The sequence below is a fragment of the Henckelia pumila genome, chromosome 3 (genome assembly GCF_033568475.1).
Source record: "Henckelia pumila isolate YLH828 chromosome 3, ASM3356847v2, whole genome shotgun sequence".
NCBI lineage: Eukaryota > Viridiplantae > Streptophyta > Magnoliopsida > Lamiales > Gesneriaceae > Henckelia > Henckelia pumila.
Window position 1 is genome coordinate 198700336 of NC_133122.1, and position 128308 is coordinate 198828643.

The window sequence follows — 128308 nt, forward strand, 5'->3', positions numbered from 1 at the left end:
TATTTTAAGGTATTTTGTCAAGAAAAATTTAGTATTTAGTTATATATTTATTTAAAGATTTATTTTTAGCCAAAATAAGTCATTTTAATGACTTTTATTAAATTTTAAAAATTGCCTATTATTTTATTTTGGGATTTAGGAATTTATATCAGATTATTATGTATATATTATCTACTTAGCTTATATTTAAAGATTTTATTCCTAATATCCTACCCAATCCCTCCCATATCTCACGTCTAACTCCCTCAGCCGCCTCCACCAGTTTCTTCCCACCTCCATCACGCCAATTAGCAGAAATCTTCAAGCCTCCATAGCCAACTTTTGAAGGTTTTGTCAAGTTTTTCGTCCGATCGTCGTCCCGGTGTCCGTAGACGCAATAGCCTTCGTTTTTATTCATTAAGGCATGTCTAAAACTTTTATTTGGCCACCATATAAGCTATTATTCGTGCATAATGTTTTTTTTTCAGATTCCATAAGAATATTTCGAAATTATGCAATGTTATTGAAGTTTGATGCATGTTTGAGTGTTTTCATGTCATAGCTCATGTTTTATTCAGCATGGCTCGATCCAGGGGCTTGGGGCTCGGGTCAGAGGTGATTTAGGGTCCTAGGGAATCGAACCATGGTCGGGCTAAGGGCTGGAGTTGGCTGGGTTCAAGGCTGGTTCAATTTTTGGTCCATAGTGGCGCAGCAGATCGCGCAGGTTGAGCGAGGTAGGGAGATTGGCTCGTTCTCAAGCCACAGGGCGTGTTTTAGGCTGATTCCAGTTGGGTTAGAACCGTAAGACAAAGAGGAAGGTATTACAGGTGGGCTTCCGGCCGGTGGTTTCCGGATATGGGCGGCCGAACGGCCTGAAGTCGCTGGTTGCGCGCAGCGCGCGAGCAGAATAGGGGCTAGATTGTTTTGGGTCGTTCTCCTTCGTTAGGGCTCGGTTTGGGCTGGTTTTTAGCTTTTTGGAAACGTCTTGAAGTGGGCTAGGTGTAGGCGGTGGTTTCATGGCCAAAGGTATCCATAGTTGGCCGGCCGAAGGCGAGCAGCAGAACTGCTCGCCCAGCCGATAGAACAAGGGAAGAGGGCTACGGGTTTGGGGTTTTCTGGGGGTTTCCGGGTCGGGTTTGGTCCTGGGTCGGGTCTGGGCATCCTGGTCGGGCCTAGGGTGTAAGTGGGTTGGGTCGGGTCAGGTAGGTCCGGGTCCGGGCTAGGTGGGCCAGGCTCGAGTATTTTAATTTTTAAGTGACTTATGTTTTAATTGAGTTTTTGGGCTAATTAATTAGAAATAAAATTATTTGGATCACTAAATAATTTTATTTGGGCTTCAAATAATTTATTTAAGTCAACCCAATTAATTTTATGGGCTTGGGAGCCCATGGAAATTATTGGGCCAGTCTTTGGGCTTTTGAGCCCATTGGGCCAGTCAGTGTATTTTTGGGCCAATCTAGAATTTTATTGGGTTTAATTAAGTTAATGGCTTAAATATTTTTATTTAGGCCCAATTAAGTTTAATTAAGTTATTTGGGCTAATATATGATTATTGGGCTTTTATTTAAGTTTAATGGGCTTAGAATGAGTGACCAGCAGTCTAGACCAACCCATGAAAAATAAATAAGTCCGGAATATATATTTAATTATTTTTATGCATAAATTCTATTTTAAGTATAAGTATATTATACTATGAAAAATTAATTAAATATATATTACGGACATATTTTCAGTGCATGCATTCATGAAATAATTTTATGGCATGATTTAATGTTTAAGGTTGAGCTAGAAAATAATTTTTATGTTGGAAGTTGAAGTAGTGTGACAATTTAAGGGGGACCAGTCCCCATATGTTAAGGGCAGTTTACTGTCAATTTAAGGGTAGTTTACTACCATTAAGAGGTGATTCGTCACCGCCGCGTACGTTGGTTTTAAGAGACTGATCAGTCGAACTTTTAAGTTTAAGGTTACACTACGGATATGACCATGCGATGTTAGAAAATGTTATGCTCAACAATGTTATGTATGTATTATATGATTATATCTAAGATCAAGTTTAAGCAAGATTTTCAGTCATGATTCATGATTTTTAAGCATTCTCATTCATGTATATGATATGTATTAATGTAATTATGTGATGCATTATTTTTAATCTTGTTATAAAGGATTAGACATGTTGAGCATCTAGGCTCACTACACTTATATGGTGCAGGTGAGTACGTAGAGGAAGATGTAGTTCCTACCGGTGGTGAGAACGTATGAGCGGACGCGCAGTGATCCCCCGTGACCGCCGGCTGAGTTTTCATGGATATTTTAAGAATTTTAAAACTCTGTTTCTTTTATGTTTTGTCAGTGGTGAATTTTAGTATTATTTTTATTAAGTAATTTTGTTGCATGCAAGCTTTTAGGTAGATTGTCTGACAGTATTTTAATTAAGTTTGACTCAGTTATTTTAGTAAAAATGTTGCGTTTTATTTATGTTATTTTTAAATCTGTTTATTTTGTGCATATATGTATGAACATGTATGTACATCTATTTTACTTAGTATTATTTTTAAAAAAAAATTCCGCATTTATTAGTAGTAGATGTTTCAGGTGTACCTTGTGGCGGGGCAGGTTTGAGCTGGATGGTCCGGGCGGCTATCAGTAAGGTTGAGGATCCGAGAGAGTGAGGTTTATAGGGTAGGGACTTGTTTACCCTGAACCTTCGATATGGTTGTATAATGGTATTTATACATATTTTCTATCGTCGGTTGTATTCTGCCGATTGAATTTGTTGTATTTTAAATTATCCGCTCCTTATACTTTAAGTATTTGTTGCATGCACTTTATTAAACTTTGATTAGGTAGTGGATTCGGGTAGGGTCGCTACAGTTCTTTCATAATATCTTTAAAAAATAGTGGAGAGCATCGACTAGAATATGCTTTCAGATTTTACTTATTCTCTACATCATCAAATATTTTATCTTCCATAGCAGTTCCTAAATTCAAATTAAAAAAAGACATAAACCACAAAAATAAAAACAAAATGTATTATCATCACATTTTGATTACCAACTGTAAACCTTTTTAATTAGGGGATAACAATCTCTATTCTCATCATTGCGATTTTTTTTAAAAAAAAAATCCAGCTTATAATATAATTATACAAGCATTTCGAATACTCGGTTCAATATAAAAAAAGAATAAATATACAATTTTTCAATTCAATATACCAATGTCGAAAGTTAACATTCAAAATGAGGTAAAATTATTTAATTAGGGGATAACAATCTTTATTCTCATCATTGCAACTTTTTTTAAAAAAAAATTCAGCTTATAATATAATTATACAAGCATTTCGAATACTCAGTTCAATATAAAAAAAGAATAAATATACAATTTTGCAATTCAATATACCAATATCGAAAGTTAACATTTAAAATGAGGCAACTAAAATAGAGCATTTAAGAAACTATATGTCAAGCATTTATCTCCAAACAGGAGAACATGGGGTGTGGTGGTTTTTACGTTGAAAAGAAATATTACTCATAATAGTAAACAGTCGATCCTTAAACAAACATTTAATCTTTATAATTTATTTTCATAAATCATTTTTTTATTTTGACACATCGTATATGCCAGAAGATATTTCCTTCGTGATTTCAATCTAATCAAGAAAATGTTATAAAAGATTACTCCAATAAGTCAAAATAGAAGGATTACCACACTCAGATATTCAACCAGTTCATAATACAAGGCAAATAAAAAACCGTGTATATACTGAAATATACAAATATTATTGCGGCTAATATTGATACAAAAATTGGTGTAATGTAGATTTCTCATTTCCTGTAGAAATTGAAATGTGTAAAACACAATAAATTTTGAATATCTCCTTCAAAATCAGACTAAATCATCCCAATGCAATTAAACAATCGACTAAATAGCAATATCAAGAACAAATTATATAAATAAAAATTGGTAGAAATGAGTTATCAATAACCTAAAACAAACAATAATAGTTTCAAAACCCCAAAAAAATTTCAACAAAGAACAAACCCTAAAAATTGGAGAAAATGTGATTCTTCTTCATACCTTTCTTGGATTTCTTTTTGTGGGGACCTCGGGTTGCTAATATCATCTTAGGGCAATTAATGAACAAGTAACATTCATTAAACATCAATTAAGAAACCAAGAGCCAAGTAAAAAATTTTTTTTTTTTTTTTATGAAATCCAGTGTCTCGCTCGATCGGTGAAAAACACCCGATCGAGCGAGCACAATTGCTCAACTCTCGGATGGAACAAAATTTGGCCTCGCTCGATCCGTCAACTTCTGCGGATCAAGCGAGCCAAAAACTCAAATCTCTGTTTTGCAAAATACAGGGCTCGCTCGATCCGTCAACTTCTGCGGATCGAGCGGGCTTCAAATTCCAGAAAATCTGCAGATCACATTTTGCTGTCAAACTCGAGCACTATCACTTTCAATCACCAAATTCGATCCAAAACATGATATATCAACTCCAAAACATGCATCTACATATAAACAAGGTCATAAGCATTTATACATGCATTTCATTACATCAACAAGTCGCTAAAGATCGTAAACGACATAAACTATATCAAGTTTCATACATGTATTCCAAAACCAACATAACTAAGGTTTAATGCTTCTAAAGTTCAAGACATCATCTACAACCCGAGTCCTTACGTGCTAGACTCTCTCCCAGCTGTCAATGATGTCGATGACTAGCTCCTGCTCCTTCTGTTGTCATGCACACATACAAAACAAGACAACAGCCGGATAAACTCCGGTGAGAAACAATTCTCAGTATACCAACATATAGAAAGCGTTAAATACATCATCTTGACTCTATTTAAACTCTACTCAACAAATAGAGTACGTAAACGCTTTACAAATGAATTGATTCATATAACTTCAAAGCCATCAAGATTCATAACTGATCTTGACATGGATATCCATCTAACGAGTTCGTAACCGACTCGCAAATAAGGTTAACAGCAATCTTGGCATAGAATCAATTCAATATAGCATCATATCAACTCGAATATAAAGATCCACTACCTGATATGGATCGACAACATCACAATCAAATCAAAAACATAAACAAGTATGTGATTTTTGCGGGCCAACTCAAAGATAATCGTTCTTGAGTTTCAAAGTCCCTACTTCGCAATGTCGTCATTATACCTTCGTTTATCTCGGTTCTAAACTCTTCAAATCTGAAAGATACAACCAAAATACATATATCAAACTTTATTCAAGATTATCATTTCAGAAACGAATCAAAACCATTAATCGATCGTCAATCAAACTCATTTCAAATCTCAACTCAACTTCTTAGGTTCAAAGTCGTTGTCTCGAGTCGTTGGCCTTCCAAACTCGACTGAAACGGAAGAATAAAATTCCATAACATTCACATCATCAAGATAAGTGTTTCATCTTAGCTATCGAATAACAAAACAGTCCAAAAACTTGATTAAACGGCGTAGCGGTTCAAAATCGGTAACCGATGTAATCCCGACTTCGAAACTTGTAACTCAAATTCATATATCAGCATATATCTTATAACAATCAGTCACATAACATCATATCAGCAGCTATACTCATCGATATACATGCTATAAGTCATATCCACAACATTCAATCATTCAACTTTGATCCGGATTCAAAAATAGAAGCGATACAAATGCAAGAACACAATCAATAACCAAACATCTGATATCTGCCCTTTATTGATTTAGAAATCCATATAACACAACATAAAACTTACACGAGATCGAAGCCCTTGTCGTAAGGATTCCAAAACAATTTACGAAATTGAAATCGGATAATCGGAGTAAAAGTTATAAGGATTTGAAGATCGGAAAATCAAAAGAAACGAAAGATCTCGGCTTGCTCTGTTCTTCAACTTCTGAATTGTCTAAGGCATGTACACGTATCATGCTGATAATAGAATTAACATCAGATAACTTTCAATCAAAAATTGCACTTTAGTCCCTCAACTCTTCAATAATTGCAATTTGGTCCTCGACCCTTATTTTAATTCAATTTCAATCCTAAATAATTTAAGAATATTAGAATTTAAATCAAAACTCTAAATATTCCCAAATTAAATATACGCGAATTAAAATCAAATTAAATTCGGATTAATTTCTAATTAATCCCGGGCCTTACATTTCTCCCCCACTAAAACATGAGTTCGTCCTCGAATTCATAAACAGTATAGATATGCAGTCCGCATGCTCATAAGAATAAAGAATAACTGAAAACTGAATAAGAACTCACATCAGTGAAATAGATAAGGAAATCGTTGCTTCATATCTTCTTCGACTTCCCACGTCGCCTCTTCAACTCCGTGTCGATTCCATTGAATCTTCACCAATGAAATGGTCTTCGTTCGAAGTTGCTTCGTCTTCCTATCAAGAATCTGAATAGGTCGTTCGAAATAGCAAAGAGTATCATCCAATTCAGCTTCATCAGATCGAATCACATGAGATGCATCAGATATATACTTCCTCAACATCGATACATGAAAGACATCATGTATCCCAGATAAAGACATAGGAAAAGCGAGTCGATAAGCAAGATTGCCTATCTTCTCGAGAATCTCATACGGCCCAATATACCTCGGAGATAATTTTCCTCGTTTGCCAAATTGAACTGTGCTCCTGAACGGTAAAATCTTCAGAAACACTTTATCTCCCTGATCAAAAGATAACGGCCGTCGTCGCACATTTGCATATCTCATCTGTCTATGCTGCGCTGTTCTCATTCTCTGCTGTATCAATTTCATTTTCTCGGTCATCTGTCTGATCATGTCTGGCTCTAACTCAGGTACCTCAGAAATATCATCCCAATATAAAGGCGATCGACACTTCTTCCCATATAATGCTTCAAATGGTGTCATCTCTATACTCGTCTGATAACTGTTGTTATAAGAAAATTCCACGAGTGATATAGAATTTTGCCATGTAACACCAAAATCAAGTACTACAGCTCTAAGCATATCCTCAAACGTCTGAATAGTTCGTTCAGATTGACCGTCAGTTTGAGGATGATAAGCAGTACTCAAATGTAAGCACGTACCTATATCTTCTTGTAGACTATGCCAAAAGTGCGAAGTAAACCTCGGATCTCGGTCAGATACTATCGACTTTGGCATACCATGTAGTCTTACCACTTCTCGAATATAGAGATCCGCCATTTGATCATGACGATAAGTCATTCGGTAAGGAATAAAGCACGCAGATTTCATCAATCTGTCGATGATCACCCAAACCGCATCGCATCCTCGAGATGATCGTGGCAACTTCGTTACAAAGTCCTTGGAAATGTGGTCTCATTTCCATTCAGGAATCGATAAACTCTGTAATAAACCACCTAGTTTCTTTCGTTCAGCTTTCACCTGTTGGCAATTCAAATATTTAGATACAAATTCAGTTATATCAGACTTCATTTGTTTCCACCAGTACTGACTTTTCAAGTCGTTGTACATCTTTCTGCCTCCAGGGTGAACACTGAAGCGACTACAATGGGCTTCTTTCAAAATATTATGTCTCAAGTCTGCAATATCGGGAACAACTATTCGGTCATTCACATACAAGATATCATCATTACTAACCTTGTACTCAGACTGATGTCCTGATCGAATCATTTCAATCGATTTCTGCACATTCTGGTCGGCTTTTTGTGCTTCTTTGATACGAATCAATAACTATGGCTCAGCACTGATTGCATAAACTCTCATCGGCCTTCTATCTGTCTCAAATACATACCCCAAAATACAACAATATTCAATCAAATTAGATACACCTATCGTAGACAAGGATAAAGCACATACCTTTCTACTTAGGGCATCCGCTGCTGCATTAGATTTTCCCGGATAGTATTTGATTTCACAATCGAAATCCTTCAACAAATCAAGCCATCGTCGTTGTCTCATATTCAATTCAGATTGTGAGAATAGATACTTCAGAATTTTGTGATTATAAAAAATTTCAAACTTCTCGCCATATAAGTAATGTCTCCAAATTTTCAATGCAAAGACAATTGCAGCCAATTCAAGATCATGAATCGGATACCTGACTTCATGTGGTTTCAGTTGTCGAGAAGCATAAGCGACAACATGTCCTTTCTGCATTAAAATACATCCTAAACCCTGGTGAGAAGTATCACAATAAACAACAAAATCACCAGTACCTGTAGGGATTATTAGAACAGGCGCTGTAGTCAATCTCTTCTTTAGCTCGATAAAACTCCTTTCACAAGCCTCAGACCAAACAAATGGTGCATTCTTCTGTGTAAGCTGTGTAATAGGCTTCGCTACAGATGAAAAATCTCGAATGAATCGACGGTAATAACCTGTCAAGCCCATAAAACTTCGAATTTGTGGCACGGATGTCGGTCTCTGCCAACTGATCACAGCTTCAACCTTACTCGGATCCACGGAAGTGCCATCTCCTGAAATTACATGACCAAGAAAAACAACTCTCTGCAACCAAAACTCACATTTGGATAACTTGGCATACAATTTCTCTTCTCTTAATATTCTCAATACAGTTCGGAGATGATCAGCATGTTCACACAGATTCTTAGAGTATATCAAAATATCATCGATAAAGATAATCACAAAGTCATCTAAATATCTTTGAAATACTTTATTCATCAATCCCATAAAAACTGCCGGTGCATTCGTTAGACCAAAAGGCATGACTATGAATTCATAATGTCCATACCTAGTTCTAAACGCAGTCTTAGGAATGTCTTCGTCTCTAACCCTCAGTTGATGATATCCGGATCGTAGATCAATCTTCGAATATACTGACGATCCCTGCAATTGATCAAATAAATCATCGATATGAGGTAAAGGATAGCGATTCTTTACCGTTGCTTTGTTCAATTGTTGGTAGTCAATACATAATCTTATCGATCCGTCCTTCTTTCGAACGAATAATACCGGAGCACCCCATGGGGATACACTCGGTCTAATATATCCTTTGGCCAACAAATCTTCAAGTTGGTCCTTTAATTCTTTCAGTTCAATCGGGGCCATACGGTAAGGTGCTTTCGATATCGGCTGTGTACCTGGCATCAATTCAATACCGAAATCTACCTCTCTGTACGGTGGCAATCCTGGAATTTCATCAGGGAATACATCTGCAAACTCACTCACCACCGGTATATCCATCAATGTCGGACTAGTATTCAATATATCGACTGCATAAATAAGGAATCCTTCCGCCCCTTTCTGTAACAAGTCAGTCATAGAAAGAACAGATATCAAAGGAATTCTGGCTCGTGATCCCTTACCATAGAATTTCCACTCATCACTCATATCAGGCCTGAACTTCACAATCTTCTGAAAACAGTCCACTGTGGATTTGTACTTGGTTAGCATATCGATACCGATTATGCAATCAAAATCAGATAAACCAAGAATAATACAGTCAAGCTCAACTTCATTACCTTCATACTGTAGTACACAGTTTCTAACAGACTTCACTGATACTATACCTTTTCCCAACGGTGAAGATATAGACACTACAGTAGCTAATGACTCAACAGACAATGAATACAACGTAACAAATTGTTCAAATATGAAGGTATGCGACACACCAGTATCGAATAAGACATAAGCAGGATAACCATAAATGGAACAGTTACTTGCAATCACATCGTGTGGTGCCGCTTGTGCTTGCTCTTCGGTCAATGCAAACACTCTTGCTTGTTGCCTGGGAGGTTGATTCACTGTCTAACCTCCTCATTTACTCGGTGTTGTAGGCTGTGGTTGAAAAAAGTGAACAGAAGATGTAGATTGACCTACCGGTCTCGATGATCCTGCATCTTGTGCACCTTCAAAACCTCGTTGTGGACACACTCGTGCAAAGTGTCCCATCTTGTTGCAAATATGGCAGCTTCCAAATACACCTCGGTATTGTTCATTGGTATGGCGACCACCACACTTGATGCAATACACATCAGACCTCTGTCCAGCTCTAGACTGTCGGGAACTACCTGAACTCGAAAAGCTACTACCATCAGATCTCTTGAATTGTTTACTCTTGCCCTTGAAGAAATTCTTCTTTCCACTACTGCTACCTCCAGCTTCAAATCGAGGTGGCGGTGGAATCTGTGACTGTTCTTGAGACTGTCTCACTGGCTGTGGCACAAACTGTGCTCCTCGTTGTTTTAATATCCCTGCTTCTGCACCCTTTGCTCGATTCAGAGCATCAGCAAAGGTATTCGGTCTTCCCGAATTCACAAGTGTAAATACTTCAGGATTCAAGCCATTGATAAATTGATTGGCTTGAGCTTCATCACTAACAGCGATATGTGGAGCAAACTTCAACAAGCTAGTGAACTTGGAAACATATTCCTCGATATTTAACTGTCCCTGTTGCAAACTCGCAAACTCTGTTCCTTTGTCCTTGCGATAAGACACAGGAAAGAAACGGTGATAGAAAGCAGTTCGAAATACAGACCAGGTAATAACAGTACCTTGGTTCTCCAATGCTTTCTTCGTCGCTATCCACCAACTCTTGGCAAGTCCATGCAGTTGATGAATAATCAGTCTCACACGATGATCATCTGAATAGTCAATAGACTCAAATAACTGCTCAATATATTCCAGCCAGTTCTCACACTCCACAGCATTCTCAGTTCCTTGCAACTTCGGTGGTTTGAATGACTGGAATCGTTTCAGAAGTTTCTCCATTGGATTAGCATCACTGAAATCATCAGTAGACGTACTACCCTGTCCATGTTCAGACACTGTCACTGGGACCTGTGCAGCATTTGTTTGTTCAGGCTGATTCGTAGCCAACGTCTGTCTAACTCTCGGTGCTGGTCGGCGAGGCATATCTGATTATCAAACAGATTAGTGTACAGTTCAATCTCAATTACAACAAATCTGTTACAGTCCACATTGCCTTCATAAAAGATTGAGTTTCGATTCATCCTCATTCAATACATGCTATTACTTCAATCATAAAACCAGATAGCATGTAACTCAAAACATTGTATAGCATATTCTTTGCAAATTATCACAGCATCATGTGACAATTTAATATCTGTAATCAATCAATCATATACCATACAATTATAAAAGCCATAAATAAATCAGAATAGAAGACTCGATCTACCCCGCTCATCTAATCTCAGTCCAAGAAACTTATTGCTCTGATACCACCTGTTGTGGGACCTCGGGTTGCTAATCTCATCTTAGGGCAATTAATGAACAAGTAACATTCATTAAACATCAATTAAGAAACCAAGATCCAAGTAAAAAAAAAAAAATTATAAAATCCAGTGTCTCGCTCGATCGGTGAAAAACACCTGATCGAGCGAGCACAATTGCTCAACTCTGGAACAAAATTTGGCCTCGCTCGATCCGTCAACTTCTGCGGATTGAGCGAGGCAAAAACTCAAATCTCTATTTTGCAAAATACAGGGCTCACTCGATCCTTCAAATTCTGCGGATCGAGCGGGCTTCAAATTCCAAAAAATCTGCAGATCACATTTTGCTGTCAAACTCGAGCACTATCACTTCCAATCACCAAATTCGATCCAAAACATGATATATCAACTCCAAAACATGCATCTACATATAAACAAGGTCATAAGCATTTATACATGCATTTCATTACATCAACAAGTCGCTAAAGATCGTAAACGACATAAATTATATCAAGTTTCATCATGTATTCCAAAACCAACATAACTAAGGTTTAATGCTTCTAAAGTTCAAGACATTATCTACAACCCGAGTCCTCACGTGCTAGACTCTCTCCCAGCTGTCAATGACGTCGATGACTAGCTCCTGCCCCTTCTGTTGTCATGCACACATACAAAACAAGACAACAGCCGGATAAACTCCGGTGAGAAACAATTCTCAGTATAACCAACGTATAGAAAGCGTTAAATACATCATCTTGACTCTATTTAAACTCGACTCAACAAATAGAGTACGTAAACGCTTTACAAACAAATTGATTCATATAACTTCAAAGCCATCAAGATTCATAACTGATATTGACATGGATATCCATCTAACGAGTTCGTAACCGACTCGTAAATAAGGTTAACAGCAACCTTGGCATAGAATCAATTCAATATAGCATCATATCAACTCGAATATAAAGATCCACTACCTGAGATGGATCGACAACATCACAATCAAATCAAAAACATAAACAAATATGTGATTTTTGCGGGCCAACTCAAAGATAATCGTTCTTGAGTTTCAAAGTCCCTACTTCGCGATGTCGTCATTATACCTTCGTTTATCTCGGTTCTGAACTCTTCAAATCTAAAAGATACAACCAAAATACATATATCAAACTTTATTCAAGATTATCATTTCAGAAACGAATCAAAACCATTAATCGATCGTCAATCAAACTCATTTCAAACCTCAACTCAACTTCTTTGGTTCAAAGTCGTTGTCTCGAGTCATTGGCCTTCCAAACTCGACTGAAATGGAAGAATAAAATTCCATAACATTCATATCATCAAGATAAGTGTTTCAGCTTAGCTATCGAATAACAAAACAGTCCAAAAACTCGATTAAACGGCGTAGCGATTCAAAATCGGTAACCGACGTAATCCCGACTTCGAAACTTGTAACTCAAATTCATATATCAGCATATATCTTATAACACTCAGTCACATAACATCATATCAGCAGCTATACTCATCGATATACATGCTAGAAGTCATATCCACAACATTCAATCATTCAACTTTGATCCGGTTTCAAAAATAGAAGCGATACAAATGCAAGAACACAATCAATAACCAAACATCTGATATCTGCCCTTTATTGATTTCGAAATCCATATAACACAACATAAAATTTACACGAGATCGAATCCCTCGTCGTAAGGATTCCAGAACAATTTACGAAATCGAAATCGGATAACCGGAGCAAAAGTTATAAGGATTTGAAGATCGGAAAATCAAAAGAAACGAAAGATCTCGGCTTGCTCTGTTCTTCAACTTCTGAATTGTCTAAGGCATGTACACGTATCATGCTGGTAATAGAATTAACATCAGATAACTTTCAATCAAAAATTGCACTTTAGTCCCTCAACTCTTCAATAATTGCAATTTGGTCCTCGACCCTTATTTTAATTCAATTTCAATCCTAAATAATTTAAGAATATTAGAATTTAAATCAAAACTCTAAATATTCCCAAATTAAATATACCGGATTAAAATCAAATTAAATTCGGATTAATTTCTAATTAATCTCGGGCCTTACACTTTTTATTTGCAGTTATATCACATTTCTTCTTCGTTGGTTGTAGCTTTTGCCGATTTGTCTCAGCTTCTTTTTTCTCAATTTTGTGCGTTTCAGTTGAGCCATTCGATTATCCCTTCGTCGAGCTCACTGCACTGGGAAAGGGGAATGGAGTGAAGAGAGGAAAATAATAACAAAGTCGTGTAGTTTTTTTTTTTTTTTTTGAAGGTAAACAACATTAAATTAAACAGGGACAAACTCCCCAGAAGCAAAGTTTACAAGCCATAAAGGTACATTCTCACAAGTAAATTCAAAACTAGACAAAGAGTGAAGAGCCCTCCGTGCTAAGTAGTGAGCTACTTCATTAGCACTTCGACGGATGTGCTTGATAAACAAGAAGGTAGAAGATCCCAGACAAGATTGAATCTCCTTCGCTAAGTCGGCATCCACCCCTAAATTCTCAATCGGTGAGTTAATTGCAGTAGTTGCCTCCCATGAATCAATGCAGATGAATACATGAGTGAACCCAAGTCTCATACTGAACTCCATTACAACCCGAATAGCTATCAACTCCGCACACTTTACCGACTCTGGATTACGAATGCAACACGCCTTAGCTCCCAACACCATACCTCTACATTAATCACGCACAATAACCCCAACACTATACCTGCTACGCATATCATCAAACCCCGCATCGACATCCAACCGCACCTGATGAGGAAGTGGTGCTATCCAAGCACTATCAGAATTAAGTAGTGTTTGGGAGAGCTTTTTAAAAGCACTTCTCAGATTTTTCGTTAACAAAAATTTGAAATTTTGTAAAAAAAATTTAACGAAAAGCCGAAAAATGCTTCCTAGAAGCTCTCCCAAACACTACCTTAATAGGCAGAGTAGCACCTTCCCTCATATCCAATGTTTTAACCTCCCTGTACAAATCCAGCAGCATTAACACCCAACCAACTTTAAACTCACGCTTCAACCCGTACGGAACATGCATAATTCTACAAAAATCCAGCCAAATACCCCACGCAAGCATCACAAAACTCTCAAAATCCTCCCGCGACATCATTTGAGCAACTACTAGGCCGCAATCAAGAAAGGAAGCTAACTGAAGTGGTTTTAATAAGCACCAAAATTTAGTCTTCTTCCATACCACACGGGCAGCCAGACAAAATAAAATGCAGTGACTAGTAGTTGCATAATTAAAGTCGTGTAGTTATAATAATATATACATGGGTATTACTTATTAGTCGGTTTGAATTAAATATGATGTCAATTGGTAATTTGGTGTTTAGTGGGGAGTTAAAACATATACATTGATTTTATGAGGGAGTGGTTAAAAATATATTTTCCACAAGGATTAGGGGTTTTCAAAGTTCGGATAAAACCGAAAATCCAAATTGAAAAAATCAAACACCGAATTGAACCGAAAATCGAAAATTAAAATTCGGATATAAATATTAAAACCAAAATTTATTTGGTTCGATTTCGGATTATATTTCTCAAAATCAAACCGACCGAAAAAGCCAAAATTTTATTAAATTAATAATTTTATTTATATATTTATTTATATTACATATTTTACGGAATGATATCTAGTGAATAAAGAATTGTTTTAATAATTTTTAGTTGATTGTTGTTTATTTAAGGCCCCGTTTGATATCAAAAGTTAGACCAAAAAAAGCATTTTTTTAGTTTATAAGGTGTTTGGATGATCATTTTGGCTAAACTTATTAAAAAGAGCTTATAATCTCATAGAACTTAAAAACTGTTTTACGAGCTTATAAGCTGTTAGAACTTATTTTAAAAATAAGCTGTTAAAGTGTTTGAGTAAACTTATTTTAAACAACTTCAAGATGTTGATATGTTTGGTATTATAAGATCTTTTTATTGTCAAAATTACCAAAAATGGTATAATTCTATGAAAATAATGTTCCAGTTACACATATACGAAAATAGTTTTAGAATAAACTAGGGGTGTGCAATCGGATCGGGTAGTTAGGGTCCCGACCCGACCCGAACCCGATCGGATGCAAAATTCGGGTAGATCGTGTTTTTAATCGGATTCGGTTATTAAAATTCAGTCGGATCGGGTTCGGGTAGTAAACTACTACCCGAAGTACCCGATCGGGTACCGACTACCCAAATATTATTAATTTATTTAAAAAATATATAATTTATTTGGGCTATTGATCCATTTGGACTTTATCGATAAACCCATTGTTTTTTATAGAAAATATGCATGATTTGGTTGCAACAAGGCAGAGCCGTAGTCTCCCTTAATCCTTCAGAATTTGAGACATTAAAACAAATAACTAAAATTGGAGCAGTTCTATGAAAAAGAAGCCAAGAAGATGTATTTTGACAAGCCTCCTTGTTTCGTTGCCAGCACTAGGGGCATACCGCATGCCGTACTGAAAATTTCGATACCATATCGAAAATTTCGGTATGATAAAAATTCATATCGATACCGTACCGAATATTGTATTCGGTATGGTATCGGTATGATACCGTGTATACAGATTTTTTTATACTATATTTTTTTAAAAAAATATCGTGATACTACCGATACCGTGTATACCGATTTTTTTCGGTATACCGAAATACCAAAAATGCAAAAATCTTATATCGATACCGAAAATTTCGGTACGATATAAAATTTTTGGTATATTCGATTTTTTTTCGGTACGATAAAGGCAGTATGATGGTATTTCAATATTTTTTGTCAGCCCTAAAGATTTTGCATTAGAGATAAATTTGTAAAGACGGTGAAAATGACGCACAGAGAAACGAACTCTCCAGATGTTGAGATTGATTTGCTCGTATATAGACTCCTACAACCCCAAATGCTATATTTTCACCTTCTCTGTCACAATCAAGCCACACAAGTTAAGCCACCGACACTTTCTAGCTTCTTCCTCCAGTGTCTTTTGAATGTCTCACTTATCCTAAATAAGCCAAAAGGAATTAGTGAGCAAAACTCTCGTTGTGATAATGAATGTTTTTTAAAAAAATGGAGATTTGGTTCGAGATGGTAGAACATTAAGGTAGAGCTTAAAAGCTCTTTCAAACAACATTAAGAGGTGTTTGGTAGAGCTTAGCTCTTTCAAACAGCTTATAAGCTGTTTGAAAGAGCTTTTAAGCTTGAAAATTTGTTTGGTAAATTTTTTTAAAAATAGCTTATAAGTTGTTAAAATAAGTTGTTTGACAGCTTATAAGCTGTTTTTAAAAAAGTAAGGGGAGGTACTTTTTTTAAAAATATCTTATTTTAATATTTCATCTCTCTAAAATATCCTTGAATATTTTAATAAATCTCCATTTTATCCTACACTCATTAAATATTAAAAATTATTTTTTAAAAAAATTACAAATCACATAAATTTTTCTAAAAGTAAAATATTAAAAAAATTATTTTTTAATATAGGTTTATTCTAAAACTATTTTCGTATATGTATAACTCAAAACATTATTTTCATAGAATTTATACCCTTCTTGGTAATTTTGACAATAAAAGATCTTATAATACCAAACATATCAACATCTTTAAGTTGTTTAAAATAAGTTTACCTAAACACTTTAACAACTTATTTTTAAAATAAGTTCTAATAGCTTATAAGCTCGTAAAACAACTTATAAGTTCTTTTTAATAAGCTTAGTCAGCCACCCTCTAATTTGTAGCTTATATCCATTTTTTCTTATAAAAAAACAGGACCCGACTCGACTTAATCGGGTACTCGAGATTATCGGTTCGGTTTCGGGTAGTATACAACACTATCCGACTAATTGGGTACCCGATCCGAACTACCCGAAATACCCGACCCGTGTCCACCCCTAGAATAAACCTATATTAAAAAATAAAATTGTTTTAATATTTTACTTTAAAAAAATTTATGTGATTTGTAATTTTTTTAAAATAATATTTAATATTTAATGGGTGGAGGGTATGATGGAGATTTATGAAAATATTTAAGGATATTTTAGAGAGATAGAATATTAAAATAAGATATTTTTGAAAAAAATACATCCCTCTTACTTTTTTTAAAAACAGTTTATAAGCTGTCAAACAGTTTATTTTGACAGCTTATAAGTTGTTTTTTTAAAAAAATTACCAAACACAATTTCAGAGCTTAAAAGCTCTAAAACAGCTAATAAGTTGTTTGAAATAGCCTTTAAGCTCTGCCAAACACCCTCTAAGTGCTTAAAAAGCACTTTTTAAGTTAATTAATTTAGAGATTTTTCAAAAACCCAAAATTAGAGCTTAAAAAAGCATTTATTTAAAAAAATCTATGAAATCCAAACGGGCTCTAAGTCCATCACGCTTAAAAATTCATTAAAAGTCCAAATTGAATACACCCCCTAGACTTTGAATTTAAAAGTTTTACAAAGAAATCATTTAAAAGATAACATATTAAATTTTAAAATATATTTATAATAATAATTAAAATAATTACATCAGGACAATTTGAAAAATAACCTTCTCACGCTCATTTCTTAGATTTTTTACCTTCGGTATTTTTTATTTTGTAAACTAACCTTCATCTAAAATTATAATATAATTTATGTCAAAATTGCCCTTACGGATTACTCAATCTCAATTATTAACCCAAAATCTTATTTTCCCCGCATAGTATTTTTTTGGCTGACTTCCTATTATTTATTGTCCACTGGACCACTTCAGTCTATTGATTCTTCCATATTTTTTTATTACACTTCTTTTTTAAAAAATTCTTTCATATTATTACGTCAAAAAAAAATTATTTCATATTTATATAGATTTCCCTAGCCAAAAAAAAAAAAAAAACTCAAACTCTTGTTATTGTTCACTAATCGCAACATGCAGCCATTTTAATTTACTTACGTTTATGCTATTCTCATTTAATTATCCTCCATCTATTAATTTTGTGAAGATTCGAATATCAATAATAACGTATTGATACAAAAGAATATTATTTTTTATTTTTTTTTTGACAGTAAAACTTATAAATTTATTTATTTCGAAAGATTTAAGTCGTTTATTACAAGATTTACTAGTCAAAAGGCAACATCCCAGACTCCCAAACAAACGAAGAGGGGGAAGAAAAAACAAAAGAATATTATTATTGTGGAAGAAAGTGAAATATTACTACATGCATCTCTTATGCTACAATACGATTTTTTTATTTATTAAACTTTAATAAAAAAACGTCAATTAAGTAGGACTAACTTCTACTAATACTTTATATTTTATGGAATGAACTTTCGGGATTTCTTTTTTGGTTAAAAGAAGTTGTATTGTATGATATTATGGAATGAAGTTTGGTTTTCCCTTAAAAAAACTTCTACTAATATTAATTTGTGTAGGATTGATGTCATTTTACTTAGTATATTATTTGTGTTTTTTTAAATTCTTGAGTTTCAGAAGCATTTGAACGAATAACTAATAGATGTCGAAGGGGCATTTATGTATTTGAGAATTTGGATACAAGAGGAAAATAAATAATTTTAACTAAAATAATTTAATTTTAAAAAAAATGACAATTTTCTTCACACATAAAAATGTTTAGGGATTTGAACTCCCTTTAAATGAATAATCTTAATAGATGGACAGAGGGATAGTGTAAAAAAATGACTAGTTTCAGCTATGTTGATGATTAAGTTAAATTGTGTTTATGACTGTAATGCCCAAAAATATTAAATAATTAATTACGCAATTTGAGATTTAAATTTTGAATATGGAAAAATATTAATTTGAGAATTTACGAAATTAGAGATTTAATTTCGGGTCGAAAATATTTAATTTGAGGATTTTCGGATTTTAAGATTTTAATATCTTGAATTTTTAAATTAAAAGATAAAAATATTTGAATTGAATATTTATGAAATTTAAGATTTAAATTCCAAGATTAGAAAGAAAGAGGGCTCCATTAGAAAAGAAAGATTGTTTGAGGACCGATTTGCAATTTTGGAGGATTTTATGGACTAAAGTGCAATTACCTAAAGCAAGTGGGAACACATGGCATGTATTAATATATGCAAACGTGTATTATATGTATGTATTCAGCAAGAAAAGTGAGAAGGGAAGCAGCAAGGAAGAAGAGGCCGATTTCTTCATTTCAAATTATGGGAAAAATCAATCCGCTCGGTAGAATTCAAGATTGATCGTATATTTGCGATCACGACTTCGAGTGCTACGTTTTGACACTTGAGTTGAATATTATCGAGCTCGAGTTGAAGTATGCAAGTTGATAAGAAGTTGAATCAAGAAAACCTTCAACGAGCAACCATGGATCAAGTAGAATTTGATGACAGATTTGACTAGTTTTGTGTTGATCAGCATTTGCAAGAGTTTGCAAAGATTCAAGACGTTTGAATCAAGATTAAAGGTATGAATAGACATTAAATAAGATGGAAAGAACAACTCGAGATCGTTTATGATTATGGAGTTTCTTAAAATCACATACTTATATGTTTATATGCTCTTGTGTGATTTAACTGTTATTATTGCATTGAATGATTATGTTAATGATTTTTTCAAGATGTTTTACAGTATTGTATGATTTAATGCATCAAGATTATGTTGCATTCATTTTAAATCCTACCTTGAAAAGCATAGAGGGTTGATTGGCCTATATTGCGAAATGACGTTTGGAGAGCTATAGTTGAGTGACACGCAATGTAGATTTACTTTCAAAGCTAGAAGACTCACTATAGTTGCACCAAAGTCAGGGGATTGAGATATTTGACGCCACCTCGATTGGGAGAGTCGGTGGTCTGTTAAAGATTTTATTTCCCGGGATGCCAAGAAATAAAGATTTATTGTCATCAGATTTGATAGTCTATTCCTTGAAACATGCATTGCATTTATACATTAACCTAGAGATTTCTATAGTTTAGAATATGCTTTTATAAATGCTAGCATGTTATTATATGTCATTCAAGATATGAATGTGTTTATATGTTTGGTATGAGATTGCTGTAGATGAACAGTTATACTTTAAGAATTAAGAATCGAATATGTTTTTATGATTTACATGTTCTTACGTGTTTGTGAATTAAGATTATTATGGCATATAGATTCATTATGCTTAAATGATGTATATGTATGTCGTTCATACTGAGATTTATTCTCACCGAAGTTATCCGAATGTTACTTTGTTTGTATGTGTGCATTGCATCAGGTTGGGGCATGAGTGAGTCAGATATGACTTGGATAGCTCGAGATTGAAAGATTAGAAGTGGTGACTCGGATTTTAAACAGATGACTGTATTATATGCATTTGTTAAACATGTTAGAAAAACAAAGACCTGTATATGTTTTTGTTGTCGAGTATTGATTCATACTTGAGATTTTATGTATTACAAATGTTTAGATTGATGTTCAAATACGTGTCAGTTATATATAATCATGTTGAAAAGCTTATATGATAGATTGCATCATTTTTCAGATTTGAAAAGCTTAAGTGTTGAATTTTGAATACAGGGCACAGATCCCGTGCCAACCTCCATGCAAGGGTCCGTGTGCTCTCTGTTTTGAAATTCCTTTGTTTTTTATTACAGCCTTGGGCATGGACCCGTGTCCAGAAGATGCACGGGACCCGTGCCATGGTCCGTGCATGGTCCGGACCAAGGTCCGTGTGTGGGCTGTTCTATATATATATATAAATTTTCAGTCTTTGATTATATTGTTTCAAGTTTGATTCAATTATGATTAATTGTTAATTTTTCTTAAGAAAATATTAGTAACCCGAGGTTCCCACAATGACATTTTAACACGGTTCATTAATTCATTCTGATATGTGATCAAGTTTTGATTATGCTAAAATTTGATTTAATGTTTATTGCATTGAATATATTTAAATTATTGTCTTTTTTCATTCAATATTTGATGGGCGTTGTGTCATTAACAAAAACCGTTTGGGAATTATTTTTGGAATTAGAAATAATGTGGTGTATGAAAGTCAAACGAAGAGTAGTAGCCAAATAATTAGTTTTGCAATTGTTTATGGATAGGATTATTTTAGAAGGATAAAATAGTAAAAATAATTAAATAAAAAAGAATATGTTATCTTTCTAATTGGTGTGGAAATGAAGGTTAAATTCTTAAATAATTTCTAATTTTAATTATATCAAAATCGAATTAACCAATCGAAATAACCGAACCCATTTATCAAAAAATGAACTGAAAGAAAACGATTCCTATATCGAATTATATATTTCTAAAACCGAAAATAAAAAAAATCGAATTAAAAAACCGAAAACCGAACTGAACCGACTTTGAACGCCCCTCGATCTGGACCGACCGTAGAGTTCAGAGCCGTGTTAGGAATTTTTGGACAATTTACTGTTGAATTTTATAGCGTAGAAAACAAATGTTTGATCACTAAAATACTCAAAGCGAGCTAGCTTTAAAAGTTGGTCAAAGCAGTGTTGTTCCCGCATATAAATTCACCGGCGGTTACATTTCCGATCGACAGATATCGGAATTTCTGCGAGTTCCTTGTTTCCGTATCATCATTTTGCCAGATTGATTTTGTAGGTATACATGCTTCGCTCCTTGATTTCTGCAGATTTTATGGTACGCGACATTTGGATCTTCTCAAGAAATCAGTTTCGTTCAATTGTCGGAAGAGTTTCAGTTTTCTTCGGTTTCAGGGATCGAGAAAGTGTTGTACACTTGTACTGGTTCATCTGATTTTGGATTGAATGGAAATGGAAGAATTGAGCTCCTTCGCACCTATTGGAAACGAAACTGATCCAGGATCATCCAGACAAGGCCGCTCTAAAGGTGATTGCGATTTATTCCATTTTTAAATCATTTTCTCAATGTTTATTTAACAAATTTGTAGCAATTCCGAGATTCGTTAACGTATGTTTCACGGAGCTCTATGCTGTGTGAAAGTCGTCGGTTTTTGCCAATAGGGTTTCGGATTATTTTTCAAGCTATCATTCTGTTTGGACATCAAAATTTTGCATACAAGTGATACTCATACTGTAAATTAGGTATGGATGAAATTTATAGGGCCATCTTTATCACACGATATTTGTTCTTTTGCAGTCATGTACCTGTTTACTCAGCAAAATCTTCCGGCTTGTAAACCTGTCTTAACGCCTCAATGGGTGGGCAAATATTTGACTGTAACCATTCATTTATATGTATAAACCATGATCATTCTAATAATTTACCTTTGTACTTTTCGATTGTTTTGTGTTTTGTTCCAACAGGTTGTTTCGATATTGTTTGTGGTTGGAGTAATCTTCATTCCAGTTGGGCTCGTTTTTCTCCATGCTTCACAAAGTGTAATAGTCTTTAATGAAATTAATCAACGTGTCTTCAAAGGAGTTGATTTGATGGCATAAAATTTTTGGATATCAAGGATCTGAAGATTAGCATACATTCCATTTGTAGGTTGTTGAATTAGTGTACAGATATGATACGGAATGTGTGCCAGAGCCATTCAGAAGCAATAAATTTGCATACATCACGGATAGTTCGATTACCAAAAATTGCTCCAAGTACCTGAAGGTTGTGTTTCTGATGCTATATGTGAATCTAGTGAGATTTTATATCACTTGGCAATGATTTCTATTTTATTATGGTCAATGAACATGGATAGAGATTTTCCAAGGCACAAGCATTGGTGATTGTTTTTAGTTTGACAAAATTTTACATCCCGGATAAGAGTCTCTTATTCACGCGATAATCAATTTGTCTAAGAAATGTTTGCATTGCTGGTGATGGTTTTTAATCTGTTTGATAAATCTCTAAATTCAAGGAGTCAAACTGATCTTTGTGACAGATCAATTCTTGTGACATTCTCCTTCTTCTAAGACAACTTACCTTTACTTAGCAGATAAACTTTGACTCGAAAGCTTTTTTTAATTTAAAATTATTATTCACTTTTTTTTTTGGGAAATTACAGCTACTTTGTTTTTAATGCCTTGGAAATGAAACAGGAAGACTTTGTTTCCATCGGAAAACTGTCTTTTTGGTATGGCGATCTATAAATTTTTTATATCACTGAGTGATAATCATGGGTTATTGGCCAGAGCTTTCTTTAAGCAGTTTGAAAGCATTTTCAAACTTGCATTGCTTCAAATCTCATAATGATGATTTTGGTTTCCTTGAACGGTCTTTGTTATTCACGACTTGACTTGACTTGTGCCGTCTTCCTTGTTCATAGATTCGCAAGCATATGAAAGCTCCAATATACATCTATTACCAGCTTGATAACTACTACCAGAACCATAGACGGTAAGAAAAATACCATGTATATTTCAATCCGTTTAAGAAACACTTGACTTATTAATATTTCCATTCTTTCTAATTTATAATATAAATGCTGCAGTTATGTTTGTCGCTGCATAGTTGTGCGGACTTTGCATCAAATCCTTTTATTACATGTATTTATCTGACTTTGTTACACCAAGGTATGTTAAGAGTCGAAGTGATCAACAGCTCTTGCATGGACTTGAGTACAAAGATTTGAGATCATGTGCACCTGAAGATATTCACCATGGTCTCCCAGTCGTCCCTTGTGGTCTGATAGCTTGGAGTGTGTTCAACGACTCATACACTTTTTTCCGTGGGACAAATGAGTTGAAAGTTAACAGGAAGAACATTGCTTGGAGAAGTGACCGTGAACATAAATTTGGGAAGGAAGTTTATCCCTTCAATTTTCAAAATGGGTCTCTAATTGGCGGTTCAAACCTTGACGCGAACATTCCAGTGAGTGATTTGTTTTTCAGAGCTTTAACATACTGAGATGGCAACATAAAGTTTCAAAGATATAATGGGGTGCTTGCTGAAAAAGATAGTATAATTTGTTGGTGCCACAATCTGTATATTTAAACAGAGTGCTGAAACACAATCTCACTCACACACAAACATGCACAATTAAAAAGTGACATTTTCTGATCTAGGTGAATTGCAGTGGAGTCGGCATCAATGCAAATTGATTTTTTCCCTCAGTTTTTTAAGTTTCTTGTGTTCTTCAAATTACTTTTGCGACTCAACCGCATACTGTTCTGATAACAAGAATGATCATTTGCACGGGTATCAGGGTATGCAGTTGCCTTTTGCATGAGGGAAGGGATAAAATACTACGTGGTGGGCTACATTTCTCTTTTTGTGAATTAACTTCCATTTTAAGATTCGTAATACACTCAAGGTCACGTGTTTTTCTTGGTAAAGTTTCTTTGATTGGTTTGATTAGCCTTTTTATGTTAATTCCCAGTTGACCACTAACTAGTTTAATTTGTATCTGATCCTTGTTGGATTGCATATGTTGAAAAACCAGCTAAATGATCAAGAGGATCTCATTGTATGGATGCGTACCGCTGCTTTCCCCAATTTTCGGAAGTTGTATGGAAAAATTGAGGAGGATTTAGATGCTGATGATATCATTTTAGTTCAACTTCTGAACAATTACAACACCTACAGTTTCAGCGGGAGCAAAAAGCTTGTTCTCTCGACATCAAGTTGGCTGGGCGGCCGTAATAATTTTCTGGGGATGGCCTACATATCAATTGGCATTTGTTTTATATTTGTCGCTGTTGTCTTTTTGTTGGTTCACGTCAAATTTCCAAGGTGAATCCTCAAATATGTGAACAGACATACATGAGAACATTACAAATTAATGAAATCTAAATCTGATTCTTATTCTTTTTTGGCCAATGTACACTTGTGTACTGCAACTACTGTAAAGCCGACGGAAAGATTGTTCCTTGCATATCCTAAACTTTGTTTCATTCATAATGTTTCTTCTATGTGTTGCATATTTGAAGGGTAGTTGCTTGGATTTGAGATTCACATTTACATATCCCTGATTGTAGGCCATATGGCGATACAACTAATTTATCCTGGAATTGGAGCCCGATATCTAGTTGAAGGTCAGTGACGTACTTTGAATTATGTTTCAGTGTCTTCTTTAATATGCTAAAAGTGTATACGCATGTAAGTCGAGTCATTTGCCAAAGAAATCTCCCTGCAAAACTTGTAAAATCGAGTTGGCAACTTATTTATATTGCTTGTTAGGGAGTGATATTTGATGCCAAATAGAATAAAGGAGAAAACGGCCAACGAATCAAAATAACTCGAGCTTTCAATTGTAAACAAGGAACTCAGATTATTTTAGGGGGAAAAAATCATACAGATATGACATATTTCTTGATATGATTATACAAAACAGGAAAATATATTTAATGATCACAAAAAATTAAAATATCTCTACTTACATACAAATACCTATCGAACTAGTTCTTTTAGTTAAACTTCTCACAAATCATCACATAGTGTTTCCATGAATTTCATTCAATCAGCTCTTTTCTACACGAACCTACATGCTCTTCCAGCCCACTTCTCAAAAAATTGAATCAGGGATTGATTCTTACTCATCTTCCTGCATCACCATTCAACTATCCCACTTTCTTCGGTCAACCGATTCATCATTCCAATCAGGGACGCTTTTCGTAGTGCCAAAGAAAAGGAAAATGGTTATAGTATTGGTGTTTCTTGAAACGTATATATCTAATTCAAATGTTTGCAAATCTGTTCATCAACAGGTAGGAGGCAAAGGAAAGGATGACGGGTAAGAGGTAGAGCACTTTCTTGCCGGACACGACCATCTTTTCCGATCCTTCTTCGAAAATCGTCTCGAGTTTCGGGGCATTTGAAGCCTTGTGGGGACAAATGAGAGGAGATGGTGCGACCTCGATCCAGTTCTGCATGTAGCTCACTTGCTTTCCCATGGTAGTCTGTATTTTCTTGAAAAAGAAAGAGCCCTTTCTTCTGTGTTATTCTTTAAACTGAGATTTCTCGAAGAAAGTGGAGTTTGAAGAATTATGAATGGGTATATATAAGGTATATTTTGAAATGGAAATGGGGAAAATGTTTGGAGGAAATTGAGCGGAAGGAACCAATGGCAAAAAAAAATATATGTAACAAGGCACCGCTGATGTGTCCCTTTGCTTGGTTTTGAATGTTTCCAAAAACAGTTTAAAGAATCAAACTATTGATTAGCCCTTAAAAAGCGGGATTGAATCAGCACGATTTACTCTTAAACGCGGCTTTGACTAAATGCGTGAAGCAAACAGATCGCATGAAGTCAGACAATGTAAAAAACTTTTCATTCCGCCCGTTTCGGCAAAACTAAAGGGTGAAAGAGGTATTAAAACTTTGGTTAAAATCGAAAATATCGTAAATTCATAATGAAGAAATCAAATGTCGGATTGAAATTTGATTTTTTTTAAAAAAATTTCGGATGTAAATGTTAAAACTAAAGTCTATGTAATTTGGTTTCGAATTACATGTCTAAATCTTAAACAGACCGAGAAACCGAAATTTTATTATATTAATAATTTTATTTGTATATTATTTAGATGAAAAAAACCGAAATTTCATTATACTAATAATTTTATTTGGATGATATATTTTAAGATATATATTTATTGAATTAAGTATCATTTCAAATAATTTTTAGTTGGTTGTTTATTTGATTCATTTAAATTTTATATTTAAATGTTTTACTAAAAAAATTACCCAAAAAGTAATATATTTATTTTAAAATATGTTTTTATTGTTAATTTAATTCATTGTCAAAGCGAATAACCTAACCAAAATAATCTAACCGTTTTGATAAAGAACCGAAACAAAAGAAAATGATTCAAATATAAGAATATATATATTTCAAAAATCGAAAACTGAAAAATCAAAATAAATTACACAAAACCGAATGAACCAATCGGTGAGCATCCCTAATTGGGTTTCGTATGATTCGAATATTTGGTATCTTCTATATTATAAACTTTACTTTGCGTCAATTGATTATTATTTAACTATATATGTCAAAATAATCAATCAAGTGACATAAAAAATTTGACTAAAATTTTAAAAATAAATTGATGTACTTTAGTTGTATAAATTAAATAGAAGTGAGTTCATAATTACAATATTACTTCGGATTGGTGTAATATTCTAATTAATTAATAATTAAATGATTGAAAATATAATTAAGGAGATTTGATGATAGAATAATTAGGTGGCCCAATCTAAAGTATTCGGCCCTAAAAGGGCCCATTTATCTTTCAATCCCGCTAAAATATTTTTTATATTCATTTAAACGAGTGAATTTTGGTATTCAAAAAGTTATTTATTTTGATTATTTTGGAATTGATGGCTTACTTGGAAGTCGGATAGTTTTCGTCGGGTAATCTCACATAATTAAAGCATTGGGTTTCGGGTATGGGTATGTGTGCCATTTATCTTTCAATCCCGCTAAAATATTTTTTATATTCATTTAAACGAGTGAATTTTGGTATTCAAAAAGTTATTTATTTTGATTATTTTGGAATTGATGGCTTACTTGGAAGTCGGATAGTTTTCGTCGGGTAATCTCACATAATTAAAGCATTGGGTTTCGGGTATGGGTATGTTTCTTCGACATTTGAATCATTAGAATTTAGACCATTCAAATATTTGATCATAAACGACTACTTTTAAAATTTTAAGCAAAATAAAGTGCATACATGGGCACACTTTCAAAACAAATTTATTCTAGTATTAATTTTAAATGTACAAAAACTCTTGCGAAACTATTCTATTTTTAATATAGATTTTTTATTCCACTCGACCTATTTTTTTAATACCAAAATACTTATTTTCAATCAATATATAGAATATAGATTGAGTCGGTCCACATCACAAATAATATCCGTGAAATCGTGTCACGTGAGAACTTAGATGACATTTTTTTAATTAAATTATCTATAAAATATTATATAAATAATCGAAATAATACTTAATGTAGTTCCTCATTTTATTCTATATTCTCGATTTAGTATCTCATTTTCCTTTTATCCATAATCATTCCTCCGTTTTTCGTTTGTTTTTCGAATTTGATCATTCCGTTAATTTTGAGGATTAAAATAAATGAAATTAACTTTTCAACTTGTCAAAACCTTTATGTCCACTTTTTAAACCGGTTATCTTCTTCTAATCATTCATTTGAAAATCGACTAGCTACTTCAGCCCTCAAGTTTCACCAACACCATCTCCTTCTTTCGTTCAAAAATTATCTCTTTACAGACATCTACTCTATCAAGTTTACTTCTTTAAAAATATAAACTTTTGAACGAGAAAGAATAGAATATCAAATAATTTAAGTTAGTGAAATTCATCTAATGCACTGCTTCAAGGAAAAAAAAACATCTAACATAACAAAAAGAAACAAACATTGGAATCCATAAAAAAATAATGAAAAGGCAATTAGGTCATCCAAATGAAAATGGAATTCGGGGGAAGAGAAGAACAGACTTCATGTAAACATTTAAACACATGATCTTCACATGGGAAATTCCGTCTATTTTAATCCTCAAAATCAACGGAATGATCAAATCCGGAAGATCAATTCGGGATAATTGAAAAACGAGGGACCAAATAAAAAATGTTGCTTAAAATAAAAACTAAATTGAGTATTATCCCACAAATAATCCTTTAAAGAGTAAAATAAAATAAAAAAAAAATCATTTATCTGACTGAACATAAAATATGAAATAAGTTTATTTTATAATTAATTGAAAATTTAAAAAGAGAAAATTACATAAATAGAGAGAATTAAAACGAAAAATAATTGGTGGTTCATCGCCTCCTGTAAAACCCCCCTAAAATCCTCACTTCCGACCGGGGCTTAGCAACAAAGCATTCTTGAATCAAATCAGCAATCCGCCGATATTGTCGTTTTCCTATCGCCACAGTCCTGGCCCAAATCAGTGCAGTGTGTACGCATAGAGACGAGCTTCTTCTTCTACGAGCTCTGCAGATAGTGACCGATTTCTCCCATGGAGGACGAATCCGAGACAAAGAAAAAGAAAAAGGAAGGTTTGTCGGTGTTGCCATGGATGAGAGACCCAGTTTATGTTGGTCTATCTGGTTCATACCCACTCGACTCCATCCCTTTTCTCGACCGCAGGTTCGCTATATCTTCAGTTAGAACGTGCTTCTTTTTCTTCCAGATGTTCAGTTTTTTTTTTTTTTATATATATATAAATTTTCAGGTTAATCTTTTTGTTTGTGGGGTGGTTTTGTTGGTTTGATGTGGCATTGCAATTTAAATATATTGGGTGTGTGAGTCGGTACAAGATTGGATTTTTATGTGTCATAATGATATTATGACATTAACTCTGTTTCCCGTTTTATTGATGTTCATGATTTTGTGCCTCTCGATTCATGAGGAGTTGGTTTTGCCTTCATTGGTTACTGCTTCGATGTACTCGAATATCTGTATGTTTTATACGTCGGGTAAAGATTATATGATTGTAACTGATAATTGTAAAAATGCCTTTCAAAAGGTTAGTGGAGGCCTTGAATAATATGGGAATCTCTTCCCTCTTTCCCGTGCAAGTAGCAGTTTGGCATGAGACCATTGGACCTGGTTTTTTTGAGAGAGATCTTTGTATAAATTCGCCCACGGGAAGCGGGAAGACTCTTGCTTATGCTTTGCCCATTGTGCAACAATTGTCCACTCGTACAATTAAATGCCTTCGAGCTTTGGTAGTTTTACCCAGTCGTGATTTGGCAATACAGGTAATTTGTTACAATCTCTTATCCATATCCATTTTGTATTTTGTCGCATTTTTTGGATTGTTCTGTCCAATATATTTTATTTGCTCATCAAATGGTTTGTATGGTTATTTTTTTGTCACCGAGCTATTTTATTGCTCTATTTACTGTTGCATAACTCTGTGACTCCAAGTAATTCATCAGGAGACGTCTTTACCTTTTTTATTGCCCTTTTTCAGGTCAAAGGCATATTTGATACTTTGGCTCCTGCAGTGGGTTTGTCTGTGGGTTTGGCTGTTGGTCAATCCTCTATTGCTGATGAGATCTCAGTGCTGATCCAGAAACCCAATCTGGATTTTGGTTTATCCTTTGATTCCGAAGATTTAACTCCAGAGATGAGAAGTGGAGTGGACATACTGGTCGCAACTCCTGGAAGACTGATGGACCATATTAACAATACTAAGGGCTTTACAGTCGAACATCTCTGTTATCTTGTAAGTGGTGGTTTTTGCTTTGGTGTCCGCTTTTACTTTTTTTTGTTTTTTTGTTTTCTTCTCATGCTTTATATCAGTGTTATAGAGTTCCTTGATAAAGGTTCCTCATTTTATGGGTGATACATTTGTTATATGCTTCAACCTCTGGTCATGTTTCACTTTAAAACAGTTAATTTTTGTCATCAATTGCTTTCATTACTTTAGCTTGTTTTAACTTTACCATTATGTTTCTGAGTTTTTTATAGTTTATAGCTTTTATTTTGTTTCTTTGAATTGTGGCTCTGTTGTTGGTGTTAAAGGAGCTAATGAATCCTCATTTCGCTTCCACTGTCGAATTATGCCCTTTATATGCTGTAATGTGATAAATAAAATTTCTAAATCAGGTGGTTGACGAAACAGATCGGTTACTAAGGGAGGCCTATCAATCCTGGCTGCCTACTGTTCTCAAATTGGCCTACTCTTCAAATCGATGTGCCTATCCCTTCTCAGACACCGTTCGACTTCCTACTTTTGGTTCATTGAGGACCATCAGACAATTGTAAGTTTCACTTGTTACTCTCATGTGCTGTTTAAATATCAGGATTACTCATCATTTTGTTTCATATATCTGCAAAGCTCTCATGTTTGACTATGTTTGCTACTTTTTTTTGGGGATCAGAATCTGTTGGGTTGTAGCAGCATATAAAATCTTCTATTTGTAGCGTATACATTTCTGGATTTAACTAACTGAGCGTATTGTGTTATAACTTTGATTATATCTTGATAACTTTTTCACTTGGTGATATGATGTGATTGATGCAGGGGTGTTGAGAGGGGTTTTAAGGGCAAGCCTCATCCAAGGCTTGTGAAGATGGTTCTGTCAGCCACATTAACCCAGGATCCAAGTAAGCTTGCACAGCTTGATCTTCACCATCCTTTGTTCTTAACAAGTGGACCAAAACGATACCATCTTCCTGAGCAGCTAGAATCATTTAAAGTGGTATGAATACTTTGTTTTATCATCATATAATCTAGCCTTTCATTTTTTCAATTAGTATATTATTTCTCACTTGAGCTAATTAGCACATTTCCTTTTTAGACTGCGTAAATTTTTTTTTACAGGAAGTGGATATGATAGAATTTTCTGTAAGGTTTTTAAAATCTGCCCTTGCAAGTTTGTTTTATCATTAAAAACGAAAAACATGTTGGGGATGCCACATAACTTGTGGCAATGAAATCTGGAAAAGCAGTGGCAACTGCTAAATAGATTTAAGAATATTATTTAGTCCAAAAAATAATATGTTTTCATGACAATTTTGAACTAAACATACTGCTATCAGAATACTTAACTTTAACTAGGGTTCTACATCTTTGAAGTCTTGCATTTTTTTCTTCGGTTTTTTTCGATATAGCTGTTGATAATTTTTTTATAATCTGCAGATTTGTAAGCCGAAGCTCAAACCATGTTACCTACTCGCACTGTTGGAAAGTTTTCAAGGGGAAAAATGTATTGTTTTCACCTCATCTGTTGAGTCAACTCACAGGCTCTGCATCTTACTGAACTTATTTGGTGACCTCCAAATAAAGATCAAAGAGTATTCTCGTCTTCAACGACAATCCATAAGGAGGTAGTCAAGTTGACTCACCTACAGGTTTATCGATATTTGTTTGGATTATGTGGATGATGATCCCATCTTTCAATCTGTGAAAAGAGTCAACAGCTTGATCCTTGAGAAATTGAGTAAACAAGTTCAATACATTTTTTTCAATTGACTTTAAGAATCTTTGTGGTGACAAATCAATTTGAACATTTATATTCCGAGCAAGTGGAAACTGTTAGACTGAAACGATACCTTTCGACGATCATATAAACATTTTCTCAGATGTTTTTAATTTGTCTGAAAATATAAATCGCATATAAACAAGAGTAATTTTTAAATGTAATTTTGCAGCAAGACGTTAAAGGCATTCAGAGAAGGAGAAATTCAGGTACTTATTGCTTCGGACGCAATGACTCGTGGAATGGATGTTGAAGGTGTGAATAACGTAATCAATTATGATATGCCTGCCTATATTAAGACCTACGTTCACCGGGCTGGTCGAACTGCTAGAGCCGGGCAGACAGGGCGTTGCTTCACACTTCTGCAGAAAGACGAGGTTCTTGCTTAATGATGCTGCTGCTTTATGTTTTTGAATACCGTTTTGTATTTGCATGCTATTTGTCATCATTGAATATTGAATATATTTACTTAGTTATTTATACAAAATCTAGTTGATAAACTCCCTTTAGTTCAAACTTCAAACCTCCAAATCTCTTGTTTTGGTGTAATTTTTTTTTATCAATGTTTATAGACCATAATCAATGCCATTCTATTTATGTTTGTTTTTGCCTCAGTTCGTTTGTGCTCGTATGTTATCATTTGCCCTTTCTCTACCTCTTGTCCTTTTATTTTTTTTGGCTTTTTCCAATTTATATTCATTATATATTTTTGCCACTGAGCTGTTGCAAAGCTGTATAACCTTGTAGGTTTTAGTTCAGCAGCATCTGTGGATGTGTGGAAGTTGTGAAATCACATTGTCTTTGGGATATAGAAAAAACAGTTTAAAACGCATTTTGAATTTACTGGATCTTTAAATTTCAGGTTAAGCGATTCAGAAATGTTCTACAGAAGGCTGACAATGAATCTTGTCCAGTTTATTTGGTTCCATCCGAATCTGTAGAGTCATATCAGTCGCATTACAGTTTAGGTAGCTTCGGTTTCCAGTCTATGAACTATTGGAGGTTGTTCAAAATTATAACCAGTATACTCATATTCTTCCTCTTGATACATGTAATTTTTTCTCAGCTTTGGAGAAATTGAGAGAGACCGTTGAAGCCGAAAAACACCACAAACGCAAGGCTGACAAGGAACCTCGTGATATAAAAAAGAAGCAGAAGCTTAAGTGAAGGAATCAACGTTTGGTTTCACTTTGTTTTGTGATTTATCTTTAGGCGTCGATGCCGGTTCAGTGCGAATTGTTTTTCGATGATTTATAGGCTTATGTTGTGCAATTTTGTTACAGAAGAATAGGCTTTAGAGGTCAGAGAGCATGGGACTAGCAACTAAGGTTATCAAGTTAACCAAATGAGGAAATGTGAAGGCGTGTTTACGTTTTATGAATAAAGGATTTATATATACATATATATATATATATACAATTTTGTTATCATGTCCACTCGCTGTGCCCACCATGAGGTGGCACTCAACTATTGGATGTGATGAATTGTGCGTCCAATAGTTGAGTGCCACCTCGTGGTGGGCACATTAGGTTGGCACGGTGGGTGGGCAGGATAGCAAAACTCTATATATATATATATATATATATATATATATATATATATATATATATATGATACCTAAGGATAGCGGCTGCGGGTTCCCACGTTATATTTTTATATATATATATATATATATTTTTTTTGTGACGTGGGAACCCGCAGCCGCTATCCTTAGGTACGCTCTGGGTAAATCCCAAGACTAACGCAATAGCATGTAAACTACGCTAGTCAGGTAAACTACACTGTGCATACCCTATGTGACAGACTAGTCCAAGAGAGTGTTGGCAGAGAGATCGAACTCCTGAACTTTGGTCAAGAGTTCATCTGCTCCATCAACTTAGACATCCCCTTGGGGGCATTTAAACGTGGAGTTAATACTTTCCTCTTGGGTTGATGAAAATAAGCTACCCTTCTGATATTCCTTGGTGTGTCATGTACAAACTCGATTATTTGATTATTGAATTATAATTAATATTTTATAAAATCATATTTAAAAACTACACATTTTTCATTATTAAAACTCCCAAAATCTGCTCCTTTTGACGTAGCTAATAGAATAAAAAACAATTACCGGTGATTTATGGCTTTTTAATGTCTCAAGTACGAAACGAGATTTTCAATGTTGCCTCTCCAGGACACCTGGAAAGGACGATAAGATGGTTCCATTTGATATTACGTATCGTTGAGTTCTTTGCACTGAAATATATTACTACAATCAATAGTTGACTACACAAATTGCTAAAATACATTTTTTTTTATTAAAAAAAAAAGTCAAGAGGAGATTATAATATAATTATATTACTAAAAGACTGGTGAAATAATTGAATTTATAGGCCAAAGAAGACTAATCAAACTGCAAAGACTGACTGCAAAAGTATTCTTCTTTGAATAAGTTACCTCTGTACAACCATTTTCATGGTATAAATACAGATAAACTTGGAGAAAAAAAAAAGCGATAAATTAAAAGAAAATACATATATAGAAATAGAAGAAGTTAATTAATTTCAATATGGCTTTTTATATGCCGTTCAACGATAGGAATTTGGAGATAAGTTTCTACGTGCTGAAGCCAACAGTCGAATGTGCCGATGATATTATCGATTTTCTAAAGAAAGTTTCTTTGTACAGTACTGCAAGCCTTGGCTGCATTCAAACTTCTATCTTGAAAAGTATTCATGGAAACTTGGTATGCCATTAATCTTTCTTTGCTCTTCCTATATATTTTTGTATATACATCCGAGATGTTCACATGATCGTCTCAATTCAAAACAAAAAATATATAAATCGCCGATCAATCGGCATCGTTTCGCCTATGGATGAAGTTTGTTTTGTTAGATCAATGGAATCCGAATATCTCCACAATGCTATGATATTGTTCACTTTGGGCACAAGCCCTTATGGTTTTGATTTTGGAAACCCACTCAAAAGGCCTCATACCAATGGAGATATCATTCCATATATTAATCCATGATCTTTCACTTAAATTTTAAATTTCAGTGGGACTTTTGGTTGATCATTCCTAACATGTTTTAGCATGGCCGATTTCTTATCGATGTCACTTGGTTAATTAATTATTTCCGCAGATAATATGGAATGGGACATGGATCAAAAGGTCTAAAGAGAACAAAATATTGCCAAGTGCTGCCCTTGTAAGTGATTATAATATAATTTTTATTTGAAATTAAAGAAATACATTTTGATCCTATTAACGATGAATTTGTATTTTCAGTCATGTAATTTACATGTTTTTCTGTACTATCATATGTTACTCGACTAATTACTAATATCCATTGATTGTTCCATGCAGATTTCCATGCTATCAAGTTTAGCAGACATGGCCACCTTAATAGACCACAGCTTCTTCAACTCATTCACGGGCGAATCGCGAGACGGCTCGCCGGCCGTGAAATTCCACGCCGGCGACATAGTCTCCGTCAGCGCCGCCACCCTCGTGGACGCTAACGAGTCCAACGAGGACTCGGTAGCGTATGCATGCTTAGCCATGTTCAAAGATCGGTTCCGCAATAAGATGGTGGGTGCCAACGGCGGGGTTTGCTTGAGATCTCAGATCTCCCCGACGATCGCGTGCCTCTTCGCGTGGGATTCTCTGCAGAGTTGCTACTCATACATACTGACCACTGATTATAGAAAGGCCATTCTTCCTTATCTTGATGGTTTCTCTCTTGACATTAAGTTCGATGTCTTCCGAGTTGTGTACGTCAGTGGACACTAGGACACACGGGTCGGTACGAATGATGAGACATTGATTGATTAGTTGTCTTTCTTTGTGTTATGCATCCTGCATCATCTCGTTCACGAGTCAAGTGATGGTTTTGTGTCATGTATCTTGCATCATATCGTTCACGAGTCAAGTGATGGTTAGGTGACTTCAAATTAATGTAGAATATTTGATTCTCATGAATGGAGACGATTCTATAAATCTTGTTCTAGCGATTATGTGATCAGACAAGATCGGCAACCATCCAAGATTGTTAGATACTTAGATATATATCTAAAATTTGTATAGATGTATGTATATTTTTATGACTCGAGACAATCAAATATGAATATATATGTATCGAAAACTTTTGTTCTCAGCAGCTTATAATCAGTTTCCATTTATGGGGAAGTCCCAAACTGAATTGGAATTTTTGTCAGCCCGATTTCTGCATTGGATATGTAAATTTTTAAGTTGACTTAATTTTATTTGTGATTATTGAGATTTTCGTATTTAAAGGTGATGTTACATGTACATTAATATTCGTATCTCAATTCTTACGTAATGAAAATTTCAATACAAAAATTTTACCATATATCGAATACAAAATCTCGCGATATAATCGATATATACAGTATTGGATTTAGCTCTAGCTTTATTCCGTATTTAATTACTCATATTAGATGAGGTTTCCAATTGGAGGGTGTGTTTCCTATTTGATGATTTTTCATATTGTGAAGAACATACTTTTAAAGAAAATGTAATTTTACTCGTTTGATATCAAGAAATGATCAAAAGGCGCCTTCAATTTTTATAAATTCTTGTTAATATCGATGAGTGATAAGTAGTTATATTTTATCTAATATGAAACGAAGTCAATTGAGCTCGAGATTTACACGTAATAGCAATTAACGTTATAAGTTTCTATTAATAATAGCAATTAACGTATATATAGATTAGATAAAAATAATAGCAATTAACGTAAGTTTATTATTTTAATATATGTTTTCATGATTTTATTTTTATGTTTTTATATAATTTTAATATATAATAAGATATATATCTGTTTTTTATATTTGGAGAAAAATAATGATTTATAGGTTTTTTATAATTAGAAATCTCTACAAATCTTTGGCATGAGTGGTGGAGAATTTTTTACATTTCATAGTTGTACCTAAGATTTCAAAATTTTTACTAAAGAATTTAATAGAAGTCAATGGAGATTTAATGACATTTTGGATACCTACAGACTTTTGTAGAATTTTAAAAAGTCACGTTTGAATACCACATGACTTTTAAAAACTCTATGAAATTTCATGTTGAATACCCTTAAACTTTTGTAGAGTATATAAAAGTCTAGATTGAATACATCTAGATTTTTAAACTCTACAAAAGTAATTAAAAGTTATTATTTCTCCTTGATTGAATGCACCCCCGTTAATTATATATCTATCTCCCATTTTTTTTTGTTGAAAAAATTGATGTTCATCCATGGTTGCATTTTAATTATATATAAAATGTATATCTTTCTTTTAAAAAAAAGTATTTACATTGCATTTGGATCGAAAATTTTGGATTTGTTGAAATGATTTCATATTATGATGAATTTGAAATCCATGATAATGATTCAAAAAAAAATAACCATTTGGGACTTTAAATTCATTAACAAGTGGATTTGCAATTATTTTTTTATATAAAAAAAAAACCAATGGATTTATGATTAAGGATTTGAAATTGTGGTTGAACCGATGAATTTGATTTGAAATGAAATATTCGATGAATGTATTTTAAATCACACGTATAATGTTATAAACATTTCATTTTATTTATATTTTTATTTTATTCCTACCTTGTTTCGTTACAGCCATCAGGCCACCAATAATGACCTTAGAATTAATTGCAAACATGTCTCCTTAGCGAGTTTGGGGGAGTTCCAACTCGGAAGATATCAGTTGTACTTTGGATTATTGAGTCTTGTGTCCGATTTTTTCTTGATAAGATTAATCCTCGATTTAGCCAAATCCGTCTCAAACCCTCTCCATAGACATCCCAATATGAAAATTATATATATTTTTTCCTTTCGTTAATCGTTACCCATTTGGCTCGTAGAATGTAACTACAACCTATATGATGGTTATAAGAATTTTGAATAGTAATCCCGGCAATCTCTTTTTTCCTCCTCTTTTATGATGATATACAATGGACAAAAAATTCTTAACTTTTGCCAAAACTTTCAAAAGATCCATTAAAAAAAAGATAGAATTTGAAGGACCCATCAACATGGATAAAATAAGAGAGATACCATGCCATATCGGTCAAAGCATGTGAATTACACATCCAATAAAGTAAAAAAAACTTTTTGTCAAATTACTTCTTTTTGAATTAAAAAGAATGGCTTTTTTTGCTTGGCGTATATATATTTCAAGATTCAAATTTTAGACCCAATATTTCAAGGCTCGGAACGTAAAAGAGGCTTCAAGAATTTGATATTTAATTAATTTATTTCAAAGGTTGAATTTGTTATGATAATTCCACCCAAATTAGTTCTTTTTTAGTATAATCGTCAATACTATAAATAAATAAAATAATTAGAAGTTCAAACACGTGGTCCATCTTTGGACAAAGGAAACCTATGTGCCAACATCGTTCACATTTCAATTTCTATTTCAATTTCTTGAACATGTACAAGCTCATCGAGCAATATTAATTGCATTCAAATAATCAAATTTACGATTTTTTTTTTTTGAATAAATCAAATTTACGAATTTTAGTAGTGGTATTTTAATTCAATTTTCCAAAATCCTTTATACGACAGCCTTCCGAAAAATAGAAACTTATATATTTCGTTATCTTTTGAGTCATGTCAAACCAAATAAACTCGTGGTCTTAAATTGAATCGTTCTTATTTTATTCATCACAAAAACTCTTGTGAGACAGATATCTACTAAATTCAACTCAACACAATACAACAAAAAATATTATTTTTTACGTCAAAAATATTACTTTTCACTCTAAATATGAATGAAGTCGACTCGTCGTGTCAGGATAGACTAACCTAATTCATCTAATAACAACACGTAAATTCAAAATCTTACTTAGAATCAGTCAAATATTTTAGGGAGTTGTTGCAGTCACTAAAAAAAAGTGATTGTTAGATTTTTTAGCTTAAAAAAATTATTTTTGTGTGTTTCTTAAACTCAAATTATGTATTAGTTTATGCTTAACTTAATTGAAATCCAAAAGCTAGTCATATGGTGATTATGATTCTCCAAAAGTGATTCTAATAATTAAAAAGGTCAATGTTAAAATCACTCTAATCACTTATTTATCAAACACTACCCAACTTTGATTTTCAGATTTTCACATTAATTACCAAATAGTACAAATTTTTGATTTTTCTTTAACTTTTTTTATAATCTATAATAATCAATTCTAAAAAAAACATAATGTTTTGCAAATTTTCCCTTACTATTCAAATAATTAATAAAATGTTGGTAATCGGTTCTTTATATTAGAGTCCTTTGATTTCCATGACAATGGGAAGTGGACAACGGAAAACAATCCATGTGAATGCAGTCCAAAATCTTCTTATATTGGAAAAAATGTTTTGGACTCATATTTCCACCCATTATTATTAATTAATCTGTACCAATCAACTCAATATATCCCAATTTATATATTCTGTTATCTGTAGGCCCTTTTGGAAAAAAATAATTATAAAAGCAAATAGGAGCCATCCATTAATTACGCAACTAAAAGTCTGGAAAATACAAACCATGATCCAATCGTTTAATGCGAAAGATGAGATTCAGTATATTTTCATCCTGAGTTTAGTTCAAGTTTTACGCTAAAATTATTATTATTTTTAAATTTTAATCGCATTTTTTATCATCTCATTACACGAGTATGACGTTTTTCTTTCGGGTCCGAGCTGGGATTTGCGTGTATTGTACAATCAAAGTGATTTATATTTTATCGAATTAATTTCTTTAGAATGATATAATTGGAGTTTGTAATTGTTGCAAAGCAAGACAAGTTCCCTGGGCAATTCTTGTATGGGGTTACGTGATCACATGGAGCATAAGTATACATGTAAATATTAATCATCATCATCATTGCATTAAAAGACTCAAACGAGGCTTAAATGATTCCCAAATTCCCAATTATAAAAAAATCTTTATATACATGTGTGTGTGTGTGAGAGAGAATATGTTTTTGGTGATATAGTATTACGGATCTGTACGTGTAAGACGAGCCAATTTACCTATACATGTAATGAAAAATAATTTTTTTTATATAAAAAATAATATTTTTTCATAATAAAATCGATTGATTTATCAAATAAAACGAGTGTTGGAGATTATGTAAATACATTGAATAAAAGCTATATATGCAGAGTATTGAAGACCGGACAGTGGCGTTATGGAATTCTGTAGCCTTTTTACTGGCCAAAATATGGAGGGCATTGGTACAAGTGTACATATATATATATATGTGTGTGTACTTTTGACTAGTTTTTTGGAGTACATACAACTTCAAATTTCCCCGAGAGTATTAATTATGTTTTGTATTCTACTTCTACTCTACAAATATTTTCATATAATTTACAATATATCCCTCATATTAAATGTTATATGATATATATATATATATATATATATATCTTCAAAGAGGGCGTCATAAAAAGTAAATCATAGTCAACTAAAGGCCAAATTGGATAATAGCTTCATTAAAACAAATTATTTTTGTGTTTAATTACAAAAATAGATACTCCCTTAATCCGTGTCAAATATATAGATGTGTGTGTGTGTTTTTTTTAATAAAGATTAAAAAATCAACAAATTAATGAAAGTTCTTGTAAATTCATCCCACGAGTTACTTTAGTGAGACATAGCTCTTATTTGATCCAACTATTGATCATATTATTTTTTACTCTATGTTTAAGTCGTGTTCATCCATCTCTAGGGATGAGTTTTCGGTATACCGTATACAAAATATTAGTATGAAAAAAATTCATACCGGTACCGATATCGAAATTTTAAAATGTTGGTATGAAAAAAATCTATATTGGTACTATATAGATACCAAAAAAAAATTCAATATACCAAAAAAATGTCTATATTTCAAAAAAAGTTCGATACGGTATGCCGAAAAGTCGGTATTTTAGCTTGGTATCACAGCCCTACCATCTCACTATAATTGTCTCGCTAAAGACCTAATTACAAAATTTATAAACAAACTTCCAATTTTTTTATTTAATTCATTCAAAAATTGTTGAATTAAAGTATTCCGGTTAACAACTAATTAAAGATAAATCACTAGAAAAACCAAGAAATGTGTAGAAAATTAATTATATATTTGAAAAATAAAATTATAGGAAGTTGATATGATTGTGATTGGGAATGGGATATGTACATTTAAAAAAACAAGTTCAAAATATTTTTCCTCGTTATAATTTTTCTTAACATCATTATGCTTATATTCCAAGATTGATTGTACCATGACTGTTGTACCTTATGATGGATTGTGTGACAGGAATGAGAATCATATATTCCAGCCACTGCAGCGTTAAAAAAAGAAAGAAAAAAGAAAAAAAAAAAAAACAAAGAGTCATAATGTCATATGATCTGTTTGATTTATGTGATTTAAAAAAAAAATCATTTCACGTTGCTCCACGTTAGAGATTAGCTTAATTTCAAAATCAAAATAATTAAATTACCCAATATCAAGCATGTCATGAACTGATAAAATTTCTCTATAATTTTTGTGAATTGGTCGAACAAAAACTTAAAAATTTTATGTATATCACAAATTAGTAACCATTAATTCGATGAAGAAAAATTTATATACTTCATAAACCCAATGAATCTTGCTCTTATTTGTCTACAAATTTAACCATTACACACACGTATAACATCAGCTCTCTCTCTCAATGGGTATATGTGGTAATGAAGTCAACGTCCTCTCGGATTTTTCTATCACATAAGTTTTCACGGTGAAGTGTACCTCACTAATATGATTTACAAACTATTATAATATTTCGAAGATTTATCCGATACACAATTTTCATCGTCACAAAAAATAGCAATATTCGATGTTGTACACTACATTCTCCTATAACACCTTTTTTTTTTCTCGAAACAATCATTAATAAAACAAATTAAAATATTTGAAACAAAAAGAGTATAATATATTATAAATTTCTTAAAGTAGTAATATGGAGATGGATTGATACGGATAATAGAACTAAGTAATTGAGAAGGACCACGTAATTCAAACAGACCCACCAATGAATTAAATACTGGATTTGAACTCATTAATTGTGTGTCACAATAATATTATTATGAAAATCTTATTTCTATTTCATTGAATGCGACCTTGTTCAACTGAATAGATATTTGTAAGAAAACAGACAAAAATCAAATTAAATATTTTTTTTTATTTTTCAACATCCAACTTCCAAGAGTGATCAATGGCGGATAATTAATTCAGTTTATGTGTATAAATTAATTTCAATATTTTACTTGTCATACAAAGGTGTATGCTAAAATACATCAAAGTTGCATTTAAATTTGTTTTATTTTAATTTTAATCATCTATATTATTAAATTTAACTTTTAATTTTTGATAATTTTAATGTTTTGTTTACATGACGCTTATGTGGCATGGATGTAACATTGATGTGTGCATTAAGTATGTATCACATCTATACTCTACGTTAAAAAATATTGAATTCTCAAAAATGGAAATATAATAAAAATAAAATTTATCACCGTGGATACCAAGATCATAAAGAATTAAAAAAAATTTACTAAAAAATAACGAATTTATTTTTCTCAAAAGGTGGTTATCTGAATAAAATTTAAATTATTTGTATATATTGTGTGTGGCCATGAATCCGATCATGTTATATATATTTAAAATCCAACCATGATTCATTATTAATATCTTTTTTTCCCGGGAAAAATGTTATATCACCTTATATTATATACAGTTGTAAATATATATATATTTAAAATATACAAAATGCTCTAATTGCTCCGCTATCTGCTCCGGTTTGATTCATTATCTAAAAAAAAAAAAAACTACACACCAATTTATTTATTTAAAAACAAAATCACAAAAACTCAATCTAGTTGACTCATGGGTTAATTTTATAAAATCCATTTTTTATCCAATTAAATATTATTTTTTATTATAAATATAAATCGAGTAAAATCATAAGATCGATGTGAGAAACTCAACCATAATATAACACCAATACCATAATTCAAAGCTCAAAAGTATGACTTTTGAAGTGAATGTGTGGTTTTTCTGTATCGTGTATTTTGTTTATAGAAAAAAATAAAATAAAGAAAAAATAAAAAGAAAAACTTTAGGAAAAATGGCTGTAAGATCGCCACCGTTGATTTAGCGACTTTTCATCGATGTGTTATTTCTCTCTCTCTCACACAGAGAGAAGCTCTGTCATCATAGAGCTTTGGCTTCTTCTTCCTCTCTCTCTCTCTGGATTCGCTGTGCTGTATTGTGTGTTTGTGTGTGTGAGAGAAGATATTGCGAAATACAGACAAGGATCCTATGGAGTACGAAAGGATACACAAAGCTCAGGCATACTTTTCTTCTTTCTTTTGTGCAACATCTGAATTGACCATACGTCGTAGCTTGTTATTTTGCTTGCATTTGTCTTTTCCCTTGCGCAGAATTTTTGTTTTTATTCATCATGGTGTTCGCGTAAAGTGAATTTTTATTTCTTAAGCATTGGGAATTCTGATTTTATCTGGTTCGCGGAGCATTGGGTTTTTCATGTTTGATTTTTCTGGAGAAATGAGATTTGAGAGATTGCTGAGATGGGATTCATGTAAAATGCCGTTTTTTTTAAGGGATTTTTCTTTGGTGGAATGTGCAAGAATCTCTGGGTATTGCGTAAAAAATGAGCTGAATGTTTTTGATATTTTTGCTTAATGCAGACTGGTATGATTTCTCCAAGTAAGCTGAGGATGAAGCTTATAGGATCTCACAATCAGAAGAATTCGAACGGATCAAACTGTAATTCTTCGAGAACATCTCCTTCTAAGCTCGAGGATACGGAATTATTCAAGGACAGTCTTTTGGCGCCGGATGATGATGATTTTGGGGAAGGAGGTTTGAATTTTCTTTTCTTTGTGTTTTTGGCTTGAATTCAAATTCTTAGGGGACCATGCCTAGCATAGACCGGAGCCTTCTTTCTTTCAGATGTTGGTATTGGATTCGAAGTAGTCTGCTTTTGGGTTCTGTAATTATTGCACCTTTATGTGGTGAATCTGTAATAATTAGTGGTAGGCTTTAATTCCTAACAATAATGAGAGCACTTATTGTTCGCAATTGCAAATCTTTGAATCCATTTTCAAACTCTAATTTTAAATTCTTGGTGTGCTGATTTTGTCCGCTGTAGGAGTTCAACCAATTAAATTCGATAATTCGAAGCAAGAAGATGGAAATTTGTTGCCTTTGAGGGACCCTGGGGTAAGGGATGCTGGCCATACTAGAATCCAGCTAGTTTCTAAGGTTGATGCTGGTGATTTGAATTCAGTGTATCCGGTTCGGAATCACGAAGAAGATAGTCTTGATTACGATAGTACGTCCAGCTTCGAGTTCCATAAAGGGGAGAGATCTCTGCACCAATCTGTTACAAGATCCTTGTCAAGACCTATGTCGTCCAAGTGGAATGATGCGGAGAAGTGGATTATGAACAGGCAAAATGTTCAACCCAATGTATCGAAAAAGACTAATCAACAAATTCTAGCGAACCGGCCCGTAGGTCCTAATATGGTCAGAGTTGCGCCGGAGTCTACTGCTGGTTTTGATCATAAGCCGTCTGTGAAACGGGTTGATTTCCGTGAGAGCAAGGATTTGATCGAAGTGGATGATATGGAGTTGCCCTGTACGAAGAGCGTGACAGAAGAAAAGACAGGTGATGTTTGCTTTCACGATTCTTATCATGAGTTCTTTAGTTGGCATAGTAAGGGAAAATGTTCGAACATCAAATTGTTGTCGTTGTGTTACTCTTTGGATCGGACAGAATACAGATCGATTGAAGCTCTGGTGTGTAATGCTGTATTTTTGTTTACTGTTCTTGGATGAATATGAAATCTTTTACTGTGTATCATCTGTATCTTGTTAGGGGAATGATATAGAGGAAATGTGTTGGTACAATAAAAAAGGTATTCTGGACTTTCTGTAATGGCTGTCTCATTAACTTCTTGGCAAATTTTCAGGTGTTTCAGGCATAAGATCGGTGTCAATGAGAGATACAGGAACAGAAATGACGCCTATTCCAAGTCAAGATCCATCAAGAAGCGCCACTCCTGTCAGTTCGACAACCCCAATTCGTAGCCCAACTTCTTCATTGCCATCTAGTCCTCGAAGACGAGAGCCTGCACCAACACAAACAGAAAATCCCACCAATAGTGCAACAAAACATTCAGATGAACATGGGGAAAACAATTTATCCGAACAAGAAATGAAACTCAAAGCAAGAAGGGAAATTGTAGCCCTTGGTGTCCAGCTTGGTAAGATGAATATTGCTGCTTGGGCAAGAGATGGTGAGAATGAAAAGAATATATCCGGAAACGAAGCTAGTGGTAGTAGTGAGGTTGAACAGATTGAGTATGCGAAGCGAGCTGCTGCATGGGAAGAAGCTGAGAAATCTAAACATGCTGCAAGGTTTTGATCTAAATTTTTTGTTCTGATTGTTTTGGATTTAGACTATCATAAAATCCCGATTTTGATAGGATGAACCAAACTGCCAGGTTTAAACGAGAAGAAATAAGAATCCAAGCATGGGAGAGCCAGCAGAAAGCAAAGCTTGATGCAGAAATGAGGAAGATTGAGGTAGATTAATCAGCACTTTTAGAAACCAACTTCAAAAGAAGCATGGGTTATAACTTATAAATATGACTGAAATTTAACTTTCAGGCCCAAATTGAGCAAATGAAAGCAGAAGCTCAAGCAAAGATGGTAAAGAAAATAGCATTGGCGAGACAGAAGTCGGAGGAAAAACGAGCTGTTGCCGAATGTAGAAAGAATCAGCTAGCAGAAAAAACTACTGCACAGGCCGAGTACATTCGCCAGACTGGTCGAATCCCCTCAAATCTTTCTATATGCTGTGGTTGGTTGTGATTAAACCAGGAACAGATCCAGACGATACACCACGAATTGTTGGAGCAAAATTTTCAGCATGATGTGCATGAGTGAGCTCCATTGGCACAGTTTTTCTCTGGTAAGCCATGCCAATGGAGGATTGCTATCCTGTATTGGGAACTGTATTTTGTATCTATTGACAATCTAAAAGTTCACATGTTTGGATGTAATTTTAGTAAGTAGTAATGCATTTTTCTTGCCTCCATTTAAATCATGCATACAAGAATCACCTCTTAAATAGCGTGCATTATGGATAGAGGTCCTCTACTGTGCTCTTCCCACATCATTTGGTGTTGTGGGAGTTATTTATAGACATTTATTGATTTTAGCCACTTAGGAAATTAATTGATTTTAGCCATTTAGGAAATTAATTATGTTAACTTTAGTAATTTTAAATTTTTGTTAAATTCAAATGTTAAATAATACTTTAATGGATGAGATGAATCATATACAAATGGTTCATCCAATGGATGAGTGTCACCTCATAGGTGGGCATGGAGGTGGGCACCGAAAGTGGGCAGCATAACAAAACTCTATATATAGAGTTTTGTTATGCTGCCCACCTCCGGTGTCCACCTCCATGCCCACCTATGAGGTGTCAATCATCCAATGGATGAGATGAATCATATACAATGATTCATCCAATGGTTGAGTGTCACCTCATAGGTGGGCATGGAGGTGGGCACCGAAAGTGGGCAGCATAGCAAAACTCTATATATAGAGTTTTGCTATGCTGCCCACCTCCGGTGTCCACCTCCATGCCCGCCTATGAGGTGTCAATCATTCAATGGATGAGATGAATCATATACAAATGGTTCATCCAATGGATGAGTGCCACTTCATAGGTGGGCACCGAAAGTGGGCAGCATAGCAAAACTCTCTATATATATATATATTTCTTCGAAATTTGTGTTAATTAATGAGTACAGTTTTTTTAAATAATTATATATATATCAAATTCTTTTTAAATTTATTTAATATGACATAATATATACAATTTAATTCTATTAAGTTAAATAATGATTTTACAATTAATATTATTATATTAAATTTTTACTTGTTAAAAAAGTACTTTGTATCATTTTTCTGAATTTGAGTATTTTTAATTTTTTTTTGCCAATGAATCAATATTTTTAACAATAAAAGACTAAAACCGTTTGGTACGGTTATTATTAATCGCGATATAATTTATCTTATTCAATCTCGCGTCCTTCTTGTCATATTATTTATTCATCTATTAATTATTTATTTTACATCAATTAAATCAATAATTATTTATCTTATATCAATCAAATCATTGAATTTAAATTACTATATTACCCCTCATAAATAATTAAATATTATTATTCATATTTTATTTATTGCTAAAAGAACAAAAATGATAATTTTTCATTTTTATATGAAATTTAATCAATCAAATCAAATAAGCTATAATCTATCGATCAAATCAAATACTATATTTACTATCATTTATTATTTATTTTTTATTTAATTATATTACTTATCTATGTATCATTCATCTCATCACTCAAATCAAATGATAATAATATTAATTGTAAAATCATTAATTTAACTTAATAGAATTAAATTGTATATATTATTTGATCATATTAAATAAATTTAAAAATAATTCGATATATATACATGATTATTTAAAACTCAACCCATTAATTAACACAAGTTTCGAAGAAGAATATATATAACTATTTAACATTTGAGTTTAACAAGAATTTAAAATCAATTAAGTTAACATAATTAATTTTTTAAATGGATAAAATCAAGAAATGTTCATAAATAACTCCCAAAGCACCAAATGCTTTGGGAGGAGCACAGTAGATGATCTTTATCCGTGCGGTATTAATGGAAAGACATATAAGTTAGGACTATTAAAACTTGTATATATTAAAAAAAACAAAACAAAAACTAAACTAAACTAAACGAAAGACAGTTAATCCATTGACATTAATATCCGTTTTTAAATAAATAATTAATTAATTACGTTGTTTGTCTAAAATTTGTCAAACAATTACATTCCAAAAGCGAAAAGACAATAAAACAACTCCATCAATTTGAGTTTCTTAACAATAATTTAAGGAATTATGAAACAATGATTACTATATTTTGCAACTTTAATTAATAATGTAATATACTAATGAAAAATGCGGGTAAAAAATATTGATCCATCCAAAAGTAGGCTTAGTTCAATCTATCTCAATGATATTATCCTAATAAAAAATTGAACAACACATGATTTGTCATGTTAGCACTATAATATTAATTATGCATATGTATTGAGATGTAAACCCTCCAATTAATGATCCAAGAATACTGTCAAAGCCGAAGGCTAATTGGTCAGAATCAAATCCATCTAGTTTTACACGACTGTTCAATCAATTTTTACGCAAGACACCAAGAAAAGGATTAGCTCAACTCCAAATTATACTGTATCTGTGACGCCCGGGGCTGAAGAGGCAGGGAGTGATCGCCGGTGCCAAGAGGTTGCACGGACAATGAGCGGCTCCTGGTAGGCTTCTAGGTGGAGGGAGACATGAATGAACCGATCTTGTGCCGGAATGAGAGGGGATTCTGAGACTGTGTAGGTATGGGACTACATAGTTGAGGAGGGCTTAAAAGATTTCATATGTATTGCTCATATCAAGAAGGTGCATCTTCTTTTCGGAAGCTCATCACATAAGAACTCCAAAGTTAAGCGTGCTTGACTTGGGGCAATTATAGGATGGGTGACCCCCTGGGAAGTTTTCCAGGGTGCGTGTGAGTGAGGACATAAGCACGCTGAAAAGACCCGTCTTGATACAGTGGGTCGTTACAAATGGTATCAGAGCCGACCTCTCTTAGTACGGTATGGTTCGGGGACGAACCAAGCGGAAGCTGGTGGGCATGTGACGCCCGGGGCTGAGGAGGCAAGGAGTGATCGCCGGTGCCAAGAGGTTGCACGGACAATGAGCGGCTCTTGGTAGGCTTCTAGGCGGAGGGAGACATGAATGAACCGATCTTGTGCCGGAATGAGAGGGGATTCTGAGACTGTGTAGGTATGGGACTACATAATTGAGGAGGGCTTAAAAGATTTCATATGTACTGCTCATATCAAGAAGGTGCATCTTCTTTTCGGAAGCTCATCACATAAGAACTCCAAAGTTAAGCGTGCTTGACTTGGGGCAATTATAGGATGGGTGACCCCCTGGGAAGTTTTCCAGGGTGCGTGTGAGTGAGGACATAAGCACGCTGAAAAGACCCGTCTTGATACAGTGGGTCGTTACAGTATCCATTCGGAAAAATCAATATTTTTAAAGAAGATATTAGCATAAAGATAATATTCTCGTGTTAGATCTAAATGTTCAATTTTCATTATGATCATTCGTGGTCCACTACTTTTGCAAATCCGCACGACTAAATCAACTTGGGACTCTCAAATCTAGTATTAGGTCATGCCCTTGTGCAAACAAGAACTCAACCTATTCGGTCACGCTTTTCACATTTTTCGATCGAATAACTAAAGAAAAATCGATTTAAATAAACAATGGAATGATGTTAACTGATTCAAATAATTAGTTTAACTTAACAAAAGAAGGCTCTTCATGCATTTTTGAAACAAACCCTTCCGACTTGAACGACACATTCTGTTGATCAAACCTGGCTGAGAAACGCGTCCTATGAGAAAACGAAAATCGACCACTTTTGCCGGCACCTTAGGTCCATATTTGCTCCATTTGTACACCAGAAAGGGCAACATAGGCCATAGCCATTGCCAACCAAACCTTCGGAGCCACGGGTCGATGGAAGAATTCCAGATGGACATAAACTGATGCATAGAGATGCAAATGATTGAAAGACAGGACTATTCTTCTTCAAAGTCTAAAAGAAAGTCTGTTAAGTTTTCTGAATCGTCTATGGCTTCATCCAGAGACATGCTGTCCTTCTTAGGTTTACCCTGCAAAGAAGAAGGAAGTACACCAACTAAAACTTGGAAATACCAAGATAACCAAAGACTAATTGGTCATCACAAAGTTCAAAACTCGCATTTGAAGAAAGTTACATGTCAACTGTAAATTTTTTATTGGGGATGGTAGATCATATTCGCCTTTCTCAGGGTCTGTCTTTGTCATAGACCATTTTGTTTTTTTGTTTTTTTTGGCCTATAGTTTGAATAGAAGTTGAATTACCTTTGACTTCAGCAGCTCCGGATTACTTTTTAAAATGCTCCAATTGCGTGTAATTTTCTCATCCCCAGCATCCACTTCTTCAGCCTCACCTTCTTCTCCTTCATCCTGTCGATGTAACTCGTGAAAAGGTATTACAAACTTTCCATGGTCTCAAGGAACAAATCAAAACAATAACCAAAAACAACTAAAATATTTCATAGCTCACATCATTTTCGCCTATATCAACAGCTCGTGCCATTGCTTCATCAATATCTGTAATCTGCTATAGAACATAGAACAACTAACAGAGTAGGTAACAAAATTAAAATGATTCAAACCTGCTCCTATACAGGTCTTGTAGTTCAAAGGAAACTACACTGTTAAATACACCATGGGTAGATAATATGACAACAATATGTTACCTCAACTTGTTCCGTTTTCTCTCCTGCCAGGATTTTTTCCAACTCCTCTCTAGTTATTATTTTGCCATGCTGAAAGAAGTTTTGTACGGGTGATTAAAAACCTTCTGAACTGTATCTGCCGAACAATAATTTCTTGCAGGGAATAACCATGAAAATTTTGTTATTTAAGTAGCATAAAAAAAGCATTCATCATATCCAGTGTACTTCAGCAAACACCAACATTATACTTTAAAAATACCTTGCCACACTATTTAACCTCGGTCACCAAAAGCAGGATACATTGAGTTCCAGGATTCAATATTTATTAGTATTTTTCAAGTCAAGCAGTCAGAATACCAAGAAATCAACCTCTTAGTAAATTGTTTTTTATACTAATACCAAGGATGGCTTAAGAACTTAAAAACCCTGATATTTGACATGGGTCAGCCTTTGTTTAAGTGAGTCCGAGTAAATAGGAAACACAACTGCTCAGCTGCTATAAATAATGGGGAATGTGCAGCGCAATCAAGAACTGATACTAGAAATGTTATAAGGCGAAATGGAACAAATTTACTGGAGATAAAAACGTGCAAAATAGTTCATTTGAATCTAAATCCAAACAAGAGGAAAAAATGTGAAAGCTGGACACCGAAATCATGTGCTGCTAAAAATTAATGGCTAGAGATATACAAGAAATCAATTCTCAAAACCTCTTTCAGATAATCGAGCATGTCTGGAGTTGGCTCGTGAAAATCTGGACCTCTAAAATCAATCACCGCATTTGGATCCTGAATATAATTTATGGTTGGGTAAACAGGATCTCCACCCCATACTGCCAAAATAATGAAAAAGTCAGACAGAAGGAATACAACGCTAAAATTAAGAAAACATATAATGGCATCACGTTTGATAACATTAAGTTCAGGATATATGTTTGATGCAATTTGATTGATAGAAAAGATTTAATAGCATATTAATATCAATACAGTTCACATATATAACGATGAGATGATTGCAATTTAAACCAAAATCAATAGAGTTTTAGCACTGTGGGTATTGTTTGGTGGATATAGCCACCCACTGTATCCCATATTTCTAATTCATTAAAATTCAACAAATCACAATGGGCATGCATGCGAGGATATGTGTGCGACATTCTAAATTAATGAATTAAAGCAGGGAAAGGATAAATGGTTGATGAGGAGCTTATACTTTGCTTTATTTGGTCCTCTCTCATTCTCATTGCCAACGGATCCCGACGAATACGGTTATCAGTGCCCATCATGATGCGGAATTCCCTGTCAGTTTGGTGCGAGAACATCTCAACAAGCTGCTCATTTTCATCTTCGCCGGTTTCTTCAAAATGCTTTTGAACTGCTTCCCGTGAAGTGTCTCTTTTCCAGCCTTCAACCCACTCTGAGTAGTATGCGATGGGACCAACTCTTTCCAATTTTTCTTGTTCCTCCTGAAGCCTACAAAATCACTTCATGGTTCACAAATCCAAACATGCAGCCATATAGCTATTTAGTTGGATTAAAGCACAGAAGAGCCGAGCCAAGAACAAATTTCTCCATATGTGTAGAAGTTCCTTTTGATGTAACCTAAAATCAGAAATATAATTTTTCAACCTGAATCATTTCATGTCCCATTCAATACAATATGTTCCTATTTTAGAATACATCCATTTTTTCTTGCCAGAGTTGGAAGGTTGACATGGAGTCCACGTGAGGTCCAAGAAAAACAATAAGGTAGATTGTTACCTATGTAGCATGGGTACTGCAGAAAAAAAAAATTTTGGAGTATCGGGTACGGGTACGACACGCAAATACGCGTGTCGGATACGGTCAAACCCGTGTCGTTGACCATTTTCAAGTTTGACCGGTTGGATACGGTCTGTTTACGGCTTGGGCACAAATAATTTAAAGTTTTGAGGGTTGGGGGTTCAATTGAAAAATAATAAATTTATAAGGATTTCTTAATAAAAATTTATGCTGTCCACCAATCATGCCCATCTCCATGCCCACCATGTACAAGTCATGAGTTGACCCATGCAATAGGTGAGTTGACTTGTACATGGTGGGCACAGAATTGGGCATAGTTGGTGGGCAGCATAGCAAAACTCTATATATATATATATATATATGATATAAGTGGTGTTGGTGATGATCGATGATAAAGCAGAAAGAATAAAAAAATGGGGAGCGAGAGCATTAAGGACTAGAGAATGTATATATATATATATTTTTTATTTTTTAATCCTAGCCGTATCGTGTCCGATATTTTCGAAATTTTTCGTATCGCCGTACCTGTATCGTATCCGATCCGATACCAGTACCCGTATTTATGAAACATAGATTGTTACACAGCATGTCAAAACAATATTTTGTCCAAGAACAAACACAAAATATATCTCTAGTAAGCACTGTCAACAATCAAAATTTGATCAATGTTTCGGTTATAATATGGAAAGACCAAAAACCAAGAATTGATTGGTAAAACATTTCACATAGTCCATAGAGGCAAGTGAGCAATTTTCTTCGTATAGAAATCCATTATAGTGAGAAAAGAAGAAAAGGAAGACGAAATAAGAGGTTACATTGAGGACAGATAAAACAATATTGGTTTCAAAAAGTTCAAAGGGGGGATGATTGAAATTTATGTTCGAATGATATGAACTGCAATCTTAATATTTACACAACAATCCTTATCAGACCTACTCTCATCCTTAATGGACATGAATAGTTCCATATGATCCTCTAAAATAAGAAAAAACAAGTGAGCTTGTCGAGACATACACGTCAATGAACTGATTCCAAACAGCTTCACCTTTTCATGACTAAGAGTTACAAAAGCATGAGATAAAATAAATGGATAAAACAGGAGTGTTATGTTGAATATCAAATATTAGGTAAAAACTACTCAGATCGTCATGAATTTGCGATTTAAATTGAGATAGATTTTGACAAATTCAAGAATACACTGTATTAGACGTGATACATATATGAATAGATAGCTGTTAAGAAGTTAGAGATATTATGAGATTACAAGAATTATTGAAATCTATTGTCAAGACAAAGACTTTAGATTTATTTGATAGATTGTGGCACTGATTGTCAGATGTTCTGAGTGTTTGGTTGTATGTGATTTCATTATATCATCCTTCGATCTATGGACTGTCTGATGTGACTATCCAGATTTTCGAGGATATACTCAGAACTATAATACTAGATTCGGTACTAGTTGACCGACTTTTGTTACTTGATTATCGTGATTCCTTTGACAGCTATCTGATAGATATAGAGATAGTGTTTTGATTTTTAGATGATAAGAGAATCAGAAATCCTTCGTGTGGAGACATTTCAGAGGTATCAACTATCATATCAGATATGATTTGAGAAAAGACAGTACATAATAAGAACAAAGCAGAATAAACAGAGTTAGTAAATGAATGACAGATACAGATTTTGAAGCTTGAACAGAGTGTTCAGCGAGAAAGTTCTTTCCAGAGCATCATCTGATTCAGAAGAGATTCCAGAAATGATCCAGTAATTGATCCTCGTGAATATTCTAAATGGAGTTAGCAATCTAGATTATCGATTAATACTTTATTTATATTTATCTGATAGATGAGACGTGATCCTTGTGTATAAGATGAAGAACATCAGTTAGATTCTTTCTTGTGGACTTCTAAGATAAAACAGAAATTGATAAAACTTTAAGCTAATCAGAATAAACGATACAAATTTTGATCCAGAGAAAGAGCAGCTCAAATGTAAGTTAACTCAGTGATTACATAATAATGGAATAGACATGATTGAATAAGAGATCAGAAAGAGGAATAAGATACGATATAAGAAACGAAGATATCTAGAGCTCACAGAATTGAATTAAGTATTACTTCAGTCAGCTTTACATTTTACGAGATTCAGTAGTAAGACTGAATGCAATTTCGAAGACGAAATCATTCCTTAGAGGGGAGAAATTGTAAAGTCCTGAAAATATTAAGTTATTAATTACGGAATTTGATATTTAAATTCCAAATTTGGAAAAATATTTATTACAGAATTTATGGAATTAGAGATTCAATTTCGAGTCGAAAATATTTAATTTGAGGATTTACGCATATTAAGATTTAATTTCCGAAATTCTTAAATTAAAATATTAGAATATTTTTATTGAATATTTATGGGATTTAAGATTTAAATTTTTAGTTTGGATATAAAAAGGATTAAATTAGAAGTAAAGAATTGAAGAAGGACCGAATTTCAAATAAGGAAAAATCGAGGACCAAAGTGCAATTTTCCAAGCAAGTGGCTTACACATGTCCTTGATATATAAGTTAGGCATGTATGGATCATCTTTATTCAGCTGAAAAAGTGAGAAGAGGTAGAAAATTCAGAATTTTCTTCCAAAGCCAATTTTTCTCACTTTAAATCCCGATTAAAGTCAATCCGCCCGGTAGAATTTTAAATCGATCGTATATTTGCGATCACGGCTTCGAGTGCTACACTTTGACGTAATTTTTACCAAGATTTACCAAGTTTTAATTTTAAGATGTTGTTAGAATTAAGATTTGATTGTATAAACGTGTTCTAGAATATACGACGATAGCATATTTAAGACAGACCGAGAAAAAATCATCGTTTGAACTAGTTTATGATTTTTGCAAGATTTTAGAGAATTATGAAATTTTTGGGATGCTATTTTCGAATTTTGGCTGATATATTGATGTTGATATTGGATTTAGATCAATGTTAAGATGATGATTATGCCTTTAGAATTTCCGGTTTTGAATCGTTACGTCGCTGGTTTGAATTCTGGTCATTTGATCAAGTTGTGAGATTGTTTAAGACTTGATGAGATTGAATTGAGATTGTGAGTTGATGATATTGAATTGTATAACTTCATTTCAGATTTGAATTGAAGATATCGATTCCGAGTCGACGGGTTCAAGTGGGAAAGAAGTTGAACCAAGAGTTGGAGCAACTAAGAGCTTGAACTAGCAAGGTTTGAATGAGCAGAATTTTGACGGATTATGGTTGATTGAGAATTGCAAGATTTCAGAGATTGAATCAAGAAATAGAGGTATAATTCGATATTAGTTTCGACAGGTAGAATAACTCGTGAACGTGGTGGTTTCTGAGTTTCTTCAATCACATATGAAACACCTACTACTAATAAAATGCGAAAAAACTTTTTTTTTTTTCTTTTAATACTATACATATACGCCAATACATATATGTATATAAAAATAACATATATTTTTTAAATAACCTGAAAAATATTAAATAAATAAATAAATCCTTAAAAATGTTTCATGCATCAATTTAAAATGATAAACAATGCTGCTGAAAAATCTCATATGCGGAATAATACCTCTCTTCTTTATAAATGTGTCGTCTAGCTCTATAAAGAGAACACTCAGTAAGTGTCGGTTCGTCTCCATAAAGTTTTATTTGTCCAGTTTCTGCCATAGCTTTGAGAAATACCTGACATAAAAATGATAGAAAAGGAAGTCGGTGACTCAAGATCAGGTGTACAATTTGCCAGTCGGTGACATGTCCCAGAAAATAACATTAATCCTAGAGTAAACTTTACTTAATTAGCTATTGGCACTCATTGTGCTCCCACCATATAAAAAGTTATGTTAACGAACCTCAGCCTCCAGTATCAGAAAACAGTGACCCGAGTAATTGCTAGTAAAATCATGTTGATGTGATATTCTTAGAGTCCTAGCAAGCTAAATGTTTTATTTTTTGCTGCTAGCTACATGTTTTTTGGTTTGTCGTTTGTTTGTTTGTCTTATGATCATATTTCTTCAATTATTCATATCTTTCCTTGATCCAAACTGAATGTTGGAACTCACCGTCTCAACGTCTGGGCGTCTCCTCTGCCACCTAGACCACTGTTCTTTTTCGGGTTTTCTCCAGTTCCACCACAGTTCTTCATTTGAAAGTGGCTCCTCCATAGGTTTCTCAGCTTTTGGATCGATAAAGGGATGTGGATTCCCAATTTTCTTGTCCAGTTCATATCCGGTCAACTCTTCTTCCTCAGGTTCTGTCTTATAAACAACAAACTCAGACAAGAGATCTTTAGCTTCATCAGGTGAATCCTCCGAGGACTCCGTTTCGACTGCATCATTTGGAACCATACTCAATTCTGAAGACTTGGAAGCAGCTGCTGAAGACTTGTACCTTTTCCGCCTACTACCAGGTTTTTTTCCTAAGGAGGGTTTCCCAGTAGAGACACCTTTTGGTTCAGGAGCCCTGTCTGCCCTTACTTGGCTGGATGTGCCTTCTGGCCAAAAATCTTCCCTGGGAATACTTGCACGAGCACCCGAAGCTGGCTCAAGTTGTCCAGATGTGGAGTCCATATAGCTGTGATAAGGGAAACGTTCGACTGATACTTGCTTGAAAGAGTCTTCCTTATCGGTATTCTCACACTTTATACAAGGAAGTGACAATGGTTTACTAAGCGGACTTCTGGTGCCGACTCTAAACTTCCAAGCTGATGCAGGAGAAGGAAATAATAGTATCTGGACAATCCAACTGATGATCATTAAGGATAAAAGCTCTCGAAGGAGCTAAAAAAATGTGGAAATAATGAATCACCTCAACACAATCATGCATATTAATAGGTAACACTCCATACTCATAAGAGTCCAGTTCTTTTACAGTCCCTCGGCAAAGATCGATATCAAAAAACATTGCAAGTATGAATAGAAAAGTCAAACATGGTCATTGATAAATCAATTCATAAAAGCATCAGGTAATATAATCAGTAAAATATGTTTTACAAAGTATCCTTCTTTAGAAAGGGGGTCACTCAGGGAATCCAGAATATAGATTCCCAAAGCAATTACCACTGTTCGAGAGAGAATATTGAATCCGACAGAAAATACTACTTCCTAATCAATCACTCAGGAAAATCGTCCAAAAAATAAAATTCAAAATCAAATATTTATCAATCACCAAGAGAAAAAAAAAACTCACTTACGAAGAAAGAGGAGGAAGGTATTCCTGAATTCCAGAAAAAAGTTTCTATAAAAACATATCAAGAAGAGAGAACATGATTCTTGAGTTCCAGAAACCTTTTTTCACCAGCTTGTATCAAGCAAGCAGAAGAACACAATAAACTAACGAGAAATATTCAAGAACAGTAAGAAAATTAGAAAGCATACCTTCAAATTGTTGTTGAAGTACTTCTTGGTGACAACCCCCTCCACTGAAATCACACTTCTCAATCCTCCATCTGAAACGGAATGAACAAAAACACAAAAAATTGAAAACAAAGAAAATAAAATAAAGTGAACTCATTTAGAATGAACACAAAGTGGGATAAAAAAAGTGAACGGATACCTTGATAAAACCAGGAAACAGAAGCCATTTCCTCGTACTAAAATGCCCGTGGAAAGTGTCCTGCGAATAGAGCTGGCCTTGGTGCCAAAGAAGAAAAAAGAGAGGATAAAGTATAAACATATAACGGGTCGGGTTATAACTAACTTGGTTATTATTCATCTCAAAAGGGTCGGGTCAAAAATATTTGCTTTTTTTTTTTTTTTTTTCTTTTCGAATCAATTATATTTGTTTCCTTGTGAGTTGTGACATACAATTCTCGGTTTTAGCATATTGAGTTATCAAATTTTTAATATTGTTTTTTCAAAAACAAAAAAACAATTTTAGTATTCGTAAATATAATTTTATTCATCGAAATCAAAGTTTGAAGTTTGAAGTTTGAACACTTGATAGACCAAAACAAAAATGAAACAAATTAGTCGAGCTTAGCTTCCCAATGTAATTTTCCCCGTCCTAATCAATCTATTAAATTCATTTTTATTATTTGTATTATTATTATTATTATTTAAAATTATATTTCTATTATTTTCACAAGTACTCCGTGTACTCCTTGGTTACCACCTTAAATAAAAATAGATACATACCAATGTGTAAAAAAACATATTTTAACGCATGGTTAATCTTTTTTTTTTTTTTTTTTTACTAAAAGCAACATGGTTATTCTTTTTTAGTGAACTATACATATACAAATAAATATCTATATTTAAACATATATTATAGTAACTTGAAATTTACCAAAAACAAAAAAGAAAATCGAGGAAATCATGTAAAACTTTCATGTTACCTTATTATTAGGAAAACAATCAAATTGACCCTCTGATTTTACCAATGTTTTAAAAGGAGGTGGGTGGTAGACGGACGATCACCTACTGCCTAGCGCCTAGACGCTTCGCGGGCGTTTTTTTAGGCTAAATATTTTATTGTTTTAGTCCGATCCATTTAAATTTTTCTTCAGTAATTTTTTTTTATCGAATTAATGTGCTTAAGTAGTGTTTTTTAGTCTAAATATCTAATTATTATTTTTCATCTTAATATATTTTCAATAATCCATATTTTAACGAATTTAATCTTGAATTAATGACATATTTTTCGTCTTCATCCGCTACAAATTGATATGAAAATATGTCAAATAATATTTTTTAAAAAATAAAAATAAAAAATTTATATATATATTAATCTAGACGGCCGCCTAGGCGGATTTTGAGACGTTTTAGGAGGCTATGAGGTGGCCAAGACGATCAATTAATATAATAAGTTTTAGAAGTTTCAATCGTCTAAAAATCGGGGAGGTGGTCAACCACCTAGCACCTAAGCGGTCCTAGACGCTGCCTTTTAGAACAATGAATTTTCCATTTTTTTTTCTTTTAGTCCTGTAATTAATCAAATTTGAATATTGGTCGTCTAATTTTGATATGTTAGCTATTTTAGTATTTCTTTTAATTTTATCATAGTGTCTAATTTTAACTAAAATTTGACTCTTAAAGCGTTAAATACTAAAATTCAATGAGATGACATCAAATTTAAGGATTTTCAATTTGGTGAGAAATAATATGGGGAAATGTTATCTAAAATTTAGTGAAATCAAACCAAAATTATAAAAGTTTCCTTTAAAAAATTACAAAATCATAAAACAGGAATCTGGAATGGTGGACGCAAAAGATATGACAAATTCCCCAAATTTGTTGTTATATGATAAAATTTTATAGATTAGTTAGCGCTTTCTGATTGAAATTGGATACTTAAATTAAAATAGAAACAAAATAATTAAAATTTAAAATTTAGTAGACCAATACACAAATTTAACTAATTACATTACATAACTAAAAAAAAGGGTAACTCAAGATTCATGGAAAGGTGGAATTTTTATTTTATTTATTGAAATTTAAAGATGGATATTATTAATTAACAATTAATAAGAGAGCGAAATCGAGGAAACGAGTCGAGAACCTTGAAATCCTCTCGTCGTGGAATTGGAAGTTGAAACCCTAAAAAATCACCATGGGGAAAAAGAAATTCAAGATGAAGAAGCCGCAGCGCAAGAAGAAGATTCCGGCGGCTCTTCCCTCGTCACCAGCGCCTCCGTGGACGGAACTCCCTACAGATGTGGCTGCGAATATCCTACAAAGGCTTAGCTGCGTAGAGTTACTGGAGAGTGTGCAGAAGGTGTGTACCACATGGCGGAGTTTGTGTCGTGATCCAGCCATGTGGCGAGTGATTAAATTTTCTGACGTCGACGTCGACGTCGACTCGTGCGACGAACTGGAAATCATTTGCCGCCACGCGGTGGATCGTAGCCAAGGACAGTTGCTGGACATCAATCTTGAATATTTCGGTACCGATGAATTGCTTCACTACATATCCGAAAGGTGTGGTTTTATTTTTAATTTTTGAAACGTCGTGGTTATTTTGTAGTAAATTGCGGAAGTAATGCTCCTTGATCTTCGCTGCTAAATGTCATGCGGGTGCGATGTTCGTCTTATTTTGTGCGGTGCTAATGATAGTTACATGTCCTAAAATTAACGTAGTTGTTGAGAGTCGTTGATTGGCGATCTGGGAAGGGATACTATCGGTGAACTCGGGTGTGGTTAAGGTGCATGCATCATTTATTGGTGGGCTTCACGGGGTGAACGGTGTGCATTGTGCATTGTCTCTGTAGTGAAATATGGAGTGGCTAGCTAATAAGCTTTGGGGGATCTTTAGAAAGTTCTATGGTTTGGGCTCTACGGGTCGGTGCTGCACTGATATACAAGTCATGGTTGTTTGTTATCTGTAGAAGATGTTTGCTTTCACTTCCATCTCTATGGCCAGTATGTTGATCATCCTTTTCAATTCGAGTTATTATAATGTGTTATATGGTGTTGGACTGTGCCTTGTATATGCAGTTCTGTGCGGATTAAGCAAATTTAAAAGAATAGATTTCAGTAACATATTATGGAAGAGTTAGCTCTATAAAAATGATTCCAACTCGGTTCCCAATGCTTATGTGGACAGTGGATTGCAGTGCAGCCAATTGATTTTTTGTTTTGCTGTGTGAGTGTCCAATTGAATGCCATGAAGTGATGAACTTAAAAGTCTTGGATTTGGATTATTTGGTTGGCGTTTGTACACAATTGACGTGATCTGTAATTGTGGTTCAGAAGGGCAGTGTACTGGTTAAAGTTTTCGTTCACCTGATAGTCTTGCACATTTATGTTGGATCTATACATGATGGACTAATTTAATTTGCAAGACTCAATTTTTCATCATTTGATAAATAGTTTTAATTCTTTCCCGTTCTTGCTTCTACTTCCTCTGTGATTACTTGAAATTGTCTGTTTTATCTGGTTATTCGTAGTTGTTATTTTGTAAACTGTCTCAATTATGCAAATCATTATGGAACTGGCCTCTGTCATTTCTTAGTGATGGTGGCCATATGTTCACTTTGTTCAAGGTGGATGTGCTTTTTCCTATGTTGCATGGATACGGGTACGAGTATCGGATCGGAGACGATACGGGTACGGCAATACGAGAAATTTTGAAAATATAAGACACGATACGGCTAGGATACGGCTATGATTAAAAAAATATAATATATATATATATATAAATTCAGTATTAAAAAGAATCTGCTGGGCTGCATCTGCAGGGCTGCTTGCGGCGTCGAGCGACAAGCGGCGGCGAGCAGAAAACTTCAAGTCCAAGGAGTGGTGTTGGTGATGATAGACGATGAGAGGCAGAGAGAGGAGAACTGACGAACCGAAGCAAGAATCAATGACTTAGGGCTTTTAAGCCCAATTCATATTAATACATTTATTAAGTAGTCCTCATACATTTCTAATTTTTCAATTGAACCCTTAAAACTTTTAATTTTTTGCAATTTAGCCCTTGCCGTACCCGGAAGCTGTACCCGGAAGCCGTACCCTTGCCGTACCCAACTGGTCAAACTTGAAAAAGGTCAACGACACGGGATTTGCCGTATCCGACACACGTATCCGCGTGTCGTACCCGTGCCGTACCCGTACCCGATACTCCAAAAAATTTTTTTGGAGTACCCATGCTGCATAGGCTTTTCCTTGGTTCATAGTTGCTTGTGCTCTATAAATTTCCTTCGAAAGTTGTGTGCTTCAGATGATATTAGTCTGTGGTGTACTGCCTGTGCATTCTCTGGCTAGAATATGCAGTTGTTTCTTACTTTTAAAAAATTCTCTTAGTTATTACATGTTCTAATTTCCAAGAATTATTTTTCTCATCTAGATCAAATCAGCTCAGATGTCTTAGTCTTGCATGCTGCGATGACATATCAGGCATAGGTTTGCGTGAAGCTGCCAAAAAATTGCCACAACTGGAAGAATTGCACCTCTTCTGTACGAGGTTTATCAGTGCGGAAGGCATAGAGGCCATAGGCCTTTCTTGCCCCATGTTGAAGTCATTTACGTTTACTTATCATCGGTACATATTTCCACTTTTGAAAGGTAATGAGTTTCCAATGGCTATTGCAAAATCCATGCCTGCTTTGCGTCACCTTTGCCTTATCGGAAATAAGATGACGAACGAGGGAGTGGAAGCTATTCTTGATGGTTGTCCGCAACTTGAATCACTTGACCTCCGGAAATGCTTCAGTGTTGATCTGAAAGGGGATCTAGGCAGCAGGTGTTTTCAGCGGCTAAAAGGACTGAAAGGCCCTGGTGACTCTACTTCTGATTATAAATGGGAGGCCGAGATCTATGACTGCGAATATGACGAGGACTATTCTCCATCCGAGTTTGGCGATTACTCTGTTGGGGATTATGATGACTTCACTGACCCCTTCAATGACTTATACCTTAATGACGAATACAATGACTATGAGCATGAATATGGGTTTTTTTTCTGGGACGACTAATCTGAGGTTGGAATAGGTTGACAGTGAGAAATCATTTGCCTTTCAGCAACTCTCTCTCTTCTTTGTTGGTTAACTTTATGCATAGCAGCCAATGATCTTGGTTGATCTTAGATAGGTCCTTATTATTGAAGTATCTGACTCAAACATTTTCTATATGCTGACAGTTCCACTCGTTCAACTTCTTCTTTTAGGTTTTGACCAGCAGGTGTTGGTTCTAGTCGTTTTGGAATGAAGCTTCGGTCGATTTCAGGTTGGTTTTGTCTTCTCCATCACTAAGTATCGCTGTGACTCTCTTCAGAATCCTTCAACTATTTTATCTAGCCGCTTTATATAACTGTTTATCGTTGGTAGTATGTGTGTACAGTACTAGGTTGGTGTAAAGTTATGGCCAAGTTCTTCGAAGTTCAAGGTTTTTTGTTGGAATGCATGTATGTCTCTCTACTTCTACATTCGAGTAGGGAGCCTCTTTAAAATTTTATATCTAAATCTCATTAATATCTTTCACCCCAAAATCATTCTCCTTACACTTTATATGCATCCGACACTCATCTCTCTTATCAAGGCTTAAAATTATAACATGCAAGAGAGGTGGACGCGAAAAACATAAAAATTACATCATGAAAGGAAGGTGCATGCAAAAAACATAAATTATATGGTAAAATCTTGTCTCATTTATCTCTTCCTAATATTTGTCTCAAACCAATGGTAAAATAGAAGGAAATTTTTTTTATTATATTTATGTATCTCAAAATAGTTGTATTTTTAGAGAACACAGCGAAGTCTCTTAATGAAGCGAGCTAGTGTCGTTTCTAGAATCTTCAAGAGAAGGATTGCCGATCATTGCATATTTGCTTTTGAAATTATTGGAAACCGACGCAAAGAGCCACAGCAGTCACCATCGTGTTACATTGGTGAAATGTACATTGTGACTACTCGGGTGTTTCTGAGGATTTCAAGAATCTTCGCAAGTACGACTTCGTTTTAAATCACAATTAAGACACCATATGGGGTCGGGAAGAATACTCTACGCATATTTGTCTCATTCATCGTTTGGCTCGAATTCTAAAATAATTTGAGCTTAATTTAATTATATGATTCGAATCTATCAATTTATCATTTCCATTTCACAAGTGGCAACCCAATAGATGAAAACATGGTTGAAAATTTGTGTACTATAATATAATGGTATACATTTGAGATGGGATTCTTCGTATGGTCTCTCCACTGGGAATGGAAAGCTGCAAATTTTAGTGCTGTTTAATTTTTTAAAAAATGCAAGATTTTATTACCAAAGTTCTTATATTGGTTTTATTTTACCTTAATATGAAAATATATTATTTTATTTGATATACTTTTATGAACTGATCTAGTCGAAGAGCAGAAGACGCCAAAAGCTGCATAAACAGAGAAACAGATCCCACGAAATCTTCTTGCTAAGATTATCATATCAAATTAGAATCTTTCTTAATGCGGTGACGCTCATCAATTTGTTTATTTTTAGGTTTTCTAGATTCTTTGACATTCTCTAAGCCTAGTTGATTATATTAGAAATTATGTTAAATCATCAAATAGTTGTGCAGAAGCTGTTATTGTTTTTACTAACAAATTCCAATACTAGAAATGGAGAATCCCTTTTCCATCTCATGAGCCAAGCGAGAGATGGTCAATTCATCGAATTTTTCTTCATTCGAGTGAAATGGCATTTGGTTAAGTCTTAACCAATGTGGAAGAATTTGTTAAAACGTTGTGTATCGGACAACGTGAAAAATCAGATATGATTATAATATGTGAATGTCATTAGGTCAAATGGGCATATAAAAGTAATTGCAAGCAACTTATTTGTGAAAATAATTGTAGTAGCACTGACAAAATCTTTTGGTGGTCCTTTCCAATTTCTACTATGTTATCCTTGAAGTAATTTAAACTTTGAAGCTCTGTTTTTTAGGCTTTGGAGTGCCACCTCTTTTGGCATTTTTTGTCTTAAAAAAATGTCCCACAGCTATAAATCGGAATTGATAAGCCTTTGTACCATCCCGCATTGTTCAAGATTCCATATATAATTCACTTATGATATAGTATTATTATTGTAATAATATGTATGGATATATTCTTGTCTTTATAGGGATAAAATGCATGTGATGATTGTAAATAAGCGCTATTCTTACTTCGGAAGAAAAAAGTTGGCTTTGACATTGCAAACAAGCAAACAAGAATCTTAAATATGGGCTGTACGCAGCGTGGACCCATTCATTGAGACTTGTTACTGGAGTATTTATGTATCACTCGTTTATATAAATGAAAATAAATAAATAAAAATTCAGTCATTTCTTTCTTCTTCTTTTTGGTCATCGATCAAGGATCCGAAGCCACTACTCTTCGTGTGCGTATGAGTAAAATGTACCTAGGGTCGAACAGTTGAACTCGTGACCATTTGACTTCGTGCTCATCTATTTCACCAATTTTGACATTAGGTAAAGCAAGTTCGACCATTTCATACATATACACTAGATTATTTCGCCTCACCGACTTAAAAAAAAAAAAATCATTTCTATTTTCCAAGAAACTCTAGCTGACGCCTCGTAATTTTCATATCACATAGAATTTAATATTCCATCGATATATCAGGATCCGTATCTTTGACAGGAATTTTGAGTTAGAAATTAATGTGCTTTATTGGAAGGCCTTTTCTCCAGGTCATTTATTTGCTAATATTAACATCAGAGGGTCCAATAAATTGGCATCATGATCACTCTCAAGCCTATATGTGTGTGTGTGATAAATTGAATGCCACAAATTTCTGCTAAAAATGACACCAAAAAGAGAATGGAACACTTTGGACGTATGATTAATTGCATATGGACCCCCCCAACTCTTCTTCTAACGTGAGAATGGACCTTTTTTTCCAAGTCCAACTGTTGAATTCCCTTTTTGCTCCCATTCTTAATGGCAAGCCACGCTTTCTTTTGTTCTCTACTAGCCCAAGTGGCTTCTATTTTGTTACTCTTCTTCTTCTTCTTTAACAGATATGCCGTTTTACGACATCGTTAAGGCTTAGAGATGGTGAAGGGCTGCGGTTTCTCAGCGGCTCGAGGTCGAGGGTACTTAGAATTATAATATACTCTGTTGAAATATGTCACACACTGGTTTAATAGAATTTTTTATGTAGACATGGATAATCATCCCCCATTAAGCTAGTTTTTGGGGTGATTTAGGTCTGATTCTTAATATTTAACATGGTATCAGAGTTCATCCTCACCGAAGAATGTGTTGAAATATATCTCACAACGATTGGATAGAGTTCCTAGGAGTTTTTTATATAGACAATGACAACTCTCTTTAAGCTAGCTTTTGTGCTTGATTTAAGTTCAATCTTTAACATACTCGGGGATGTTCAAGTGCTAAGGATCTTCCAATTTATTATAACGTGTAGCAAGTCGTGACATCGATGGTAAGAGGCTGTGGTTTTCCAGCTACTCGAGGATACTTAGGTAGTGTTTGGGAGAGCTTCTTAGAAGTATTTTTCAGCTTTTTCGTTAACAAAAATCTGAAATTTTGTAACATTTTGTTAACGAAAAGCTGAGAAGTGCTTTCCAAAAGCTCTCCCAAACACTACCTTAGAATTATAATCCTTGGGGATGTCAAGTGCTAAGAATCTTCCCGTTTATCATAACTAGAGGTGGTTTTTCGGTATAACATACTAAAAATATTGGTATGAAAAAAATTCATATCGATACCGATAGCGAAATTCTGAAATGTTGGTATGGAAAAAATCCATATTGATATCGTATAGATACCGAAAAAAAAATTTGTTATACCGAAAAAATATCTATATATCGAAAAAATTTCGGTACAATATATCAAAAATTCGATATTTTGGTGTGGTATATCAGCCCTAATCATAACGACGTATACCTAGTTTTGTCATCGATAAAGAAAATTAACTTAGTGTGATATTGGGGACGGGGTCGGACATGCCTTTATTAGTTTGATTGATTGTTTAGTTTTATTAATAAATAAATTTAATTTACGCGCCACAAAGCTATTATCCAGCCCATGCATGATATCTACTCGGATTCCATGATTGAATGTCTTAATTCAAAATCTTATTGACGCTAATAACATACGTACGAGATTTGTATGCCCCGATAAATAAAGAAGTGGGACGCAACAAAAAGCCATGAGGAACAAATATCATTTTAGTGTTTGATAAAATGTGATTTCAAAATGAGATTGGTATTTGATGAGATCTCATTTAATTAGATGAAATTTTTATGAAATTAATCGAATTTCGTGAGATTTTATAGGATTTGAGTTTTAAAAACAATAAATTTTTAAAATAATTATATTTATAGAAGCTACATATAGATTTCAAGTATTCTTTATAAATTTTACAAAATATCATTTATCTAAAAATTTATATTATTAATTCACACTATTATATTTTAAATTCTTACCAAACACAAAAATGAAATTTCAATGACATGATTTTAACTACAAATCCTATTTCAATTCCAAATCTCTTTTCTTATAAATCTAATTGCACTGTAAGATTCCGTTTGAATATTTACTAATAAAATATTTTAAAAAAAGTTTTTTTCAAAATATTTATAAAATATTTTAAAATTTGTTTTAAGTAATTAAACATAAACACACATGGTGAATTTGTGAAATAATATATATATAAACATTAATTAATAAGGCTATATATATTGAAGAGGGTAAATATTCTACAAATTTTAGTAATTTACTACTCTATCATCATGATTCATGTGTTTGAGTCAATGGTCCAACCATGTGCCATGAGTACACGAGACTTCAACCTATATTATTTTCTCCTACACATTATGAAATGACCAAATAGTACACCCCGTTGAGAGTCCCTGACTCCCAAAGGCAAGGGCATAACAGACATTAGCCACCTCGAGGTTACAATCAAGCATTAAAGTCGGAGTCCGAGTCCAAACCACGCGTACTGTAACTGTACACTTTGTCTGAACAAGCAATGAGTACTAAAAAGCAACACACAGTTTTCGCTTTGCCACGTGCCAAGACATTGGTGCCCGTCTATCCCCACACGTGCCGAGCATACGTCAGCAATTGCAGGTAGATCATCCCCGAAGACGTGGCTAGAAACGTAATCGAGTCAAGCTATTAGTAAACAAATTAAGAATGATTCGGTCAAGTTTTGATTCGAGCTTGATTTAATAGAACTCGAATCGAGTTTGAGTAGCTCGAGCTCGAGTGCGAATATTATATGTACGTGTTCGAGTAGTTGGATAGCTACTCGATTATATATATATATATATATATATATATATAATATCGATATATATTTATTTATTTATCTATATTTATTTATATATAATTTTATTTTTTGAGTTCGAGCTCGAGTAGCTCAAAATATTCATGAGTCAAGTTCAAGTTTGATATTAATTACTCGATCGAGCTCGAGTAGACAAAATACGAGTCGATTCAAGCTCGAATAGTATTCTACTCGACTCGACTCATTTGCAGCTCTATTCGTGGCACACTAAAAATATTTATTTTATTTTATTTTTTTTAAAAATAATTTTTTTTAAAATTAGAGGGGTTTGTTATCAACGAGATTCGAACTGAGATCTTATCTATGTCTTGAGATTTTGATATGAGATAAGATATATTATAAGTGATAGACTAAAAATTCGTTTCTTATATAAAATTTTGGGTTGATGTTGGAGCTGATCGACTTTGGTTGTGCTACTGTAGGTTTTGTCGATGCTACCCTAACGAGTTAGTATCCCAAGTTTGTATTCAATGACTCGAATTCTATAAAAGTGTCTCACAGATCTATGTTTGTCACAAGGGTTGACATAATCTATTGACTATACATGCAATGAAAAAGAATGATTTTTATGTAAAAAATAATGTTTTTAATAAATCGAATTAGGTTGGAGATTTGTACACACAACTGCCGTGAAACGATTTCACGATATATAGTTTTGATGTAGAAAAAAAGAAGATTTTTTACATTCACCCCGTTGTATTTTGATAATATCTTTATATATATATATATAATAATAAACGTAAAAATCGTAAGCCTCAAATACACATGAGGTGAATAAAAAGCAAAACAGATTAATAGATTCTGCGTACGATTATATTCCGCACAAAAACTCATATTACATTTTCTTATAGAATAATTTTAGGAGACAAATTTCTAATTCGACCATACAAATGGAAAAAAAATTAATTTTTAAGCATTTATAATTATATCCAAAAAAAAAATTTCCCAAAAAAAAATTTATTTTAATCGTAGTTATAAACCAAATCACTGTATATGTCTAGTAGAACCCTACTCTCGATCCTATCATCAATAAAAAATCATTTCTTGTCTTTTTTTTTTTCGGGGAAAAGCAATATTATTATTTTAAGTTGACATAAATTGGAAACTCATACGTAAATAAATTCCCTTGTAGTCGAATTTAATCATTAAATTTATTAAATCATTCCGTACAGCAATCAGCATGGCTTAAATAGCCCCCAACAACCTATTTTTCCAAACACTCTTTTCTCCGAAGCCATTAACACACACACACACAAAGCTTTGAGCTTAGCAGAATATATATATATATATATACATACACAGAAACCCTAATTTCATGTCAATTTCAATTCATTAAGAAGTTTTCTACGTACCTCTCTTTATATTCAACCAATCTACTTTTGAAATTTTCCATTTTTTCTGTTTTCTTCAAATCTTTTATAGGGTTCTTGCCTTTGCCGATTCCAGCTGTTGTCTTTTCTACACTGCTCGTTCGTCAACAAAAAAATTCCTATTTTGCCATTCTTCTTCTTCGTATCCGATTCTTGGACAAGAAAAAAGATTGCCCAAAAAAAGGCGTAAACTTGATTGTGTCTGAAAATTAAATTCGGCGCCATTGTAATACACTGAAGGCTGAAGCAGTCCGCAAGATGATAGTCGAAGAGTACCCACGAAGGAATTTCGAGGAGTTGAATAATTGCGATCAAGGTGTGATTTGCTCCTGCAAGAGCTCGACGAGCAGTGACACCACTGTAAGCCACTGCACCAGCTTCAGCCGCCTGTCGTTCGAGCTTCCGACGAGCTCGCCGGAGGATCAGGCGGCGTTGAAGCCGCACCGCTCGTCGGACTCTTCGTTCCAAGCCATTCGACTGAAGACGAACCTCAGCTTCCGTGACTTCAGCTTGGTGAGGCAGATCGGGAGCGGGGATATCGGTAGAGTTTATCTCTGCAGCCTCCGTGGAACGGCGGAGGAGGGGCGGCTCTTCGCCATGAAAGTGGTGGATAATGACATGCTGGCTTTGAAGAAGAAGACGCAAAGAGCGGAGACGGAGAGGAAAATCTTGAGGTTACTGGATCACCCGTTTCTGCCAACTCTTTACGCGGAATTCGAAGCTTCCCATTTTTCTTGCGTTGTGATGGAGTACTGCTGCGGCGGCGATTTACATTCTCTCAGACATAAGCAGCCGCAGAAACGATTCTCCATCGGCTCAGCCAGGTAATTGATTTAATTTTTATTCTTCATTTTCTCATATTTCGTGTGGTTCTTCTTGATCTTAATTAAGGGATAAGAAAGACTCTGTTGTATATGTTTTTGTTTGATTACGTAAAAAGGACCTGTGTTCGTTTCCTAAACATGTGATGACGCTAAAGATAGGAAAAAAGGGATTTAAAAATTCAATATTTTGAGTAAAAGATAACAAATAATTGAATCTGTATGTGGCCGCAAATTGACATTAATGAATCTTTTCCTGTTCTGTGTTTTTCTTGTTGAGTCACCGTTTGAAACCTGAAATCTGAATTTACCACATTAGGGATCAAAAAAAATTTGATCTTTTTTCTTCTGCAGGTTTTATGCAGCTGAGGTTTTGGTAGCTCTAGAGTACCTCCACATGTTGGGGATAATCTACAGAGATTTGAAGCCGGAAAACGTGTTAGTGAGATCCGACGGCCATATTATGCTCACCGACTTCGATCTCTCCCTTTGCTCCGCCGCTGTTCCCGCCGTCGAGTCACCGGAGTTTCCACCTGACCCGGTATCTTCTCCCAAAACCTCGCGCAGCCCTCGTTTACTGACCCCATTCTCCTGCATTTCTAACCGTTTTTTCCGATCCAAGAAAATCCAAACTCTGGCGGCCAACCGGCTCTTCGTGGCGGAGCCCGTCGCGGCTCGGTCTTGTTCGTTCGTCGGAACCCACGAGTACGTGTCGCCGGAGGTGGCTTCCGGCGGGTCCCACGGAAACGCCGTAGACTGGTGGGCCCTCGGTGTCTTCATCTACGAGATGATCTACGGAAGAACCCCGTTCGCAGGCGCAACCAACGAAGCTACGCTGCGTAACATCACGAGAAAGCCTCTGGCTTTCAGCCCCGACGCCCCATGCAGCGCAGGTGAGCTCCACGCGCAGGAACTGATATCCGGGTTGCTGAACAAGGATCCGGATAAGCGACTCGGGTCGAAGAGAGGGGCGGCCGATGTGAAAACACACCCCTTCTTCAAAGGCTTGAACTTCGCGCTGATCCGAACAGTGACGCCACCTGGAGCCGCGGGAATCCAGAGGACGGGCAAAACGACGACGTTGCGTCGGCAAACGGCGCCGTTTAACGTGTTCTGATTCTCTTGATTTGATGGAGAGAGAGGACAACATAGTATAGTGAAGTGATTTTAATATGATTTTTTTTTAAAAAAATATATATAGTATTGTGTACTTACTATGTTTAGGTTGGAAAAGACATTTGTATAGAAAAAGTAAACGTAATTATGCGGTGATCATATTTTAATTGCTTTCGCATTATTGTGGAATGACTCTCTCAATCTTTCATACTACATCAATAATAAACAAATAATTTGGAAATTATTATATTTTTTGTTGGAGATTGGAGTTCCTTGACTTTGATGTGTTGTTGGAATTCGAGAAATGTTGTGATAATATAATGATTAAGTCCAACAAATGATTAAAAGAATAAGTAGATTATCCTTGGCAAATGTACCTTTTCATGGTTTCTTTGATGTGTAGTTTCATTGGGTACCAATATACTTAATTTACAAAAAAAGACACTAACTAACATATATGATACACTATCTCAATGACATCTAAAATTAGAGGATTTTTTTAAGAAAGAAATGACACAATTTGGGAAACAAGTATTACGTGGTGTGGCGAGTTTCCAAAGTAACTTTTATTGTTGTTTTAGGAAATATGAGCAGTAGTGGGAGTGGCTAGTGGATTAGGAGTAAGATATAGGCTGAAAAAGGTATATGAAATCTTGCTAAAATCAAGTAGCCTTTATCGCCTAAATTAATGGTTGCCAATGTCATGCTTCTGGTTCCTACCCAATGGATGATGCACATATAGGTTGAAGCATAGGTTACCCAAAAATCTTACTCTTTTATCATATTATAATCGTTATCATAAGGTAATCATATATAAATTGATATATGTCATAAATATCACCTAATCACACCGAAATTCAGGTGACTAAAGATAACAATAGAGCGTATATAGACTTGGTCCCGTATTAAACTCAACCAAACGGGGAGTTTGTAGCGACCCTACCCGGATCCACTACCTAATCAGAGTGATTAGCGCAAGCAACAATAATTAAAGCGTTAAATAGCGGATAATTCCAAAGTACAACAAATCCAATCGGCACAATACAACCGACGATAGAAACAGTGTATAATTCTTTATACAACCAAATCGAAATTAGGGTATCAGAATCCCTAACAAACTACCTCTGCACGGTAGCAACCTCAACCCTGCTGGGAACCACCGGGACCGTCCAGCCTCAGACCTGACCCGCCACAAGGTGTCCCAAAACACGAAACCTAAAGAGCGTGAGCGACTACGCTCAATACGAAAGCAATGATATAAATACAAATATGAGCATGCACATGACTTTAAAAATCAGGGTTAAATCACTTTACTCATGGCGCCTGGAATACACAGTACCGGGCAAGAGAGCGACTCCGCGTGGTACTCGTATATTCCCAAGACACGAATCCTCAGGAAGAATCGCCTCGACTGATGGAAACTGTCATGACTCACATCATACCCGATGCAGTCTCTGTAAAAACATATGCATGTGCTAAAAACAGTAAAACATAGCCAATACAGCACATACATCACACACATATGTATAAATATCATGTCGGCTATCTCGGTCAGTACTTACGTACCTCTAACACTGCAGGTCAACTCCTAGCACACCCGTGTAGGTCCAAAGCCTACAAGTCTGCTCTACTGCGTCTACACATGCAAAAGTCCATGCATCACTATAAACGCTTTAAAAGCCTTAACTAAGCTATTTCATACTCCTAAATATTTTTAAGAAGCCAAATTATACCTTCGTCCGTCGTCAGCCCACTGGTGTAGAATCGCCTCAAAACTTAGGCACACCTCCGCTACGACGCCGGGATCGCTAGGCAACTTCCGGATTCCCAATAGGATGCCTAGAACTCCGTATATCTAAGTAAGAAGGTATGAAAACCAGAGGAAAGGAGGGGAAATCGGTGCATAGAATGAGGGCTCGGACCCCTTATTTATAGACGGCGATCGGACCGTCCGAACTCGATCGGAACCTCCGATCGCACCTTCGGAGCGTCCGATCGCTCAATATTACGTCAGCCATGACGTCACCTTGCTGACGTAAACGATGACGTGTGCCCTGGTCCAGATCGGAGCTTCCGATCCACTTCGGACCATCCGAACTCCTCTTCGGACCGTCCGATTTATCTTGGACTATTTAGGCATAATTTAGTAATTAATTACCTTAATTACCTTGATTAATTGCGGGTCACTACAGAGTTAATTAGGATAAACGGGCTTATAAGCTGGTCCGGGCGAGTCTTGATTTTGGTCAAACCTACACTGAACCCGCCCAGTCAAAAGATATATATATATATATAATATTATATATGATTAGATTTTTTATATTAAATAATTAATAGTTTATCCATAATTTTAGTCTATAATATTTTTGGATTGAAGTGATTTTATTTTATTTGTATATGTTTAATTTCACATTATATAATTATAATTTTTATTTTGTTATTAATTATTAATTAAATACACGTTTTTTATTTGAATGCAATTAAATACAAGTTGATAAATCTTAAATTGTGAAAATAATTTTTTTGTTCTAATATTTTTAATATAAATTTGAAAAATATATTTAACAATTTTTACTAATTTTTAAGCTTCTAAAATATTTTTTAAAAAAAATCTAAAATTATATAAATTCCAATGAGTCTAATCCTAATTGAAACCGCCAGGTTCGGAGGTGGAGCAAGATCTCCAATTTGGTCAAACTCGTCCTGTTGTCATCTCTACAAGTGATAGCGAAAACTTTTTACAAAAAAATAATACAAAGTTTTTTTTCGGACATACCGAAGATAACTACTCTTATGATATTGTTTCACGGGTCAATTTTTGTGACACAAATATTTGATTCATATCGGACGACTCGTTAAAAAATATTATTTTTTTATGTTAAAATTATTATTTTCCACTATAAATATAAATTGAATCAACGTGATTATGAATATATATCCGTGAGATAGTCTCACAAGATACTTGCTTTATTATTGAATAATCAAAATTTAGTAACTGTGTATAAAAAAAAACATTTATTGTATTTTGTAATTCTTCTAATCAATATATCCAAATATTATGCAATGTGCTTGGGTCTAACTGCTAATTATTTTTATATTATTTGAAAAGAAACAATCAATATAAATTAGCTCGTGGCCTCATGCTTGTAGCAACACAAAAGGGGAGACCTCTAAGATGCGCCGCGGGGACAGTAGGAATCGGCATCATGTGGAACGTTTGAATAAAACCACAACAACCTTTAACGTCAAATACCCTCTTTGTTTTTCACTTAATATTTTATAATTGCAATCATTTCTTCCTAAGGTATTCGTGATTTTACTTACATTTAATTAATAATTATATATATATATATATACATATATAAATATATATATATATATATAAAGAGTCAACATCGACTGTTTAATTTTAAAACAATCCAATTTAAAATTTAATTTTTTAATTATGTATTTTTAAATAATTAATAGATCGACTATAGAATCTTATAAAAATTAAAAAAATTTATGTAAATAATGTTATCATGACAAAAAAAAAAGAGTAGAGTGAGGATAATCCTAAGCTACATATTAGACCAATTAATTCAGGGATAATTGTATTATGTATGCACTAACCCTCTAAAATTATGAGAATGCTAAAAACTCTTATAACTATTAACACCTGCGTTTTTAAATTTTGAGCACACATACCCCTGAAAACACGTACGAACAAGGAGTTGTGTGCTCACATTTTGAAAACACGAGGATGTACGTGCTCAAAATTAAAAAAACACAGAGAATCAATACTATGGCGGAGCCAGAAATGTCAATCTACCCGGACTAAAATTTTAAGCACTCCAATACTTTAATTTTTTGAGTCGAGCTACCCGGGCTAATATCAAATTAAACCAAAATTATTGAAAATTAATATATTAAAAATTACAAAAAAATTTATGCTTTAGCCCTGGTGGCAATATATGTGGTTCCGCCACTAAATCAATAGATCATTTTTTAAATTTTTTTTTCACATGAAGTTTTTAGGAGACTCGAGATTTCACAAGCTCATTCACTTATAGGGGACGATCAAAACAAATAGTAGCTTTATGTTTTTTCACCATGCACCAAACCATGGATCATCAGACTATATATTTTTGCAAATGGTTCTTTTATATTACACAATATATATGTATAAAATCATTAATTATAACTTTGGTGCATCGATGTTCCATATAAATTTGAGTGATCCCGCCAGATAAACACCGTCTTCTTTTGCTGACCATATACACTTGTTCTCAAAACATGGACCGGACACCCAATCTCTGCTGTATATGCGTCGAAAACCCTGTTATACTTCCCCCACGGCCACCACATATGACACACGAACAACGTCGAATAAGGAACCGCGCAAAAGGTAAACGACATTTCTTGTTTTGGCTGCAAATATTGGTGATACCCGAGATCATCGTACGTCTTTCGAGTGACAATGCACCGTTATCGGACCGGAATTCGGATGAAGTTCGTTCACGACACGAACTGTGATCTTCGTAAATATCCAGCAGAACTTTTTGTCTGAGATTGTTAATGTTGCCTTGGAAAGACTTGCATGAAGGAACAGAAACATCAAAATCATGTATTTCATCATGATATATATATAAATATTTTTGTTTATTTAATTATTGTCATTGCTTTGAGTCTTGTTATAGAGTTGAGTTCTTTAATTTGTTTATATACACAACATCGAATCGAGCAAGTATATACAATCTTTTTTACTTTATTTGTAACTCATTACAGATTAAGATTATGCAAACATGCAATTTTTGGGAATTGATTTTGAGTCTTTGACTAATCATAATCAAATTTTGAAGACATTATTATTATTATTATTTATTACATCAAATTGTCGATAATAAGATTAGGAATTCTTAATTAATTATTATTTAGTACGGAGAACAATCGAGATATTGGTTTAGGCTGCGATATATACGTTTTAAAAGTTTACATTTGTATTTTTATAACACAAACTTAAAATATTTTTTTTTCTGTAAAAAATCAAGTGATCGATATTGTCACGATAATAAATAATTTTATATCTTCATAATGAATTAAGAATAATTATATAACTTATAATTCTTTTCTATCGACTTTCACTCGTCCTTGGTCCACCGATCGACTAGAAATCAGGTCAAAGATTTATAAAATATAAATTCTTCTTGGATTGACAAGATATATATATCCGTATTATTGTACGTTATTCAAATTTCAATTAAACAGGGTATAATAATTCAGATGATCCAATAAAAAGTCATACATAAATGATTTGTTAATTTTGTGTTACGGATCTCCGATCCAAACCGATCTGACTCATTAAAATATATTATTTTAATATAAAAAAATATGATTTTTCACTGCAGATATTGAATGAGTCGACCGTATCTTACAAACCTATTTAATAAAATTAGATATCGTTTAGTATGTATGATGAGATAAATAATACATAAATAATTAATAAAATATAATAAAAAAATAAATAAGAAATGATAGTTAATATAGTATTTGATTTGATTGATTCATTGATTATAGTTTATTTTATTTGATTGATTAAATTTTATATAAACATGATAAATTACTATTTTGTCTTTTTAACAATAAACAAAATATAAATAATATTATTTGTAAGAGGTAATATAGTAATTTAAATTCAATGATTTGGTTGATGTAAGATAAATAAATAATGATTTAATTAATATAAAATAAATAATTAATAGATGAATAAATAATATGACAAGAATAATGCGAGATTGGATAATATAAGTTATAAATAGATTAAGGGAGTGTTTGCAATAGATTGTGCTTTTGTAGAAGTGATTAATTTATAAATTATAAAAAAATTAAGAAAAATCAAAAGTTGGTAGTGTTTGGAAACATATGTGAAAATCTAAAAAACAAAGTTGGGTAGTGTTTGATAAATAAGTGATTAAAGTGATTTTAACAATGACCTTCTTATTAGAATCACTTTTGGAGAATCATAATCACCATATGACTAGCTTTTGAATTTCAACTAAGTTAAGCATAAGCTAACACATAATCTAGGTTTAAGAAACACACAAAAATAATTTTTTAAAGCCAAAACCTAACAATCACTTTTTTTTAGTGATTGCAAACACTCCATAACAATATAGGTCAACAAACAGTACCTTAATGTTAAATTAATTTTAAAAAAAATTAATGGTGAAGAAAGGAAGTATAGATAACACATGGGGTGTCCATGTGACCACCTGCCAACCCGGCAGGCCCACAGACCCACTTTTATCCGGTGTCGGGCCCTGACCCACACTAACTCAGCATGACCCGGTCCACTTAGACCAATCATTCTTATCCACGTGGCTTCTTAAAAAGGCATGTCTCATCCTTGTTGTTTCACTTCTGCTTCCAATTGGGCCCTATATGGGGATGTGATTATTCTCTTCCTGCCACTAATACACACACAAATAAATAAATAAATATATATATATATATATATATATATATATATATATTATAATTTAGGGATGATCGAGCCGAGTCCACACTACTCGAGCTCGAGCACATATTTTACTACTCGAGAGCTCGATCGAGTAGTAAAATATGAGCTCGAGCTCGTTTGTAATTCGAGTACTCGAGCTCGAGCCTGAATTAAAAAAAATATATAAATTAAAAATATATGAATAAATAAATATATAAATATTATAAATAAATAAATATATAAATATAATATTATATATATATATTATATTTATATATATTTATTTATATTATTTTTTTATATATGTGTCTTATCGACATAGATTTAAAGCTCAACTCGAGCTCGATTATATGCTCGAGCTACTCGAGCTCGGTCAAATTGAGCTCGAGTCGAGCTTTGACCGAGCTACTCACGAGCTGCTCGCGAGTAGCTCGGATCGTTTATACCCCTATGTATGACGATAATATTTTTATTGTATCGTTCTTTTGATGAACTTTTTTTGCACCCAACTCACGAGTAGATCGGATCGTTTACACTCCTATGTATGACGATAATATTTTTATTGGATCGTTCTTTTGATGAACTTTTTTTGCACCCAAAATAATCTTTGGAAAAAAATAATCATCATCTATATCTATACTACATATAAATTTAATAAATATTATATTAAATGTTTTGGCATATCAATGTGACACCAACGTAAACATTAAATTAAAAATCTATATTATAAAAATATTCATCTATTTCTATTGATAAATGACAAATAGATCAATCAAACTCACAAGCCTCTCTCCAATTTAAAAAGTATAAAAATCGTTTATCAACTTCTTTCCACGGTATATATTGTTTATTTCTTATCTTCCCCATTTTTTTATGTGGTTATTATTTATTATGTTGCAAATGCATATATAGTGTGTGCCTCAATCATTAGTTTTTTTTAAAAGGTGACATATATAATTATTTTTTAAAATTATATCTTAATAATTCATTGTCTTTTAAATTCATTTTAATTACTTTTTATACATAAAAACAATTTTTATCTTGCACACACATTATATTCTCAGGTGTTAGCATATATGTATACGAGTATCTTCGTACACTTAAAGTTTAAAATACATTTAATTGGAAAAAATCCCGGTTCAGTCCTAAATGTTTGAACACATTTTCGGTTCAGTCCTAAATGTTTGAACGTTCCCGGTTTGGTCCCAAATGTTTTCCAAATATTTTCGATTCAGTCCTAAATGTTTTTATGTTTCCGGTTTGGTCCCAAATGTTTTAAAAAGTTTTCAGTTCAGTTCTAAATATTTTATGTTCCAGATTTCGTCCTAAATATTTTTCAAAATTTTTTGGTTTGGTCCTTCCATCTACAAACAAAGCGTGATAAAAAAACTTGCAAACAAAAGAAAAATTTAAATAAAATAGAAGGTAATAATAATAATAATAATAATAATAATAATAATAATAATAATAAATTATGCAAAATAAAATTATGGAATAAAAAAATAATTGAACGGTGCAATCTTATAGTTAAAAACATTATCAATCACAAACAAATAAACAAATGTGTTAGCAAATAACTAGTATTACTTATTTCAGAAAATATTTGAAATTTTCAATAAATTTTTCAAGAGAAGAATACTTATGGTTAACAATTGAGAAAATATAATGAATTATTTGACCACCGTTAAAGTAGTGATATGAAATTAAGTTTTATTTAATAGTAAATTTTTTTCAAATACTAATTATTTAAATTATAAAAAGAGTTTTAAAAAGATATATATTTTTTCCAACCTTCAAATTTTTTCTTAAATGTGCAAGCATCATGAATGAAAATATAACAAAATTAATAGAAATGTGAAATAACATCATTAAATTTTAATTCCTCAAGTTTTGTTTATTTTATTTAAGTTTTTATTTTGTAGCATCATGAATTTAATATTTTCATTTTGAACATCGTGTAAAATTTATTTAAATTTGGATAAAAACTCTAATAAATTTGTGTTTTATTTACAACTTGTTTAATGTTAAATATATAATAAATAATATAAAACTCAATCATAAATGATATAACACTATGCGGTGTTAGTTTTAACATACGAGTAGATGAAAGGATCAAACCGGGAAGTTTTGAGAAATATTTGGCACAAAATCGGCAATGTAAAATATTTAGGACTGAATCGGAAACTTTTAGGAAACATTTATGACCAAACCGGGAACGTCCAAACATTTAGAACTGAACCGGTAATGTGTCCAAATATTTAGGACTGAACCGGGATTTTGCCCCATTTAATTAAATATGTTGATTTTTTTAAAAGAAAAAACATATTCATTCATTGATAATCAACGGAATCAAATTTTACAGAAGGACTTAAATACAAAGGGCTACAATTTTTGTACTCGATTTCCATCCGTTCAGGTGCAAGTTCATTAGAATGACGAATGGATTAAACCACATTGTGTGCATCCGTCTCTACAATAACATTGGCCATTGGAAATGATTTGCTAGAATAATTCCTTCTCTAACCGCTACTAACTCAGCAAGTAAGGTGCTAAGCCAATGGCGGAGCCAGAATTCTCAATCTATCCAGGCTAAAATTTTAAAGTATATAATTGTTTAATTTTTTGAATCGAACCACCCGAGATAATATCAAATTAATCCAAAATTTTTCGAAATTAATATATAAAAAAATTTCAAAGTTTTTTGGGCTACTTGTCCTAAAGCCCGAGTGACCCTATATGTGGCTCCGCCATTGGTCAGAGCACCCTCAAGGTTGCTTGCACAAGCCATTATATGTTTGCTTATTCATTTTGTTCTTTATATTGTCATATTTCAATTTTAGTTTGCTAATTTTGTTAATTTTGTTTTGTTTTTTTTTTTTTTTGCAATTGTAGTCTCTCTATCTCTCTTTCTGACGTAAGGGCTGACACGTGTAGTATCATATCACCATTTTCAATATTAAAAAAAATATTAAAATTATCAAAAATCAAAATATAACAAGATCACTAAGATTGAAACTCGATAGCATATATATATATATATACATATATATATATATATATATATATATATATATATAATCGCAACGAATCAAATATATATTTACCATCAAAAATATAATTTTCTCATGTGACTCGAATTTTTAGTAAATGTTATGTTTATGATTTTACTATATTCCAATTAATTAGTGGATCAAACAATCACTTTTGATAATCATTATCGGAGAATAACAAAAAAGAAAATGTATGTTGATAAGGTCACACGGCTATATATTTTACACACGTATTTTTTTAGTTTTATTTTTACGTAGGAGTGACATGATTATTCAAAACTTAAAAGATAAAGAATAATTTAAATAATTTTAAAGATTTTGAGAATTTGATGGGCCAGTGGAAATTATAAGCTAGTTACAATACTTGGGCTCTTCATCCAAAGGAATTTCGATCCAATATCTCAATAACGCTTTGTTCGATCCAGAATTTAATTATGAAAAGTGATGAAAGAAAACCCCATAAAGAAAGGATTTCCATCAACACAATTTTATAAAATATTTGTCTAAATATATATTTATTTTTAAAAAAACATTTTATAAAAATATTTAAGAATTATTTTATAAATACTTCTTCAAACAGGCAGAACTTTAATTTTTAAAAATTATTTCACCAAATAGAGAATTGAATCGATGAGCTAGTTTAGATTTTTTATGAATAACATTTTTTATGAATAACATTTTCTTTTCTTTCAACAATTTTATATTTTCTCGGACTCGTCAACCCCATTTAATTTGCTCAACCAAAAAATTTGATGGACTTGTTTATTAATTGGACCAAAATATACCCATACAAAACTTTTAAGGTATGTTGGTACGCCCTGATTAGTTGGTAGTTGAAAACGTGAAAATGTGGAGAAGTGGGGTGAGTGTATAGTAGGATGAGGGTAATTCAGTAGTTTAAAAATTAGACCAAGACACCACCAGTTATTCTATTATGCTCAAGCTTAATAAATAGTAAAAGATATATATATATATATATATATATATAAAATAATTATGATTTCCAAAAAAAATATAATAAAAATAAAAAACCAAGTATATATTTACCGACTTTTCTCACTTCTTTGGATTTGCATTCTCGTGTCCTTCAAAGATCAGATAAATTGGAATGATACGGAGGTTCTCAATCTCATTCTTGTGCCCTTTCGATTTTGGACAATCCACTAAAATAGTTCTTACTCAAGTGTATGACGAATTAAAGATTTTAGAAGTCCTAATAATTTACTTGTTATTCATTGTATTTTTCCTTGATGATAGTGAGAATTAAGTTGGGCTCGTCAAGTCGATCATTATGTTTCATAAAAAATCGGGTTGAGTTGATATATAATTACCCTACTCACCCACCCCGCTAGATGATGACTTGTGTCGAGTTGCAAGTCAGTTTGTCTAATATACTAAAGACTGTTAGGTCAGTCGAATAAATGGCTTGAGTTGAGATATTTTCAACTCAAACGAGGCTCGCCGTGCCAAATGATAGGTAGCAACGGGTTACGGGTCGGCCTCTCTACGATCCTGTTTCGAGGCTCAGAGTTTATAAAGCAATAAAATTATTTTTAATAGTAAATTCATATACTTTACTTATAAATTTTAAGTTTTTTTTTATAAAATATCATTTATCCAAAATTTATACTATTAAATTCCAAAATATATTTTAACTTTTTGCCAAACACAAAATGAAATTTCAATTTCAGGGATTTAAAAATCAAAATCCAAATTCAATTCCAAATTTTATTTTTTAGACATCCAAACATGAAAAAAATTAAGGTTGAAGAAACGCCTTGATTCTCCATGGAACTTTGTGCATTAAATATGGCGCATCATTTCAATTCACAACCAGTAGTCTCATTCATACACACTGCACACATGACACACCTTACCCATTGGCACAGATAACTGCGTGCTTCACTAGCCATTTTTTTTTTCCATCACGCGAAGAAGATTTGTGAAACACTGCACATCTCCCACTTCCACTTTGTTCATCATACCATATGGCCAAAAAGATTTGGCTTCTTCTCAAATTTCTCCACTGTTTTCTGAGTAATCCTCCGAAACTTTTTTGTTTCACAAGTTTTACTTGCATTGTTTCTTGATCATCGTATATTATCTTCCAGATAGATCACGTTATGGTTGTTTCATGTAATCATCTGTTGTTTTTTTTTTTTTTTTATCAGTGTTCGGGGTGAATGCACCGGCGGCGGCGGCGGCGGCGGCGGCGCGGGTACAAGAAAAGGCTGAAGCCTCTGTTCCGGTGACGACTCTGTCTCCGCCGGAAGGGAACACGACATTTCTCGGCGGCACGACGTGGTGCGTGGCCCGGCCCGGCGTGTCCCCCGTGGATCTGCAGAGCGCTCTGGATTGGGCCTGCGGCGGCGGCAGGGCGGACTGCGGTCCCATCCAAGGCGGCGGGCCGTGTTTCAGCCCGAACTCGCTGCTTTCGCATGCATCTTATGCCTTCAACAGCTACTACCAGCAGAATGGCAACTCTGATATTGCTTGCTATTTTGGTGGCACTGCTACTTTGACTCCAAGCAATCCTAGTTAGCTTCTCCTTGACTTTTTTTTCTAATATATATATATATTTTGTTTTACCAAAATACAAAATATATTTTTGTCTTCATATTTAGTGACATCCTATGGGACTAATTGTTGAAAATTCCTTGTAGGTTATGACAAATGCGTTTTCGAGACTTCGCGGTGAGTTGAGTGTGTATATACATACATATATACGTGTAATTTTGATACATATAAGAGTCTGTTTGGATTTTGATTAGATTTTTTAAAATAAGTGCTTTTAAAAGCTACAATTTTTGGCTTTTAAAAAAGCTCTAATTTTGACTTAAAAAAATGCTTATTTAAGCACTTTTTTGGTCAACCAAACACCTTGTTAACTGAAAAGCACTTAAAAAAGTGTTTTTTTGCCTGATTTTTGAAACCAAACGGGGCCTAAGTGAGCAGTAGTGAATGCTATATCTCAACGGTGGTCACGAAGATGTCATCGTATCAACATTAAGTGTATATATGTATGTACATATACGTGTGCCCGCACGTGATTGTATACAAGTAAATAGATATAAGATTTGATCAAGTTTCATTTTTTGCAGATCTGTACAGTCAAAGGCGACTTCCATCAAGAAGGAAGCAGAAAGGTATTGGTGGAAGCTTGAAGTAATTCTTCTGTACGTTTTTATGTTCAAGAAATGGTCTTAATGGGCAGTGAATGAAAGTGTATTATTAGTATTAGTTTGTGGGGAAATTTATTTAGGTGACAAAAAGTTGATTTCCAAGGGGAGTGTTCTGATTCGGACAATTTCCATTGTTTGCAAGTCTTTTTTTCTTGAGACATGCCTTTGCTTTCTTGCTAGTTTAGGAATCCGTGGCGTTAGGTAAAGTATGTTTTATGCTCTTGGTTTCCCCCCCTAATCAACACAATTATGCTGAGGGATTTTAATTTAATTAAAAAAATTCAGGGGTCTGTAATTAAATCTTCGAGTTCGACACCTCAATTGTGGGCACAAAAGTATATATATATATATAGACTCCAAATGGTTGTCCAAGTTAGTGACGTAGATAGACGTTTGAAAAACCTTACAAAAAATCTGTAAAACAGCAATACAAGAATCTGCAAGTTTTTCAACAAAATGTACTGATATACATGAATATATGTTGTATCATACAAAATGCCACTAAATAGCAAATGCTCTTTGGCTAAAATTCTTGTGACTTCAAGATTTTTCTCGAAATCACAAGATTTATGCCCACCATGGATCTTCGCCAGTTCTAAAATCTGTTTCGACCCATGGAACAAACAATACCTTCCCGTCATCAACATCAGCATGAACCAAGGCCAACGACTGCACGCAGAGTTAAGGCGAACTAGTCAGCAGCGAGAAATGTAAACCAAAACAGAAAGACGACCCATGTAGCGGAGTACACGTGTATATAAGAATTAGTCCGGTGCAAGATCTGGTAGTTTTAGTGTCAATCTCAGTCATTAGGTACTGTACTGCTGATCATGGAAGATCAATCTTATAGCTAAACAAAATCTAGATCTTGAGAATGAACCAAAGAACTAACAAGCTCCTTCAGATTGTTAGGATCATTCACACCTTAACTAGTAATCCGAAACAAATTAAAGCACAAACAAGAGGGTTTCTTTTTGTTTACCTGCCCTGATCGTTAAAAACAGATTTGTGTCGTTCATAATCTAACAAACTATAATTCGTAAAATCTTTGTGTGTACTTCAACTTGGACATTGTTTCAACACATAAAGCCAGAATTTTGGAAGGAAACGATGATTGAATGATACCGAGAACTTTAGGTTTAGGGATGATGATTCTGTCGAACTTACCAAAGGAGCTGGTCCCCTAACAACTCTTCCTTGATTGTTGTATTGGGATCCATGGCAAGGGCAGATGAACTTGTTCTCAGCCTGGTTCCATGGCACGACACAACCAAGGTGGGTACACACAGCATTTATGCCATAAGTCGCAAGTGTTTTGTCCTTCTCCACAACGAGGTATGTAGGGTCGCCCTTAAAGTTCACAAAAGCAAAAAGATTTTCAAGACAATTATATTCTTATTCCATATCTTCTCACAAAATCAGATTAAAAAGACTCTGTGACTCTAGAGGAAGCAATCAATATCAATAATAAACATCTCGGCCATGACCACATCATGATTGATAAACTTGTGCTTCATTGCATATAAGATTCTTATATTTTTGCTAATCGAAAACCACAGTAACGAGTTTCAAACTTGCACCACATAGAATGGGCTCACCATTCATTAGTGAGAAGGAAAACCAAGAATTCCATTGCCAGGGGAAGAAGTACTATTTTGGGGCTTAAATTGTTACTTATTCCATTAATAGAATGGATAAATAATAATATTTCGAAAGCTCTCTTTGTCCATCATTCAAGAAATAATTCATTATTGAAATCCTCCAAACCTTAAAATTTAAGAAACATAACTTACCCTCAATCCCTGCGTGAGAGTACGATCACCAGGACCATGGGTCTTGATCCATTCAGATGCGATAACGTCGTTGCCTAACGCATCCTTGGCAACAACACCACCACCAGCACCTCCAGACCTGTTCTTGGTACACGAATTGACACACTTCCATAGTTATTTACCCATGAAATTAAATGGTAAACTAATTAATCCACCAAGATTTTGGCTTTGCACGAGAGGAATTAAGGCTAACATTCGATAGCACTAGCATACAAACACAACGATTGAATTTCTTTCAATGGCAGTGTTTAACAATCAAATTCTCTAACTAGCAATGTTTCAAACATAAAATAAACAGAAATTAAAGCATAGCGTATGTATATTCATCCAAAAAAAAATAAAAATGAAGTATGAAAACGCACCCTGGTGGAACAAAGAAGTAAGTATATGGCACCAGCATCCCGACAGAGGGCAACGAAATAGCGCCCAGAAGCAGCAGATTCATTAGCTGCCTCTTTCCCATGTCGGGCACTCGATCTGCAGGAATGCTGGTGGCCATGCACGAGACCTTCATCCGCTGAGTACCCTTCCTCCCAACAGCGCCATTTCCATTTCTGATGAGCGCCACCTGCGAAAGCGAACTTAACCCATTCTTGCTCGAGCACAACTGATCACAGAGAGGAAATATATTTCAACAAAAAGTAAGCTTGGGAATGAATTGAAGCGAACTAGCTAATTTTACCTGAGATGTGGTGACTGGGGACAGAGCAGTGCTTGTGGAAGCCATGGGAGTGGAACGAAAGAAGGTGGAATTGGTATTTGTGTGGAGGTATGAAGATATCACCACCACAAGCTTCTGGAGATAAGGTGTTTTCTTGGACATCCACACATATTTTGTCAATGAATCCGATAAAATACTTTTTTTTTTAAAAAAAATTCTTCAATACAAATTTATGCGAAATTATAGTCTATAGACTCACGCTGTATTTTTTTTTTTTTTGTTAGCAACGCTGTATTTTGTAATTTGTTCTTAAGAAAATAGAGTTTGCATGTTTTCAAATACAAATCATTTTTGTTGTAAAGGCTAAACTATCCGGCTGTTGTGTTGAGCGGTTTGATGGACACACTTGAGGGGCGAATTGTACACAGAGGTTAGCAAAATATCGATTTAATTGAAATAATTGATCGAATTGAATTAAATCGAAAATTTGGTTTGGTTTAATCGGTCAATTGGTTTTTTTTCAAAAATATCGGTCAATTCAGTTTAATTCGGTCAATTCAGTTTAATCAGTTTGATTTCTGTTTGAATTTTAAAACATCGGTTAAACGGATTAAATCGATTTAATATATATATAAATATATATATATATATATAGAGTAATTTTCAGCTGCCCAACCATTCCTGCCCAACTAGTCCTCGATCACTAAAACCCACTACCGGGTTTTAGTTGTTTTTTTAAAAAAAACATTTGTATCGCTAAAACCCACTACCGAGTTTTAGTTGTCGGGGATGAGTTGGGCATCATTGGTTGGGCAGTTGAAAAAATATATATATATATATATATATATATATATATATTCTAAAATTTTATTCTTGGACCTAATTTCAACTTTGATTTCAGATTGAGCTTTAAACAACTGTGTTCAAAACCAAAAAAGAAAACTTATTTATCGCCCTAGCTCAACTCCAACTTCCTGGCATCTCTTCTTCGTTCAATCTTTCTCGGCGTTCCAGACCCTGGTCCAATTCCAACTTCATCTTGGCATCGGCTTCTTCACTCAATTTGTCTGCGTTCCAGAGTGTTCAGCCATAAGTCATATAACTTCTTCCTCTTTGAATCAATGGACTAAAAAAGTTAGAGGTAAATCGAGTTTTGTTTTTGAAAAAGAGGTAAATCTTCTTAATCTTTGAACCAACTGTATTTTCTCGATTTTAGTCATTTTTCTCGATTTAGTTCATGATGTTGCTTAATCCCAGTGACAATATTGATTTGTGGTGCTCTCTTAACGGTAAATTGCTCATAAATCCCTAAACACAAACTCAACTTATTAATAAAAGAGAGAATATTTTACCAAAAATCCCCAAAATACCCTAATTTTTTTTAAAAAAATGTAAGAAAATGGAAATAAAAAACAAAACTAATCAAAATAGTATTTATATAAAAGTTCAAATTAAAATTAAAGAACATAAACCATATCATATACATGTTTATGTTGACATGAGAGCAAGTATGTGTCTAGCAAGCAAATACATACTCCCAAATCATTATTGGAAGAAATACGTGAAAGGATTAAAAGTTCGAATAGAGGACGAATCAATTATTATGCTTGATACGGTAGCAGAAAAATTAAAAATAAAAATAGAATAAACAAAATTTATAATACCAATCATATACCAAATAGAATCATAAATGTATATTATAATAGGAAATAACTTCTTAAGACAATATCTTTCTTTCACGCAATTTGAAAATCATATAACCTTAAACAAGGGATCATCAATGATTCACATTCCCAAAATACAAACGGCTTTTCGTGTAGGAAATGAAGGATTTATAAAGAACTTTCATAAACAAAAAAAAACCAATATAATTAAAAATAGAAAATATATTAATAATCAATCCTGAAAAAGAAAATTATGAGAAAATGTCATGATATTTGTTTTGAAAATCATCAGGACAAAATTAAGAAAAGAAAATAATTTATTGCTTCAATAAAACTCAAATAGATCCTAATATCATAATCTGTGAAGCACCAAGAAAATGCAACTTGGATGGTGTAAAAATATTCGAAAAAGAGGTTCAAAAATTACTCAAACTCAAGATAATCATTCCAAGCAAGAGCCCACACTCTTCACCGGCCTTTTATGTCAGTAAGAAAGATACTGAGAAGGCCCCTGAGGGGGTTTCCAAGTTGGTGGAGTAGGTGAACTCTTGGTCAGAGGTCAGGAGTTTGATTCCCCCTACCAACATCTTTTTGGACTAGCCTAGTGTGGTTTACCTGACTAACGTAGTTTGCAGACTATTGCGTTAGTCCGGGGGTTTACCCAGTGCACACCGAAGGTAGCGGCTGCGGGTTTCCACGTCACAAAAAAAAAGATACTGACAAGAAAAACGTGATAATTGATTACCAAAAAATGAATAATGCAACAATTATGGATGGATATAGCATCCCGAATAAGAATGATTTACTATCTTACATAGGAGGAACGAAATATTTATTTAGCCTAGATTGTAAATCAAGATTCTGGCAGATTCAGCTAGATCCACAAACACGATCACTTACAACATTCAGTTGTCCAAACTGACAATATCAATGGACAATATTACTTTTCGGACTCAAACATGCCCCAAGTATCTTTCAGAGATACATGGATGAATCATTCAAATCATATGTAGATTTTTTTTGTGTCTATATAGATGATATATTAATTTACTCAAAAACATTAGATCAACACTATAAAGACCTCATGACAGTACTAGATATTTGTCATAACTATGGAATTATACTTTATGAAAAGAAAACACAATTGTTTAAAAATAAAATAAATTATCTTGGATTACAAATTTAAGAGGAAAAAACATTGTTTGCAACATCATATACTTAAGAAATTTTTGATTTCCCTAGTGAAATCAAAGATAAAGATCAATTAAGAAGATTTCTAGGATTATTAACATATTCTGAAAATTACATTGAGAAACTAGCAGAGATAAGAAAACCTCTACAAGAAAAACTTAAACTGTATTATAAATGAAAATGTTCAAAAGAATATACTAATTACATAGATACAATTAAGAGAAAAATAATTAGTAATCTCCTTGAATTATATTTTCTTTCAAATAAAAATATAATAATAATTGAAACAGATGCGTCAGATGAATATTGGATAATATGTTTAAAATCATACATAGGAGAAAGAAATTTAGAAGAACTTACTAAAACAACTACTAGGAATAATGAACAATCATGTAACTATACATCAGAAACTTTTCAAGGCGCATGACTAAATTATCACTTAAATGAAAAGGAAACACTAGCTTGAATTTTTACTCTTAGGACTTATGAAATTTATATTATCTCTAAACTATTTTTAGTACGAACAGATAATATGAATTTAACATATTCCAAATCAAGAAAAATATCAAGAAATCAAACACGGTTAATCAGATGACAGTTGGAATTGAACCATTATCAATTTGAGATTCAGCATGCCAAAAGAACAGATAATTCATTACCCGATGCATTAACCAGAGAACTCCGCCAAAATTATACTATCCGTTGTAACAGAATAATAAAATAGATCCTAAGAGATCCATAAAATGACTTCGAGTCATCCGAACATGCCTTAGAAAATATGGGAAATATAAATTGATGAAAAATTATTTATATTCATAAACATAAATTATTCTATGACTTTAATTCATCCGAACATGACTCAGAAAGCATGGAGAATATGAATTGATGAAAAAAGATTTATATTCAGAAACATGAATTACTCTACGAGTAGAATTATCAATCTCATTTATGAAGATTGGTTTGATTCTTGTAAAAGGATCCATAAATGCAATGATATACATAATAAAACTATCTGAATTACTAACGAGAAGAGTTAAATTACTAACCATTTTATATATGGATTAATACATTTTCTTGTACAGGATATTGTAACGCCCCGTTTTTATCTTAAATGAGTTTATTTGAGTTAATCAGAGATTACAGAGTTCTCGAGCCGGTTTGATTTTGATCAGGGTCCTTTTTGCAAATTTTGGAAATTTCAGGGACTAAAATGCAAATATGGAATTTTATATATTATCTACACTTATTTTGACTCTCAAAAGGAGCTCCTCCTCTTCCTCTCAACCGTGAACTCCATTGAAGCTTGGGGAAAACGTTTCCAAGCTCTTCCAATCTCGGTTTCCGGTCGATCCGTCCGTTAGAAATTAATTCTGAAGGCAGATTATCGATCACTGCAGTGAGAGCTCTGTTATATTGTAAGTTCTTCTACGATCGGATACATTCTAGTTTTTGGATGTTGTTAGAATCGTTCTAGATTCGAGTATGTTGTTCTCTACAGAGTTTTGATCGTTTATTATCTGTCGGTTTTGAATTAGAGCGACGTTCGGAATTGTTATGATTTTTGGAAGTATTATTCGAAAATGTGGGTTTTGAGATTTGTTGGATTTGTCTTGTTGTTGTGGTTTTAGCATTGAATTGAGTTGATATCAGTATTGAACTGCTGTCTGCGTTGCCGGTTTGTTCAGTTTATAGCCGTTATGCCGTCGGTTTGAGTTTTGAGGGTTTCGAACCGTTTTTGAGTTGTTGAACTTGGCTTGTAAGTTGGTCTTTGTTGTTGATCAATCTCTTGTATCTGAACAGATTCGTTTGGAGTTGTCAAGCCCTGAGTTAGCAGCTGATTGATCGTTTCAGAGTTGGACGAAGATCGGTAATGAGATTTACCTTGATCCGTAGTTGTTGTTTAGATTGTATAGTTGTTGATACAATCTTTTGTTGTAGCTTTCCTGGAGTTGGAACTACTGCATTGAAAGGTAAAAGCAGTCATCGTAGCGGGATAGCATACTCGGGACTGTTGGTTCTCGAGTTTCCCTTTTTAAATCACATATTGCATTGATACTTGTTCTAGCACGTGGAACTTGTAATTGTTGATTGATTGAGTTTTTGTTATGTGGCTTATGTTTATGTTTCTGTTATGCATTCATCTTGAGCCTACTTTGATTTCAGCGGGCAGAACCGCCCTTTTTGTTAGACGTTTGGGAACTATGATTGAGTGGCCTAGGTTGTAGTATTTCGCCTAGTGCTAGCATACTCATTATGGTTGCTCAAAGTCTAGAGGAGTGGGATACGTGGCACCACCTCGATTGGGAGAGTCGGTGAGTCGTTACGTGATCTCATCCTCGGGATCCCAAAAGCAGAGCAATACTCCCGTGTTTATCAGAATCGATATCCTGGTTTTAAAGACATGCATATCATTAACTTCGACTTGAATATGTGGTTTGATAGCATGTTATATATTCATTACTTGATATGTTGCTTTTACTGGGATTATCATTCTCACCGGTTATCCGGTTGTTGCTTTATTTTGTATGTGTACTTGGCAACAGGTGGGGCAGGAACAAGTCAGAAGAGGCATGGTTAGCTTCGAGGGCAAGTAGTAGAAGTGAGACTCGGTTTAGAAGTCGAATTCGCATGTTTATCTAGTTTAAGATTGAAGCATGTTAGAACTCGAACTTGATATGTTTTGTTATTCGAATTAGTTTGTATTCGGATTGTAATCTAAAATCGAAGTATGTTGTTGTTGTATCGATTTAAACTTCTGGTTGTTTTTATGCCTTCTGAAAGCATGACTAGTTATGGCATGTTTCCCTACACTCTGTTATTGCATATGTATTTGAAGGCATGTCGGACCAAGCGCGGAATCCCTTTTTTTTTAATCTGCAGCCTGAGCATTTCTGCCCAGGCCTTCCGCGCGCGAGGCCTCCGTTGGGCCTCTTAATGGTTTGCCCGCGCGCGCGCGAGCTTGGTACCTCGTGCGGGCGCGAGCCTTTGGTTGGTCTCGGGATCGTTTGCCCGCGCGCGCGCGAGCTTGGTACCTCACGCGGGCGCGGGCCTTTAAAAAAAAAAAAAAAAAAACTTTTGAATTGTTTTACTCTTGGATTCTTGTTCGCTTACTTGTTGTTTAATCCGAGATTAGTGGTTTAGAATCGAGGTCTCACAGATATATTCAAGATGGAACAATTAAATCAATTGAGAGAACAACTGATTGACTTACAAGAAAAAAAATTCAAATTCTCCAACAAAAGGAAAAGAATTTGATCAGAAAAATTCAAAGGTCAGAAGAGAAAATGACATCCTCGTCATCATCTTCACTAAGAACACCAATCAAAATGACAACTTCATTTGACAAAATAATGGAGATCAAAGAAAAACAGTTAGTGATCACAGCCAGCACTGACAATAAAAAAATAAAATAGAAAAGAACCGATGGTCACAACCAGCACCGAGAAAAATGAAAAAGAAAAATAAAGGACGTTCAAAACGCCCTTGAAAAAAGAGAAATAAATATGGTTAATCTACGACCACAAAAACAAATTTTTGAGAAAACAAATTTTACATAAAATTCAAGACCGAGTTCTTTGAAACATTAAACTATTTGAGAACAGTCAAAACATCTGCAGGATTTTGGCTACAAACTTGTGACACTCAAAATATATCCAGAGCAAGAACTTTACAAGGAGCACCAGCGCATGAAGTCACAAGATTTTTCTCAAACGGATTATTAAGTGGACTAGAATTCAGTCCAAACAATCAAGAGATAGAACTATTTCTCTATCAATTGAGAAATAGTATTATCCAATTTAAGAAAGCAGTTTTCAAGGACGATTCAGTATTAACATTGAATATTCATTCAACTCTTCGAGATTGGGATAATGACAAATTCTATCAACCGATGATATACATTCAATTTTGAGGGAATAAAGAAAAGTTCTTATTCGAATGATCAAATAAAAAGAAACCAATAATGGACATCTCAACACTTTCGAAGATAAAAATTAAAACATTAATTGACAAGATCTCAAAAAAGAAAAAATTGATGAAAATTCAAAGGTTAAAATAAATTTTGCATCCAGTAAAATTTTATTAACCACTGAACACAAGGAACTTATCCAGAAGAAAGACTTAACAATGTTGGCACAATTTGAAGCACCAATCTATGAATCAAGAGTCGACATGACAAAAGAGACTCGACAAATGTTGTGTAAAAAGCTAAGAACAATAATTCTCACTCATAAATGCGGACATTTCCAACTAATTCAGACAGAAGAAGTAGCTGTCAAAGAAAAAAACCAATAAAGAAGTGGACCGAAGCCACTAGTGACTCAGACAATGACACAATGTAAAAATATAATCATGGACCACACCCAAATTATCATCAGGACATGTGTCAAGGATTTGTACAAGTGTCTCGGACGCAAAAGATTGGAAAATCCGAAGTGGGATCGGAACGTCCGAACTGCGCATGCAGGCGGCATGGCCCTCATGCGGGATCGGAACGTCCGAACTCGAAATCGGACGGTCCGATCTCCGCCTATAAATAGGGGGTTTGATCTTCATTTTCATGCACCAAATTCAAAAGTTTCCTCTCGACTTCGTAGGATTTTTTAGGGATTTTTAGCCATACAGGTGTGTTCCGGGCCTTGGTGAGGCGTCTTCGGGATCGCAGTGGAGTGGTGCCCAAGTTTTGGGGCTATCGACATCAACGGGTTGGCAACATACGAAGGTATCCCCGAGATCCTATAAATAATAGGGAGTATGTTATAGTTTAGTTAAGGCTTTTAAAGCAAATTTATAATGCATGGATATTTTGCATTGTAGTACTAATGGTAAGCTTGGAATCTATATGGATGCTTCTAAGACTGCCTTAGTAAGGTACATAACTACCTACTGAGATTGCCAGCGTGTTTGCATGCTTATGTGTTGCATATTATATGACATCATGCATGCTACTGCTTTGAGATATTATGCTGCAGATGCATTTATATTGAGCTTGGATCTCCTTTGAGACAAGCCAGTGTTATATGGTGCTCAGCCCTTGAAAGGACGTTTTGACACTGAGAGTCACAGTGGCCAACGGGTCGAGCAGACTCTATTGATCTAGGGGACATTTGTTTTGTAATAGCCCGTATCCAAAATTTAGTTAATCAAACACCTAATTACTTTTAATTGGCTAAAACATGATTAATAGATCCTCAAATGAGTCTAAAAAGTTGGGAAATGAACTCAGAACGATCGAAATTGGTCCAGTAAGAGCTTTGAGCTTTGAGGATAACGGAAGCTCCGAACAGGGTTTGGAAGCTCAGTAGAGATCGGAAGCTCCGAACTCAGATCGGAGGCTCCGATCGTCACCATTGTCAGCAGTCGAAAATAATACATAAGCAATGACGTCAATGGATCGGAAGCTCTGAAGTGGGATCAGAGGCTCCGATCTACTGTCGACAGGCGTCCTCTACACGTGGTTGGCGGAGAGAGTTCAGAAGCAGGGATCGAAAGCTCCGATCAAATTGGAGGCTCCGATCTCCGTTTATAAAAAGGGGTGCCGAGACTCACTTTCTCTTGCTTGTTTCCCTCTCTTATCTTCTTTCTTAGCTTCTTCTAGTCAGTTTTAGGTGTTTTTAGGCGTCCTACTAGAGGACCATGAGTGGCGGAGTGCTACAGAGATTGTAGCAGAGCTGTGCCTAAGTATTGGAGGCTATCGCAATCAGCGAGCTGACGACGGATGCAGGTACAACTTTGGACTCCTAAAATTATTAGAAAGTATCTATTAGCTTAGTTAAAGCTTTTAAAGCATGTTTAGTGATGCATGGTTATTTTGTATTGTAGACTTATAGTTCGGGTTGGTAGGCTTGGAACCTAGATGGATGCTTCTAGAACTGCCTTAGTAAGGTATGTAAGTACTGACTGATATTACAGTGAGTATGCATGCTTATGTGTTGTATTTATATGTTATGGTTGCATGTTATTGCTTCGATATGTTATGCTACACGTGCATACATCTTGATTTAGCCGGTATTATTGGCTTACCTGATAGAGGGGTCAATCAGCCCCATTGCATGTGTGGATGGATGCCATATTTTTGGTTCCGGATATATCCACGGTTTATGGTATGGGAGCCACCTCCTATGCGACTGCCCAGCGTGGTACATCCCATGACGCCTAAACTGAGAAGGTTATGATTCCCAATATGATACCCTGACATTCATTTGCATGCATCATATTTGTATGTTTTATCCATACTAGCGTATTGAGTTTTAGCACTCACGTACAGTGTTTTTTGGACACCCCATTTGACGGGGCAATTTCAAGTATTTCACCAGGACTTGGGATTAAGTTGATATCCAAGTAGGAGCTGCTGGAGTAGTAGCTAGGTTGATTGGGTTGTATATTGGTTTTTATATAACCGATTGTATTATGTCAGTCTAGCATTTATTTAAGTTTTCGCAGTGTATCTCTGATTACTGTTTATTGCATGCTTAATTAAGCTTTAAACTCTGATTAGCAGTGGATCCGGATTGGGTCACTATATGTTTGGTCCACGTCTGCTTAGGAGTGAGTGGTTGTATCCAGTGGTTTAATTCCCCAAAATTACAGTTCACATCCTAGGCGCCAGTCAGAGTAGATTCTGATTTGTATACCCATATATGATACCGGTTCATTATATTACATTTTCATGCATCATATACGTATGGTTACCCATACTAGCGTACTGAGCTTTAGCGCTCACGTCCAGTTATTTTTCTGTTGTCTAGACATCCCATTCGACGGGGCAGTTGCAGGTAGTTCTCTTTGGGATTTGTAGATTAGGTGGTGACTAAGGCAGGATTGCAGGGTTAACCAATTAATTTTACCTTACTTGTATTAAGTTAATTCAATTGGGTTGTATAAATTTGGATTTATTTATCGATTGTATTCTGTCGGTTATGGATTTGTATTATTTTCCACAGTTACTCTGATTTTGATTATTTATTGTTTAAATGCATGCCTAACTTTCTGATTAGTAGGTGATCACGGTGCGAGTTACTATACTATCTCAACATACAATCTTTTCAAATGATTTTCAAAGCTCTTAATCAATTTTTAGATGAATTATTTCGAGTGTATTTCTCTTGGTTTTGTAACCAAACTCGATATAATTTATCGATTCTCGGTTCATTTTTCAACATTTCAAGAACGATGTAATGCCCCAAAAATATTTAATTTGAGAACTTACGGAATTTTGGGTTTAAATTTCGAGTTTCAAAAATTAAGGGACTGGATTGAAGTTTCTAAAATTTTTCAGGGATTGAAATGTAAAAGTTGGCTTTGACTAGTTTTTAGCCAATGATATGGGAGAGTTTGTCTTCCATTTTTCAGCCTTGTACGTGAGAAATAATGGAGGATTTTTCATAAAGCTCCAACACGCCATTTCTTTAATCTTTAATGCTTCGATCCACATCATCCGACCGATAGATTTCAAAGATAATTATAATTTGGAATCCCTGCACCGAGATCTACGTTTCTACGTAAGTATTGTGAAATTCTACCAAGTTCTAATTTTTGGGTGTTGTTGGATTCGAGATTTGATGGTATAAACATGTTCTTGAGTTGATAGAGATGATATATTTAAGACGGTTTGAGAAAATACAATCGTTTGAGCATGTTTTCCATTTTTGGATGAAATTTCGAAAAATCCATGTTTAGGGACTGTGTAATTTCGAAATTCTTATGATAATTTGATGATGTTATTGAGTTGATATTAAGGTATAAATGATGTTGGGAATTATGGAAATATCGGTTTTAGGCCATTATGTCGTTGGTTCGATTTTGAATGAAGTCTTGAACTTTTGAATTGAATAGCATTGGAATGTGATATTGAATGATATTGATGAAGCTATGATAATCCATTTCAGATGTGATTTGGAGTTTATCGAATTCGAGTTGATTGGAGAATTATATCGAGGTTTGGTTGTTGTTGTATTGAAAATATTGATATTTGATCGAATAAAAATTTATATGAGCTCGTATTGTGTAGCTCGTGGAATGATGTGTGACGGAATCGAAATTGAAAGTATGAGCAAGCAAAAAATTGTTGGGGATTGAGCACTCGAGACGAGTTTGATTCTCGAGTCCCTAAATCATACACTTTACTTGTTTATGTGCAATTGTCTGATTTTATTCGATTCTAATGTTTGAATGAATAGAATGAACAATTTGATGGCTCTTTGTTTTAATATTGATTCAATGCTATTTTGAATCGAATATATTACATGTTATGAGATGATTTTTTTTAAATGAGCAGCAGCAAGCAAGTCTTTGAAATAGCGAGAGCAAACTATTGTTGATTTCACATATTGCATCATCTCATACATATTGAGCCAAATTCTTTCAGTTTGAGAAAGCAGGTAGCAAGAGGATGTTTTGGGCCTATATACGAGTAGATCAGGTTGCAACATAGGCTTCTTGTACGCCAGCATACTCTATATAGTGGTGCCAAAGTCTTGGGTTAAGAAACTCAACATGACACCCCGATGGGTAGAGTAGGTGGTGATGATGGGGTTATTTTTTTCCTCGTTTTGGGATCCCATTACCGAGATTGGATTTATATCTCGATGCCGAGGTCGGATACGAACCTCAATGATTTGATATTCATCGTTTGGAAGCCAACATTTTATTGAGCATGCATTTCACGAAATCATGACATACTTTGAAATGCATTGTAATTGTTATATTTGATTATCTTGCTTTCGCTGTTCATACTGGGTTTAGTACTCACCGGTTTATCCGGTTGTTGCTTTGTCTTATGTGTGCGCATTGCAACAGGTGAGCCAGAGCCGAGTAATAGGAGGTCATGAAAGCTTGGGTTGAGTATAGAAGTGGAGCTCCGAGTTTTATCTTGTTGTATTGAGCTTGCATTTGGGACAATGCGTATATTTTCCATCGTCGAGTTTTTTGTATTTATCTCGTGTATGATTTTAGAATTCATTTGGATTTTGAAGCTAAAAACATGATATTAGAGGTTGAGAATGATTTTTAATGTGTTTTGGAAGTTTAAGTCTTGGGCAGAAGTAAACTAGTCACAAGGTGTGCCCACGTCTTGTGCAAAAACCTCTTCGGGTTTCACTCTTTGCTAAAAAAAATAATTAGAATTTATTTTCATAAATGATGTCCTAAATTCATATTTATGATGTTTTAAGGTATTTTAAGTAAATTTAAGAGGCGGACACTATTCATGCTACAGAAAAAAATTCCCGAAATTGTTTTGCGTTGTCATTTAGTGTGTTGCACCCGGGGTCCCACAAACGAGCTATTGTAGCTCAAAACATTTTAAAAATGTGCATTCACCCTCTCTCTACACACACACACACATGATCCCCAACAGTGGTATTAGAGTGGGTCGTTCTTGAAAGAGCATTTGAAACTGATTTTATATTCAAATTTCGTTTTTATGATTTTTCTAAGACATATATGCATTGTTGAGAATTTCTGTCATCTTGTAGCGACCTTGGGAAAAATGACATAACTCCTTGCTCGAGTGTCAAATGACAAACCACTTTTTGCATTGCAAACTAGACTCATTGAGGATCGCAGCAGAATATAATTTTTAGCCTGGTCATGCGTGAGGAAAATCAGTTTATTCTTTGAATTCAGACCAACAGTGCTATCATAGAAAACAGGGCATGGACAAGAGTTGGTGTTTTTGTCAAGAATCTCAAGGATGTTGCACTCATCAGTAAAACGAACTTATTATCTCGAATCACGGCCATACATCTTAAAAAAAACTCAGTACACTCGTTCTAAAATTAGCTTTAAGAGAGCATTTGAGTTTGATTTCCATCTTGACGTTCTAATTGTGCTAGCATGTCTTTGATATTAAGAATGTCTAGTTATTTCCCTTACATCACTGGTTGTGTTTAAAATATTAAAAAAGGACGCTTAAATGATTTATGAACATTTCAGATGGTATGTCAATCTTGGATTTGTGTTGATTCGTAGTTTGAGATAATTTTTTCCAAAGTTGATGAAGTTTGCTAGTCACTCAAATTGATTTACTTGCGTTAGTTATAAATCTCATTTTATTTGTTTTTTAATCAAGTTGAGACCGATTCTCTTGTGCATTACATTCATGTTTTTTAAATCATGAAATTCCATTTAGCAAGTGGAAGCAATAATGGAAAATTGAGTTGAGCACACTAGATTAATCCCTCTATTTTTACAAACTTCTTTTACTCAAATTTTGAGGGGGAGCACATTGTTTCACATATTTTTGAATCTTTTTTATTTTCACAAAAGGGGAGAGAAATATGTTAAATATGATTCACTCTTTGTATTTTTTGAGTTTAATTGTGCATATTTTTATCCAAGTTTTGTGATCATCAGAAAGGGGGAGTTTTACATACCAATTTTTATTTTGATGATGACAAAACTTGTTGTTATATTTCTAACATATTTACTAAGTGTGCAACTGATAGAAGACAAATTGGAAGTGCTAAGTTGTTGGAATACAATCTTAACTCAACTTGGTTTTTGGCGTAGCTATTTGTTTCAAGCATGTCTCATAGCTCGATGATCTAAATGACCAGCCGTCAAAATCGTCACATAACCAACACAAAGTTTACAAGTCACATCTCATGCCAAGTGGACCAATTTGAATGATATCTAGGGCAAACCATCATCTCAAGATATAGTTGGGTGAACTTGTTGCAGCAGATGTAATGACAGACCAGTTCTATTTTAATGACCATATCTCTCAGCTCCGTGATCCAAATGGAATGATTCAGTTTGAGTTTTAAAGATAATAAAATGATATAAAAATCATCGTCACAAGTAAAAGTCTTAATCAGAGCTTAAAGAGCTGATAAATGGAACTGAAATTTCTGGTTCTGCAATGAATATCTTAATTTCTGGTGCAGCTGGGTATTTCAAGAGTATCTCTCTCGTACAAACTCGAAATTAACTGATTCTTATTTCCATGGAAGATAAGAGAAAGGTATACAACATTCATGTTTATCACTTTGCCCAAAAATTGACGAATCAAGAGATATAATCACTTAAACAGACCACTTGTGCTCGACTGCTTTGTCCTCGACCGTTTTGGAGCAGGACTGGTATTTCAAGCATATTTCTATCATATGAAATCTAAATCGATAGATTCTTAATGAGTTTTAAATCCAAGCCAAAAGGGCTACAACTTTCATGTTTACCACTTTGCCTAGAAACCAACGCGTCGAGATCTACAAGAAGTCGACAATCACTCGACCGCTGAGATCTCCTCGGCCGCTGAAACTCTCCCCGACATTTTTGAGTAGCTCTGGTATTTCGGGCATAACTTTCTCATATGAACTCCGAATTAAGTGATTCTTGTGACGTTGGAAACTAAGATCAAGCGCTACAACTTTTATGTTTACCACTTTGCTTAAAAATCAACATAGCAAGAATTACATGCATCTGAACAGACGGTATTTACACAACCAGTCGAGATGGTGTCACATGGCTTCTCAACCGGTATAGATACTGTCACATGGTCTCTCAACCTGTCACCTCATGCTATAACATGTTTGAACTCTTCTACAAAACACTTTCCAACATTCATATTCTTGCATCTAACTTCTATATCATTCTTGGAGGCTATAAATACAAGATCTGAAGATTACAGAGAAAAGAGAGTGAAACACCAAAAGATTATTCATCTAAGTTTGAGCTTTTCCACATTGAGAGGACGTAAAAACAAATTATTTAGCTAAGTCGAGAGCTTGTCTTTGGTGTGAAGAACACAACAAATTTCTTGAGCTTTCATAGTCAAGTTCTTCACATCCCAACTCACTCACACACATTTTTTAGATGCTTTGTATAGATTATTTGAGTGAGATTCTTTGCACAAAGACGTTAAAGATGTGTAAAATTTGTATCTTCAGTGTTATATCATTGGGTGTATTACAAGACGTTGTAATTGCCAAAATTTTCTAGTGTATGCTTCTATGTGAAAAAGAAGGGGTAACGTAGGAGCGGTTGAGTCTCCAAACATCCATAAACAAATTCGTGCATCTTTACTTTATCGCATTTACTTATTGTTGCTGTTTTTGGATGGTTTGTTGAAGCATTTTATATGTTCTCTAAAATATCAAAATGTTGCATAAAAAGTGTTTGATAAAATGCTTCAACAAAAATATGTTTACTATCTCAACCTGCAATATTTTTCAAATGATTTCAAAGCGCTTGATCAGTTTTTAGATGGATTATTTCGAGTGTTTTCCGCTTTATTTTGTAACCAAACTTGATATAATTTATCGGTGCTTGGTTCATTTTTGAACATTTAAAAAAAGAGCTATTGTAGCTTAAAATATTTTGAAAGTGTGTATTCACCCCTTTTCTACACACACACCCGATCCCCAACACGATTGCAAAAGTGTAGCTGATACAATTATGAAGTATGCATGCGATTATTTAGAGTCTAGAGATATAGTGAGAAGATGCAAAGAACTAATGAGTTACTTTTCTTCTACCGCGGTTCAAAGACAAGCAAATGAGTTAGTCCATATTCTAGCTACAACCTCTTGTTTACACTTAAATCCCTCTATTTAGTATGAGCCACCCTCATTTCTACGTGATAGACTATTGCAAGATGTTATTAGGTTATCTTGAGTAATGAAAAGTTCATTCTCTTAAAAAAAAGCGTTCTAATTACAAAGACGTAATAAGCCTTTTTGTTTATCATATTTCCGTCATAATTCATATGTTTAATCAACAATATTGACTTGTAAATTTGTTATAATAATGTAACATATTATTAAAATGTGTACGTATCCAGAGACGGGTTGATTTTTTGACCATATTTATAATAAAAAATAATGCTTTTGACATGTAGCGACTCAACCCGGATCAACTACATAATCAAAGTTTAGTTTGCTCATGCATAATAATTAAATTCAAGCGTAAAAGCGGAAAGTAATATACAACAAATTCAAGCGGCATAATACAACTGACGATAAGAACCGAGCATAAATTTTGTTATACAACCAAATCAAATTAGGGTATCTCAATCCCTAACTACTACACTCACTAGGAAGCCCTGCCGCCGGCCTCACTGCTGGTGCGAACCTCCTGCACCGTCGAGCCTAAGACCTGCCCCGCCACAAAGGTATCTAAGATACACAAATGCAGGGGCATGAGCAACTACGCTCAATACGAAAGCAATGATATTTAGACAGATATGAAGCACACAAGTGACTTTAAACCCTAGTAAAACAGTCTGCTCAGGGGCGCCAATGAATACACAATACCGTGCCAAAGAGCGAATCCGCGGGGTACTCGTATATTCCCCTAACACTGTAGCATCAACCCCACCGTCACGACATTTCCCAGTGATAGACCAAACATGGGGCTGAGCCTCCCCTCACTTGACTCGAATCCATAGGAAGGAATCACCCTCGCATGGAAACTGTCACGACTCACCTCTCACGAGATGCACAGTAAAATATCTGACAAGAATTAATATAGGTTCAATAAATATCGGATCAATATTTTTTATGATCAGAGATTTTTCTACAATTTTCTTTTTCTAGGTTCGCTAAAAATTAATATCGGATCAATAAGTATGAACACGATTTGATCAGTTATTACAATTGTATATCTATACCTATTTATTAAGCGTGAGGGCCTTAGAGAAACAAACTTGGTCTCTTTGTATGACCTTAATTTGAATTTCAAATTATTTGAAAAACAAAATGGTGGAAAATAACTAATATAAATATATAATTCATGATCTTTTAACTATTCTTCATAGACTTAAGACTAATATTTAACCTAAGACTAAGAAATATTTATTTTTTGTTCCCATAAATTTATTAGGTTTTTACAAAATTAATTTTAAAAAAAAATCAAATTTTTTGTCACACACAACGGGTGTGCAAATACACTAGTTTATATTTAATATATTGTATTACAAAACGAAATGCGAAGCCGTAAAATGAACTCGTACTCCATTAAAAAAAACTTTAAACGTATCGATTGTTGGGTCTGGATGTTGTGTAAATCTGAAACGAATGCCTGATGTCGCGACAAGCGCGACACGATCAGATTATAAAGTCGATAATATAGTTCAAATATATCTCCTCAAAACGAATTTGCCCATACACGGTGTTTAATACGACAATCGTCTTCCAATATAACGACTTCGTTTTGTGATATGAGTGTTCCAATAAAACGAACTTCAAGATACTTTTTGAACCTTAAAAAAATGAACAAAATAATTCAGCAGCATGAACAAAAATTCTATGTATTTTTCGAATTTCTAATTTGGTGCCATTCTGAGAAGCGAACTGTATTATGACAATAACAATACAAAGTTCACATAAAAAATATAAATTATGGAAATACCTATTTCGTAAGATTAGTTAATAGTCCTGGGTATGCAATGAAGTTTTGAAATTAAAACTATGTAGGTTCCAAAATCTGGTGTATATAGGTTCCAAAATCTGGTGTATATAGGTTCCAAAATCTGGTGTATAAAATGGTCCAATTTGAGTATGGAGAGATTGGTACCTCAAGATGTACTCAAGGTTATAGATAATTGGAGTAGATTATGGCAGCCGAAGATTCCTCCAAAGGTGAAGATGTTCTTATGGCAAGCGTGTAGAGAGTGTCTTCGAATGCAAAGTAAACTAAACTCTCAAGCTATTTATGTTCTCCTATCGTGTGTCATATGTGATCAAGACATAGAACATACTCGGTATACTTTTATAACTCGTATCTATGTCCGTGAGTGTTGTGCACATGTTGGTATTCTAAAACTTGATGGATACACTATAAAATACTTCCGAAAATTTATCTGATTGTGTGTTCAAAGTAATTTATGAAGCAGAAGAAATCATAGTTGGTAAGTTTGCTATGATACTGTGTAGTGTATGGAAACATAAGAATAATAAACTATATAATGCTTTTATTTTGACTGTTGCTCAAGCTACTATCTAGGTTATTTTTTTTTCTATGTGAGTGCATTGAAGATAAAGAACAATTCCAAACCAGTACTTATAACCAACATTCTCAAATGTGTCTCTCTAGTGGAAGCAATGAAGTTCACTGCAAACTACCATCACCCATTTTTGTAAAGTGCAATATTGACGCAACATTATTCAACAATCAGAGTGTAGTAAGTTTTGACATGGTGATTCGCGATGACAAAGGATAGTTTTTGGCCGCTAGAACCACCATAACATAAGGTTGGCCGAATGTACGAGAAGGAGAAATTATTGGGCATTTTAATTAGAAGTAATAAACTGGGTTAAAGGAATGAGCTCACACAGAGTCATCTTCGAAGACTGACTCATTTCTACATGATAGACTGTTGCACGATACCATTATATCATCTTGAATAATGAAAAGTTCGTTATCTTTCCAAAAATAAAAAACATTCTAATTACAAATATGTAATAAGCCTTTTCGTTAATAGTGTTTCCGCCATAATTTTCCATATGAATTTTTAATCAACAATATCGACTTGTAAATTATAATAATAATGTAACATTTTATTAAAATGTGTACGTCTCTAGAGGCGAGTCGATTTTGGATCATATTTATGATGAAAAATAATACTTTTGACGTATAAAGTAATATTTTTTATGGATCGTGTTGAATAGGAGACAAATCTCACAAAATTTGATCTGTGAGACATCTAATAAAAGTTTTGTGTATTAAAATACCTAACTAGCGAAATAAATTTAAAAAGCTATTGAATTAATTGTGTTTATGGATAGGTTCATATTTTTTGTGAGACTAATCAACCATGTTCATATTATAATAAAAAAGTAATATTTTAAAATAAAAAAGTACTCATTTCCATATTTGTCATAAAAAATGATTAATACCGGATCGTTTTTTTTTTTTTTTTATGATTGGGGATTATTCTGCAATTTTCCTTTTCTACGTTCGAAATTAATATATATGTCTAAAAAAAAATTATATATGTGACACGATTTGATCAGTTATTACTTATTACAAATGTTTGTATATTAAATATTTGTCTATTACGAAACAAAATGGGAAGCCGTAAGCAATGACGCTAGCAAAGGCCAACATTAATCTGTCTCTTTCCTACATTTTTTAAATTAAATAAATTAATTAAATACTTTTGTTCCATTGATTCTTTTGTGTCTGTGGGAGTGGCTGACTTTCGTTTTCTCATTCAAAAAATTCGCGCTAAATGCTGTTATGGGACACTGAAGGTCAAGATTCCCACAGGTTTTGATTGGTTTTCGCAACTGTTGGTTTCAAGCTCTTGATGCTGTTTTGTATCTGTAAATTTTTGTCCAGTGTTACAGGGAGAATATGAGATATGGGATTTGAAGATTTAAGGATTTCCATTGCCAATTTTGGATGTTCGTTAAGCCTGTTACGGAGAACTGTTCTTGACTTCTGTGTGTGTGTATATATATATGTGCGATTGGGTTTTCTTCTTCTTCCTTGTTCTCATTAGGTTGTTGATTTAAAGTGCTTGATTAATTCTTTGTTTGTTCTTGATTTACCCGAAGAATCCGAATGCAAGACTTTCCAAGTGTCGAGTTTTTTTTTTTTTTTTTTTTTTGACTCTTACCTTTTGTAGAATTTGTAATCTTTTCTGGGAACCTATGAATTCTTTTTCTTGGATCATTTGATGCTGTTTCTTCAATAATCATGATGCTGAGATCCTTTGAAGTTTTGTTGGAGTTAGGGAAAATCTGTTTATTGGGCTTTATGTTTCAAGAATTTATTTAGTTTATATTTATATCTATTTCTTGTGCTGTGCTTTTTTTCATGTTACTGAGTTCTGAAACAAGAGGCATGCAGCCTTTAAAGTATTGCGTAGGAATCATCAAATGATCATGTGTTCTGAAATACGAGCAGTTTTTTCTTTTTCTATAAGGTGAAGAAGTTGGAACAAGTTTTTGATTTGCGAAGGAGGTTATTATGATGAATTTTTTATTATTTAATTATCTAGCAACACAACTCACCTGATCCAATAGCAGTTCTTGAGAATATTGTGTTTTCTGTATGCAGATAACATTGGACTATCAAAACCATACGTAAGTCATTTAACGCATGCATCCGGTGGCTGAGTTGGAACGAACCTTCTCAAAACAATAAGAATTGACTGGTCAGATATTGGTGTGGCAATTTTAATTGGATCTTGACCAGAAAGATGGGTTCTGATCCCTTAGTTTGGTTCTGCCGGCCAGTGGCGAATGGGGTTTGGTCTCAAGAAACAGATAGCGCATTTGGTGCTTATACTCCTTGTGCCATTGGCTCTATTGTGGGTAATGTATCTCACTTGGTTCTTGCCGGATTGTGCTTGTATAGAATCTGGCTCATCAAGATCAACCCCCGAGTCAAGAGATTCTGCTTGAGATCAAATTTTTTCAATTACATACTGGCCGTGCTAGCCAGTTGTTGTGCTGCTGAGCCCTTGTTCAGATTGATTATGGGTGTATCAATATTCAATTTGGATGCAGAAACAGGCCTTCATCCTTTTGAGGTGTGTATCTTCTTCACATCGATGTGCCGGTTTATGTATTTACTTTCCATATGTAAATCTACTCGCATATATTATTGTTTATATTTATATATGGTTTTCATGATGCTTATGCAATTTGGTGGGTTGAATATAATTAGCTATCACTTTCAACAGTATTTTAATTGTGCATATGCACATGCATATAGAGGATTAAATTTGCAATGTATTTATTCTGTCATCATACTTGGGTTCAACCCTTTATCCTCTAACATCTCTGTATTATGACTCCTCATATGCCACATAACAGTATCGACTCTAAGTCTTTGGTCATCCTTGTTCAATGGTGATGTTGCGAATGTTTATCAGTACAACCATGTTTTCTTTGCAGATGGTTCAGTTGGGCATTGAGTTTACTGCATGGTGTTCTTTGGTACTTATGCTCATTACTGAAACTAAAACCTATGTCAAAGAATTCAGATGGTACATTAGGTTTGGAGTACTATATGTTTTGGTGGGAGATGCAGTGATTTTCAGTTATATTTTCCCGCTCAAAAATTTTTATGCCAGGTTAGTTTTTCAGTCCATTATATTTTAAAATGAACTTTTAAATTATTAACAATTCTCAAGTCATTATCAGACCCAATATATACTTAGGAAGCTCGTCTTACCCATTGTTTTATTTTCGTGGTGTCAGTTCTTCATTTAGTTTGGGGAAGGTATCTATTATGATTTTCAATTTCTCAAATTGACCCACGGTTGTTACATCTTACATGTACAAGAGTGAGCATGACTCTTTTCCACCTCAACTTCCGCTGAAGATGCAGGCGTTGAGTAGTGAATTTCCATACTGATCAATATTTACTCAGCAAAATTAATGTGGATCAGTAGATAGTCATGATCAAGAATACTGTGAATTGAATGATAAGCATGCTAGTAGCTCTACTTTTTGAAAATTTAGAAATTATGTTTGAATTAGTATCTTCCTCCATACTTGATAAAACTTTAGTTGTTCTTTCAGTCAAATATGCAAATGTGTAATAGAATGAAATATCAATGTATGAGTGTCATGTCCTAGTAGTCTCTACAACTTCCCATTTTACAATCACAAGTTAAATTTGAGTAACTATACTGAAATCATTGCCAAGTCAACTTATTCTGAGAAAGTGTTCATTAGATGCTTATACGCTTCATGACGTAGAATGTTTTGAGATATTTTCAGTAGCAATCATTTTATACATCTAATTTTTAAAGGGTAAATGCTTTCATGAATGAGCGCCAAGAATTTTCCTCCCACTCAATGGACAAAAGTGTTTTTTTCCTTCTTTTTTCCCCTACATTATGCAGATCGGAGGTGCAACGTGCAACTAATAGAAATGATCATCGAATTGGCATGACATGTGCATCTGAGGTTTCTGAGCATCACATTTAAATATTTTATCTATTCTGCAGGCCTGTGCAATATTTGTATGTCTTTTCAACCTTCTTCCAGGTAAATAGTGTCTGTTTCCCTATGGTCACTACCTTTTTCCACGTGGGTCCTAATCACAATGTTCCTCGTGGTAGACTTTGTTGTGAGTTCTGTGCAGCTATGATGTTTATAGTGTCTGCAAGAAATTTGCGTGGAACTTTGTCAAATTGGCGAGGTTGATGTAGATTCAATAGAAACTAAAATATTTGGCTTTACCATGTTATTTAAATATGCATAACCATTGATGTTCATAACTATGATATAGAATCGGTTTCGTTAAGAATGAGATCAAAATGATAATATATTATGCCTCTGTGAATGATTGTCCTTTCACTGGAGCCCGGCTATCCACACACCAAATCCTTTTAAGCTGAGATCATATTGTTGAATCCTGAATTCATCAAATCACTCCGTGTTTAAATTATTTTTTTATTAAGCAGGTATTCCTTGGGATTCTTCTCATATATGTCCCCAACCTGGATTCTTATCCGGGATACACTCCTCTGCCGGCCGAGCCTACTGATGACTCCGAAAATGAAATGTCTTTTGGAGAGGATGTTTGTCCAGAGAGAAATTCCAACATATTTAAAAGTAAGAGAAGCTGTCAGTTTCTCCAAGTGTGAGATTGTTTATTGGGGATTGTATTTTTAAAATTGAAATGAAAGAAATCAGGGCCTTTTCTCAAACTTAAATTTAAGTTTCAATTTTGTTAGCCTTTCACTTCTGAAAAAGCAGAAGAAATAGAAGCACAAGCCAAGATGTCATTGTAGAAACTGCAATCATTGAACATTACTCCTTGTTATTTCCAACGCTTATCAGTCTCATCTGTCTGTAGGGATTTACTTCGATTGGGTGACTCCCCTTATGCAGAAAGGTTATAGAGGACCCATCACGGAAAAGGACGTGTGGAAGTTGGATTCATGGGATCGGACCGATACTCTGAGTATAAAGTTTGTCTTATTCTTGCCTATTTCCATGTCATTTGAAGAGTATCATCATTATATTACCTCATGAATTCTAAAATAAATTATGCAGATTCCGAAATTCTTGGGATGAAGAAACTCAAAAATCAAAACCACGGCTTTTGCGGGCTTTGAATCGTAGCCTCGGGGGCAGGTATGAAAACCTTGACAGACTAGCAATTCCATTCCGATCTTTTAAATTTGATGCCAAATAGTAGTATTCTGAATATTCCTTATTTTTAACTTAAACAATGCCTTATATCTTTGTGAGGTTGCCAATCTTCATCTAATAAAAGCTCCTTATTGTTCACAGGTTTTGGTTTGGAGGCATGTTCAAAGTAATGTGAAAACAGAAATATTTCTCCCGTCAGATTCATTGGAATTTGCATAGTATATTGCTCATGCATATGAATGTTATCAAAATTGTGTCAAGTAAAAGTGACATGAGAATGCGGCCATTAGTCAGATGCATATGCTATTTCTCTTTCCTCTTCCACATTCCCCCTGCTTGGTGATTCTTAAAACTATTAATTTGAATTTAAGTAACTCCACCTGAACTTGCAGATAGGAAATGATCTTTCCCAGCTTGCAGGACCTGTTTTATTAAACCATCTTCTAAAGGTATCTATACTTCATTGCCTATTCTTTTTAAAACCACATCTTTTTTGAACTGCAAACAATATTTTTAATCTATCTTGACTTTCATTATCTCCTTTCTACCAGGATTTTAGTAAATTCAATAATCAATCCTATATTTTTTTTGGTAAAATAAAAAACACTTGTTACTATAATTACTATAGCCACGGTGACATCCTCAATTTCTATGAGTTGCAAGTTCATGCAATTACTGGGAATGACAGTCGAAATATGACGCTTATGTTACTATATGCTTAAAAGATTGCTCGGTTACGACCAACTGTAGCTTTTATAAGGCAACAAACACTCGATCTTATAGTTACATGTAGTTGTATTTGCATATTTTTGTGAACGGAAAAATTTCAAACTTCTCGTGCGGTAAAAAGGCTTGTACCCTATGTTTTTTCATTAATTTAACATCGGGTATATATAAAAGACGTTTATTTGAATTCATGACTTATGCAGTTGTTCTCTTCTTCATCTTATTGGAATGTACTTTTGAAAGGGACATACATTTCCAACATAGATGGTAAAAAGAAATGGACAAGATGTCATCAGCCGCAATGAAAGAGATGTAATAGAATATTAACGGTCTTCCAATTGGGTTTGCTGGATTAATTCTTCATCAAGAATCTTAAAATTATGCAACGCAATCTGAAACTTGTGCAAAAAGAAAAAAAAAAGGCTGTCAGGCAATTATTGCTTGCATAGTTCTCATATTTTTTTAAAAATAATAATTATGAAGGGGACATGGTTTACATTCCTAATTCATCATTACCTAATGGCTAACTCGCAATGATAATGAAAACATCCGCAATGTTTTGTGTTGTTTATAACTCCTTTTGACTTGTACTTTGTGATTTGAGCCAGGAAAGAGAATCTATTATAAAACTCTTGTCTTATGGGATTGAGGTGTTATTTGATTGAGTTTAAAATGCTTGCAGTCTCTGGAACAAGGTGACGCGGCTTGGGTAGGCTACATGTTTGCATTTTCAATTTTTGCTAGTGTGGTGAGTCCTTATTTTGATACTCATGTTATTTTCTTTTTGCCAAATGTTTTTGGTTCATTAAATCTCATGTTTATGATGACCTTATTTTTCGCTGTATATGTTTGTCCATAGAATGAATCAAGCTCTTTTTTAGGACTTCTGTTATTTGCCGCCTGAACTTGAAGTATTGTGCTTATTGAATAGAAATTAGAGTGTGGTTCAGTTCCTGATGGAAAAACCTTGTTTGTTTCCAGTCACTGGGAGTGCTTTGTGAAGCTCAGTACTTTCAGAACGTGATGCGTGTTGGTCTAAGGCTAAGATCCACTCTGGTAATCTCCTAAACTGGTAGTTCATCTTCTCTGGTGGTTTATTGTCATTTATTGTATTGAAATATGTTAAAGAAGTTGTTGTGCTTGAAGAAAAAAGTACTCAAATTGCATGTAATGACAGTTTATCTTCTTTAGCTTATGTTTTGGTGGTTTATAGTCATTTATCGCATTAAATATGTTGATTGTAAAAAACCACCTTTTGGATTGTATGTTATGAAATCTGAACCAAAGTCTGGCACTAAACAGGTTTGGAAGAACTATTTCTACGTGTTACCAATGGTTTGAGCTTTCTAACAGTTTGGTTCAACTTTTGAACTGTGTTGGGAATATAAATTATAATTTGAGGCCTACAGCTGTGTCCTTGGAGGCTGCCTCGTCCTGGGAACCCATGAGCCTAGCTGGGTATAATTCATGGGTCCTTTTCTTGGTTCTAGGTTTTATCACCCCATTTTGCTTAATCCAGTCACCATATCCAATTTGGTGTTGTATGTTTGAGAAATACTAGTTCACATGAATATGTAATATGTAATCCCCTTCAGAACTAGTGTACCAAGTTTGAATTTTCAGTCGTTGCCCCATTGATGTTGAGCTATATGGTACTAGAACTTGGCATACCTTTGCATGGATGTGCTGATATATAAACAATGAAATAGTATTTGAAGTGAGCATTTCCAAGGTGACGAGTGATAATCAATTATATGCATATGTCAGTAAATTTTTCTGTGGGATTTTGTGATTTGGCATTCCCCATGTTTATGCTTTTGATAAAATCATGCCTTGTTATCACAGGTAGCTGCGATATTTCGTAAATCCTTACGTCTAACGCATGAAGCCCGTAAGCAGTTCCCGTCTGGGAAAATTACAAATTTGATTACGACGGATGCTAATGCACTCCAGGTATAATTTCAGGTCAAGCTTTAAATTGGCAACAGTATAAGTTATTCATCTCTATTGCTCACTGGGCCCATTTTGACCTGTCATCAGTAAAGAAATTACCACTTACTAATTTGTCCTTTCATTTTTTTATAGCAAATTTGTCAACAACTTCATGGTCTATGGTCAGCTCCATTTCGCATAACCATGGCCATGATTCTTCTCTACCAGCAGTTAGGTGTAGCCTCACTCCTTGGTTCTCTTATGTTAGTTCTCATGTTCCCAATTCAGGTAAATTCGTGTCTTTTTTGCTGTGGCCTTGCAGTAGAAAACTTCCTGTGATTGAAATATACTCCTAGACTGTGGATTTCTGTCTTCATATTTGTTTTCCTTTTTGTTGGAAATTAAAGATATTAGGTTAGGTCAAGAATTGACACTATTAAGATTGTTATAAACTTTCGGTGTGATTTAATTGCGAGGTGTTTGGTTCCACTGTATTCCATAAACATATCATCTCACTTGATATAGGCTGAGTTTGCTAAGAATTTTAAACCTCTGAAGCCTATCCCTGCCTTGGCCCTTAAGACATTTGTCTTGCAACTGAGTTCTTTTCGTGACATGCATAATTTTGTCCATGATGACAGTTGCAGTATTGAATCAATGATATGCATGCACGATGACATCGTGGTATTTTTATTCATGGTCAATCTGTTTGTGTGCATCAAGTATCTGTATGAGTATAGAATGAAGTTTTCCTTTCCAATACGTTCATACTATTCAAAAAAATATTTACATGTCGAACTGAATGGCATGTGTTGATTTATCTTGGGCAAATAGGCCGTTATTTTGAACAGGATGAAAAAATTGACGAAAGAGGGTCTACTGCGCACGGACAAGAGAGTTGGCTTAGTTAATGAAATCTTGGCTGCCATGGATACTGTGAAGTATGAAATGCTTTAATAGTAATTTCAATGATTTTAGTTTGCACTCAAAAGATGTTAATGGTGGTCATTCTGTTTCTGTGCTCAATGAACCGCAGATACTACGCATGGGAAAGGAGTTTTGAATCAAAAGTTCAAATCACGAGGACTGATGAATTATCATGGTTCAGAAAAGCACAATTACTCTCAGCGGTAGGATGATGCTTCCAATTATCAAGAATTCATATTCTGGTTTGCCGAACATTTGTTTTACGTCGTTCTCATTGACATGGTTTGTTGATGAATAATGATAGTGTGTTCCAACACATGAGTGGTGTTCTAATTATTTTGAGATTTATCTTTAAAAATGTTAATGGATCTTAGAGGACAAATAATGATGCTCTGTACTGGTGGCAAACTGACCTTGTGCTTTATGTCTCTTGTCAACTTTTGCAGTGCAATACCTTCATATTAAATAGCATACCAGTTCTCGTGACAGTTATTTCATTTGGGATGTTTACATTTTTTGGTGGAGATTTGACCCCTTCCAGAGCTTTTACGTCACTTTCTTTATTCGCCGTTCTGAGATTTCCGCTGGGTATGCTCCCTAGTCTGATAACTCAGGTGTGCCCTGATCTATCTCTTTTTTTATGGTGAATTAAGTGTTGCTTGTTCTGAAACTCTGAACGCATTATTCATCTCGGATTGTTGTAGGCATAATAGATTAGTTTCTTGCAAATAATTTATTGTCCCTTGGATGGCAGACCGGATATTTTTTTCCTTTTTTGACAGAAAAACTCTACTTGATTGTACGATGATTGGTTTCCATTTTAAGAGCTCCATTCTCTCTCTTCCTTTTCTACTTCATATTTAATTTTTTGAATGAGGTTTGTGGATAAAACAATCTGAATATGAGAACCTCGCTATCATCTTGACATGATCAGCTTTGCTTGTTTACTTGCCATATCTGTATTCAAGTCTGGTGAAATGAATATGTGACCATTCCATTAGTCCTTCCTTATTATTGGGATGAAAGAAAGAGAGGTTATTTTAAATTTATTTTGGATCATATATATGGGCGGCAAACAATTTTATTGTATCTCTACTCTGTGCTGTATTTCAGGTTGTGAATGCGACTGCATCTCTGCAACGGCTGGAGGAACTATTCCTTGCTGAAGAGAGAATATTATTACCTAATCGACCTCTTGAACCAGGGCTTCCTGCTATCTCCATCAAGGGCCACAGCTTTTCATGGGATTTGAAGGTCCTTATTTCATTCTCTCTACTTTATGACACCCTGCACACATGTTCATTGTTGTTCTTTTTTAATAGTTCTAGGTTATTGCCTTATAATTTTTCCAATTGATTTAAAAATAGCAAATATGAATGCTTGATGCAGAAACTTCATGGTTGCATGGTTGGATATGGGGTTTTCTCATCAGTTGTCACAATTCTTCTTCCTTTTTGAAAAATCTAGAATTTCTGAGCTGTCACTTCTGCAGGATCCAAAGCCTACATTATCCAACATTAATCTGGATATACCAGTTGGCAGCCTGGTTGCAGTAGTAGGTGGCACTGGAGATGGAAAAACTTCTTTAATATCAGCAATGCTTGGGGAGCTTCCTCCTGTTGGAGACGCCAGTGTTATCATCAGAGGATCTGTCGCTTATGTTCCCCAAATTTCTTGGATTTTCAATGCTACAGTGAGTTTTATTTACACATATTGTAACGTTTCTTGCTAAATGGACATAGTTAAATCCTATGAGCCTGTTCATTATGATCTTGAAATACATAACTGTGTGTGTGTAAAAGATTGTTGTTTTGATCCAGTTAATGAAGATTTCTGACCTTCACAGTACAATTTTAGGTGCGGGAAAATATATTGTTTGGATCTAGCTTTGAACCAGGAAGATATTGGAAGGCAATAGATGTTACTGCACTACAACATGACCTCGATGTGCTTCCTGTTAAGTATCTGTGTCCTGCTTTTGTTTGTTTTTTAACTGAGATCATTCTTTAGAATATGAACTTAGCATAGGAACTTATTGTTCTTTTGTTTCAGGCTTTTGACCTTACAGAGATTGGTGAAAGAGGGGTAAATATTAGTGGAGGGCAAAAACAACGAGTTTCGATGGCTAGGGCCCTGTACTCCAATTCAGATGTTTACATATTTGACGATCCGCTAAGTGCACTAGATGCACATGTTGGACGACAGGTGTGTTCCCTAACAGATTACTGATATGAAAAAAACGGAAAATCTACATAATTTATGGGCATTCTGAACTCTTAAACATGTTTCGTGCACCATTTATACCTGGAAGGATATGGTCACTGAAGAGTCTAGATACATTTGTCTTAGCCAGTTAACCTGCAAGTTTCCTGGTTTTGATCAAAGCTTGAGTCTCTATGTTGCCAACTAAGTAAACAAGTCTTGTTTCTATGTAGGTTTTTAACAGATACATTAAGGAAGAACTGGGAGGCAAAACTCGAGTTCTTGTCACAAACCAGTTACATTTTCTTCCACAAGTTGATAGAATAGTTTTAATCTCAGAAGGTATGGTGAAAGAGGATGGAACATTTGAGGAGCTCTCCAAGAATGGTACTCTTTTCAAGAAGTTGATGGAAAATGCTGGGAAAATGGAGGAACATTTACATATTGATGAAAATGGAGATGGGATGAACTTTGACACTAAACCTTCAGTACTTTCTGAGGTGCCAAATGATACAAAATCTGGCAATAAAAAAGTTGTAAAATCAGTCCTTGTCAAAAAAGAAGAACGAGAGACTGGGATTGTTAGCTGGAATGTTTTAACGAGGTGATGACTGAAAATTACTTATCAATTAATGTATAGTTCAGAAGGTGCTTATTTATTAGTTTTTCGTGGAAGTTGTGGATGCATTTCCTCACACTTAACTTGGCGACTTATCCAATTTCAGATGCCCTATGATCTGCGTAATCATGCCAATTCTGTGATTTTTTTCCATTCAATATTGCATCCATCTAATTTATTCTATTTAACACGTTGGAAGAATGACAACATCTACTTTGTTCCTTTTTCTTCTGCTTTCTCAGGTATATAAATGCTTTAGGAGGCTTGTGGGTTGTAGTGATACTGTTTGCATGCTATACACTCACCGAAATCCTGCGTGTTTCAAGTAGCACTTGGTTGAGTGTTTGGACAAAACAGAGCACTTCTTCGGTTCATGGGCCTGGTTTCTATATTCTGGTTTATGCAATTTTGTCCTGTTCTCAGGTGCTAGTGACACTGGCAAATTCTTTTTGGCTGATCACGTCAAACCTTAGAGCCTCAAAAAAGCTTCATGATTCAATGCTATATTCCATTCTTAGAGCTCCAATGGTGTTCTTCCATACCAATCCAGTAGGACGGATTATCAACAGATTTTCCAACGACGTCGGCGATATAGATCGCAATGTTGGTAATGCTATGAATATGTTTCTTGGCCAACTTTGGCAGCTGCTCTCAACTTTCGTCCTGATAGGAGTTGTGAGCACTACATCTTTGTGGGCCATAATGCCCCTTCTCATTTTATTTTATGCTGCTTATCTCTATTATCAGGTTCGCCAATCTCTCTCTCTCTCTCTCTCTCTCTCATTTTAATTGTTGTTGCCTTTCATCCGTCTATTGTGCAATCTGTCCGTAAGCATGTTCTTTCTATTACGGACTCTATGCCCATGCCCGCTTGAGATTGACATAACTCTGGATACAGGACATATGTTCGGATACAAATATGGCATGGGAGGCTTACATGTTGGGGTATATATGTCACAGAGACAGGAAATGAGGAAAAAACTTGGAGAACAAAATGGTTTATTTTTTTTTGTTATTTGATTTGCCAGATAAAAAATTCAGATATAGAGATAAATTTATATTACAAGAGGAGAGACTAATATTCAAATGTGGATTAAATAAATATCACGAGAGGACACATCAAATGCGTAGTGTATTGTAAGATCTTGGGTTCGATTCATACACCGCATCCAAGAAAAGAAAGTATAAACAAACAAGGGAGACTAGTTCATGGAGGAGGATGCAATTAATATTGGAAGTTATAGAACCATTCAAGATCAATCCCACATTAGAATTACTTTAGGAAATTAGTTAAATTCAGTTTCTTACATAAAGCATAGAGATTCAGGTGGTACAAGATGAACCTTGAATCTGGGCTAAACTATTCATCGTATGATGATCAGTATGCTTTAGCCTTACCTTTTCTTTTACATAATTCACATATTATAACACCTCATGAACTGTTACAATGCCTTGATATTACATATCTTAATGGAATACAATCAACCACAGAGCACAGCAAGGGAAGTAAAACGTTTGGACTCTATCACCAGATCTCCAGTATATGCACAGTTTGGGGAAGCATTATATGGATTATCTTCAATTCGTGCGTACAAAGCATATGATAGAATGGCAATTATTAACGGAAAAACTATGGACAACAATGTTAGATTCACTCTACTTAACATCAGTTCTAACCGTTGGCTTACAATAAGGCTCGAAACTCTTGGAGGTATTATGATCTGGTTAACCGCTACCTTTGCTGTCATGCAAAACGGCCGAACCGAAAATCAGCTGGCATTTGCATCCACGATGGGTCTACTCCTCAGTTATTCTTTAAATATCACAAATTTGTTAAGTAATGTTCTGAGACTAGCTAGCAGGGCGGAAAATAGTTTTAATGCAGTTGAACGTGTGGGTACATATATAGATTTGCCATCAGAGGCACCGGATATCATTCAGGGGAATCGTCCTCCACCTGGATGGCCTGAATCGGGTTCGATTAAGTTTGAAGATGTTTTCTTGAAATACAGGCCTGGACTTCCTATGGTCCTGCAGGGATTGTCCTTCACCATCTCTGCGTGCCAGAAGGTTGGAATTGTTGGAAGAACTGGTGCGGGTAAATCAAGCATGCTCAATGCCTTATTTCGAATTGTGGAACTTGAAAAGGGAAGGATCTTGATCGATAATTTTGACATTTCTAAATTTGGGTTAAGAGATTTACGTGAAGTTCTCAGTATCATACCACAATCTCCGGTTCTTTTCTCTGGTACATATCATTGTTAAGCCTTTTTATGTTTCTCCTTGACACTTGATCTGATCCATCGTTTATATATCTGAGTGATTCTGGTCTATTCGTCGTCATGTAGGTACTGTACGGTTCAACCTCGATCCTTTCAGTGAGCATAATGATCCAGACCTCTGGGAGGCACTGGAGCGGGCTCACTTAAAGGATGTTGTTAGGAGGAGTGCTATTGGTTTGGATGCAGAGGTAAAAACAAAAAAAAGGATCCACTAGTTTTATTGGTATTGCATTTGCAGCTCAAGCTAAAAATTGAACTAAGATGCTGCTATGAGCTAATGGAATCATCTTTGAATTCTGTTCCCCAGTTTGACTAGCAAACTTACTGAAGCTCAAACATTTTGTGCAGTTTCAGTATTTTGTTTTTGATTTTTTTTTTTTTCAAAAAAAAAGATTTTCTATTTGTTGTTTCGTTGAAAAGGTCATGGTAGGATAAGCATACTGCCAAATTTTGGTTCGCGTCTTTAGCAGAAAAAATTATAAGTAAACATTTTCTGTCCAAGGTGTTTCATTTCATATGTTGTATTACTTGAAAAAATACTCAATTGATCTGTATCAAGGTTCTGGAAGGAGGTGAGAACTTTAGTGTTGGCCAGAGGCAATTGTTAAGTCTTGCTCGAGCTTTACTTCGGAGATCACGGATCCTTGTTCTTGATGAAGCAACCGCTGCTGTTGATGTCAGGACCGATGCGCTCATACAGACAACCATTCGGGAAGAATTTAAATCCCGCACGATGCTCACTATTGCTCATCGTCTCAACACTATTATAGACAGTGACCAAGTTCTTGTTCTCGATTCTGGTCAGGTATCAAGCACAGTCAGTTGCATATGGCCTTTTCTCTCTATAATTTTGCATATTTTCTTATGAAATAACATCTTTTTTTTGAACCAATGAAATAACATCTTTGGATAAATATGGTAGGGAATTGTTTCTATGACTTCATCGCGATAAACTCGTTCCAAAGGTTTATCACAATTTTAATGATACTAAATTCAATAATATTTTCGTAGATTTCTAACTCATTTCGAAGGTGTATCATGATCTTAATGATATCAAATTCCACAATATTTTCTTTGATATCTAAGATCTTCAATCAGTGTTAAGTATGCCTGTGAATCCATCTGTAATTACAGGTTCTTGAGTATGATACCCCAGAGAACCTTCTTGAAAACAGAGCAAGTGCCTTCTCTAAGATGGTTCAAAGTACAGGATCTACAAATGCAGAGTACTTGCGCAGCTTAGTGGTGAGAAAGAACATAGAGGGTAGGCTTGAAAAAGAAGTGGGGTTGCAACTTGATGAGCAAATGAAACGACTGTTGTCTTCCCGTTGGAATTCCGCCACACGTTTTGCTCTTGCTCACAATTTCACTTCTTCGATAGAGGACCTTCGATTATTTGAGTTAGAAGATGACGACAGTGTGCTCAACAAAACAAAGGATGCTGCTGTGATCTTACACGAGGTTTTGGTGGGGAAGCATGATAAAGTCATAGAGGAGACACTTGATCAACTCGAAGTCCCAAAATATAGATGGTGGTCGGCTTTCCACAGGGTCGTCGAAGGTGTGTTTTAGTTTTGTGAATGTGACACAGAATCTTAGTTCTGCTATCCTATACATTAGGATGCATGCGATTAAAATTGCATGTTTTTTCCACCAAAACAAGAAACTGTGTGTTTTCCCATCCGAAATCCTCAAAATGTCGATTATCTGGTGATGGACTATTATGTCTATGATTTTTTTTTCTTTTTTGAACTCACTATTATGTCTATGAGTAATCATGACTAGACACTTCGTTTGGGTGTCTAATGGCTGATCAAAATTTGTGATTTATGCATTCAGGACTTGCAGAGATGAGCAGATTGGCAAGAAACGAGATTCATCAATCAGAAAATGGCTTGGAGAACTCTGCAGAAAATTGGGATAATATGTTGATGCATTAGTTAGTTCATCATGTATGCTTGGGCTAGAAACTGCATTCGCGGTGAACAAGAATCTGATTGAAGTCATGTTTGTAGGATTTTCGTATTTGAACAAGAGAAAATCTGCCGCAAGAACCATTGATCTTCCATTAAGACACGATTTGGTGCGAATGATAAGATTTCACCTTTTTTTTATGAGTTGGAGGAGAGGATTGTTCAATTGAGTCTCAAACAAACCCTTAGAACTCGTTTCAAACTTGAACCTTGGTATCAGATGATTATAAGTCATCGATATTTCACCTTTTCCATTTAGCATTTATTTTGAGTTCTATAATAATTAGAGCTAAAAATAATTATGTTATGACCTTGAGTTGTTTCAATATATAATCATCATATTATAAGGGTTCGTTTGGACAACAACTTTAAAAACAATTTGTATAGTACAAGTGAATTTTATTTTTACGAGACGATATCATGTATTAGTGGTGCGGCTATGGTGTTTGATGAAATTTCAATGGAGAATCCTATATCTATTAATGCACTTTTGTTGAGTTACGGTGAGACAAAATCGTGGGATTAACCCGACCAGATAACATGTTAAACTGAATATAGCTCTGGAAGAGGTTAACTATAAAATTGTTTAACAATTTAATATAGTTGTTCAAACATATATTTATTTTTAAAATAACTTTTAAAATAGTTTATAAAAAAATTTAAAAACATTTTTACAAAAAAACGTTTTTAAAGCTGTTTCCAAAAGGAGTCTAATTCTTTTATTATTTCATCCTATGAGCATATTATAAAATATAACATTGTGTAGCATCGTTACATAGGGAAAATTGGTGGATGTTATTTACAACAAAAATAGAGATATAGAAATTAATATTTTATATTAAAAATGGAAAATTATCAATTAAAGTGACATATATCTAGAAATTGATTCGGAAAAAAAATAGCGTAATTTGGCTCTTAAGGTAAATGGCGTCTTGGAAACGAAAATAATATAATTTGGCATTTTAGGTTTTCTTCGGCAGAAAGCTATAGAATGGGTGTGTTCAGTGAAACAAAAAGAACATGAAATATTTTTAGATATTGTCCTTTTTATAAGAAAATTCTCCGTATAATATATCGATTTATATACAGTATATGTATGCAGTATATCGAAAAAGGGATAATAGCCAAAATAGTCCCGTATAATATATCGATTTTTAGATAGGTTTTCTTCTTGTTTTGTGATTTGGTTCTGTAACTATTTAATTTTGGGTTTTGGTCCTGTAAGTTTAGTTATATTTTGGTTTTTAGTCCTTTTTCATTTTAGCAATGTTTTTTAATTTATAACCGGACCGGTGATTAAACTGATCAAACTTAAAAAACGATCCAACTAGTTGGAATGTTTTTTATATAAATAGAAATATATATATATAGTAGTTTGAAAACTAATTAACCATATGAATATATTCAAAAAAATTATAAACTCTAATATTAATAAATAATATTTTTAATGAAGAAAAAATTTCAAATAATCATGTATATATATAATAAAATATTAAATTAAGATTTTAAAATAAAAAACTAATTTTTCAAAAAAAATTGAAAAACCAATTTTTCGGTTCTTAACCAGTTCTGTCTGTTCAACAATTAAAACAATTTTTGGGAGTGTTTCGGATCAAATGAGTGACTGATTTCGGATCAAACCGGTTGAACCAGTCGGTATAATCCGATTTTGAAAACATAGCATTTAATTGTTGATGTCATAACCGGCTAAATCGGTATGATTAAAAATCAACTGGCAAGCGTACCAGGTCAAATTATAGATAGTGAATAAAATTCGAATGTCGAACCCACAAGGACTGTATAATTATGACTACCAGAATATATTTATTTCTACTAATCTAGACTAATCAAAAATAGCGATTTCAAATTTTAACTGATAATTAAAAATTGCAATTGAAATTAAATTAAGTAAAACGTAGCTGGAAAATTTTGGATTTAAATCAAATTTGGGAAAAGTTCGATCAAGAACTCACATATGTACCAGACAATTCATGTAACAAGCAGTCGCTCTAAGACATCAGACTTAATCTTAATTCACGGGAATTTTCCTAATTTGTTCGAAGGACTATTTCTAGAACAATCAAACCTATTCAAATATTTATGAACTAATCTTTCGTAATTCTAATCAAATTTGAATGCATGAATAACTGTGAAAATTCAGTAAACACCTAAACCACATAATGAAATCAAATTCTATTTCTAGTCAGTTTTACACTATGTTGATTATCGAAGTGATCAAAATCGAAACCTCCTCTGTCGAATTGGAATCAATTAACATGCAAGCAAATAACTTGCCAGGAAATTCACAAGACAAATATAAATTCGATAAACAATAAAATCAAATCAAGTCTGAAAATCTCAAATAAACAAATCAAGTTTTATACATAAATTGTTTGGCTCAATCATGTGGCCTTGATCGAATAAAAACCACTACTCACTAATAAACATAATTAATTAAAACAAAGTCTAAAATCATAAACTAAAGTAATACGAGAGTAGAAGAAAAACTGGAGAAATTTGTTCAGCAGCCGCCGTAAACTTCGCGCGTACTCAAAAAGACAAAAAGTTCTCAAAAATATCAATAAACTTCTATTTATAGGGTCCTCGCCAATTATAATCCTCGTTGACCTATAAATCTCGAATACCACGCATCCCGAACACGCGCACGCGCGCGCCGCTTTAAAAAACAGTGATCTCTCAACGCCTCGCGCGCACGCGACTTCCTTGCAACTCTCTGGTCATCTCTTCTGCGCGTGCACCTTGGCTTGAATGTCTCTGGGAATTGCTTCTGTGCACGCGCGAGGAGTAGACCTCTCGCGCGCGTGCCTTATATGCACAGTTGAGTCCCAAAATTCTTTAAAAACCTACAAAATTCAACCAGGAGAGTATAATGCATGTACATAAAATAAAATACTAATAAAACTCACGAAAATAAAATAAAAGCACGCAAAATAAATATAAAATGACATGAAATAAAGCATACTAAACACAGTTATCATGTCACAACAGACATATCATCATTTCTCAATGTCACTTAAGCATTTTTAGCTGTTACGCTAGCATTTTCTGATGTCACGTCAACACTTTATGAAAAAAGACTAAAAACCAATTATAACTTAACTTATAGGAGCAAAATCCAAAATTAAATACTTATAGGACCAAAACACAAAATGAGCAAACTTACATGATCATTTTGACTATATTCCCAAAAGAAAAATACAGGAAAATAACAAGAATATTATGCAACTGTACGTATAGCTTATACAGTAAATGCACAAAAGAATGATGCATAGTACAAAATAGTATTTTATAATACACAGTAATAGCATATTATACTTTAATATACTGTATATTAATTCACCCAAAAAAAAACAGCAGTATTAATTGGGGATATTTTGTTGTTTAGGTCCGGCCAAATTTTTATTTAAATAAATGACCTCTGTAGTATTTTGAAATACTGGACAACTAGCAAAATAACTCTAGTTAAATATATCTCCAAAAAAAAAAAAACTCTAGTTAAATATTTTTTTAAACGACCTTCTAATGTGCATTTGAATACACTCAAAAACATTTGAGATTTATTTTTAAAAAATGAAGTTTGACCAATGTTATTTTTCGGTATGTTCCCTTTGAAATATACTGTAAAAACTAAAATGTCATTTTTCAAATTGCAAAATTGATTAAGGTTAGATAATCAACTACACCACAAAAGATCAATTTTGCTTTATGTGATTTATAGAGTAGGTAAACACTTAATTAATGTTCACGAGTTTGATTTTTTGTTTAAAAAAGGGTTGACCCCGAAGGAGACCCCATCTCACATGAGTCAGAGGCTCATTGGCTCATGCGGTGGTTAAATCGAGGGATGTGCACGAGTAGGCAGGGAACTGAGGGAGGGAACAACATGGTCCAACTCCCATAGCAAACCCCCAAATATTTCAATGAGGAATATGCTCCACACGAGGATCTAACCCGCAACGCTGGAGAATTTTTTCCCACGTCACCTCAGGCCTTACCAACTCGCCTATGCCCCTGTGGACCACGAGTTTGATTTTTTATATCAACAACTTATGGAGCAAATTTGTTGTATAAGATTTATCTAATATGGTTTAACTGATTAGTGTGATTTACAAGCTATTCATTAACCTTAAAGTTTATCAAATGCACATAAAAAATAACATCCGTAGATTCTTATGTATAATAATCATAATAATAATAATACAGTTTGTTATTTTTTTCATAGCAAAGCATAATCGCGTGACATGGTGGTGTAGGTAATTAATATGGCACAATCAATTCTTCTTCATCATCATAATACTAATAATAATAATAATAATAATAATAATAATAATAATAATACAATGTGTACTTGTGTAGTATAACCCAAAACAAACATGCACATCTTAATTTCAAATAATTTGGCAAGCATTTAAAGGCGAATTTAAAATAAATTGGAGCCCATAAACTGCTCAAATTATTGAAAATTGTAACACCAGGGGCGATGGGTGTGCGATCGCACACGACACACCGTAATTAATTCGTATTCGCTTTTATTTTACGATAAAATCTAATTGTTATAGAAGTCTGTTCTAATATATTGTAAATCATTTTAAATTTTGATGGTTTTTAACTTATATGAAACACGGGTATTACAATCACTTCTCTTTTAGCACATGGTAGAACTCGACTTTGGTTTTTTACCATCCCTCCTCCCAAACGCGACAAGCAGCTCCTATGGCGGCTATGTGTCAATATGTGGCTCCTCTTGTTTATTTTTTTGAGTATCCGGATATGTGGATCCTTTTTAGGTTACCACGAGAAGATTTTGATTTTCAATTATTACTTTTTCGGAACGTGACGAGATGTTCTACATGGCTACATGTGACTCCCACAATGTAGGATTTTGTCGCAGGTTCAAGAGACGACTTCCACTCAGTGGCGGAGCCACATATAGCGGCCCAGGTAGTCCGAATTTTTTTAAAATTTTATATATATTAATTTTGGAAAAATTTTAGATTAATTTTTTTTTATGACATGGGAACCTGCAACCGCTATTTTCGGTGCGCACTGACTGTGTAAACCCCCGAACTAACCTGCAAAATTTTAGATTAATTTGATAGTAGCTCGGGTGGTTCGATTCAAAAGTTTAAACAATTGTAGAGTTTAAAATTTTAGCCCGAGTAGTTTAAGAATTTTAGCTTCGTCATTGCTTCCACCTACCACCACGTAGCACTCTTCCATGTATAGGACTTATTTTCACATGTTCATGTTGGTGACCATCTCTAGGTCCAGACCCGCAAGGGCGGAGCCACACTTGTGGCTACCCGGGCTACAAATTTTTTTAAATTTTTGTATATATAAATTTTGAAATTTTTTGGATTAATTTGGTATTAGCCCGGGTAGATCAATCAAAAATATTAAAGGATTTGAGAGCTTAAAATTTTAGCCCGAGTAAACCAGAAAACCTGGCTCCGCCATTGCAAACCCGTGCCTATACAACCAAATAATAAGTTTCTATGACAATTAATTTGAATCCGTCTTTATTTTATGAAAGTGGCCATGAAAATTTATTGTAATTCATTCTAAGCTATTTTAAATTTTGATTTTAAACTTATGTGGAACAAGGACAATACATATATTATTAATAGTAATAACACTATTTTTTTTAAAAAAAAAAAGAGCAATAATACTATTTATTATTGTATTTATATTAGGCATCGTTCTGTTTACCATATTACTAATATATGTATAACACATCCTATCTCATCTCACGTTCTTCTCATCATATTATTTATCCATATATTGACTATTTATTTTACATCAATAAAATCATTAATTATTTATCCCACATCTATCAAATCATTAAATTTAAATTATTATATTACCTCTTATAAATAATATAATTTTTATTTTATTTATTGTTAAAAAGACAAAATAGTCATTTAACATTTTTATATAAAATTTAATCAATCAAATCAAATAAACTACAATAAATCAATCAAATTCAATACTATTTTAAATATCATTTCTTATTTATTTTTTATTACATTATAGAGTACTATTTATCTATATATTACTTATACTATACCTAAAATCAAATGATGCCTAAATGTTTGTATGAGTCATGGAACTTACTAATGAGTAGTTGTGAGATGGGCAACGCCACGCGAGAGCATATTTTATTAATTTATATTTATATATAATCAATTATTTTTATTTATAAATAACAATAATTATAATTATTGTATCAACAAACATCAATAATAAATTAATAATAATAATAAATACAATAATCATTGCGTGTAAGGGACGGTCGGGACTCGTGAATCGGTTCTAATCAATGGCTCGCTAGTTTCGAGGTGCTTGCATGTTGAAGCCAACCAAATTAATTTTTCTTCATTATTATTAGGGCAAATTGTTTTAAACTCACCACAACCAAACTTTGGGTTTTTATTAAATTTAATGTAAAATAAAAAACTAATTTAAAAAATAATATGTTTAAAATTATATATCATAAATACAGCAAAACTCTGTCACATAGGCAGCATCCACTGTCAGAGACGGAGGACGCTGCCTATGTGGCAATTTATTATTATTATTATAATTTTAATTTTTTTTATTTTTTTAATTAATTATATAATTAATAAATATTTTTATAAACTTATAATTTATTTATTATTAACTTATAATTTTGTTTCTCAAATTTTTTAAATTTTAATAAAATTTCGAATTTTTTGTCCTAAAAAATTATTAAAGAGACTGAAATAAAAAAGTAAATTGATTAAATGATTTTTTATCAGTTATATTTATAAAAATATTGTTAACTTAAATAAAAATATTTTATAAAAATTCTACATTTACCATATTAATAATATTTTTTAAAATTTAAACACATAATAAAAGTCTCGTTTATATATAATTAAAATTCGAAAAAGATATTTTTATTTATGTTAACCAATATTTTTATAAATATAACTGATCAAAAAAATTTCATTTAATGACTATAATTTTTTATTTTCGTCTCTTTAATAAATTTTTAAATGGATATCAAAATCGAAATTTAAAATTAAAATTAATCAATTTTGAGAAACAAAATTCCACATTTAAAATAAATAAATTATAAGTTTATAAAAATATTTTTGTGGAATTTTTTTTTATCTCAAAAGTGATTAATTTTAATTTTAAATTTCGATTTTGATGTCCATTTAAAAAATTATTAAAGAGACAAAAATAAAAAATTAAAGTCAGTAAATGAAATTTTTTTATCAGTTATACTTATAAAATATTGGTTAACATAAATAAAAATATATTTTTATTATTTTTATATTTATTATAAATTTTATTTTTTAATTACAAAGTTGTTATATCAGTTGTTATTGACTTATTTTAATTTATTTGGATTTATGATAGTATTTCAATTATATTAACAAACCTAGATGAGTTCATTCGGAAAATATTTTATGTTTGAAAAAATTGTATATTTAAAACATATTGTCATCATTAATATTTATTTTGTAAAATTTTGATTTTTGTTAACAAATATTTATTTATTTATACTAAGTATACTTTAAATTTTTACAATTAAACTTTCACATTTTAATTATATATAAACGAGACTTTTTATTGTGTGTTTAAATTTTAAAAAATAATATTAATATGGTAAGTGTAGAATTTTTATAAAATATTTTTATTTATGTTAACAATATTTTTATAAATATAACTGATAAAAAATCATTTAATCAATTTACTTATTTATTTTCGTCTCCTTAATAATTTTTTAGATGGACAATAAAATCAAAATTTTAAATTAAAATTTAAAAATTTGATAAACAAAATTACAAGTTAATAATAAATAAGTTATAAGTTTATAAAAATATTTATTAATTATATAATTAATTAAAAAATAAAATAAAATAAAAAAATTATAATAAATTGCCACATAGGCAGCGTCCTCTGTCTTTGACAGCGGACGCTGCCCATTTGGCATTGTCCTCTGTCAGAGATAGCGGACGCTTGAATATAATATTCAAGTGTCCGCTGTCTCTGACAGAGTTTTGCGGTATTTGTAATATATAATTTTAAACACATTATTTTTGAAATTAGTTTTTTTATTTTACATTAAATTTAATAAAAATCCACCAAACTTCTCTTTAACTTAACTCACTACCCACCC

The 128308-nt window shown here is 33.9% G+C and overlaps 9 protein-coding genes across 27 annotated transcripts; 7 read left to right on the forward strand and 2 right to left on the reverse strand.

Annotated features, from left to right (window-relative positions):
* Positions 1 to 21562: 21562 nt before the first annotated feature.
* On the forward strand, positions 21563 to 25905 carry LOC140886775 (putative ALA-interacting subunit 2). 2 transcript variants are annotated; one of them, XM_073293591.1, is made up of 10 exons: positions 21563 to 21780; positions 21858 to 21990; positions 22261 to 22322; positions 22428 to 22502; positions 22612 to 22728; positions 23387 to 23457; positions 23634 to 23931; positions 24503 to 24792; positions 25038 to 25094; positions 25767 to 25905. In XM_073293591.1, the coding sequence occupies exons 2-9, from the start codon at positions 21909 to 21911 to the stop codon at positions 25090 to 25092; spliced, it is 1050 nt and encodes a 349-aa protein (XP_073149692.1). In that variant the 5' UTR covers positions 21563 to 21780; positions 21858 to 21908; the 3' UTR covers positions 25093 to 25094; positions 25767 to 25905. The 2 variants fall into 2 exon arrangements, with proteins under 2 accessions (XP_073149692.1, XP_073149694.1); XM_073293593.1 differs by having other exon boundaries at positions 21563 to 21741.
* Positions 25906 to 28847: 2942 nt separating this feature from the next.
* Positions 28848 to 33410, forward strand: LOC140891736 (DEAD-box ATP-dependent RNA helicase 1). Its single transcript, XM_073300358.1, has 9 exons — positions 28848 to 29170; positions 29550 to 29784; positions 30000 to 30254; positions 30638 to 30792; positions 31056 to 31233; positions 31674 to 31861; positions 32186 to 32390; positions 32876 to 32981; positions 33080 to 33410. Exons 1-9 carry the CDS (start codon positions 29040 to 29042, stop codon positions 33178 to 33180), a joined length of 1554 nt encoding a protein of 517 aa, XP_073156459.1. The 5' UTR covers positions 28848 to 29039; the 3' UTR covers positions 33181 to 33410.
* A 9804-nt stretch (positions 33411 to 43214) lies between these two features.
* LOC140891953 (uncharacterized) lies at positions 43215 to 46245 on the forward strand. 2 transcript variants are annotated; one of them, XM_073300659.1, is made up of 6 exons: positions 43215 to 43378; positions 43738 to 43912; positions 44202 to 44720; positions 45025 to 45472; positions 45559 to 45640; positions 45725 to 46245. In XM_073300659.1, the coding sequence occupies exons 1-6, from the start codon at positions 43349 to 43351 to the stop codon at positions 45926 to 45928; spliced, it is 1458 nt and encodes a 485-aa protein (XP_073156760.1). In that variant the 5' UTR covers positions 43215 to 43348; the 3' UTR covers positions 45929 to 46245. The 2 variants fall into 2 exon arrangements, with proteins under 2 accessions (XP_073156760.1, XP_073156761.1); XM_073300660.1 differs by lacking the exon at positions 43215 to 43378 and adding an exon at positions 43449 to 43628.
* A 3216-nt stretch (positions 46246 to 49461) lies between these two features.
* On the reverse strand, positions 49462 to 57954 carry LOC140888378 (protein PLASTID TRANSCRIPTIONALLY ACTIVE 12, chloroplastic). 4 transcript variants are annotated; one of them, XM_073296060.1, is made up of 10 exons: positions 57869 to 57954; positions 57691 to 57761; positions 56377 to 57045; positions 55887 to 55999; positions 51723 to 51982; positions 51221 to 51342; positions 50532 to 50600; positions 50336 to 50389; positions 50131 to 50235; positions 49462 to 49898 (listed from the first exon to the last, which is right to left on the reverse strand). In XM_073296060.1, the coding sequence occupies exons 1-10, from the start codon at positions 57894 to 57896 to the stop codon at positions 49806 to 49808; spliced, it is 1584 nt and encodes a 527-aa protein (XP_073152161.1). In that variant the 5' UTR covers positions 57897 to 57954; the 3' UTR covers positions 49462 to 49805. The 4 variants fall into 4 exon arrangements, 2 of the variants coding, with proteins under 2 accessions (XP_073152161.1, XP_073152160.1); XM_073296059.1 differs by having other exon boundaries at positions 50336 to 50392; XR_012152090.1 differs by lacking the exon at positions 49462 to 49898 and having other exon boundaries at positions 50152 to 50235; positions 50532 to 50663; positions 51201 to 51342.
* A 1811-nt stretch (positions 57955 to 59765) lies between these two features.
* Positions 59766 to 63999, forward strand: LOC140887198 (F-box protein SKIP19-like). Of its 11 annotated transcripts, none has more exons than XR_012151761.1 (4): positions 59766 to 60231; positions 62099 to 62742; positions 62918 to 62976; positions 63493 to 63998. XR_012151761.1 is itself a non-coding variant. In XM_073294291.1 (3 exons), the coding sequence occupies exons 1-2, from the start codon at positions 59864 to 59866 to the stop codon at positions 62724 to 62726; spliced, it is 996 nt and encodes a 331-aa protein (XP_073150392.1). In that variant the 5' UTR covers positions 59766 to 59863; the 3' UTR covers positions 62727 to 62742; positions 62918 to 63230. The 11 variants fall into 11 exon arrangements, 4 of the variants coding, with proteins under 4 accessions (XP_073150392.1, XP_073150391.1, XP_073150393.1 ...); XR_012151759.1 differs by having other exon boundaries at positions 62099 to 62732; XR_012151762.1 differs by having other exon boundaries at positions 62099 to 62732; positions 63540 to 63998.
* Positions 64000 to 69263: 5264 nt separating this feature from the next.
* On the forward strand, positions 69264 to 71588 carry LOC140887205 (protein kinase PINOID-like). The gene is made up of 2 exons (XM_073294298.1): positions 69264 to 70243; positions 70595 to 71588. The coding sequence occupies exons 1-2, from the start codon at positions 69678 to 69680 to the stop codon at positions 71355 to 71357; spliced, it is 1329 nt and encodes a 442-aa protein (XP_073150399.1). The 5' UTR covers positions 69264 to 69677; the 3' UTR covers positions 71358 to 71588.
* An 11230-nt stretch (positions 71589 to 82818) lies between these two features.
* LOC140893539 (major pollen allergen Ole e 10-like) lies at positions 82819 to 84137 on the forward strand. The gene is made up of 4 exons (XM_073302624.1): positions 82819 to 82921; positions 83056 to 83421; positions 83548 to 83578; positions 83986 to 84137. The coding sequence occupies exons 1-4, from the start codon at positions 82873 to 82875 to the stop codon at positions 84089 to 84091; spliced, it is 552 nt and encodes a 183-aa protein (XP_073158725.1). The 5' UTR covers positions 82819 to 82872; the 3' UTR covers positions 84092 to 84137.
* A 337-nt stretch (positions 84138 to 84474) lies between these two features.
* LOC140891101 (cytochrome b6-f complex iron-sulfur subunit 1, chloroplastic) lies at positions 84475 to 86737 on the reverse strand. Its single transcript, XM_073299386.1, has 5 exons — positions 86581 to 86737; positions 86261 to 86505; positions 85860 to 85977; positions 85234 to 85416; positions 84475 to 84735 (listed from the first exon to the last, which is right to left on the reverse strand). Exons 1-5 carry the CDS (start codon positions 86719 to 86721, stop codon positions 84634 to 84636), a joined length of 789 nt encoding a protein of 262 aa, XP_073155487.1. The 5' UTR covers positions 86722 to 86737; the 3' UTR covers positions 84475 to 84633.
* An 18790-nt stretch (positions 86738 to 105527) lies between these two features.
* On the forward strand, positions 105528 to 120384 carry LOC140891201 (ABC transporter C family member 12-like). Of its 4 annotated transcripts, none has more exons than XM_073299564.1 (27): positions 105528 to 105623; positions 106419 to 106893; positions 107261 to 107439; positions 108322 to 108361; positions 108781 to 108931; positions 109176 to 109290; positions 109376 to 109456; positions 109616 to 109640; positions 109867 to 109923; positions 110883 to 110948; positions 111182 to 111256; positions 112046 to 112153; positions 112286 to 112420; positions 112967 to 113073; positions 113169 to 113262; positions 113506 to 113673; positions 114173 to 114313; positions 114552 to 114752; positions 114917 to 115015; positions 115112 to 115264; positions 115495 to 115865; positions 116123 to 116627; positions 117372 to 118128; positions 118229 to 118350; positions 118722 to 118967; positions 119297 to 119723; positions 120002 to 120384. In XM_073299564.1, the coding sequence occupies exons 2-27, from the start codon at positions 106561 to 106563 to the stop codon at positions 120100 to 120102; spliced, it is 4857 nt and encodes a 1618-aa protein (XP_073155665.1). In that variant the 5' UTR covers positions 105528 to 105623; positions 106419 to 106560; the 3' UTR covers positions 120103 to 120384. The 4 variants fall into 4 exon arrangements, with proteins under 4 accessions (XP_073155665.1, XP_073155668.1, XP_073155666.1 ...); XM_073299567.1 differs by having other exon boundaries at positions 105569 to 105607; XM_073299565.1 differs by lacking the exon at positions 105528 to 105623 and adding an exon at positions 105641 to 105819.
* The last annotated feature ends 7924 nt before the right edge of the window (positions 120385 to 128308 follow it).

Coding starts and splice junctions, on each gene's coding strand:
- LOC140886775 (XM_073293591.1), top strand. CDS start 21,909: ATGGAAATGGAAGAATTGAGCTCCTTCGCACCTATTGGAAACGAAACT. Junction 22,323..22,427: donor CTGTCTTAACGCCTCAATGG/GTGGGCAAATAT, acceptor TTGTTCCAACAG/GTTGTTTCGATATTGTTTGT. Junction 23,932..24,502: donor ACCTTGACGCGAACATTCCA/GTGAGTGATTTG, acceptor TTGAAAAACCAG/CTAAATGATCAAGAGGATCT.
- LOC140891736 (XM_073300358.1), top strand. CDS start 29,040: ATGGAGGACGAATCCGAGACAAAGAAAAAGAAAAAGGAAGGTTTGTCG. Junction 31,862..32,185: donor CAACGACAATCCATAAGGAG/GTAGTCAAGTTG, acceptor GTAATTTTGCAG/CAAGACGTTAAAGGCATTCA. Junction 32,391..32,875: donor CACTTCTGCAGAAAGACGAG/GTTCTTGCTTAA, acceptor TTTAAATTTCAG/GTTAAGCGATTCAGAAATGT.
- LOC140891953 (XM_073300659.1), top strand. CDS start 43,349: ATGGAGTACGAAAGGATACACAAAGCTCAG. Junction 44,721..45,024: donor CGTGACAGAAGAAAAGACAG/GTGATGTTTGCT, acceptor GCAAATTTTCAG/GTGTTTCAGGCATAAGATCG. Junction 45,641..45,724: donor CAGAAATGAGGAAGATTGAG/GTAGATTAATCA, acceptor TTTAACTTTCAG/GCCCAAATTGAGCAAATGAA.
- LOC140888378 (XM_073296059.1), bottom strand. CDS start 57,896: ATGGCTTCTGTTTCCTGGTTTTATCAAG. Junction 57,046..57,690: donor ACTTCAACAACAATTTGAAG/GTATGCTTTCTA, acceptor TGGATTGTCCAG/ATACTATTATTTCCTTCTCC. Junction 50,601..51,220: donor TGCTCGATTATCTGAAAGAG/GTTTTGAGAATT, acceptor AACTTCTTTCAG/CATGGCAAAATAATAACTAG.
- LOC140887198 (XM_073294288.1), top strand. CDS start 59,864: ATGGGGAAAAAGAAATTCAAGATGAAGAAGCCGCAGCGCAAGAAGAAG. Junction 60,232..62,098: donor CTTCACTACATATCCGAAAG/GTGTGGTTTTAT, acceptor TTTCTCATCTAG/ATCAAATCAGCTCAGATGTC.
- LOC140887205 (XM_073294298.1), top strand. CDS start 69,678: ATGATAGTCGAAGAGTACCCACGAAGGAATTTCGAGGAGTTGAATAAT. Junction 70,244..70,594: donor TTCTCCATCGGCTCAGCCAG/GTAATTGATTTA, acceptor TTTCTTCTGCAG/GTTTTATGCAGCTGAGGTTT.
- LOC140893539 (XM_073302624.1), top strand. CDS start 82,873: ATGGCCAAAAAGATTTGGCTTCTTCTCAAATTTCTCCACTGTTTTCTG. Junction 82,922..83,055: donor ATTTCTCCACTGTTTTCTGA/GTAATCCTCCGA, acceptor TTTTTTTATCAG/TGTTCGGGGTGAATGCACCG. Junction 83,422..83,547: donor TTTGACTCCAAGCAATCCTA/GTTAGCTTCTCC, acceptor AATTCCTTGTAG/GTTATGACAAATGCGTTTTC.
- LOC140891101 (XM_073299386.1), bottom strand. CDS start 86,721: ATGTCCAAGAAAACACCTTATCTCCAGAAGCTTGTGGTGGTGATATCT. Junction 85,978..86,260: donor TACTTCTTTGTTCCACCAGG/GTGCGTTTTCAT, acceptor TACCAAGAACAG/GTCTGGAGGTGCTGGTGGTG. Junction 84,736..85,233: donor TTAGGGGACCAGCTCCTTTG/GTAAGTTCGACA, acceptor CTCTGCGTGCAG/TCGTTGGCCTTGGTTCATGC.
- LOC140891201 (XM_073299564.1), top strand. CDS start 106,561: ATGGGTTCTGATCCCTTAGTTTGGTTCTGCCGGCCAGTGGCGAATGGG. Junction 113,674..114,172: donor TCCCTAGTCTGATAACTCAG/GTGTGCCCTGAT, acceptor GCTGTATTTCAG/GTTGTGAATGCGACTGCATC. Junction 118,351..118,721: donor CTATTGGTTTGGATGCAGAG/GTAAAAACAAAA, acceptor ATCTGTATCAAG/GTTCTGGAAGGAGGTGAGAA.